At 46.4% G+C, this 144,179-nt stretch overlaps 3 protein-coding genes, 2 long non-coding RNA genes and 1 pseudogene across 10 annotated transcripts in view; 1 reads left to right on the top strand and 5 right to left on the bottom strand.

Annotated features, from left to right (window-relative positions):
* Window positions 1-2,100: 2,100 nt before the first annotated feature.
* On the bottom strand, window positions 2,101-7,414 carry LOC146186452 (uncharacterized). The gene is made up of 4 exons (XR_014707854.1): window positions 6,982-7,414; window positions 6,238-6,322; window positions 5,003-5,111; window positions 2,101-2,194 (listed from the first exon to the last, which is right to left on the bottom strand). It is a non-coding gene; the product is annotated as an uncharacterized LOC146186452 (long non-coding RNA).
* Window positions 7,415-46,255: 38,841 nt separating this feature from the next.
* LOC146186451 (transmembrane protein 169) lies at window positions 46,256-48,818 on the top strand. The gene has a single exon (XM_084607205.1). The coding sequence runs from the start codon at window positions 46,502-46,504 to the stop codon at window positions 47,426-47,428; it is 927 nt and encodes a 308-aa protein (XP_084463331.1). The 5' UTR covers window positions 46,256-46,501; the 3' UTR covers window positions 47,429-48,818.
* Window positions 48,250-84,817, bottom strand: ALiX (programmed cell death 6-interacting protein-like protein AliX). 5 transcript variants are annotated; one of them, XM_084607200.1, is made up of 17 exons: window positions 84,393-84,817; window positions 84,007-84,061; window positions 83,659-83,722; window positions 82,044-82,177; window positions 81,344-81,494; window positions 79,265-79,374; window positions 78,356-78,695; window positions 76,531-76,654; window positions 75,854-76,031; window positions 70,920-71,141; window positions 61,524-61,677; window positions 60,209-60,357; window positions 57,623-57,754; window positions 56,973-57,129; window positions 53,372-53,476; window positions 51,372-51,632; window positions 48,250-49,445 (listed from the first exon to the last, which is right to left on the bottom strand). In XM_084607200.1, the coding sequence occupies exons 1-17, from the start codon at window positions 84,596-84,598 to the stop codon at window positions 49,357-49,359; spliced, it is 2,631 nt and encodes an 876-aa protein (XP_084463326.1). In that variant the 5' UTR covers window positions 84,599-84,817; the 3' UTR covers window positions 48,250-49,356. The 5 variants fall into 5 exon arrangements, with proteins under 5 accessions (XP_084463326.1, XP_084463327.1, XP_084463328.1 ...); XM_084607201.1 differs by having other exon boundaries at window positions 53,375-53,476; window positions 84,393-84,815; XM_084607202.1 differs by having other exon boundaries at window positions 53,372-53,473; window positions 84,393-84,815.
* A 4,724-nt stretch (window positions 84,818-89,541) lies between these two features.
* Window positions 89,542-115,719, bottom strand: LOC146186448 (uncharacterized). Its single transcript, XR_014708109.1, has 3 exons — window positions 115,262-115,719; window positions 95,034-95,269; window positions 89,542-91,177 (listed from the first exon to the last, which is right to left on the bottom strand). It is a non-coding gene; the product is annotated as an uncharacterized LOC146186448 (long non-coding RNA).
* On the bottom strand, window positions 113,474-113,646 carry LOC146186449 (U2 spliceosomal RNA; annotated as a pseudogene).
* Window positions 115,720-138,927: 23,208 nt separating the features above from the next.
* Window positions 138,928-144,179, bottom strand: part of Vps13 (vacuolar protein sorting 13C) — a 120,436-nt gene continuing 115,184 nt past the window's right edge. For both annotated transcript variants that reach the window (XM_084607199.1, XM_084607198.1), the window contains 4 exons: window positions 142,607-142,776; window positions 141,687-141,801; window positions 140,386-140,480; window positions 138,928-140,115 (listed from right to left, as the gene is read on the bottom strand). In XM_084607199.1, the coding sequence (XP_084463325.1) occupies window positions 139,869-140,115; window positions 140,386-140,480; window positions 141,687-141,801; window positions 142,607-142,776 (627 nt within the window). In that variant the 3' untranslated portion in view covers window positions 138,928-139,868. The remainder of the gene's footprint in view (window positions 140,116-140,385; window positions 140,481-141,686; window positions 141,802-142,606; window positions 142,777-144,179) is intronic.

The following is a 144,179-nucleotide window of genomic DNA, read 5'->3' as shown; positions in this document are numbered from 1 at the left end:
CGGTAATAGTGCGTAGTGTTTCGCGATGAAGGCGTTCGACCTTAGCAAGGTCAATCTTCGACAGTTGGAGGACGGGTGGGCCATAGAGGATTTTTCCGAGCGCCGCTGCTCGGGCCATCCCACGGCAGGCATGTTGCCGGGCACCGCCGTGCCGATTGGACAGGCGACGAATAGTGTGTAGCAGTGCTGGCCAAAGGCGTTGTAGCCGATGAACCCATTTCTGGGGACTGTTGCAGCTTGAGATGGGCAGGCCAAGAATGCGGATTTGCCCATTTGAGGAGGTGATGGTGTTGCCTCCGATGTGAAGATGGATCTGCATATTTTATTTTTTCCGTCGATACTAATGAATTCTGTTTTATGTGGTAAGAGTTCGAGGCCAATTTTGGTTAGTGTATCTTCAAGACAAAGAAGGGCCACCTGAAGTTCAGTCTGCATAGAATATTTGTCTACGTAATCCGCAGCCTCAGTCCAGACGGTAATATTATCGGCATATATAGCGAATCTTGCGCTTGTGCCGATTTCCAGATTCTCGGCGACGCGCGTCATGGCCAAGCTGAACAATATGGGTCCGAGAATGGAGCCCTGAGGTACATCCCTATCGAAGTAATAGGTTTCGAGCACCCATCCCGGAGCTTTGTCATGTAGCTCAATGGGTCTAGATGTCAAAAAATTGCGGATCCAGATTTGGGCACGAGTACTAAAAAAGCATTTGGCGAGTTCCTCCAGAATAACCTCATGGCGAACATTGTCAAAAGCTTTGTGTATATCGACAGCCAGGAGATAGGTAGCGCTTTACGATGAGCTCTATTCAGAACTCTTCGCAAAAGCCAAAGGCAGTCATGCGTTCCGAGGTTAGGGCGGAAGCCGGCTTGAACTGGATGAAATCCAGGACTGGCGTATTCAATGTAGTGACTAATTCGGGTATGCAGCAGGTGCTCGATGAGTTTACAGAGATGTGAAGTTAGGGCGATTGGACGCAAATTACTAGGAAATTGAGGGTTTTTGCCAGGTTTAAGGATAGGAAGAATAAGAGAAAGCTTGAAATTATTTGGTACCGTTCCGGTCTCCCAGTAAGAATTAATGATGTCGAGAAGGGCATCTGCCGAGTCGAGATTGCGAAGCTCCTGCCAACTGACTCGGTCATGCCCGGGTGTGCCGCGAGCTCGGCCTCTTCCGAGGGCTGCTTGCAGTTCTCCCTTTGAGAATGGGCGATCCAGGTCTGGATCAGGGTTTCTGACTGGAAATATGACGCCCTTGATCAAACTCTTCTTACCCTGTGCAACGAACCTAACGCGCCGACCCGTATCGGTCTCCATCCCTCTCAAGCGGACAGTATACACTGGACCTTACACTCTAAAAAAAAAAGGTGTGATCTTAGTCTTTTTGGGGGGTAAACTGCTTGTCGCTGAGCTAACACCTTTTTGGGGTATAGGTTACGCTGTGTCTTGGAAGACTAAGTATTTATACCATTGCATGTAGTGTAACATTACGCTTCTGGTAGCATAAATTTGCACCTTCACAAGCAGTGTAACTGTATTCTACCTAGGCATAACGTTGCACCTTTCATAAAGGCCTATGTTTTAGTCTGTCGATGGCATAAGCATAGCCTTGCATCAAAGGTGCAAGTTTGCACCTGGACAACATAAACTTATCCTGTATGTACAGGTGCAAAGTTACCATTTTAGAGTATAAATTTATATTACGACAAAGAGCGCAAAGTTTTGCGCCTTTATGGTGCAAGCTTATACCACCAGGAGAAGGACGTTGCCCTCCAAGCAGTTTAAAGTAATGCCATATTACATAGGGTATCTAAGCATCATCTTGTGGTATATACATGCTACCCACACAAGAGTACTATTACCAATCTGCATCGTAAACTTGGTCACTGGAAGCAGGAATAAAGCTAACCAATACATTTCAAGATTTTCTGGAAGGAAAGATTATGTTGAAACATTGCAATATCTTTGTGTCGTCTGGAGTGTGACAGTGAGCAATGTTTCAGGTGAGGTAGGCTGTATCATGTTGTGTTCAAGCCGTAAATTATGTTGCAGAGTGAACAAAAAGAATTTACAGAACAATCGGTTAAGATAACATACCATCGTGTTTATTTCACCTCATTATACACCGAAGTTGCAGCAAGGGACTGGATAATCTTCTCCGCACAGTCAGGGCAGGGATGTACCACGTATTTGACCTGCATAGAAAAGAGAACTTGTAATCGGTTACTCACGAAGAAAGTCTCACAAAACATGCTTATGGAGTAATTAATTCACATATAAAAATAACACTGCACAAAGGGCAAGTAAAAAGGAAGACAGATGGAAATAGTGCACCAGTACAGGCTTCCAAGTGTTTATATAATGAGAATTGTGAACTCACACAATATATAGATCAATGAAAATTCTCCAAATCTGAGCATTACCTGTGCCACTAACACATAGACAACTAGCACATTGCAATCTCAGAAAAAATTGACAATATGCTCAATAAGACACAATATACAATGAGACATATTCTTGTTAGGAGCAGGGTCAAGCCATAGGCATCACTGATGTTGGACTACCCAGAGGGTCATTTAAAGAAATATGAATGAAAACATATTGATAAAATAGAAGCTAGCCTAATAAAGGCAAAAGATGTGATTTAAAAAACCCCTCCCTCTACTCGTTCATATGTGCAGTTCTCCTTTTTTTTATCATTAGCTTTTTATGTTAAACTTTGTTTTATCACCTTCACTTTCACCTTTGTTGTTTGCTGGTTTCCACTCCAACACCCAAACATTATAGTTTGCTTTCACACCTGACCATACCAGTGGTCTTGTTTCTAGTCACTATGGTCTCACCCTCCTAGAAAACACTGTCTCTGGTCCTCCATGACATTATCTTATGTTGCCTATAGTGTTAATGATTTCCTGAGACTACACTGTCTTTAGTCATCTGATCATCCATCACAAGTGACAACTGCAAATCTCTTCTTCTTCTTTTTTTTTTTTTTTGGGGGGGGGGGGGATGGGGGGAGGTTCTTTTGTTCTTGCATTCGTTGTCATTTCTCACGAATATAACGAATGAAGCTTGTTCCTGCAGAGCTTGCTCCTGCAGGGGTATGTCTAAGGCCATTCTATTGTTTCTGCCTTTAGTGCAGTTTACATTCCTGGAAAAAGGCATGAATATACCACAGAGGCTATGCCTTATAAAATGCGGGATACCACTTCTGAAAGATGGGACATTTCATGCTAAAAGAGCAATGATAGCAAGGCACATCCAAAGCACCTTCTGCACATGTGCATTACTGCAGTGATGTCACAGATGCACAATTATGTAAAGCATGGCAATAAAATGCAACTTTTACATAAGTTCATTGCTAGTTTCACACCACACATCAGCTTATGCCGATGCCAAAAACTTCTCGAGACTGCCGTTTCACTTCAAAACTACATTATCTTGCTCAGGAGGCAAAAAACAATACACTTCAATACCCCTATAATTCCTTGAACAAACCACAAAGCTTGAGATTCTATGTATTGCTGCTTCATGTAATGCTCGCAGCACATGCAGCAGGAATAAAACTTCTCATAAACTGCAATTTGCCAGAACTGTCAACTGCTTATCTCTTTAGATGCCTAACTAATGAAATTGTAAATGCTGACCAATATTATACAAGAATGATTATTAAAAAGTGTTTACAACAAATTTCTCAAAGATTATGTTATTTACCTTTACAGATTGCAAATCATAAACTATGAAGAGACACCCGTGCAGTCTCTGCCGGTGGGTTGTGCAGCAATGTGGACTTTGGGTACCTGGTACAGCTTCAGGATTAGACTTAATTATCTTTCTTTTTGTTTATAAGAGGCAATATGAAAACTGCAAAATTGAAGGCTATTAATGAGTGAGCCTAGGCCTAAAACCCTCCTAATCATCTATGTGGTCTAACATAATGAGCATCAAAAATATTCCTTTAAAAACTTTGTAAGTTGGTTTTTCCACATTACATAACTAAAAAAGGGTGTTGCTGACATTTCTTATGCAGATAATATAGACATTTTGTGTTTTTGATGATGTAGAAGAAGCTAACATGATTCTGGCAACAATACCAAGTGCAGCAACATTTTTTACATGCAATGTGGGAAAGCAAGACAATAGTTTTCAAATATGCCTTTCCTTGTTCAATATTCTGAACTACATTGCCCTTTCAGAAAATTTAAGAACTGGGCTCACCTATAATATTGGGGACCCTCATTTCTGGTATATAATACTGTCCCCTAAAATTAAAATGCAAAAGTTAAGTCAATTTTGGTTGATTAGCCATTCAACCATTATCCTCTACCACAGACATGTCCACTGTGCTGCACAATCCAGTTCTAATTGTACTGCAAATTTCATTTCATTCATTCTCCCTTTATAGGCCCATAGACATGACATAAGGGGTGGGGGCATATATATATATATATATATATATATATATATATATATATATATATATATATATATATTTGTTAAATGGTGGTGGTGGAACACAAGGAAAATACGCTGAGTACAAATGGCACAAAACAATATAAAGAACACAAAAGAAACAATAAAGCTGAAAGTGCTAAAATACCGTCCATTACATATCACCTGCAGTACTTCATTTTTAGTTTCATTCTATTGTGGACATACCTAGCAACATAAGAGCATGTGAGTTGTTGAAAATTACACCCATCAGAGAACATAACCTTACTGCTGAGAACCAAGTGCAAACAATTTAAATATTAGGTTTTGAAGAAAAAAAGAAAAGAGGCATACATTAACAGCTCACTCAATAAAATGAAGTCAACATGTTCAGATCGATTACATACTGAAAAAATTCCTCCCTTGCTAACTTGCTCAATAGCACTGAATGGTTCCAAAATCAATGTAATGCCAGGGCTATTGCTCCTCAGCATAGAAAAATATGCTCTTTGATAGACATAAAGCAACAATGAACAGACCACAATGCCACAGCTATGTCGAAAAATACATACCACACAAATCTTGCCGTAAGTAGTCGTCCAGCGCTGAAGAAAGCAGGTTGATCTTTAGAAGCAGGAGTAACAGCACTTCTACACCGTATTCCTCCTACTGGCAGGTACGCTGCAGCAAAGGTATCATTCATAACATTAGCATGATACTCGTAACTAGTACATACATAACTATAGTACAAAAAATAATGGCACCACACATGCCAAAACAATGACTCAAATATTTTGACAATGAGCTTAAAAGCTACAACTGCTGTTCCTATATATATCAGTAACAATATCTGTCACCTCTTTACAGTCGAAATAACTGCTTAAATAAACTAGAACAGCAGATTTATGACAAACTGCTAGCACAATGACAATACACATTAACTTCAATGAGGGAATGTCTCAGTACCAGTGAATTGTAGTAATGAGTATAACACAATGTCTGACAACAGAAACTACAGAAGGAAAAGAATGTGTTGTTATTGGTCAGGCATAGCCTCCTTTCTATGGGTCAGGAGGCTGAAAAGTTCAGAATGGAAATAGCTGAGTAGAAACTATAGCAAATCCCCAAATGAAAAATATTAGTGATATAAAAATTTTCCTTAGCTCGCTAACTAAAATTACCACATTTAATGAAAATAGCTGTTTGGGCCAGTTGGTTCATACTTACACCCTAAAAGACCAGCGAAAAAAAAAAGAAAAAAAAAAGAAAACAGGTACAAAGGAACACAAAACGTATTTCAGTGCCCGTCCTGTCATTTTTTTGTTCCTTTGTCCCCGTAATTATTTTTTTTTGCGCTGGTCTTTTTATGCACCGATTACAAAAAGAAAGTCAGTCTTAAAGCAGAGAAGGGGTGACACATGGTTTGCTTCAATGCTGAAGACATCTGATCACCAGCTAACCCAGATTTTTCACTTGTTAAGTGATTTGATCGAGTCCAATATTTATTATCAGTTCTTAACATAAGTGATCTGCAAGTTAAATAACACCATTTACTCGCACACGCCCTCAAACATAATGAAACTCAATTGATAAGTCACTGTCTGGGCGTGCACCATATTGCACGGCATGAGCGAAAATGGCAACACGCAAGGAGACACACACATGGCACGCGACATAAATATTCTCCGACGAGAATCCCAAGCAGTATACATTGAGGCAGATGTCAGTGATCAGCAATATGTGCCACAAAAGTGCGCGTGTCAATTTAAACGCCCCTTTCTGGATGGAAACAATGCTTTGGACTTACCAGCACGGATAGCAGAGACCAGTTTCAAATTCTTTGAAGAAACGACAGTCTACGTTCTTGCGCAGACGAGACGAAGGACTTGAGCCTGCAGCGAAAAAAAAAAAGCGTGAGAAATGTCTTTCCTGCACATTGCGTCACTGCGACAGTATACATGTACACGAATCGGCTCGGTCCCACCTCTGGTCTCGACGCCATCAGCTCAAAACTGCGGGGTTAAATCGGCGTTCTGAAAGCGTGACTTTAGGATATCAAGCGCGCTGCCTTCGAACGTACAGGTTGCTGGCAAAAGAACCGTAAACTTAACCCATCACCCTGCATGCTCTCCCGCATTTATGGCAACGTTCCCGTAAAGCAGCAACAACAGACGATCAAAATCGATTGTAGGCAGCGAGCAAAAATAATGCGGCATGCAAACACGTCAATGCGTATCACCGGGACTGCATTAGCGCTCGTCGACGCATACTTTCGACCGCGGGATATGCTTGTGAGCGTCGTAGACGACTAAAAATGCACCATTAACATCCCGCAAAAAGGTCGTGACCATCTGAAAATTTTGGGATGCGCCGCTCATCCAGTCTGAACTGAGGGAGTGGTATGCTCAGGTTGGGATCCAAGACGTCGTGCTCAGAGGCCGTTTCACAAACAAACAAGCAGCGTCGCGGACGTAAGCAATAACAAAACATGTTCAGGCCAAGTTAAATAGCAGAGAAAAACACGTAAAACGAAATGTAAAACGTCACTTGCATGCGCGGCTGAAATTTGGCGCCAAGGATCCGTTGGAACACCACCACCGCAGACGACCTGCCATCCGCCGTTTCATTCCGAAGTTCACACTTTCACGAAGTCGTTTCATAGTGAGGCATCGATGAGCGCACTCGATGAAATAATCGCTGAGAGCAACCGAACTTTTCTAAAAACACAGATGAGTACCAACGACAAAGAGCACGAACGCTGACTCGTGCGGCAATCGCCGTCGTCGTCTTCTCGGACTCGCAGAGTCGCAGGGAACGCAGGCAGGCTCAAGCACGTGACGCTGCGTTGAGAATAAAAGCAACAAAACTAAAAAGCAACTGCTTCGCTTCTCGCCTCACCACCACTCCCCCCTCACCTCCCCTTTCTCCCTGTTTTGCAGCGTACACACTTGTCTGTCCGCCCTTGTTCTGAGTTCGGCCTTGCTCCCTCCACGGTCAAGCTCGCGTAGGAGTCAAAAGACGGGACGACCAAGGGTTGTCGGGGGGGGGGGGGAGGTGAAGGGGGGAAGCACCGCTTTTTGTAAGAAGATAAGATGCTCCCAACTTTCGACGATTCCCCACCTCCTCCGGGGAAAAACGGGGGGTCCTTTTGTGGTAGCTCTTGAAAGGACATCGGACGGGAAGTAGAAACACAGCCGCACCCAGCTTGAAACCGGTTACCATCATAAAAAAAAAGAAGAAGAAACAAGCGGCAAACTTTTTTTTGCTTGAGCTGCAGGGACGAAATGGTGTAAAGTCATGCGAGAGAGACTAACGTCTTCCGTGCGGGTGATTGCGCAGGGTATATTTAAGCCATGCGGTTTCAGATAGCATAAATCCCGAAGTTACCCTCCTTTTACACTCTTTTTTTTTTTAGAGTGTACATTCTCATCACCGCGTCTTCTTCGGCACTGGGAAGTCCTTTCTAACTCTTGGGGTAGTGATCACTTGCCCATCTTGCTCACTCTCAATCGTATATGTCTTCGCGTAAGGTGGGAGTGAAAATAGAGATAAAGAGGTGCCGTAGTGGAGAGCTTCAGACCACCTCGCAGCAGATGCTGCGTGGTGGTCTGCAGCATGAGCGCAGACCTGTCACCGCCACTCATCCAGTGCTTATCTCCAAAGAAAAATCAGCAAAACTTTTGCGACACACGTTGTACAAAGAATCTCGCACTGCAGTTGGAGCATGAACAACATCACCTAAACTAACCATGCACTCGCACACCTCGCACCTGCCTCCCGGATATGCGCCGAGACGGGAAACGACGAAAGAGCTCCGTCGTAGTGTGATGACGTAGGCGCGAGGAGGAGGAGGATATGAAGAGGCCTTAGTCTAGGTGGTGTTGACCCACCTCCTTCTTCTTACGGTTCGGTTAAGGTGTCCGCAGATAATTGTGACAGATACTGCGCCTTTTCTTTTCTGTAAACCAATCTGATAAGCCTGCTGTACTGCGACTGCTTCTGTACGATGTGCGATGTTCGAGGAAACGCCTAATGAAAGGCGCCGCACGGACGCCTTGATCGGACATGGCGGCAGGGTCAGCTTCATGACCACTGGTGACGTGGTGGAATGTGACGTCATCATGACGGCACATCCGGTCATGACGTCTTAGTCAGTCGTCTCTGGTATTATCATCATTCACTATCACTATCATTATCGATCGCTATGTAGTACCATTAACTAGCGGTGGCAGTCTCCATGGCAACCGCGCTGGCATAATGCTAGAGAAGAACTAAGACAATGACAGCTATAGTGAGACAGTACGCCGGATACCGCATAAAGCATTAAAGGCTTTCGCCTTAAAAGCGCCACTAATCGCCTTGGATGTCATATATAGAAAAAGCCGTCTATATACAGTCGGTGATGTATAAATAGTTCGACCGAGAGCTGTAGTAAGACAAGCTCCAAAAATATTGCTGTATTATTATTTCTGCCGATTATTTCTCGAAAGCCTTTATGTGATGGAAAACGGGATTATGTGCGTAAAGTCAATGTGGATCATTGCACAAAAGACACTATTATCTATTTCTGGATATTGACAGCCGTCCTTTTTCTTTTAATTGCATTTCATACATTTCCCGTTGCTTATATCTTGAAAAAGCCTGATGACCTAGCTTGTTAAATTATGAACATAAAATCATGTTAAAAGACTACAGAGATTCAACGCTGCTGGGCCGAATGTCGAGCGACAGCAGGCTAATTTCAATGTTTATTTCATTTATTGCACGCTGTAACGATTACGAACAAAGCCTTGATCACTGTAGTAAACTGTCGCTGTTTCTATATTTATTAGTAAAATTATGAAGAAAGGAAATTTGTAAAAATAAATAATAGTCGCTTAGCTCAGTTATGCCAGGATAGCGAGAGGTACGTTTCCCTGGCTCAGCTTGTTGTGGTCATGTATGTTTAGCAATGAGAAACATAGTGTATTACACATCTTTTACTCATTTTGCTTCACAGAGACGAAGGCTGCCTGATAATCTGTGAAGTAGCATGCAGCGGTCTCAATTTTGTCTACACAGTATTTCGATTTGGCAGCATCCAAACGCAAAGTCGCATACATTGGATTACTCAATTAACGGTGTCAAGTCCATTTGGTGCCCCATGCAGTCTCTCTCTCTCTCTCTCTCACACACACACACACACACACACACACACACACACACACACACACACACACACACACACACACACACACACACACACACACACACACACACACACACACACACACACACACACACACACACACACACACACACACACACACACACACACACACACACATGTGTCCAAATGGATTGTTGCCAAAGTCTGCTTCAAATGTGCGGGTTGCAGATGCACTTTCTAAAACTGGGAGTGATCAGTCACACGATGTGCCTTTAGATCATTTTCTGTTGGTGCCCATTGACTCAACTCTTTCATAGGCCCCATCTCAGTGGTTATGCTCCATCTACGTTCGGCAGTCGGTGGCATCAACGTTTGGCGAGCCGTTCCTCTCTGTTCGGGCGTCTCCGCTGCTCTCTTCGCCTTCTTACGCTCATGCTCCCTTTGCTGCTGCTATGCGCCGTTTTTTACGCTCTGTCGGCGGCTGCGTTTCAATGGAGGCGAAACGAAGAGACGTCCGTGTGCTGTGCGATGTCAGTGCTGTTGTTGTTGTGGCTGTAAGAAAAAAGAAAAGAAAATGCACGGGGCTGTTACTGGCTCTGTGCTGAGCCACCTCCGCTGCGATGGATTGATTTATAGGAAGGGAAAGGCGCAGTAACTGTCTCCCTTGTTCTCTGCGGACACCTCAACCGCACCGTAAGGGAAGGGAGGAAGGTGGGAGTTAAAGTGGAAAGAGAGAAAGAGGAGCCGGCAGTGGAGGGCTGCGGTGTAATTTCGACCACCTGGGGATCTTTAACGTGTGCTGACATCGCACAGCACACGGACGCCTCTTCATTTCGCCTCCATCGAAGCGCAGCCGCCGAGGTCGGGTTCGAACCCGGGAACTCCGGCACAGTAGTCAGGCGTCTGCGCCACCCCGGCGGGGCACCTCCGCTGCCTCGTGCGGACAGGAGAGAAAATAGAGAAGAAAGGAAAAAGAAGAGGGAGAGAAAGACGCGCGCCACAACAATAGCCGTCGTCCACCACCGAAGCAGTGGCGGGTGCAATGACGGCCTACAACAGATAAAATTCGGTGGCTGACTAGCCTCCGCCGCAAGCGGCGTTGACCTATACCGCCTCAGCCCCGTATAGAACTGCCACCCTTCACCATGTCAGTGCACGATAAAGATCCCCAGGTGGTCGAAATTACTCCGCAGTCCTCCACTACGGCTCCTCTTTCTCCCTTTCCACTTTCTCTCTCACCTTCCTTCCTTCCATTACAGCGGGTGTCATGAGTCCACAGAGCAAGTGTGACAGATACTGCGCGGGAAACAGCCTTCAAACGACCCCACTATGACACGCTCCAAATGCGTGACGTCGCGGCAAGCAAGAAGAAAAAAAAACACTAAAAAAAACATGTTCTTTCGCGTTCACGGTCTTGCGGACTTTTACCAAAATGGCCGCCTCCGGTTGTCGCATCCGTCCGTCGGTGTTGCTAAATTAAACTAGATGCTCACATAGTCCAACGTTAGCGCTGTGTACATTATATCCCTATAGGTGAGATTCGGTGAAAAGCGTTATTTGTGGGTTGTGTAGAGATATTTGTATGCGGGGTGACAACGATCGCTCTAGCATTTCGTTACCATTCGACGTGCCATCGGGAGACCGCCGCTGTTTACTGTGATATTTGAGTCTTTCATCGCTCATTACAAACGTTGTGTGCCATATACAGTGGTGGTAATCGCCATCCGAGGATGTTCTTTTCTTGTGCGTGAACTGCTAAGCGCGAGCGTCTGTGTCGATCGCCCTCCCGTTTTGTCCCTCCGATGTCAGCGAAAATATTTGCTACCCATGCTCTTATCGCACCAGCGAGCGCGACAGCTGATGGCAACTACTGGTTCTTATTATCGATGAATGCGCCCATAAGTGTTGGATATTCGGTGACGTGAGTAGCGCACGACGGTAAAGCCAAAAAGAGTTATGAAATGAACGCAGAGAAATGTAAATGAAGCGTCAAGCACTGCATGCCCTTTTGGAGCTGTGCCGGGCGCATTGTGATCCAGTTTTGCCAATTTTTATTTGCTTTGTTTCTTTAATCTGTGTGTATATCAAGAAGCACCAATAATACGAAACAAAATCTTTGCACTTTTTGATCGTGAATGTATACACAGGCTGCCCAGTTATAGTTTCGAGACGGTTTTTCACTCTTGTGCAACTCGGTTATGTACTAAAATGGTATGCACTGCGCCCACATGGCGCCCGACTATACGCCGCCTGCCGCCATTTGTGTGGTGCACTTAGCAGACGAGCCCTTGCCATTCACGCCCCGGAAGCGTGCGTTCGTTGTGTTGGGTAGCTCGCATGCCACATTAATATTGTTTCTTAGAATCGGCATGCATCGGAAATCGGGCCTGTAATTTTCACACTCGATAGCAGCATAAAAATGCGTCGTAAACGAGCATCACTTAGGCAGGGCACATGTGCTGGTTAGCGCTGTTCTAGCCGAGGTACGCGAAAAGGACGCAGCGACGAACGTTGTTCGTGATTAGTTTTCCCTAGCTATTCCGAAATGAGAGCTTGGACAACGGTGACAACAGCCCTTCCGCGTATCCGGAAAGCCGCATGTGGTTCAGCGGCGGGTCATAGGCGGTGCTCCTTCATTACTCTAGACGTATCTGCGCAGAACCTTTGATTTCCATCTTGTATTCACGCGTATGACTTAGACATAGCGCTTCAGAGTTTATAACCTCGGAGTTACCTGCAGCGTTTTAGACAAGGTGCATCCAGAATAAGCTCAGGATAGGCCTCAATTAAACTTTCCCGAGAGCGTTATGTATGAAATGTGACCTCGGTAAGTTTTGTACCTTTAATGAGTCCCGGGGCATACGCTTTGTTTACTTGCGGTGTCGTTATCGTGGCTACTCTGGCGATTACTTTTCTTTTCTAGTAAACATGCTGGCAAACAATATATGCTTGCGCCAAGGCGATAATGCAAGCTCGCCGCCTATAGCTCGGAAACCTGTCAGTTCAATTCGGACACTGCACAGTACTTGCACCGTATTTACAGATGCCAACACGAAAGACAGACGCGAATGGGATGAAACGCGAACTGCCGTGTATCGGCTACACAAGAGTGTCGACTTTGGTCAACACGCACGGTGTGCAGTGCAAAATTGAGCCATCATATTGCTCTTAGCCCGGTTTGGTGACTTGATGAGCTACCATTAATCGCGACTGTGGACAGCGATCTTTGTGCACAAAAAAAAAAAAAAAAAAAAAAAAAAAAAACATTTCTCTAGTGTGGTATCGATAATGCTTCCAAATTCCGACTCTCAGGTTTCACGGAAGCGCTGCTGCCACCGACCATCATCCGCACTTCGAGTCATATGCCAAAATATACGAGTTACACTATTGGAAATGAATTTTGAGCATGTCGAGAATTATTTTCCTTGCCTCCTCCTTTCTAATTACTCTTGCTTTGTTAGTGTTGCACAAATGAAATAAGTGTTAAACCTAGCTTGCCATTATTTTGCAGTTATCTCATGGGCGCATCTTCCATATATTGTTATAAACTGGGTCAAATTCCCATAATCTTTTTTCACCTTTCCCACGTCTTTTTGGTAACTTGTATATATGACGTAATCAAACTTTAAACACCATGCTGCTGCTCAACAAAAATATTTTGATTTATTTATACCATGCATTATTTTTTATCAGCCTGTTACCTTAAACATCTCCATCACTGGCCTTGACATTTTTAGACAAATTATTGAGTATATGCTGTAACTACTCATGCATATATCTTTACTTTCTTGCTTCCCCCACCCCCCTACTTCTCATGCACCATTGTTAGCAGCGTCGCTCATCAAAACAATCAAATTTATTTTACTATTCATATAGGTACTTTGGACAAATAAATGCTTTCAAGGGCCGAGGAAAAGGACCAGCCAGCGGCATTTCATCGAGGTTGTTGAGCCTGCCTCGGGTGTTTTTACACTGGTGAGTTGACCTTTGAATTAATCACAATCACTGTTATGTGCTACTATAATAGCTTATAGCAGTGGCTCGAGTTATGTACATCTGCACAATGCATTAGGATTTCCTTTATTCCTCTTGAATTCAAGGAATCTCATTGATACATGAAAGGCTGTTCAAATAAAGTGTTGTTCAGTGTGCCTTGATTGATGCATCATTAGACATGAAAGGCTAAGTTGCAAATTGTGTAGTGTATTAAGAAATTTCATTTGTATTATAAATTCGCCTGAGAATAAGGCAAGGAAATATTTGGCGGCAGCTGGCAGTTGCTGTGGTAGTTACAGTACATTGCAAGAACCCTTTACTATGATTATTCCTTGTAGCTCCAATAATTTCAATATCTGTAGTTGCTGAGACTTGAAGCATGCAGGCAATGTGCAAAACGACCAATTATATAGTATTCAGAGGCGAAAATTTTGACCTGTGATTTTTCCGACTCTCGATTATTTCGACACTTTCATGGAACCTTAGCAGTATTCATAGAACTAACGTTCTCAGTTTTTCAAACCTTTCATAATCGCCGCAGTGCTGCTGCAAATAGCCAAACCACTATATAATATGCGCAATGGAAGGTCATTCATTTAGAATTCAAGGGAGCCGAGAACGTGATCAGCCAGAAAATTTAATCCATAAGGAGCCTGATAAAAGCAAGTCTAATATCATCAGTGAGTTCAATCAGTGCATGCGAATGGCTGCGAGCTCTTACTGTTCTGAGATATCGTGCACTGCCAAGCTTCACTGCTCAAAGTTCGCATAGCTCACATGTGCTTGCTTTCTTCGCGAATACAACAATCCTGATTAATTCATCATTAAGAGACGAGGTAAATGTTTAGAATTTTTGAATGACCCTAAGAAACTGCCAAGAACATACAGCATCAAAGTACTTTTGTCTAATGAACGCTCGGAATATTATTCAAAATCATGCGCCAAGGGCCATTTTTTATCCGTTTCATCTAGTGTTCTGCTTTTGCACACGTTCTTGGAAATGTTCAAGAAATGGTGCAGAATTGTGAGTGCCTCCGCACACCTTTCTTCTGTACAACGCAGTAGCGGTAGTGCCTTTTCACAGCTATAACTGCCGCATTTTGAAAGTGGTTCGCCACATGGACTACAAGACTATGCAGGGAAGTGTCCCACAAAATGTGGCCGTTCAGTGAGCTCGAAGGAAAAATATGTAGCGCAAAAAGACATGGACACAGGGAGGAGAGACACACAATGCAACAAATGTTTATTTTAATAAAGAAAAGTTTTTGTATCTTCATATCACAGTGGACCATCAGGCATGCACCAGCAAAGCGTATCTGACAGATACACAAGTTCCCTTGACAACAGTGCGACCGAAGGGCTGATTGCATAACTTTCTTTCAAAAGGGACAATCCATTGGGCTTCAATTATTTCACGTGTTAACCCGTTTTTATGCACATTTAAAACCACACGCTTTCTGAGATGGGGAATGCATTCACACACATGGAAGTGAGTCGACAAACTTTTCCCACACATACTCTTACCGCCCAGCCTACGGTCCCAAACCTTATCACTCAAGCATCTGCCCACTTGTTCTACGTATTGTTTGCCACAGGAGAGAGAAATGTGGTAGGCAACATTTTCAGTGCAATAAACGAAATTTCCTCCAAGCTTTTTTGTGCAGCTGTCTTTTGAGTTTTGAAAAAGTTTTCGTGCACAGATGAGTCAACTTATTAGGAGCCGAAAAAACACTCTGGCACTGGGTTGCTGGGCTCAAAAGAAAATAGCGGAGTGATCTAGCAGCAGAGCGGGTTTTTCGCCTCCTAATAAATTGAGTCGTCTGTGCCCAAAAACTTTTTAAGAACTCGATAAGGCGTTTGGCTGCACAAGGAAGCTCGGGCAAAAAATTGTTAATTGCACTGAAAATGTTCCCTATCAAACTCCTCTCCCCTGTGGCAAACAATATGTAGGACAAAGGGGCAGATGCCTGAATTATAAATATTCGGGACCATGGGCTGGATGTTAAGAGCATGTGTGAGAAAAATTTGTCCACCCACTGGCATGTGTGTGAATGCACTCCCAATCTCAGAAAGCGTGTGGTTTTAAATGCATACAAACAGGTTAACACATAAAATAATTGAAGCATAGTGGATTGTCCCTTTTCAAAGAAAATTATGCAAACAGTCCTTCGGTCGCACTTTTGTCAAGGGAACTTGTGTATCTGTCAGATACGCTTTTCTAGTGCATGCCTGATGGTCCACTGTGATATGAAAGTATAAAAACCTTTCTTTACTAAAATAAACATTTGTTGGATGTTGGCACTGTGTGTCTCGACCGTGTGTCCATGTCTTTATGTGCCATGCTTCTTTCCTTTTATACTATGAACCAACAAGCCCTATACCTTTCAGTGAACTCACAGTGGCAGGTTCATTTTGAGTCTAAACTTCGCCTAAGCCCATGTTTGCCTTAGGCATGCAGCACCACTGAGCCATTGCCATCGATTACAACTTGTCGTCTATGTAGACAATGTGCTGAGAGAGTCAAGCATCAGAATGGAAACAAAACTGCAAATCTCTTCCTCCACCATGTAAGTTTATTTGGAAGTTTATTTAAAGCGGCGTTTTTCTATAAAATTTGATTTTTCTAACCTTCTTGCAGCCCTAGTGAATCTGAAAAGTTAGTTGTCGGTCTTTGTGGCGGTTGCAAATGTTGGGAGAAACAATTTATTTCTCAGAGCTGGCCAGTTGAGTGAGCTGGTTCTGATGCGTTCAACGAAGGCTGCCTAAATTACATCATACGGAGTGCCCCAAAAGTGAAAGTTTGACCTTGAGGAATTATTAGGATATGAAGATCACTTCAAGCATTTGTGTTCTTTAACTAGAAGAATCAGGGAAAATAAGAAAACTGACCAATATAATTGTCTTCACATGGAAAACATAAAGGTAACAGCATGAATATAATTTATTTATTTATTTTAAAAGCACTGCCAGCCTTAATTGTAGGCCTTAGGCAGGAGTGGGCGATACAATGATATGAACAGAACACAGAACAGATGCAAAATAAAGACATTCTCAACAAAGGTTGCACATGAAAAAATGGAAAGAAATCAGTGGTATACTTACACACCATGGTTGTAAAATAAAACAATGCAACATGGTAACGCCAGAAGCAGAACGAAAAAAGTAAACAATAAGAAAATCAATAAGTGGACAGGGTATTGTTTTATCACCGCGTAGAGAAATTTCACATACCTGCGTTTTGCTTAAGTGCGTCGCAAAATGACTCAAAATGACTCATCATAATCTGAATGGTTTACAAATGAAATGGTAATGAAGTGAGGAAATGATGTCATTCCTTCCGACAGTGTAAAGTTTTCACCTGAACTACGGTACTATAAAGAATTTGACAGTCATCTCAACTTTAGTGATTCATCCCTGTTCAATTGTTTATTTTCTAAGTCTTTGGGAGATAACAGCTGGAAAAAGTGGACTTGGAAACTAAGTTCAGGCTAGCTTGACAAAATCCCTATCTCTCGCAGAGCCAGAGAAGGCTGGACAGAATGACTCAAAGTTCATAATATGAGTTAGAGAGATTTCTGTTGTCACATTTTATAGAAATTAATGGTATGCAATGATGGTAACAGAATCAGCCCATGTTTTGAATGTTGTATTTTTTACATCTGAAGATATAGTTTCAGCCTATGTCGGACGCTTTTCTTACGGTCCCATATTGTTCTCTGTTTAAATATCCTTAATATGATCTTGTATCTAATATGTGTATACGTCATATTCTGTTTCCCTGGTACACCCTGCATGATTTTGGGAAGAATCTGCAAGCAGCAAGCGGCAAGTTCAAAGTGTTTTTTTTTTTTCATTATATTTTAGAGCAGTTATAACAATAAAGGCCTTTTTAAAAGTGCTAATTTTTGTGACTTCTTTAAAGATATTCTGCAAGTCAGACTGCAGCTTGACAACAACAACAGTGGAAGTCCTTGATTAAAAATAAAAAGAACAGATCCAAATGACAGAGAAGCAGTGGAACTTTGCTCTTGAGGCTCGATTTCAAAACAGCACAAAGTTTAACTTAAATTTAGCTTTTCTCAGAATCTTACAACCGAGCCTGTAGGAAATCCTAAATAAATGTATTTCGGATTCACATAGCTTAAATGATATTGATGGATTCATATAGCATCATATTGATGGCCTAATATGCTTTATGTTGAATGATAAAAAATGTTTAACTAATGTTATAATGTACAAAAGAAGTGCTTAATGCCACTGGACCGTAAAGTGAAAACACGTCAAGTTGTCATATTGACGCTTTAAATGTATTTCAAACTGACACAACAACCGTCAATATGACAGCCCATTGTACAATGACACATTGATGACTCCGTTGTATTCCTGGTTCACAAACAGTACGTCAAAATGATTAAAACCATCATGTGAAAATGAAATCCAGACATCATAGTGACGGCCTAAGTGTATTATACCAAATAATGAAATGAACCTTCATTTGAGAATGACAATCAACTGTCATATTTACAACTTAAGTACATTATATCAAAATGATGAAATGCCCCGTCATTTGGAAATGATTGTTAACTGTCATACTGACGGCTTAAATGTATACCAGGTTGACAAGTAAACATCAAAATGACTAAGAGCACCATCAATTGAAATGACGGATAATGCTTGGAAATAGAACTGCCAAGAAGTTTCCGTCATTTTGTCCAATTTTTTTTTAAGTGCAGCCTATGGCCTGTTTCTCGACCTCGGCTCGAGCAGCGCGAAGCAGTGCAGCTGCCCATGCAAAATGGCGGTTATTTGCGACAGATTCTTACTGCTATCGCGCTCGGCGACGGCCGGCCGAATCTCCGCTTCTTGCGAATTTCAAACGGCATGCAGGTCTGATTGCGCCGCGCGAGGAAAGCATGCTGGCGGAGTCATTCATTTGCTACGTGCACCACAAGTATGGCGGCCGACGGTGTAGTTGGGCGCCATGGATGTGAGCGCCAGTGCATACCAACATATAACGTGTTAATTGGTAGGTTTTTTTTCCTCACTTCTGTTTCACTTTGTGATAGGCAGCTGTTTATTTGTTACTTCTGAGAAGGAGTACTATTGTTGAAATAAGAACAGTATAATGCACTTTGGATTTGTTTAAATCTATAGTTGTATTCAAATAAAAGATTTTCAGGCGATTTTCAAATGCTGTAAATACACTTCCATCATTTCAGTTGTGCATCACAAGTGTGCTTCAGTGACGCTATGCGATAGCATTTCACCAATTACATTTAATTGGTACAGAGAGCTGCAAAAATGCATGTCAAGTAATAAAATCATTGAAAGTCTACATGTACGTGATCATGCACATTATGCGCCACGCCAAATGTTCTAGCAGTGGAATATTTTTTAGCAGTGCCTTTATAGGCGCTACCTGCCTTGTGTTTCTGTCGTCTGAGTAGCTCTCGAAATTTGTAAATATGAAGCTTTGCTGGCATGGCCGTCTTGAACACAAGCTATGAAACTTATGATAGCATTAGACAAAGAAGTGCACCCTTCAGCATTTCTCCCATACTCACTGCTGTATAAGAATATAGTGTTGGTACGGCCATCTCCACAAATGCATCCTAAGAAGGCAGATTACAGCATTAAGCGTCATGAGCAGCACATGAGCACCACGACTATCACTAATGCTGTATAGAACGGAAAGGCCCATGTATCTGTCACTCGGGAAATCCCGCTGACGTATACCTCGCGGACAGCATATAGCAACGCTTAGGCTTACGCATTTCTCCACTCCAGATTCTGCAGTGATCTCGGACAATTTATATTATTAAAGGCCCCCAGGTGGCCGAAATTACAGTAACTTATTTTGTCACTTGCACATCTTTCCTTGATGTCCTATCCGATAGTACCATTATTTCTCGATATACCAATTAGTTCCTCTTCCACCAGTGACAGTTACCAGGTCATTCCTTTCCTGTAAATCATTTAACTGCTCTAAGTTTCGATGGAGGCGAAACGAAGAGGCGTCCGTTGAGTGCACGTTAAAGATACCCAGGTGGTCGAAATTACTACGGAGCCTTTCAATACGGCACCCCTTTCACTCTTTCCGCTTTCACTCCCATCTTCCTCCCTTCCTTTACTGCGCAATTAAGGTGAACACAGGACAAGTATGACAGGCATTGCGTCTTCTCTTTTCTGTGAACCAATTATTGTTATTGGCTCTAATTAATTATCTAATTAAACGACATCAACCATTTTGTCGCACACATAATTCCTTGACGCTCTATCATGGCACCATTCTTTTTTCCGTGTGCCAACCAGTTCCTCTTTTACAACGCCGACAAAGTCATGCCCGCGCGAAACCCGCCTATGTAGCCATGCATTGCTTACGCATTAATAATTGGTTCAAGGAAAGGAAAGACAATAGTAGTAGTAGTAGTACAAGACTTTATTGAGGCGCAACACTTAGGCGCCTAATACATCGATGGCCTGCTGGACGAGCAGGCGCTGTTCTTCACCCTCAGCATCAAGCAGTCCACCTATAGGTCCAGATAGTATGGGAGGAGGTGGGAAAGAATCCCGATTGCAATGCAACCGGACATGAAAATAGGCAGTGTGAAAGGTTGGCATAAGGGGAAGGGCAGTTGGGGCATGATGGATCGCGACGGAATTTGTAGAGATATAGCCGGGCAGGGGTTATGAGTGTGTTCAACTTGCCGAAGGATATGAGCCTCCCGAACGGAAAGATTAGGATGGGGGTCGGGGTAGAGCTTGCGGTCTAAGCGAGCAGTATTGTAGTATTCGCTGATGGTGGCGCGAAGAGACACTCTCGACCCGCCCTCCAAGGATCTTGGCCAGGGGATAAACGGTGCCCGGTTACGAGTTACACGGGCGAGCTGGTTCGCCAGCTCATTGCCGTCAATCCCCGAGTGTCCAGGGATCCATCGGAGGAAGACGGAGCAGGGCTGCAGCGCAACGAGTGCAACCTCGAGCTCCGTGGACAGATGACGTGTTAGACTTTTAGATTGAATGGCACGGATAGCAGCCTGGGAGTCAGTGTATATAATATACTGAGGCACAGGTGGGACAGAATGGAAACTTTGAATTGCATAAATGATGGAGAGGACCTCAAGCGAGATAATATCCGGAGGGTGGAGAAAGGGGCCGCTAGTGTGTGTGACAGGGGTAGATAGACGAGGATTAAAGAGGACCTGGCTTCCGGACCCGCGAGGAGCCACATAAGAGGCATCCGTGTAAGCGACTCCATGGGTATTGAAGGGCGGACTATGATGAGAGGCAGCAGCATGTCGGCGGCCAGCATGCAGGACCGGCGACATATTGGCTGGAACAGAAAGTATACGGAGGTTTGTGGCCTCTGGAGGGGAAGGAGTTGGCAGAGGGACTGACTGGATGGGAGAAATGTTAGCCTGGTTTAGAAGCCAGCGTCCATGAACTGTGCCGGAGAGGCCAGCTATCTGTCGGTCACGGTGAAGGGAAAGGAGACTGCGAAGAGGATGAAAAAGCCCGGTGGCATAAAGCTTATCGGTGGAAGTTGTTATGGGAAGACAAAGAGCAGCTTTATAAAGGCCGTGAAGAGCTGTTGCAAGTGTGTCTAGCTGGCCCTGGGTGAATGAAAGATATGGTATAAAGTAAAGGAATTTGTTAAGAGCCAGCGTCTGAGCCAGTCGACAGGCGTGAGCTTCCCTCAGGCCAGAGGACCGTCTCACAACTCGGCGAAGTAAATGGGTGACGGACTGACAGGTAGCAACAACCCCATGGAGAGCCCGGACATTTTTGGCGGCATGCAGAGGCATGTCAAGAACGCGGCAGTGAGAAACTTTGGGGATTGGGGAGCCGCCCAAGGTAAGGGATATCAGTGAGTTGTGAGCTCGTTGATAAACAGAGTGAGTCAGAAGTAGGAGTTCTGACTTGGGCGCGGGAGATAAGCCTGCATGGTCAAGAAAGCAAGAAATGATATCTAATCCCTGCTGAATGGTGTCTTGAACGTGACCAGGAGATCCTCGCGAGCACCACAGAGTGATGTCGTCGGCGTAAAAGAAATGCTGAAGATCGGGAATAGACGATAACTGAACCGCGAGAGGAGCCATGACGATATTAAAAAGGGTGGGTGAAAGAACGGCACCCTGCGGGGTATCGCGGGTGAGACGGTGGGGTGAGAAGTGAAGTTCAATGCTCGGAAACGGGCCTCGCGGTTAGAAAGAAAAGCTCTAATGTAGTTATACATTCGGGAGCCGCAGCCGGTGCTGGAAAGGCAGGTAAGAATATGGTCATGGGAGACGCAATCGAATGCCTTGCGGACATCGACTGTGACCAGGGCGTGAAGCTGAGAGCTACCACAGGTTTAAGAAAGTATGCTGGAGTATAAGGAAAAGGTCCTGTGCAGATACGCGGGAACGAAAACCAATGAGGGTATGAGGGAGCGAGTTTGAAACCTCCAAATGCCTATTAAGCCTAGTGAGCGCCATTCTTTCCATCGTCTTGCCGACCCAGGAGGTCAGAGAAATGGGCCGGAGATTTGAGAGGGCTGGAGGCTTACCAGGTTTAGGAATGAGAGAAATAAGTGAGGAAGTCCAGGACGATGGCAGAGAGCCTTCTTCCCAGGCGGTGTTATAAAGGTTGAGAAGGTGCTCTTTTGCGTTATCGGGAAGATTGCGAAGAGCGGAGTAAGTGATTCCATCTTCACCGGGAGCCGACCGAGTGGCGTTAGCAAGAAGTGCAGCTTCAAGCTCGCGCAATGTAAAAGGGGCGTCGAGGTCATTGCTTGCACAGCCTGTGTATTCAGGGTAACAGGGGGACAAAGGGAGTGGGAGATAAAGATCTGCAAGGGTTTCGAAAACCTCATCGGGAGACTTTGTGGCTAGGGCTTTGGCAAGAGTCGGGGCCGGGGCAGGATTGGCACCAAGGAGGGTTCGAAAAAGAGTCCAGGTTGATTTTTTATGGAGCGCCGTGTCAAGATTGTTGCATAGGGTATTCCAACGAGAATCCTCAAGCGTAGCACAATATGTCACGATATCGTCTCGCAACTTTGAAAGCGTGGTCTGCAGCATACATGGCAGTAATGAAATTACTGTAATTTAATGCAACTAATTTGTGATGTAATGAATTACTTTTCCAGTTTGGTAATTTAATAATGTAGTGAACTACTTTTTGGTAGTAATTTCGCAGCAAGTAATTAATTCCTCTCGAAATTACTTTTACTAAAGTGCGCCATTACTCCTTCAATAGACAACGAAGTAGAGTGCACGAAAGCAGGAACGACGTACTGCAATCCGAAGCCAGCGTAACGAATTGGCAAAAGGAGACAGATTGAGCAGAACTATAGTCAACTAGAATACTCTGGATAACTAGTTGTTGTTTTGTTTACTAGCTTTACTTAGTTTTTGCATTTATGGAAACTTGAAAGTAATTTCAAACTAATTGAATTCCTCAATAGAAGTAATTGTAATGTAATTTCATTACTTTTGGGCAGCAGTAATGAGTAATGTAATGTAATTACTTTTCTGCGATTTTTAGCAAAGTAATTAGTAATGTCATTTAATTCCTTTTCAAAAGTAATTTTGTCATGTATGGTCTGCAGTTGGATGTTGCGGGGTTGCATGTCTGGCGGTTCGGAGAAGCTTTTTGCGACGCTTCCATAGCCTGATGAGATGGAGATCGGGGTCAGAAGTGGGATATGCAGCGGTCTCCGTGCGAGTAGAGGAGGAAGCCGCTTGGAGAAGGGTATTAGTCCACTCCTCATAGGACGTGAATGAGGTAGAGGAGAAAGGCCTGCCAGTCAGTATGTCGAATGCGCTGCTTGCGGGTGGGTATTCGAAGAGGGACGGAGATGAAAATAATATAGTGAGCACTGAGCAGCCCTTGAAATTCCTTCATCGCTCCAATCCTACCTAGTGGGCACCCTCTACTATCTTCCTCAGGCTCACCTCAGCCTGCTGGCACTGTTGTCCTTCTACTCACGCCACACATTTCACGGCCCTAGGTAAATTTCTTAACACATTGCCCTCTCATACGGCTATACTTCTCTGCGGCGATTTGAATGCCCTGCACACATATATGTCACATTTGTTTCTGTGGACACCTGAACCACGCCGTAAAGGAAGGAAGCAAGGTGGGAGTGAAAGTGGAAAGAGAGAAAGAGGAGCCATGGGTGGAGGGCTACGATGTAATTTCGACCACCTGGGGACCTTTAACAGCGCCATTCAGATGGCGCTGCCTTTAACGTGCACTGAAATCGCACAGCACTCTGACACCCCTCGGCTTCGCCTCCATCGAAACACAGCCGCCGGCGATCGGTTTAGAACCCGAAAATACTCCGGAACAGTAGTAGGGCATGCATCTAAACCAGAAAGTGAAAGTGCGCTGGCGAATCGGTATGGCGTGTGCGGTTTTGCCGCGCTCGACTGTGTATTCGCAACTTTCACGAACAGTGTCGCCGCCACGCGGCCGCTTCCGGTACCGCCCTTGGGGGGATACTCGGAGAACGGCTCGTGCTTCTCCAGCTTGGTGCTGCGTTTCCCGCGGAACTTCTTGCGTGGAGCTCGGTCGAGCAGCGTTTGTAGTGTGTAACTGCTTTTTGAGTTGGCTTTGGCCCGCAGCCATGATAACAGATTAATAATATAGCTTCTATTTTGGTCTGTGGGGCACGCAGTACGATGGGAAAACATAAAAGCAGTCGACTCTTCTATACATCGGTGGGTTCTGACTGTGGGGTCAAAGGCGGGATAAGATTGCACATGTTACCTCCAGATTAAATGCCCAGGAAGGAGAGGATAATTAAGTTAATTAATATCTCCGTAAGATCAAGACAGTTACTTTACCGTGAAAAGCATCGTGCTAATCCTGCTCGACGAAGAAACACCCGCTTAGTGAGAGTACGAGGGGCGTAACTGTCTTATTTGTGATGTTATGCATGGGTCTCGTTTTTCTTTGCCGCTCTAAACTGAGCAGAACCAAATTTCGCAAAAAAAAAAAAAAATCCGCGACTAAAGCTGTGACGGTTTTCAGTGCGCATTTCTGATTGGAGATGTCATACGTGATAGTACCATTTTTTATTGCCGACCAATTCATGGCCCGCACATCTTTGAGAAATTAAGAACGTTTGTTTCCTATCCGGTTGAATGAATGCAGTGTTTTCAATCAGCAGCTGTCAGATGGACGTTAAATTAGGAGCTTGTATTTAACGTTACGGACGGAGCATATACTCGCAGTCCATATGCAGATTGTTCTCGAAGCCGGAATTCTAGCTGTCTTGCTTGCAAGTAACTATTCTCGAAAAAACGTTTGTGTCAGCACTGGGTCATCACTTGCGAAAGTCAATCCCTATCAGATGTACTGCAAAAAAAAGTAAATAAATAAAAAAAAACAGGTTGGTTAAAGTGATCACAGTAGACCATCATTATTACTTTGTTGTGATGTTTTCTTGTGCCCAAACTAGGTATAGTAGGTACTTCTATGCATATTTCGAAGTGAAGGGAAAAATTAGGCCACGTAGAATGCGGGGTTGGCCACTCGGCATGCCTGTGCTATGCGCGTGAATGCACAGCGCGACATCTTGAAATGCTGCAGTTTGCGAGTGCCAGTGATCCATGAAAAAAGTTGAAACTTTTATCTATATTCATGCTTATTCTGTCTGCGTTGAACGTTTCTCCGTAGCATTAGAGTCTCCTGGGAACCTGTCGTGCTTACCGCACAACACAGTCAGCAGGATGTTTCACATCACATACCTGACTAGCCATGCTCGAGGGATCTTTTGTATCGCACCCCTGCTACGCATGCTCACAAAGGGCTTGTACGCTGACTGACAATACCGTGCATATCTTCGCACAACAGAAAACTCGCGCGAGTATTTTAATGGAGCTTCAGAAAGCGTAGCCCAGCACAACGCACTTGAAGCGTGACAGCCGGATCCCCTCAAGGGCAGCCATATTGGATTTCCAGTGGCGCCGCCTATAGCCCGTGAAAGTTGCGAATAGCGTTCAGTTCTATTGTGTCTTAAATCAAACAGATACAGTGAAATATGACGCCATGTTCATGCAAAGCTTTGGTTTGCTCATGAAATCAAACTCGCACTCTATTTAGTTGTAGACATATTTTATTAATGCTCTAAACGGTACTCCCGCAAGTTGTAGATGTATAGACCTGATAACTATAAAATAACGTATAAATAGATGATAGAAGGATAGAAAGTCTTTGTGCGTGCTTATTTTACAAACTAGCAAAATGGGTTTATTAAGTGGTTATTTAATTACCAGACAGCATCTCCAAGGCCATGCCGTCACCAAAGGCTCTGATATAGTATAAAACTTTTCGCTTGTCCGAGTAGCTGTATACCATAGATGGGTTGCATACTGCATAAGTAAATACCAGGAAATGACGGAAAAATTGAGTTTCGATCAAACTGTGATGTCGTTTCACACCACTTCGTGAGACGACGGACATTGTCAAAAAAATTTTATCGTGCACACTGATTGGCTGTCCCGCCGCTGTGGTGCAGTGATTAGGGCATTAGACTGCTGTGCCCAAGAGTGTGAGATCGAACCCTGGCCGCAGCGGCCGCTTTTCAATGGATCGAGGCGAAAGAAAAAGGCGCCCGTGTGCTGTGCGATGTCAGTGCATGCACGTTAATGATCCCCAGGTGATAGAAACTACTCCAAAGCCCTTCACTACGTCGTCTCCCCCTATAGCCTCTGTAGCTTTGGGACGTTAAACCCCATAAATCAAACCAAACCAAATGTTGATTGCCTAAAGTAGCCACAGTAAGCGATAACCCGTAACAAGCTGAAATTTTGTCCTCGAATAATGCGGAACAAATATTAGCGATCATGCAAACTGTGATGTGATGCAGAAAAGGTCTCCGGTGGAAATCGACTACAACCGCGAAACGGGAAATAATAAAGTTAATTTGCACAGCAATGAAATTTCACCTACGGCGAATTCGGCACAATAGACCGGAAAACTGCGGAGAACGAGTTGAAGATGTTTCAGCAAAAGCCGAATTATCATTCAGAAGTATCATGGTCCAAATTTCCGGAATCCTCCACTACGGCGTCTCTCATAGCCTGAGTCGCTTTGGGACGTTAAACCCCACAAACCAACCAACCGTTATGACGCTCACCAAACAAGTCTGCAGGCATGGCCTACACGTGATTTTGTAAAAGATGCTAGGCAAGAGCTCTATACTGCCACTGCTACATGACGAAGTCCATTTAAATATTTATTTATTTATTTATTTATTTATTTATTTATTTATTTATTTATTTATTTATTTATTTATTTATTTATTTATTTATTTATTTATTTATTTATTTATTTATTTATTTATTTATTTATTTATTGGTCGCTGGAATAATCTATCTTCAGAGCAGCCGCATCTTCGTCAGTATCACAAGAAGAAGAAGAACCTCCAAGGACCGTGCACCTGCATTCTGTCTCGGCCTGCACAAAAACCCGGCCAGCGGCGACGCCACACGGACCGTCGATGGGCGAAGCGGCGACGCCCAGCGCCATTCTGCAGTTCCTCACCGGTCCCCGGGGCGCCTTCAACCTGGTGCCCACGGCCAAGGTGTGGCTCCTGAAGGATGTCAGCCTGATGTTCGTATCTGGCTCGGTGCTCCTGCTGGACCAGGACCTCACGCTGGACCTGAGCGACCTGGCCTTCCGCAGCCTGGCCTGCTTCATCTCCGCCACGCTGCTCGCCAGCCTGCTGGAGCGCAAGCAAGTGTATAATCATGCACCTTCCGAGCAGTTCTCATTGATAGGTGGCTCTCGATGGACAGAGAACAGCCCGGGCTTTGGTTTCATGACTGAGGTGCATGATAATATGAGCTCCGCGCATACCAATGCAAAGGACTGGAACGAAGGCAGATATTGCAATCTATCTAGCTGCGATTGCGATTTGTATAGATGTACCTTCGGGTATATGGAAGAAAGTCCAGCATGGGCAGTATATATATATATATATATATGTGTGTGTGTGGGGGGGGGGGGGGGGGAAGAAACCATGCTCCCAAGTGAGTTCCTCTCTCAACGATCGATGCCTGTATGGCTAGTAATTTTCTAGGCAGTTCCGGTGGTTCCTTTTTCATCTGGATTATCCTGTAAGATTTATATTGAAGCCACCCCCTCTCTGCTGAACTTTTACACTATATCTTTGTCGAACAAGAAATTATAAACGAACGAAACCATAAATCAAGAAACAGGCGCCGCGAGCCGGGAACTCTTATACATTGATAATTTCATCGTTAGGAAGGACATATATATGACCTGTATAATAACCCGCGGGGCATGGTAGAATTTGGACAAACCTTTTACATCCCTTCGTGGGATCCGTGACACTCACCGTCTCAATTAAGGTATGTACTAAATGCTAATTCATACGATGCGCCTGTACTGACGTCCACTCACTGTTGTTCAACCGTATTCATTCCACGCTGTTCCGCAGGCCTCGCGTGTTTGAGTGCTGCTACTGGGCGCACATGGGCTGCGTGCCACTGGACATGGTGTTGGCGCTGGCCTTCGTACTCTTCAAAGATGACCTATACGTATTCGCTCCTCCCCACCGGCATCCGAACATGCGCGCCCAAGGACTTGCTGGGCTCAATGCAACCACTCTCGACAATTCCACCGACGACGACCCTGTCAGTACCGACGGTCGCGCGGTGGCAATCATACAGCCCAGCGCCACTGACACGACGCCGAGTCCGCTACTTGTCGGCGCGCTGCAGTCGGTACGCTTGCAGAAGGACGGCGTCGGATTGCAAGTGCTACAGCAGCAGGCAAGCAGCGGTGGGCTACAGAGCCCGCTGAACGTGTTCCTGCTGGCGGACCACGTCGCGTGTGTGGTCGCCCGCAGTTACCTTGTGTGGCGCATGTTCTCCTGCCTGCGAGCTCTGGTGCGCCATCAGACGCTCCTAAACGCAGTCGATACTGCCGGATCGGCAGAAGCCATTACAGCACTGGCCAGCGTTGATGGACTCGTGGCTGAGACCACCAACGTGTCACCGGGATCAGGAACCCTTTCTGCTCCTTCACCGGCCCCGGGCGACGGGCCTGTCGAGGAAGGTGCAGGATCGAGCGGTGAGAAGAAGCGGCGAAGCGGGAGCGGCCGGTACGCGGGTCGCAGAGCTATCGACCTGCAGCAGGACGACCTGTTGTTCGTACTCCACACCTCGTCCAGCAGTTCCATCCTGATCGATCCTCCACGCAAAAGCTGAGGGAGCTATAGATGGGCCGCGGTTGGAAGGCGGGGGCGCCTGATGTGTGACACTGTTGAGGGTATTATACATCCAGCGGCTTAGGGAAAAAAAAAAACGAAAAAAAACGCGCATTTTCTTTGCCGCTGCATAGTTAGCACCCGCAGAAGAAGTGGAAGATATAGGCGACCGAACATGTGTGTGTGGACTTTCGATGCGCTCGGTAGTGTTACTGAGTACAGTTTCTACAGAAGGCACAGATGACCTTCTGTGGTCAACTGGATCTGCTGACCAGGTCGCAGAATATAAGTTTCCGCCAGGAAAGGAAATGCAATGATTAAATATATAAACGATGGAATATTTTGTGTGTCCCATTCTCGGCAATCTCATGGGTGGTCGCGAAGCCGCGACAAATGCAACGCCGAAGTTGTCATTAGAACTTGCATTCACTGCAGGCGGCAAAAGCTTGTTTCGGTCTGCTGACGTGAACGTCGACGTATACGAGAAGCTAACTCTTTCGAAGGCGGACGCCACAGATAGTTCCGCCATTGACCCAAGCATGCATACCATCTGGTATATACATAATTTATAATGTTTCTGATAATTCTGCTATACTGACTTAGAACGTATAGATGCACAGCGTTTTTGCTACATGTGTCACTCGATATAGAACATGGGCGCGTGCTCGTAAAAGGCCGCCGTGCATGATTGCGTGAAAGCATGTGATATCGATGATAGCACTGTTATCAAGCGTCAGTATCAATGGTGATCATGATGGTTATCCCGAATAATAACAGGTTAGGATGCTAGACTATACTGAGCCGAAGTACTCTTATTCGAACATCACCACAGCGGCCGCGTTGATGGAAGCGAACCGCAGTGCACCTGCGTAATGTGCGATCTCAATGAACGTCGTTAAAAAACTCCAGTTGGTTGAAGGCACCTGAAGCCCTCTATTACAGCGTCCCTCATAGCCTTGTATACATACATGCAGTCCGATGAGGCACAAGTGGCTATGGATTCTATATATTCGGTCGCCTTCGACAAATCACCGGGAATTCCACACTACAAACCACAATTCGAAGCACACCACCAAGTGAATGTGCCACCGGCGCTGTGAACATCGGACAGCCATCTTTGTTCATAATATGCTTTATTGTTGCAGACATGCAAATAAGGTATATAGGCGAAGGCAGGCGACTCGCGCACATGGCTCAGGAGAGTCTGAATTCGTTTGCGCTTGCTTGTGAAACGTGTTATTTGCTTTGATGAGAGGACGCGATCCGGCAACGATGGTGAACGCCGGCCTCTGTTGGTCAGCAGCCTCAGTCCGGGCCGCCGCAAGTGCCAGCCGCCTCGCGAGCACGGCGAGCCTGGGCCCCGACCGAAGAGCACCTGAGGAGGAAGGCCTCCCAAGCCTCTTCAGTGGGGGTAAAAGCGCTATGCACGAAAAATAAAACATATATAAACAAACACCGTGTTTACAAGGTTCGCGTACACCAAAGACGGCCGGGGGTAAATGCTTTTAGGGTTGACTTTTATAAGTAAACGTTGCGAAGTAGATTTCTCGTGTGACGATGCACCTACGAGCGTATATGATTTCATCCGTTCGTAAAGAAAAGCGGACTACATTTAGTGAAAGAAGAAAAGGTCATTTCAAACGTGATGCATGTTTAAAACGTCGCGTGCGCGCCCCACTCCATAGCATGCACGACCCGCAGAAACACATGCATGCAAAACTTCCCGAAATATATATATATATATATATTCTCATTTCCCAGAGTATATATGCCGGCGGCTGTTCATTGACAGTTGGACAGCTTTTATTTCCTTTTTTTATTTTTACGAAGAGTATATGCCAAAGTATACCACTACTCCATTTCGAAGCAATCTTTTTTTTAAAATGCCGCAAACATTGTTTCTTGTGAAGTTGCGGAAACACCCAAAAGGCGCTCTTATCTGAGCTGTATGTTTCTCGGAATCGCGCAGACTTTCTCGTGGAGTTCAACACGCCGCTTCACACGGTATACTTTCTCACTAATACAGTCGTTCAAATGACACAGCTATAGAGAGCTCTGATTGAAAAAGCAGTGCTCAAATGACACGATAATCGATAGAAAGCGCCCAATTTAGCAGACGACGGCGCTAACGATATACGGATATATACCCCCAACCTGGTGAATCGCACAAGCCCGTATTATGGGGTTTTAAACTTTGCATTGGTTTTGGAATGACGTTTCACACTTTCACGTTCAGATATATATTGGCTTTGTTCGAAATTTTACTCGGGAAATTGATTTCTGTTTTAGTCGTTTTGTTGCCGTTATTTTATCGCTATAAGGGCTTACTATATAATAAGAGTGAGGAAAGAGTTGCCTGGGATGGAATTTGGCTGTAATACGAAAAAAAAAAAAAAAACTGTGCGCGTCGCGTAATTTTTGCTGAATGAAAACCACAATAAAAGTAATTTCGTTGACCTACAGATGTAATTGTAATGTCATTACTTTCTTGGGGAGTAATTAGTCATTGTACTTTATTTACATTGTCGCCATTTCCAGGAAATTAAGAATTTGATTTCTTGCTATAGGCATAAACATAAACATCGCATCGATGATCGAATATTTAGGGGAATCCCCCAAGGTGGAGTAAATTTGTAATAAAGGAGTAATTACTCGTTGGCATCCACCCAAGCACAGCCATACGGCTACAAAGGAAAGCTGTACAGCTTCCTCAGAAACTTCGTAGTTAAGAAAAATTCGTCCTGATCCTTTATTACAAACATCGCATCAGAAGACATCGGTTAGATGTACCCACCCTCCAATATATACCGAAATATTCGGTTAGTATTCACTTTGGTTTTTAACTCTATGCACTATTCATATTCGTATGGGTTTCGAAAATTTTGCCGAGACATTTAGTTCCACATCTTGAATAGTCCGTTCGGCCTACTCTTTTTCTGGAACTGTTTTCGTAACGCTGAGCCTATTCAGCGGCCGATACTCCACCTTCAGGGACATATTTCTGTGTTCAGTCTCTCTGACTGCGGGGATTTTCATACGGTATGCACAAGCAACGCTGATCCATGGCTCAGTTAGCCTGATGTGCAAAGCTGTCAGACACGTCTGCACGCGACCAACATAACTGGTACCGTGGGGTAGTATAAACTTGCGCCGAGCACGACCGCGTTCGATCATCTCACATGACCAGCGCACAGCTGCCAACCCAACCGTATCACGTGGCTTATTACGTCACATGCTTCATCGACCATTCAGCGAATTGTATGGCATACGACGCCTGGTGCCGCCGGTTTTCCCCCCTCTGATGAGTCTTGTGAATTAAAACTGTGACAGACACTGCCTACTCTCCAAAAGCGACGTCATGGTGTTTCGCTCTCACTTATCCCTTTTCCGCGGTGATTGCGCAGTGTACTGTGCGTGCAGCTACGGGCCAACAAGGTGAAGAGATAATTGGTCACGCAAACAAGGTTATCAGCACGTATAAAGTAAAAGAAACGAGTACCTTTTTCTTATCGTCTACGAAGCACGTACCGCTTTCAGTCACGTGTCACTCCGAACTGCGCATTCACCATGTCATATGGCTTCACCCACCGATCACCGCACGCTCTTCCGCAACCTGACGGTTCGCAGCGGTTCCTTCGACCTGCGGCCGACGGCAACTGCCTGGTGGCTCAAGGACGTGGCCCTTCTCGCCCTGGCCGGCTGGGCTCTCAGCCGTGCGAGGAACGACGAGAATCACCGACACACCGAGTCCCTGCTGCTACTGCCTGTGAGCGCCGCCGACGTGGCGTTCCGCGCAGCGGCGACCTTCGTATCCGGCCTACTGCTCGCCAGCCTCGTCTGTCCCCGACCCGCTCTCTTCAGGCGCTGCTTCTGGGCGCATGCCGCTTGCGTGCCAACCGACCTCGCGTTGTCCGTGGCATTCATCTTGCTTAAGACAGAGGTGGAGCCCTCTTGGAAATACGCTTCGCCGTGGATTCAATCGCCAAGAATGAGCAACTCTGAAAACCGCGGCGACGTCGTCCTGGCTCCAATCGAAGGACACGTCGGTACCGGAACAGAGGACTTCAGACGACGACGCGGTGCCACCACTCATCTTGCCGCCGCTGCGACCAGTAACGCTTGGCCCCGTAACTCGTCCCGTGACAGGAGTGGCCCCGATCGTGTTGTGTTTTCGTATGACTCCGCATTGTCAGGACTCTCGGTAAAAAGTAGCAGTAGTGGCTTCACCGCCATTACGATGAAAAGAGAGCTACGTGGTACAGTGGAAGCAATGGCATCTTACCACATGGATCCTGGTGATAATACGAGCAGTGCGACTAGTGGCGAGGCACTACGCGACTTGCGGGTGGACTACGCGGAGCCCTCCGCCGAGGAAGACGGCACGGGGAGGGTGGACATTGTGAGGGGTCAACTCGGGGCCTTTCTGCTAGCCGACCACATCATCTGCCTCTTCGCCAGGTGCTATCTGCTGATGCGCATGCGTGCCTGTTTAACCGCGCTCGCCTTCGACGAAGTCGGATGCTAATGCGATATAGGCAAATGTCGCGCCTCTCCAAAGATTGGAGCGCCATGAGCGCGGCCGTCAAGATAAAAAAAAAGGATACACGAAGAAGATATATAGAAGCAGCGCGGTACCGCCCAATGTTTTGCCTTTTTTGCAGCGAATGTTGCGTTCTTTAACCGTTTCCACTATGTATGGTGTACTCGCAATTAAAAACTATTTATGATTTGTTCACTGCATATTCCGTTCGCTTTCCTGATAACTGGTCTAATTAACCTATGAGCCCCGCCGCGATGGCCCAGTGGTTACGGCGCTCCACTGCTGAACCCAACGACGCGGGATCGAATCCCGCGGCCAGCGCTCTTTGATGGAGACGAAAATCGGGGCATCCGTGTGCTGCGCGATGTCAATGCACGTTAACGAACTCCAAGTGGTCGAAATTCCCGGAGCCTTCCACTATACGCCGTCGCTTTTGAACGTTTATACACCCTAAATGTCAAACTAAATTAGCATATATGATATCGCAATGTATTTCGTCTTGCACGTAATGATGAGAACGACGACGTCCCTAATGCGGGATCTCAACTTGCGAACTGAAATTCCCGAACTCAGATGCGTACTGCGGCGGGGAACGAAAGAGTGAACACCACAACTGACTGCTCAACAAAACATTTATTCGTGCGCTGTGGCTGTTTGAAGTCCGGATGGTCTGCTCACCATCTTGGCGGGTAATAGTTATCCCGTGGCTGCGAGAAGTCACTCAGGTACACAACGCTGCGAAATTCGCAGGCCGGATAAGCGGCGTTGTCTTCATCATGGATCGCCATGCAGGAACCACTCGACAAGCATGCAGGGTTCGGGATAATGCCCTAGACCTGAAGTCTCTTCACCAGCGGGCCGGGATATCTGCATGTCGGATCTCGCGAGCCATTCCGCTGTCCGCAGGCTGTTCTTGTCTCCCACAATTGCTTCTCCACTGCTTGCATGCCTCTTTCTGCTCTTCCTCTTCCTTCCTCAGACCATCCATGCATTGCCCTTTAGACATTATGGGCACAAACAAGACGGAACTGCGACCATCGCCATGCCGTAAGGCTCCTCTTCAGGTCACAACATTGGTCTAGGCCCGGGGCTCCTTTAGAAATCCCGTGCTGATGTCGCTGAAATCTTTGTGCAGCAAACCGCCTTTCCCAACATCGCTGTTGGCCCGTCCTCGATTAAGCCTTCTGGCACCTGCACCTCATCAACCATCTACAGGTTAAGATGGAATGTTTACTCCCTGAACCGATCGTCGTCACCTGCGGCGTAATCTCCGGAACACCAGCCATGCACTGGCGAGGCGTCCATCTACGCAGGTCACTGACAAGGGGTCCTTTCACGCGTGCGGACATTAATTTCAGCGGTGCTGGAGACTTCCGGCCTGTCAAAGTTGAGTTTATACTTGCGCGCGTCCTCTCGCCTCATTGGTGAGGCTGGCTGCTTTCAGTAGTAGCAGTAGTAGTAGTGGTAAGTGGCGAAAGCTTTTCTTGGCTCATAGTTCAAACCTCGCGTGCGCAAGATCTGTTCGCGAGATTCCACGAGATGTGTTCTCCTTGGATAGCGTTGCTGCCATCTGCAATCCCACACTTGAGAGCCAAGGAACATCATGCGACAGGAGCGATGGTATACCGTCCAAACTCACATTTGCCGAAAGTGTGACATATACTGCGCCTATCCTTCCCTGTATAGCACTGCAACGAACGCGCTACAAGGAAAGGAAATTTCCTCTGTGCAGCACGAGCGCGGCCTTTCTAGCAAAAGCTCTACAAGGGGCTCGCAATATATACCGTGTGCAGCAGCTATACGCTCAGGCTTTCGCATTTCTTCAGTGCAGATTTTGCAGGGCTCTGAACTTTTTTCTTGTCAAAATAATCAATTAAAAAGGAAGTGAAAATATTGCGAAGTGAAATATTGCTACGAAATATTGTTACAGACGAAGAAGAAGCGGGCAGTGGCGTGGGATGGAACCCGCTGAGATTTATTTAACGTCATCTCACGGTCATCGATCATCTCTCAGTTCTCTTTCTCCTGTGTTCACCGGCTTGCGCCCCGTAACATTTTGGTTGGAGACGCTGGGTTCGTCATCGTCCCTCATCATCCTGGCCCGGAGCTTAGCTGCGCCCTGTGTCTGCTTGCGCCGTCTGCGGCGCTTCCATCAGGCGCATCGCCTGGCTGTTTCCCAGCCTGTCAAAACCGACGCGACCACAAGACACGACGAAGGAGACTGACCTGAGACGCCACCCACACAGCGAGAGAGCCGATGACCATGTGACCCTGCTGACCCCATCTGCCGACCTCAGACTCCAACTGCCCAAGAAGCCGCCACCCATGAACACATGACCCCTGCCCATGCCATGCGGTGCGTGCCTGGGCCTCGGCTATCGGATCTTGGAGACCAGTGGTCCGAAAGCATCTTGGGCCAGGCTCCATCCCAGAATCATCGTGGCGGCAAGCCGTTGTCTTCTTCCTTCAACCTCCTCTTCTCCAGCCATCTAATCACGCCCATCGCCATGCCACGGACTCGTTAACATGGATAAATTTCCTCGTACACGATCGGGGCGATCTCTCGATGGCCCCGGGTAATGTTACGGACGAGGAAGAAGCGGGCAGTGGAGCCCTCGCGCTAGGCCCGCTGAGATTCATTAAACGTCATCTCATGGTCATCAAACATCATCTCTTAGTTCTCTTTCTCCCATGTTGACCGACTTGCGCCCCGTAACATTTGTTTGCCAGCCCCTGTATCTGCTATCAAATCACCAGAAGCACCTGAACTGGGGGCGGCGGAAAGAAAGGGATAGTGAGGAACAGAAAATAGAGCAAAGGAAGAGAAAATAGAGAAGAAAGAAAAGGAAAAGGGATAGAAAGACGCGCGCCGCAACAACAGCCGTCGTCCACCACCGAAACAGTGGCGGGTGCAATGACGGCCTACAACAGATAAAAATTATGTGGCAGGCTAGCCCCCGCCGAGGAACCGGAAGGCTGGGCCAGAGAACCGACCGCGGGCGAAGTTCCGTACGGCGGATTTAGAGTCGCTAAAGATGGTGGTGGCTCGGGTAGTAGCTATGTCGAGGGTAACCGCCGCCTCCTCCGCCTCCAGGGAAGTGGAGGCAAAAGTATACTGGCCACGACCAGTTGTAGAGTTGGAGACAGCGCTGGCGTTCCTTCTATTTGCAATCCCATACTTGAATGCGCACCAAATGTTGTTGTTGTTGCGACTGTAGGAAGAAGGAAAAGAAACGCACGAGCCTGCTACTGGCTCCGTAACTGAGCCACCTCCGCTGCCTCATGCGGACAGAAGAGAAAAAGAGAAGATAAAGAGGGAGAGAAAGAGGCGCGTCACAACAGCCGTCGTCCACCGCCGAAGCGATGGCGGATGCAATGACGGCCTACAAACGATAAAAATTCGGTGGTAGGCTAGCCCCAGCAGCAAGCAGCGTTGACCTACCAGTACCACCCCCGCAGGGCCAGGAGCAGCCACCACAACAACAACAACAACATAAAAGTTTCAGCGTATTCGTAAATGTTGAAGAATTTTGTATGTGGGAAATATATTCAATCCCTGCAACAATGAAGATTTCGAGATAATACGCCTGATAGTTTTTAACTGTGGAATGCAATAATTCGCATAGCCCTCACGATGTCACCAAGCAACTGACTGATAACGCACCCCCTCCCCTACACGACGCATACCCTATACATACCCTGGAATTTCCAACTCCGAAATAGGCGCCCTTTTCACCCTTATAGAACTTGACGCCGCTTCCAGAGCGCATAACAAACACATCCCGGGATGGACACAATAACATAGACTTCTCAGAAACCTTCATGATTCTGCTGAACAATTCTAGCTCGGTACCATCAACAAACATTTGAACAAAGGAACCCTTCCTTCGGAGTGGAAATCTTCGATCACTCTCATACCCAAACCAGGCAAACCTCCCCCACTTTGTAACCTAAACGCTATATCGCCCACTTCACGTGTCGGCAAAATTGGCTAATTGGTTTTCGCTCCCGTATCTGCCCAGGACTTCTTCGACATATTGCAACACACCTCTTTATCCATCTCCCTCCCAGATACATGCTCTGGTTAATGCGGACATCCGCAAGGCTTTTGATTCCATCTCCCATGACCATATTCTCGAGGCCGTGGCCCAAACTGGATGCCGCTCCAACCTCTACACGTATCTGCGTATTCCTCCACCAAAGGCTCCTTTCGCCTAGGCTCTATTTCCACCCCTTCCACGCCTTTCAATCTGATCTGGAGCACTCTGCAAGGAGCTGTCCTCTCTCCGACCCTATTCATCCTTGGAATGTGCGCCCTAGCACAGCAACTGGCGAGCATACCCAACCTGCACCATATTTTTTATGCGGCCGACATCAGTCTCTGGTGCTCCTCAGGTTCGCCTGGAGAGATAAAAGATCACACCTCAGCAAGGTCTCGACATTATTTCCGCCTTTCTTTCCAAGGCCGGCCTGATCGAGTCCCGCACCAGAGAAGTCGGAACTCCTCCTCCTCGCCCCCACTCTAAATATTAGCATGCACACAACAACCTCACTCTGAACTCACAACCAATCCCGGGAGTATCAAGTTGTCGCGTTTTAGGCATGCCACTTCATTTGCACAAAAACGTGCAGGCTCTTAGGAAAGCTCTTTTTACCAGTCACACAGTCGCCCATCTTCTCCACCGTGCAGCCAGATGGCATGCACTCCATTAGGTTCTGGTCTGTCGTCTTGTTCAAGTCCTCGCACTCAAAAAAATCCTTTATTATGTTTATATTTTCTTCTTACGCAAACCCAGACAAATTGGGATCTGCTCTACACAGTGCACACCTTCTACAAAGTGGCTCTCCAAATCCCAATACAAACTTCTACACCGTCTCTACGATACCGGCTTATTTCTCCCTATACGCTCCCTCCTTAATATTTAACGTAAACGCCAATTTACTCGCCTATCCTCTACACAGCAAGGCAGATGGATCCTTTCCAAGGCTCAAATGCACATTGCACATCAGGTCCCTGGACAACCATACGTCTCCAATCTTCGTATAGCATCAATTTCTCGCAATATGTCTCCAATCCTTCACTCTGGGCGCAGGCAGGCCCAGGCTGCCCGACACACCACCCCTACACAGTCACACTGTAACGTACACCGACACCTCCATATGCGGATCTCTGGGTGATGCAGCCAAGGCCCTTTTCCCCTGACACTCTCTGTTCTACCAGTGGTTCATACCCAGACCCACCAGACAGTGCTACCTTGGATATTCTCTCGATTGTGCATGCTGTCAAGGAATTCACCCATATTTCCCCGGCACAATAATAATACGTTGTATATATCGACCCCCAATTCACCCTCCGCGCCTTTCAAAAGGAAACCATACCTCCGAATATACACGCTGACCTAGATATGGCGCTTTTTGATATGAAACCTCGTACAGTCACATTAAGATGATTACCTGGCCATTCAAGGGTTGCTGGAAATGACCTGTGTAGTAAGCTCGCACGCAAAACTATTAACCGGGCTCCAGCGATCCTCTGGTAGAGCCCATCATTGTTTGACGAGTGCCTTCTGATCGGGAAAGTCATAGCGCAGTCCTACCTAGAATTCAGGTAGGAGCTCGCCCTTCTCCCTGCCCCACACCCCCTATTAAATCTTTAGAGTCGCTCTTCTTACCGAGCCAGCGAGGGTGAAGAAGATTTAGGGCCAGCCGGAGGAAGAAGAGAAGGAAGCGTGAGCCCGTGAGCGAGGACGTGGTCAGGTCGCCATCTTGAGCTAAAGGACTGCATTAAAGGCATTCTTTCTGAACACTGTCCCAGACCTCAGTATTTGGGTGCGTACTCGTGGCCCATCTTTAAACATTCTGGTGCCGAAATCCGGGAGTCTTGTCTAGACCTTACGAGGAGCTTCGATGTGCTGCTTCCCCATGAATAGGCTGAGATCTAAGCGGACGGCTCGACGGGCTCAGAACACCCGACTTATCAATGAGGCAAATGCTCTTTTGCCATCCGATTTGACGACGATGAGCCAACTGACGTGACTCTAAGGGCGACTCAAGGTTAATAATGACGAGCTGAAGATCAACGACGAGCTCGAAGAGCACATCGACGATGACGCATGCTTCGAAGCAGAATAAGCGACGGTCATCGAGTATAAAGACAGCGCGACGCACAATTGCTGGCAGACCTCAGTCATCGCAGTAGTTTGACGTCTACGAGACTCGCCTTTAGACGCTGCTGCTCGAATCATAGCTCCCTCTTCCGAAAGGCCCGAAGCCAAGCTGCCGAAGCTCACCATAACACCTTCTGGGGCTAGACTCGTTTGGGAGCAGTTCGACCACGTTATTCTACGTAACGGTGGTCTCAATGTGGCGGACAAATTTCACTATTTGCGACGTTTCTTGAGAGGTGACGCGGCTTCAGCCTTCGTGGGCCTTCCGACAACCGAGACGTGCTACTTGGACGCCATTTCTATGCTGAAGAAACGGTTCGGCGATAAAGCACACTTATACTTCTCCAGACTTCGGACATTGCCAACAATACGTCCAACCGACGCCACGGCTCTCCGAAAGCTCTACAAGCAAGTACTGACTAACATCAGAGGGTTGGCGTTCTTGGGCGTGAGCAGGACATCATTTTCTGCGATGCTTTGCGATATCCTCCTAAGAACGCTCACGCGTTCTCTCGTCATCCAATACCACCGTTCACTATCAACTGGTGTGGCAGCCGAAATCTACGATACCGCAGCAACTGGATCAGAGCTAGATCCCTTGCTGGCATTTCTGGCGATTGAAGTCGAGAGCTTGGAGAAGACCGATTACAAAGCCCATGGGGACCCGGCAATACAGTCAGAGACCCGGACACAATATCATGCCAATCATTACAAGGCAGCGCCTGCGCAACGACCGACGTCGTCAGTTCTTGATGGTCAATCCACAAAAATAGCCGAGGCCTCTATTTTTTGCCAATCAAGCGACCACTTGACTTCGTCATGCCTTGCTGACCTGCTGCTTACAGACAAGAAGAAGCTCCTGTCATAGAGCATGCGATGCTTTCGCTGCACGACCAAAGGACACCGTGCGCGAGACTGCCGTCGCAGTATTACATCCTCCAACTGCGGTGGTCGACACGCCACTAGCATGTACAACGCGGACGCGATGCGGGGAACCCGCCAAGGAGAGGATAGAATGGCCACAAACGCAACTGTATGTACGTACCTCCCTTGAATCGTCCTCACGTATTTTGCTGCGACGTTCTGCCTGGACAGTGAGTGCCGCCACCTGCTGCTATGTTCGAGGCATCTTCGATGGAGGCAGTCAGCGCACGTCTACTACAGAACGTCTGCTTCTTGTATTATATCACGAACACCAGGCCACATATCTTGTAGCGATCGCGGAGAACCGCGCATCCCTCCGAAGCACCGCGCGCCGCGGAGGATGAAGGGGACAAAAGTATTCCTTCTCTTCCGAGGTTGGGTAACCCAAACGGGTTTCTCGATAGCGCCGCGTTTCCCTCTTCCCTCGCCGGGCGCAGGAGCGCACCGCTAGGCGTCGCAGACGCGACGCTCATTGGCCGAAAAAGGACAAAGGGCAAGATGCGCCGAGATCGGCGGGAACCGGCTACCGCCGAGGAGAGACGACAGCGAGCCGCGACAACGGAAGGACGCAAGGTAAATACCTCCCCGCTATACTTCTTTGTTGTCGCCATCTTGCCCTTCGAAGTGTCAGGCCCCATCCAAAAGGATAGGGTCTCCAGCAAGACCTTCACCAGCGTTCTTTTTGGGAAGACCCAATAAACATCTGGTTCCGGGCAAAGTCCTGTTCTGTGTTGTGTCGTATTTTGCATTACTACTTTGCGGCCGTGAGAACGGCTGCACGTGGTGTGTGATCGCGGGAGCTCTGTGTTTGCGGCCTAGACCTCAGAAGAGGCTCGACGGCTTAATAAGAACCCCCACAATCTTCAGGCTATCTGTCTTCTAGATCTAATTCTTGAAATCGATTCCTCACTTCCACAGCAAGGCAGCTGCAAGCGAAGTCCGTGGGATCCATAAAGATTGCCCTTAATACCTTTGCAAACGTCTCTGACCAAGCGGCCAAGAAACGACGCATTGTAGAGCTTCACTTTAGGAGCCAGTTTTCGGACGACGAGATCACTTTGCGTTTTATTGTGATTCCTCACATTTTCAAGGACATCGAGGAGATGCCCATGAATTCTTCTTTTGTGGCGTGGCCGACGTATTGCAGACGAATTGTCGTGCCAAAAGCCCATAAAATTCGCAACAGCAGTGGGATCAGCGTGCTAATAGGGTCGGACCAGATGTGGACTATTGATGGGGCAGATCCGTAGATGTGACACGACGGCGTCACTCATCGCTTTGGAGTCCTAGCTGGGATGGATCTTTCAAGGTGTCACAACTTGCTTGAGAACGGTGAAACTGACATCAGGAACGATGGTTTGCGACAACAGAGAGCGACGAATGGCTCCGCTCCTTTTGGGAACTTGAAAATCTGAGCAATGTCCGCAAACAGGCCACTGACCCGCGCCCCAGGGTACCCTATCGACTCAAGCAGATAAGCAGCCAGAGCACATCCGAAGGGCTTCAGGACCCATTTCAACGACATTCTTGAACCACGTTCCGGCAGAGTTAATGAGACGGCCACAGGAGATCCTCTAAGTAGGCACCCGGACTGCCGCCGGCTGGTACTCTACCTAGAAAACCGTTAGCAGAACTCCGTGGACCCCTGTGCCGACTTGTATGACCACGCATGTGGACACAAATGGAGCGGAAGTGAGTATCCTTTCGACACGCTGTCTTACCCCACTTGGTTGTGGTCACCATGGTGGTCAACCTACACCGCCGCAGCTCGACGACAAGACGAAGGAACAATTTCTTCACCAGGTGTCGAACCTGTGCGTCGACTGCAACATTGAGTACAATGGATATAACAAGAGAGAGAACTTCCAGGATGTCATGCGCAGTCTCCGCTTGCTGGCGACCAGCCATGAGGGGAACCTGACTAGACCACTAAACTGTTCCGAGGTGATAAAAGCAGGGGTTATAGAACTCATTCGCTACTACACGCGGATGGCCATGCCACTGGCGAGTCAGTAGCCGTTTCAAGCATTTCTCACGATGCAGCAAACAGCGAGCTGTATTTAATCTCCAGCGAGGGGCAGCCGGATCTGAACACGAGAGTGAGTGTGAGCAGCCTGATGCCTAGATGCATGTACCATGAGTACAACGAAAGCGTATGGATCACTCTTAGTACCAATAAGGGCTACTCAGTGCCATAAACATGGCACCAGTATTCTCGATACCATCCGTGCTTCCTTACGCCATTTTGTGCTTGATGGCACTCATCTAATCGCCTTCGACAACTGGAGGGTACATATGAAGCGCCACGAAACAATTGCAGTTTACCAAAACAAGGCTCGTGTAGTTCGGCGGCATATTTGTGTTGTCTTTGTGTTGTCTTAAGCGCTTGTGTTGTCTCATGTTCCTTTTAGTCCTGTGTTTTCGCGCTGATTTAAGATGAATCCTATCCAACTCGCCCAGTTTTCTATATTTGTCACTACGCGAGCAATACATAACCTTGTACCCTTGGAGATCAACACCGGTTAATTCGCGACCGGTAATGTGTTAAATTTTTAGAGTCGCTCTTCTTACCGAGCTAGAGAGGGGGAAGATACTGATCCAGCGGGAGGAAGAAGAGAAGGAAGCGTGAGCTCATGAGCGATGACGTGGTCAGGTTGCCATCTTGAGCTAAAGCGAATGCATTAAAGGCACTATTTCTGGACATCGTCCCAAACCTCAGTCATTGGGTGCGCACTCGTGGCCCATGTTTAAACACCGCCTTCTCTGTTTCCCAGGCTCATGCTCTTCGCAAATTGCAGTCTTTCAAACACGCGCGCACGCGCACGCACACACACACACACACACGCACGCGCGCACACACACACACGCACGCACACGCACACACACACACACACACACACACACACACACACACACACACGTTACACCAGCAAGACTGTACCTATACCGTTTCCGTTCTGATTCGTCGTGCCCCAACTGCCCTGAGCATTATGCGGATCTTGCACACTGCCTCTTCCACTGCCCTGCCCTGTCGCTGTCCAATCTCCTTTCTATCCCCCTTCCTTATCCCCAGTCCTCTCCTGGCATACCTGTCTGGCTTCTCGAGAAGAGGAGCAGCTCGGCCTGGTGTGGCAAGCGAACCTCATTTTGAGCAGTCGATTTCTACTCTGAAATAAAGTGTTTTCACTGCTATTACTCTCTAAAGGTTTCAACAGTAGTATTTGCATTTCATTGCTTGCAACCAGGCGCGCCAAAAACTGGTGACCTCGTTTTTCAAGATTTCTTATTACAGAAAGCGACCCGCCCTCCTCCTCCGGGCTCTGCTGAAGCATGCGAGCCGTCCATCATGCTGCGGATATAAGGTTGGCACCCTTTCTGTGGTGCCAAATGATCACGTCTTTTTTTCTTTTTTTCAGACATGCAGCAGATACCACATGCGCAAATTTAAGGGTATGGAATCACGTATGTTCATTTTCACTAAACTGAATAGTCTATTTGTCTCATTTGGTGCCTAAAATGTGCTTCTCACCGTCTATTTATGGCGCCGAAAACGTACTCTTTTTATTTCCAAACGGTAACGTACTCATTAACTTGACAGGAGGCATGCTTACTTCTCGCGGGACCACAACCTATAATAATAATAATAATAATAATAATAATAATAATAATAATAATAATAATAATAACTGGTTCACAGGAAAGCAAAGGCGCAGTATCTGTCACACTTGTTCTGTGGGCACCTGACCCGCGCCGCAAGTGAAGGGAGGAAAGTGGAAGTTGATGTGGAAAGAAAGAAAGAAAGAAAGAAAGAAAGAAAGAAAGAAAGAAAGAAAGAAAGAAAGAAAGAAAGAAAGAAAGAAAGAAAGAAAGAAAGAAAGGAAGAAAGGAAGAAAGGAAATTTTCTAATTTCACGGCGCACCTGTGATCTCGTTATTCGGTACAGAGCAACCATGAACATCCTATAGAACAGATCACTAAAGTATGAAATCTCATTAACGAGGCGAAGTATTTTTAAAATACCGCGAAACGTATGCGGGTGCGAGTTGGGATGGCGACCCATAGAAACACATGTAAACATAACTTACCGCAGCATTTTACTCGGTTCAGAAGCGTTGAACCCTTCTCATTTTTCGGCGAGCGTCTTGTATCACGCCCCGACATCATGTTGCATGGCACACTACATTCCCTTGCAAGTACTGTAAGTCTGACGATTTGCGGTACCATTCACAGCACGATAAACTTTCCGCGCACAGTTGCAGACGGCAATGCACCACCGGTGCTGTCGCTAGCAGACGCTCCGGAGCTGGTGGCGGCCGCGGTGGATATCGCCAGCTGCGCTGTAGAATCCCTATGCGCTGTCGTCTGCTGCAATGCACGACTCTCGTCCGGTTCGTATTGTCGTACGGCGTTTGAAAACTGCCTTTTAAATGTAATTTTGTCTAGGATGCATCACTTGAGGGACAGTATTATCAAGCAATTTACTCCATGTGGCAGCATATCAGACTGTAAACAAAACTACGTGATTCGCTACATGAGCATTTTGGAGGTATCTGTATTCACAACATAGATTATTCAGGGAGTTTTAAAAGTAGACCGCCTCCGCATTGACGCAGCATACTTCTTCAAAGCGCTGGCAAATGTTTAACGACTGGCCACCACTTCTGATGCTCTGCTAAACGAGAAAAATATTGCGGTAAGTTGCGTTATACTTGTGTTTTTATGGGTCGCCCTCCCAACTCGCACCCCCATACGTTTCGCGATGTTTTAAAAATATTTCGCCTCGGTCATAAGATTTCATACTTTCACGATCTGTTCTAGGGTGTTCACGGTTACTCTGCACCGAATAAGGACATCATAGGTGTCTCGTGAAACTAAAACACTGCTTAGAAATATTTTGGTTCCATGTATTCCTATGGGCGCTAACCTTAATTTTCACCCCCTGTCGGTTGCAACGCCGCGAGCGCCCCCTTTGTTTGTAAACACGGTGTTGGTCTATACACAGAATCACGCACGCATCAGAGTCACGTACGGCCTTAATCAAAGGTTTAGAGCCCAGGAGGTTATGTGTCTAAGCCGCGCAGATTTAGTAGCATCCACGCAAGTGCTAACCTCTGGAGGGGTGAGGACGAAAGTTTGCCTTCCAGAAATTTGTAACACTTGGGAAGCATAACCGAAGTTGGGAGCGCGAGACATCAGTACATGCGGTCGACGGACCCGGAAGATAGAAGACGTTCGTGCTCCGGGTTTCCAGAGTCATAAACATTTATTTGACGGTGTTGACTGCGGGGGGGTCGGTGCGGTGGCCTAGACTGGCCCAGGGCTCAAAGGGACCAAACTCATCGGCCAATAAAGTTTTTCGTTCCTTTGTTCGTTACCATAGCCATATATGTCATCATGCCAAGCAACTTTAGCAGCGCAGGCCAGTTTCCTTCGTTCTTTGTTTGGACGTGTTCAAATTTTTGTTAGGCCAGTTCGCTTCGTTCTTTGTTTGGATGTCTTGAAATTTTTGTTAGGTGGTGGTGAGGTATTCACAAATATGAGGAAGCTAGAAGAAAAAAAAGTTCAGTCATCAATCCGCCAGATTTCTTTGATCGTGTCATCAGTGTCATCATATCATTACGATTCAGTTTCGCTTTCAGACTACAGCCTTTCTACTTTAGCTTTTCAACGTTCTGCAAAAGCGTTTTCAGCAATCAGTCGCATACTACTTCCTTCACTCCATCTACAATGTGCAACAGTGTAATGAGATGAGCGTCAAAGTGCTCATTATTTACACGAAACCATTACCAGCCTCGCAATGTCTTCGGCAGCGTCATCGCACTCGTCATGAAACATTTTTTATGCATGTTTCGTTTTTACAATTTGGTTGTTGTTGGTTATTTTTTGACGTTATGTGAAGTTGCAATGACAGCTCGGTTCCATGGAGATCTACAATGAAGGCTCCCGTTCGCATTAGTTCCTAATAGTCCAGTCGTCCTTCTTAGAAGTAATACCTACCGACACACTGCGGAACCCGTTTCCAAGACCAAAGAAGCGTTTCGTGTGAACCGGACCGACATCGAAGCGCTCGATATGACCGAGGTGGAGCGCCCCGTATTTGTTCCCCCTCGTAAAAGAAACGGTAGCAAATCGCCGAGATCTGCTGGTGCAAAGCAAAATAACGGAATACATTGCGATCACCGAGTGACGAAGCCATGCAGCGCCGCTACTACGCCGGACAAAACTCCGGAGAGCGACCAGAGCGTCGGCTCGGCACCAGCGAGGCCGCAGCGCAAGCTGTCAGTCGAGTTCCAGCTCGATCCGGACGAGCGCGATCCAGACCAGTGGACTACGGACAGATCGCAAGCAACGGACAACGCGAGCACGGACGGAGAACTCTCCAGCATCAACGAACGGTCTTCTCTGAGAGCGGACGGGAGCCGGTACGTAACGATGACGGGAACCATCAAACGGGGCAAGAAGAAAGGTACGACGATCGACATGAAGGTGAACATCTCGCGCGAGGAACTGGACGAGATCGAGAGCAGCATCAAGGATCAGAACATCAAAGACGACGAGGACGACTGTTTTTTTGGCCTGAACAAAGGCCCGCACATTCTGCTGCTTTCTTTCGTCATCGTCCCCTTCGTGTTCATAATCTCCGCCGGTAACTCCTTTTATCTGGGCACCATGACGTGGTACAACATCCTCGTAGTGCTCAGCGAAAAACGCTCCATATTCCACAAGATATTTTTGAGCCCATTCTGGATTATTTTTTATCCGTTCCTGATTGTGCCCGCAGTATTCGGGCTGGGGCTGTACGCGGCCGCCGTTCAAATCTCTTGGGAATACGCCAAGTGGAAGCGGGAGGTGCCCGACTGGGAAAAAGGTTTCTACGGCTGGCTCTGCTGCTTCCTGCACATGGAAGAGTGCAGTCCTTACGAGGTGGTTGTCCTCTCAGACGTGCAGCGAGCCGACGAGACGCAGCCGCAGAAGTCGACGGCTGATACGCCGGTCTGAAGTTTCCCCTCTCGAGCCCACCTGTCATGCGCGGGCCCGTATGGGGCAGTGTTGTGGACTTGTGCTCCGCACATACGTGGTTTTAGTTTTTACTAGAGTGCAATGGTACGTTGCTGCCAGCGACTTGTGCCACATCCGTGCCTGCGAACTTAAGCGATCCTGTCCCCGTTTCTTTTCCGTGGGTAAGCAGTATAGCGATCCCGTTAGAAATGAAACGAGAAGGTACTTGCGGAATCCGGCAGCAGGTTTTATGCACGGAAGTTAGTTCTTACTTGGCTTTATACTGCCTCACAAGCTCAGTGCGAGCAAACAAAGTATGTTCGTTTCAATTTCAGTATGTGCATGTTCAAAGAGTGCAGAAACTCTGTATGTTCAGTTCATTATATACGACTACGGCTGATCCCTTTGCTATTTGGGAAGTGGCTGCTGCAACTCAATGTGTTGTCTACTGTGTCATACAACTATTGTAGAGTGTGCATAACACTCCATATTATCTTGCAAACGTTGCCATATCATTGTGCAAAGTTCCTTGCGCATTCTAGTCATACGAAGTGCTTATTCCAGGTAGTTTCATTTGCGTGCCCTCGTGTATGTGTGTCCAAGTGTCAATATATCTAGCATACAGCCATTTTTTACCAATCACATACTTAATTTGATAACACAGTGTCAGACTCTTTTGGTGCTGATTCTTATACTTCGCTATACCATTTTGCAAAACTGTGCATACTTGATTACAACTGTGATATATTAGCATATACTTGTAATATATGTTACCGCTCATCTATCAGTGGCAAGCATGTGTGCAAGAAACATTCATCATCATCACATTAATAGTCATGTTTATTAGTTTGTGCCAAATACATGTTTTTATTGTGCATTTTTAAACATGATGCCTCTAGTCATGGAAAGTAGTCTCTTCTGTAGTAATGGTACACCTTACTCTATGCCTATCGGTTATTTGAACCTAGCAAGCAAAATGCTGCAATTTTCATCTATTTACGCCCTGCTCCGTGGAACTAAATTTGCGATGCAATGTAGTGTGTACATTGAAGCCTGATGCAATGACTCTCAATGACTTTATATGGTTCCATGACTGCTTGCCTCGGCAAGCCACTACATGAACGAAGACTGTGGTTGTGAATCCAACATTTCCAGTCTGCTGCAGATTATGATCTCAAGTCATTTGTTCATTCAGCTGCCACTTCGGAACAAAAACTGTGTGCGCGTGCAGAGCATGTACATTAGTAAATGAACAGAATGGTGTGAGCACTGAAAATAAACGCTCGTTCGAGGCTCTGAATGAAAAACTGTGTAAAATCCATAACTGAATATGCACTCGTGTACAAGACAAACAAAACATTTGGCCATCAAACCATTTTTTTTTTTTGGACAATCATATGCATACTTACACACTGGCTCTTGCCGGACAACACGAGCACAACTCCGAACGCAAAAAAGGAAATGCCAATTTTCAATAATACGCCGCTATGAATTTATCTTATATGTGTTTATTGGAGAGACCACATTAAAAACTTTTATCATGCAATACTTGTAAAGAAGTGAAAGTTGTGTATACATAAAGGTCTATGAGGGAAGAAAAGATATAACAATAAAAAGCAACAATGGTATAAGCCTAGTAAGGCAATAACAACAAGCAGCATCACCTCCTAAACAAAACAAATTGGTTGATCACAATTTTAGGACATTCCATGGCATGCTACAGCGGCACTTCAAAATGGTGTTTTTTTGTAAATCGAACTTTGGCCACAATTCATTATAAAGGGAGTTGTACAGTAAGATAAGAGCGATAAGTGTTAGTACAGCAACAGACAACATGCAAAAGCAAAGAAAACAAGCATACGAGGTTAGCCACACTCCTGCGAACTAAATCTATTTTTCTTCCGCTCGCGAAAGGAATGGCTTGGCAATTAGTGCGGCTGCCGCGGATACGGATATGCTGGGTACTGATGTTGGGCAGGTGGGTACTGTGGGTACGGCTGGTACTGTTGAGGTACACCTGCAAAAGTAAGAGAGTAATTTGATTTGTAAATAGATAGCCAACTTTCTTTACTACACTCGAAGTATTACGCAACATCAGTGACACATGGAAACTCATACAGGGTGTTCCAGTCAACAGCTTCAAGAGACTGCATCATAAAAGTCTCATACATTGTTTAAAATTTCATTTAAGCCTGCATAAAAAGCCAAAAAGCAGCAATTAATAACAACCAACAGCTACCAGAAACTCTTATTTGTGAACTTTCCGGAGCCACGAATGGCAACCTGTTCGACTGTCTCGTGTCTCCAGGTGCGATATCTCTGGAAACTAAGCAGCACATGCTTATTAAGCCTACTAGCTGTTGAAATATAAAAGAAATCTGCACCATTTTACACGGTGCAGACAATACGAAACGACGAAAAAACTTCACGCAACATTTGCTACAATGCAAGACGGAGAGCAGCAGCACTGAAAATTGGCGGTGGGGCAAGCGCCCATGTTCTGACGGATGCCGTGCTAGACTGGGAAACCGTAATGGTGAAGAGGTGCTATTGTATTTCAGTTCAGTGGCAAATTTTAAACTGCAAACTGTGATGTTTAAGACACATGTACTATGGAGATACCATAGTGGGGGGAGCCCCAGATTTAGATCACCTGGGACTTCCTACATGTGCACTAAGCACTTTTATATTTTTAAACTCCATTAAAACATGGTTGTGATGGCCACGGTCGAACTGCACCCGTGGGATCGGCGGCAGCCATGGCAGGTTTGGGTCAGTGGAAGCCGCAAACCCAGGACAAGTGGCAGTTGCTTTTCGAATCCGCTCATGCAGACTGGCAACTAACTCTCTCCTTATGCAATACAGTAATTGTCATATTTTAAATATCTTATGTGTTTTAAACCACACTGCAGGGCTGCATTAAATCCACAGCACACACTATTCACCGCAGAGTTCCAAAACGCAGCAGAAATACAACTACAGTTCAATCGTTTTAGTAGTGGGCTATGCATGTACAACAAACTGGAAAATAACAACTGCCGTTGCATTTTATATTTTAAACACGCCTCAATCATTCCTATAATCAAAAGCAGTGTAATGCCACTCTGGTAGAGAATAAAGCACCAGGCCTTTCAGACTGCTGTGCCTACATATTGCTTTACTTTATTTCGTAGATTACATTGCCGTCATGGTCTGTTCCTCACTCAATGCAATAAGGCTGCTTACTGAGCTCAGTTTCAGAAAAGTCTTACAGGCATTAACGTCAAACAATGCAACACACATTTTAGCAGTGTAAAACTATTTTTGTAGCGTTAGCTACACTGGCCGAGGGTGAGCAGTTTCGCGTGGCTCCTAGACAGCCGTGCTGCGCAAGCGTGAGAAGCAGTAACGTCACACGGCACGCAGCTGGCGCGCCTCACCAGTCTGCGCATTCCAGAGGAGTGGCATCTTAGCTGCGGCAGACGCATTGGCTCCGGCGCATGACCAATTGTGCGCCTCTGCTGCGTAGCAGCCAAGTCTGCCACTGCACTGGAGCCGCTTTATAGCGCCGTGCATGCGCAGAGGTATCAGTGGGGGTATATATATATATATATATATATATATATATATATATATATATATATATATATATATATATATATATATAGCGGAGCATTTGTCAGTGTGGTATAGCCATGGAGAAGGAAAGCGAAATCGCTGCTAAGAGGCGCAAAAGAGAGAAGAAGCTTAACTCATCGGATCCCGAGGTAGTTGCCTGGCAATTGGCGGTTGAGTGTACCAAGAACGAACATAACAAGGCTAAACGTGCTGGGAAAGCCAAGAATAACCAGCTGAACCTTAGCTAACGCTACATATATCTTGGCATAGCTGAGCTCAGTCACTGCCTTTTTTTTTTTTTTTCCCCCTTGATTGGAATCCATCACTTTGGGCACAGCTGGCTTACCTCCGCCACCAGGGTACGCCGGCTGTGCGTAAGGATTGTACACGGTGGGCATGGGCACAGCTGGGTACGGCGTGTATCCTGGGTACTGCGGGTACCCGGGGTAGGCCACCTGTGGCTGGGGCATTCCTTGGGGCCCATGCAGCGGGTAGGGCGGTGCCCCGGCCCCCCCTCCACCACCTGTCGCTGCACTGCTGGGAGCCGTCATCGGGGGAGGGGGTCGCGGAGGCGGCGTCTTGCTCACTGCCGATCCACCACTGCCACCTGCCGGGAACACAAGAAGCCAAGGCTACTTGTCCAGCTTGCCACCAAGAAGAGGCACAAGCGCAAAACACTTGACAGCTGGTGGCTTATTGCTATCTTGTGCTATGGAAAGGAGATTCAGCTGAATTATATCTTGATGCAAGGTCGTATTCCCTCAAAGGCATAGCACTTTAGCAAGAAATAAGAAATGTCGTAAAAAATGGCAGTGCCAACTAGCATCGGTTTTGTGGTGCAATGGTGATACTTTTTTTGGGCGTCCACGGGACCAGTTTGAATCCCCTTGCTGAACTTGCTTTTCTTCCCTTTTCCATTTTAGGGCACAGCTCTTAAGTACGTACTCCTATATGGCGAGTCAGTATCACTATGGCATAGTAGTCAGCATAAACAACCACCTTCCACCCAAAGCAAGCAGTAGCAGAAGGAAGTGCTACCTGCCACAGGTGGCAGTGAAGAGACAGAAATCCCCTGCCCGCATTTAGGCAAGAAGGAAGAAGGACAAAGGTTGAAAAGCAACAGATGGCCTCGGGGTGTGCAGCGAAAGTGAAAGCATGAATACCGGAGGATGTCTGCCATAGGAAGAAGCCAAAAGGTGGCTACCGTGGAAAGAGGAGGTGCTACAAAAAGCAGCCGAAGGGTGACTACTGCGAAAGTAGAAGGTTATAACAAGAGCCCAAGAATGTAGCCCCAGAAAGGCGAGAATGAAAGTGGAGGAAAAGGATGCCGCTTGAGTGAGGAAAGCAGCAACAGAAGAGCGACAGTGGAGGGAAAAGTGCAGTTTGTACCGGCTGATGCGCAATATGTAATTAACAAGTTAGCATTTATGTTCTCATTTAGCGGAAAACCAGCATAGGTGCTGTAGTCAGCATTCTGAGCGAAAAAGCACGAGAATGCCTCTGGCATGTGGTATTTGGCTGGTAACATGAATAGCAGGAATGCAGGTAGCGCGGACTGCTGCCTTAGTTGGCAGCTGCCAACTTTGTTAGCTCTTTTGAGACAGGGGACACTTGGACACCGAGACTGACATGCTAGCCGTAGAGTACACACGCACTTTTATACGAATTAATTAAAGTAGGGTTTTATATCGATGCTGGGTCGTCTTTCACATAACATAATAAGTATGTGTCGGACCATAGAGGCACAAATTAAGGAATTAATGGTTAAACGAGTAGCAACATGCATGTACAAGATGATGTATCCAAAAGCGGAAGTGCAGTCTGGAGCAATTAACACAGTCATGTCATACCTCTAAAGGCAGAGCTTAACTGTCCCCCAAATATGTTTTCAGTGAAGAGAACTGCACCCCCCTCACCCAAACACCTCCCGAGATGAAGTCGGCGAGGCAAGGTGGAAGCACCAGCAGGGGTCATTGCTTCAGCATATTGCAAAGTTAAAATACCCGAAGAGCTGCACTCGAAATTTCGTAATTGTCAGTTGGCAAATTTTTCTTTCCTTTTTTTAGCTCAAAATCGACATGCAAATTATTTACGATCTCTCCTAGGTGTGCACTACCATCCAGGTAAAACACTGAGATGCTTCTCAGCCAAAACCGTTAGTTTCAAATTCCATAAGACAAGCTCGGAGGCAAAGCATGAAGTTGTGATTTTTGGAACCTTGAGAGAATAGAACTGCTCTAGATTGACCTCCCAACCAAAGCTCCAGTACAGCTCCAATGACAGCAATGTTACCCCGCTGGTTTTCACAGTAAAGTTTACTCTGCCAAGCAGGTGGTTTGGGGCAACCACCTGAAACCTTCTGTGGCGTGACTTGGGCGTTGCTGGTAGTCGTTGGGGGAGGGGGTCGCGGAGGAGGTGTCTTGCTCACTGCCGATCCGCCAGTGCTGCCTGCTGGGAACGACGGACACGAGAGGAGCAAAAACCACAGATAGTTTTATGCTAAGAGTGGGCACAAGATCCAGGAAATGTTTATGACAGTTTTAACAGCTAATGAGGCACTAATACAGATTAGTGACATCTGGTGACAGGAAAAAAAGAGGAAAAAGTCACATCACATGATTTTGCAAGCAAATCCCCATTAGATCTCCAAGGACAGCCATATTTGTCCTCTGCAGGCTGTACAGTACATTTCACCATGTCTATACTTTGCAAGTAGGTGGCTTGGAGCAATCTATTGAAACCTTCCATGAGATTTTAGTGGTGCTGGAGAGTTTTCAGTTTCACTAGGAAAAAGTATGACTAGGAACCTCACTTGGCTTTTCTTCAATTTGGTTTAGGTCTGGTTTATGGGGTTTGCCATCCTAAAGTGACTCGGGCTATGAGAGACACTGTAGCGAAGGGCTCCGAAAATTTCAACCACCAATTTTTTAAATTTACTTAAAGAACACTACCACCATGCAATTCAAAGTTACATAAATGACTGACTGCTTTAGAGAGCTCAAGGGCTGTTCTATAAAAAAAGTAGTGGCGCAGTGGTTACGACGCTCGACTACTGTTCCCAAGGACGCGGGATCGAATCCCGGCCTCGGCGGCAGCTTTTCGGTGGAGGCGAAAAGCAAGGCGTCCGTGTGCTGTGCGATGTCAGCGCACGTTAAAGAACCCCAGGTGGTCGAAATTTCCGGAGTCCTCCACTACGGCGTCTCTCATAGCCTGAGTTGCTTTGGGACGTTAAACCCCACAAACCAACCAACCAAAAAAGTAATGGTTGCAATGAAAATGTGAAAAATGTGACAAACAGCTCAACTGCTCAGCATCAAGATTTAATAACACTCAACGATTCATACCCCCCAAAAGAGCTCAACTGTAAGCCAAAACGGTTTTGTGCAAACCAAGAAAAATAAGAAAGCAATTGAGAAGCAAAGGAGGAAACTGAAAGGGTGTGGGAAGAACTAGAGGCACAGCTAGGCTAAAAACACTCATATCACCTCACAATGCCTACTCTGCTGGTATCAAGAACACGGTGGGAGAGGATTCTGCAACACGAGCGGCTCAGGTTAAGAAAACATTCATGCATTCACTGCATATATTCACAGCAACTCAAACCTGAACAACCACAAGAGACGATGCACCAGTTGTATGTAACACGACCTTATCTACACATGCAGCAAGCTCAACAGGACAAGTCACACGCATGCGAATAAACGTGCTGACGAATACAAGAAGCAGTTTTAGCATTTACCGCACATTTAGCAGTGTTTTAGTGCATTCGAATTGAGACTTACTGCCTGTCCCTTGCAGTTCAAATAATTGAGCTTTTACTGCATTAGCATCTTGTACCCTGCCGAAAATCTTGCTATAATTGCTTCTGCAGTAATAGTATGACAGGAAACAAAAATAAATTAAACATTTTGCACGGGTGCTGCAAACAAACCACTTCAGTTGCATCACTTTTATTAAAGTGATAGCATTTGAACGGACAGCATGAGCAAACCCTGACGTCCAGTGATGAAAATAGTCTTGCTGAAACTCACATCCTTGGTTTCAGCAGGTCGAGCGCCCTAATGACTAAGACAATGTGGCGGGGTGTATAGAGAATGTGACCGTTCCACATCAGTATAACTGGAACTGGAATTACCATAAAAACTCGTGTAAACACAAGATTTTCTTCCCCTGATTTTATCATGTCAGATTTTTGCCTCATATTACATGAGGATACGAAAAAATTGCAGCCTAAATTCGCAGCGTCGGTCATGCTTTCGAGAAATGCGGGGTACCGAACACGCTTAGAAATACCGGAAAAGATTTTATGCAGAAGGATGTCTCAAGCAACGGACTCTCGACAGACAATGCACATACCGGACGACGACGATCGCGAAAACTCTGAATCTGAGAACACTTCCTCGGCGCACACGCCGCACGCCTGCACGCGGTGCTAGATGCGAAGAGGCGGGAGCACCGCGTATCATAGCCGGCTGCTCGTGCACTGCTGTCCAGTGTCCGAGCTGAAGGCGTCCTACTGGTTTTAAAATAGCCGGAGGACTGATTAGTAGGGCGAACGTGAGGTGCTCTTCTCATTACGGTGCATAAAATTCTCCGATAACGCATGTCAGCATATGAAGGGGAGCGATACAGCAGCGGCACATGAAGGTTCGTGGGACTATTGACGCCTGGTGCAGGATTGCATGGCACATGAAAGTGCGGAGCGCGTACGATTCACGAGGTAACCACGAAATATAGTGCAAATAAATACCTCTGCTGATCCTTCCTCACTCGCATTATACGCGGATGAAAGCTTTTCCTATTTTTATTATTTTGCAATTACACCTCTCATTATATGCGGGTCAGTATTATACGTGGGTTTTTACAGTAAGCTGTACTTACTAGGCCAGAAATATCTGCATGCCATCATCTAACAAGACCAGCCTAAAAAAAAAATATTCACTGTCAATCTCGCCTACTATAATATAACCTTTGCTTTGAACTACCGTATAAACTGTATATAGGTTGAGCGAGAATATAGGTCGACCCTCTTACCGTGAACTAAAAAAAAAAAAGTAGAGTCGCATATATTTACAACATCGACTGTGTCCCTGTATCATCGGAGCTACGATCCCACTCCAAACTCTCAGCAGCGTCATCGGAAGCTGACTCTTAGCTGCTCGTCACCTCCCATATTGTGTCACCTCGCTCCATCAAGCGTGCTGCTTATGCAGTATTTCTTGAAAGGTTGCATGCGAACAGCTTATCTTGTCTACAGCACCAAACGCTCTTTTCTGAAATGCTCAACTGTCGCTGGGAGAGTGGCCATATTGCCGTTCACTCTGGTGAACATCACTTTTTCTGGATAGCCACTGTAAACTGCCTCCACATGCCATTATTCATTGCTAAAGAGGCATTTTATACTCTCATGGGTCGAACGAAAGAGCGCACGCGAAAATACATGCGCTTGGGACGGAACAAAAATGCCGGCAACTACAGGATGTCGACACTATTTTGGCTGTCCTTCACGAGCAGGCACGCCACTTGTCGCCAGAATATGCCTCAAATTCTGCTAAAGACCACTATATAAGACAAAGGACGACTTCACCTTGCTTCTTTTGAGAAAAAATCTCGACCTATATTCCGGTTTATATGACAGTTGTTCTTATAATTGAATAGGCACCATTTCAAAGGAACCTTCAGTTTCATGGCTTTGTATAAGGTTGCACAAACCTAACAATATGTTGGGCTCTATGTCTCGGAATTTGTATACAACCTATGAGCAGGGCATTTAATCTGGTAAATCAAGGTTCTTTATCGTACACAAACAAGCAGAACATGGGTACGCTATCTTCATTTGATCAACATCAAAACGCAGCCAGGAATTGATCCCGTGACCTCGGGCTCAACGACCAGACGCGACAGACACAGAGTTGCCACACATACCAAAGCGCTGATAGATGCCTACCGTAATGCGAAGGTGGAGCTGGTGTTGGAGCTGGCTTGTTGACAATCGACTGCTGTAGGTGCTTCATCAGCTCTTCCTTCTCAGTTTTCCGAGCAAAGCAGAAATCGCTGATCTTGTTTTGGAAGGCCAGCAGAATTTGGGTGAGATCGTTATAGAACTGGAAAATGAGAATTAAAGGGAGGCAAAGGAAATTACCCAACACGAGAACTACCGTACTTGCCGCACCATCCCCGTGCTAAGCATATTCAAATGTTAATGTCACATGTTAGCTATGGTCACTGAAACAGAGCTTGCCTATTTAAATTCCAACTAACTTAACCAGGGTAAATGAACATGTATTTGTTCCAATCTCACTTTGCAAGAAAGGCAATGTCACTTTATTCACACGATAAGTGAAGCTGTTTGTCGTAGCAATGATTCATCCCTAACCGTCACTATTTTGTCGTAAGTAGGGGAAATAAACTACATTCTGGTAGGTTGTCAACTCCTGCAACAACGCAAATTCATGAAAAGCGTTCAGAAACACTCCTTTTTAAATTATTCTCCGTATTCCTCCCTCCTTTTCTCTATCTAACACAAGAAGGTCACCATCCAAAGAAAGGCTGATTGACAACTGCACGCTTCACAAAGAGCAGCATGCATCAACGTACCTTGGTACCCTCTTCCAAGTTTGCCATAAGCTCCATGTACATGTCGTAGGCTGCGGCAAGCTCCATCAAGACAGCCTCGCGATTGTTTCCACCCCTTCCTTGCTTCTCCTGACAGAACTCGGCATTTGCAGCCTGGGATCAAATAAAGCCTGTCGATTAGTATGGTGCGGAAAAATCTTGGCACAGTTAAAAGGTGCCATACTTATGCATTTCAGCCAAAAGCTCCAAGGTGCCAAAAAAAGGGTGCTAAAAATGAGTATGGATTCAGAAGCCCACAAAAAGCATCCCCTGATTCAGCCCAGTTAGGATAAACGAAGTTGTGGCTACTAGTAAGGTGTTCCAGGAAGGCCAGGAGAGAAATGCTGATCTCGATGATATGAATTTGTAGAACTCCCTGGCCAGAATACACAGAGCACTACAGTCGAACCCGGTTATATCGAACCCGGATATATCGAATTTTGGTTATATCGAACTCACGGAATATCCTCTTGAAAATCCCATGTAAAAGTATAGGAAAGCCGCTTCATATATTGAACTTAATTTCACCGGTCGTTCGATATATCGAACTCCGCATCACGCACTGGAAAGTGTGCCTTCCCCAAAGATGATATCGCATCACCCTTGGCCATTTGCCGCATGACAATTCCAAGCCACGCGCGGAAGGAATGAGAGGGGACAGTTCGGCGACGGCTGGTCTGGGCAGCGCCGCGCCCATTCCCCAAAGGCGCGCGCATCTGCAGTTATCCTTTTCCGCGCGCCAACACATGACGTTTGCAAGCCATGTGCGTGGATGTGCCCATCCTTTTGTCGAGCTATCTCTCTCCTTCAGCACGCGCTACGCATGCGCCAAGCCAGCTCAGCCCGTTTGCAGACAGGCGTCGGATGTTTTCTGCAGCGTTTGTTGCGAACCCTCTGCGCGCGGCGGCTGAGCGGCTGACGTGGCTATGGCGCCTGCGGACGTTAAAAAGCGGCAGCTCTCTCTCTCTCTTTTTTTTTTTTTTGAGAGTCATCCTTTCTTATCGTTGTACTGTTCAGACGTTAAAAAGCGGCAGTTTTTATTTTTTTTTTCGGGAGTCGTTTATTCTTGCATGTATGAATCAACGAAAGCAGGCTGTCAGCTGCTGCTATCATGACGCCCGCCCCAAGCGCGGCGTGATAAATCAAACCAGGCTTGTGCAATCAAGCCATCACCGGCACTCTGCCAAGTTCGCTCCTGGCCACCGCAGGAGCTATCAAAAGATAAACGCGCCCCGACGTTATCGCTGCACAGCATCTTGGCACGCTGCCAAGAAATGAGCTGTGGATGAGACGACCGAAACGGAGTGACGCGCGCCATCGACATGCAAGCGAAAACGCTGGAGATTTCTGCCGCGGCGACACAGAAACCTTGTTTTGAGCTGCCGCGGTGGCTCAAGCGGCGAGAGGGACACAGTTTAGCAAGTTTGAAATTTTTCGCTCTGTCGCTGCCGCTCGTCGCTGAGATCGCTCAATCGCTTGCATGTGAGCGAGCTGGCCTTAACGAATTTTTTTTTTCAAATTCTCGGGTGCAAAAGTGGAGGGTGGGTTCATTATGCGAGTGGGTTGGTTACGCGACAAATACGGTATCGTTTTTTCGCATCGTAAGTGCCGTCACAAGCCGATTTCTGTATATCGAATTATCGATATATCGAACTATTTCGCGATCCCCTTCGAGTTCGATATATCCGGGTTCGACTGTAGTATGCCCAGAATTTCAGATGTTTCAAATACACTTCTGTACCATTACAAATGATACAAGCATGTAAGCCATAACCGGAAGCACGACCACTAATCGCTAATGCCACTTCACCAGTCATGTAGTATGCACCGCAAGCAGTGTGCAGCAACGCACGGCTCAAAATAAATACCGTCAGCGAAAAACAGATGTACACGACCAGTGTTCACACAAATGAATTTTGCCGGTCTAGGACGATACGAGTCCCGGCGTGTACAAATACGTTTTGCAACATTGCGAGACTCTTATCATCGGTTATCTTGGCAACCTTGCCCAGCAGTACAGGTGCGCACAGGTATGTCACTCCACAGCTCAACACTACATCAAACAACCTGCACTTCGTACATCTTAGTCATGTGCAAGGGAGTATGACATCGGCTGCTTGACGATGTGAACAGAGACTTTTGATTTCAATGGTCCGGTGTAAGCAGCAGCTATGGTTTCACACTGCTGCAATTAATGAATACACACTATGAAAGAAGTCTATGTGTCTCACAACTTGTGCTAACTTTCAATGAGCTTTTCTACGCTGTGCTTTTGTTTTCGAAGCTGCCTCACTGACCACACATAGTGAACAAAGTGCCACAGTAAATTAACCGTTTCAGCAGTAACCGGATTTACGTCAGTGCATTCTCCATGCTTCTGCGTGCGGACTTTATAAGTTTTGGGTGACACAAAGATTGTTTTATGACCTGGTGAGATTCGTATTTTTTGAGACTCTACTGTACAAGAAACTACACAAAAGTTTTCTACCGTGCAGCCGACTATTGCCACTTTGTGGGAGTTTCAGCGCATGTTGCTTTTGCCGTTGGTTCGTTTCAAGCGTGATTCACCTGGATGCTTTGGACCACTTGCTGCTCCTTGGACAGACTCTCAGCGACTTGTTTCTGGAGGGGTCCCAGCGTTTCCCCCAGCATCTCCACAGAGAGGGCCTGCTCATTGATCGAGCCATCGTCAGTCAGGGCAGCCAGGAACTTGGGCTCTGCCGTGGCAAATGTCAGTTGCAAATTAAAAAAAAAGGGAAGCAAATTATAGAGACTAAAATATAATCGGTGCACATATACAAGCAAGACGACATGCACATTCATTATAAAGAAAAAACTTTACAACTAATATTACCCGATGAAAAAGTATCGAAAAGACATTTCTTAGACAAGAAACGCGCCTGAACAGTAGCACGTTGAGCCCGAAATATTTTTTGGGGGGCCTTTAAAGGTGCCCTGCAACGCATTTTCAAGACCTCTCATTGACTTCTCTTAAAAGAGCAACTACAAACAAAATTTTCTCTTAAAAACGACCAATGCAACGACGCCACCGCCTATCGATACCACTGGCAAACCAATACCAAGCAATGGGACGTAGCAATAGAATGGTGCATTTTCAGAGTTGCTCTGCTGCCATGTTCTTGTTGTTCAGCCCCTTCCCCCTGTCAGCAGGGTGTAATTTTGATGGCATGCCATTTCTAATACTAAGCAGCATGATAAAAGCAGTGATGGAAATTCTGGCAATATGTTTGCATTTCTAACTGAGACACAGCCTAGTGGTGCGGAAATGCATTTTGCAGTTCTGAAAATAAAGCAACGGCTTGTCTCTCTCCACCTTTCCATATAATAATTCACATGACAGCTACAACAGTCTCACTGAACTATTTCAATGCATGGCTCAGATGAAGCAAGCACAGGCAGCTTCTATGCTGAGACCAGTCTTCTGTGACTGATTAGTCTTGTAATAGCCATTCTAAAAAAAGCAAAATTTCACTGCCATTTATCTTGAGCCTTCTGCAGCTTTGGTTATGTAACAATCACCTGCTATACTGCAATGACTACAGCTGCATCACTGAATGCGAAATGCCACTAGTGGGCTGACTTCTCCTAAATGTATATAAGAGTGCAGCTACAAAGAAGTTGATAAACAGGATAAAAATGTGTACATGATGACCTATGGTTAGCCAAGGGTTAGAGGAGCTGCACGATCTGTTCTTAACTGGGCTGGCCATTACGTTCTAGCAATTCTGAGAAAGGGAAAGCCTCAAGCATAAGCAGCTCTTTAGTTAAAGGCGTTTCAAGAACTCTTTTATCGCGGAAGATCAAAAATGGTTTTAGAGTGGCTAACGTGAAGAACATGAATTTGGTGACAGACACCACTCACTCATGTCCACCGTGGAGCTCTTGAGCTCCGATTCGATGGCTTCGCGTTCCGCCTTAATGGTCTCCACTTCCTCCATGAGCTGCCTCAGCCGCTGGACACAGGGCGAGTTGGAAGCAGTGGGGTTGCCCGAGGGGATGCCACTCTCGAGCTCAGCCTGCGTGTGAGAGGATGCCATAACCAGTGTTACGCCTCTGCAACTTGCTGGAAGTTTCCAATCTTTCCTTTAATCGCGGCAGAGTTAATGGTCCCGCTCTCTGGAAGGCTCTGTTCTCTGAAAAATCTAGCATCGACGTTTTCGATGTGACCAAAAGAAAAAACACGAACATTCCTATGGCAGATGGCATGGTTGGGAACTGATGGTTGTTAGGTTGAGTGACATCTCGAGACTACATGACATGTTCCTTTTGAAATAAGGGGCTGAGATGGGAATCCGAAATGGCCGGGACCATTGGATCCTGAATCAACGCACTACTCCTAGGCAATGCGGGCACCCTTGTACGGCTTGGTTGAATGGGGCTTTATATCCCCTTCAGGCACGAAAAAAATCTTTGCAATACAAAAATTATCTGAGGGCCATTTTCGGTTCTCCATGCTTCAAATGACGTGTCCTGAAGAAACCGAAGAAAAATTTTTATTTTTTCATTGCTTTTTGCAATGTCCCCATTCGGGGACATTGGGGACGCCTCAATACAGATAACATAATGCATACTATTAGCTGAAGGTGTGATAGTGTCCTTAGCAAGATATTTATTTTATTTATTAGAAAATACTGCAGCCCAATTCAGGGCTATAGCAGGAGTGGGTATACAAAATTTCATACAATTGAACACATCAAAGACATATAACAGAAACAAAAAATATTATCACAACACATAATACCTTCTAATGCTACGACTCAATTGCCGATGCAAATTCAGAAATTGATGATGAACGGATGTCTCCATGTAAGCAGTTCCAATTCTCCAGTGTGAGGAAAGAAACTGTATTTGAAAGCGTTGGTAAGGGGAAAAAAAGGTTGTTTATTAAGATTATGATAGCTCCCAGTTGCAGACAGTTCTGAAAAGAAGATATGCTCTGAAAGGCAACTGAAAGAATGCATTATAGAACGAAGAAGTTTGAGAAACTCAATTTTACTGCAGGATGAGAACGGACTTAGTTTTAGAGAGGACATTGCAGATAAGGGTGAAAAATGGAAGTCGTAGCAGCGACAAATAAATCTTGCAGCTTTCCGTTGTACACATTCGATTTGATCAATTTCATGGTTGTTATATGGGTTCCAGACACTTGAGCATATTCAAGAATAGGCCGGATTAAAGTTTTGTACATCAGCAGCTAGGCATTTTTAGGAGCTGCTCTTGCTGCGTGCCTAAGGTAACGAGCTTTAGCAGTGATGTAATAGATGTGCTTTGGCCATGACATATTGTGAGTAAAAATGACACCAAGGTATTTGTATTCATGTACTCTATGCAGTGATGAATAATCGTAACACAAAGGTGATAGGCGATTGGTGAAAGCCAAGACAACTGTTTTGCTGAAGTTGATATTCATCTGCCATGTATTGCACCAGTCACAACAGAACATACCAAAAGACTCGTTAATAAGGAGGTGATGACCGGCAGTGTTGATAGTGTGGTACAATACACAATCATCGGCGTATAAATGGATCTTTGAGGCTATATTAGTAGACAAATCATTAATATGCAGTAAAAATAACAAAGGGCCAAGCACAAAGCCTTGGGGAACTTCCGAGGTTACATCAGCTACAGAAGAATCAGCCGAATTGAAGCGAACAGACTGGAAGCGGTGTGAGAGGAAATCGGCAATCGAATTAACCAGTTGAGAATTATTGAGAATGACTTTCAGTTTGCATAACAATTTAGAGTGGAGGACCGTATCAAAGGCTTTTGAGAAGTCGGTGAATATGGCATCGATGTTAAGAAGAATGTCATGTGCAAATTCAGTTAACTGAGTCACTACTAAATCTCCTACGAAACCCGTATTGAGACCTAGACAAAAGAATACTTGTTTCAAGAAATTCCATGATATGTTTCTAAATAATGTGTTCTAAAATCTTACATGAATGTACTGTTAAACAAATGGGTCTATAGTTAAAAAAGAATTTGCTTGTTGACAGATTTATAGAGTGGAAGTACAGTGGCTAGCTTCCGTGAGGAGGGGATGATGCCGAAAGAGGTTTCTGGAAAATTATTGAGAGATATTGAGATGACCAAAGTAACGTACAAAGAAAGTGTTTGGAATACCATCCGGCCCAGTGCATTTTTTTTGTGTCAAGGCATAAGATGAGACTGAAAACGCCCTAAGTGCTAACCTTGATATCAGGTACTGAACTATCATAATTAGAAAGACTGAAAAATGGAATCGTGTCGTTATCACATGCAAAAACAGACTGAAAGCAAGTATTAAATGCATCAGATATTTGAGTGGGGTCAGTGACAATTTCTTCATCAATAACAAATAAGGTGGGTGATGAGTTTGAGGGTAGAATCGAGCTCCAAAATTTACGAGGGTTATTTCTTAGCAGCCCTTTCAGTTGAACGCGGAAGTAGGAGTCTTTAGCAGAGTGCATTTTATTATGAAGCTCATTTTTCGCAGCTTTCGCGTATCCGACACAAAATACGGTCAACGGATTATTGCTTGATATCTTAATTAAATCAATCACCTCGGAGTATACTTATTGTGAAAAAGGGAAAAGCAGTTGCTCTGAGCACGTATACACATACAGATGTGGCACTTTTGGCAGCACATCCGACACTTCACTGTGCATCCTTCACGGCGGTAGCACTCAGAGTTCAGTGTGTTGACATGCTCTGGCTAGTGGCTGTAGCTGTCGTACCTAATGATGGCTGTCAGTAGCAAATGCGGCCTAGCCTTCATCGCAACAGGCTCTGGGTACCTACTACTTGGCAGGCCGTGCTATTTTTGAAGTGTTCTGCTGCACGCGATTAGGCTGTTCGCAACGTCAGTTTGGAAGGCCGTCGTGTCCAAAATACTTTGTGCAAGCTTCTCGGCCCTTGTGTCTCTCCTATCCAACTCTATCCAACTGCTGCACAGCGCAAAAATTACCCTTACCAGCCACTCTCTGGTTCTTAACCTAAGAGGGTACAGTGACATAATGAAATCCGAGTTTGGCGTGTTTTGAAACATCCAAAACGGCGCTTTTATTGCCTTTTTTGCACAGCAGGGCACACAAAGTAAGAAAATGATGCTGAACATTCAGAAAAGAAGTATGCCAGCAGAGGCGGCTTTGAGGCACCCTGTCCCCGAACAGGGGCGCTAAGATTCGGAAGTGCATGCAAGGCTGAATATGCTCGTAATGATAGCCACTATTTCACAGTCACAGGCCCTTCCTCCAATATATAAATGCTAATATTTTGGTCAGCGCAGATTCTTAACAGTCCAATATGACAAAAACAAGAAGCAATTACTGATAGCTCCGTAGAACGTAGTCGTGTTCCATTTTTGCCACACTTTTCAGCCAGGATTTCATTTATTTTGCATAGGATGGTGGCAGTTGTCCAATAAAGTGGCTCAGGGCATGCGTTTTGAAACATTCAAAATGGCGTTTTTCATTGCCGTTTCGCACAGCAGGCAGCACAAAGTTGATGTCTCGATACGAGGACACAGCCCCCAAAGGGGATGTCCATGTTGACTGGTCCTTCACATAATGTGGTAGCTTACGACCGAAAGGTTCTGTGATGAACGCAGACGGGTATCTGTCAGTGGCCGGGGCATTCTTGTGTTGCGCAAGGTTCTGAGTAAGGCGAGGTAGGTGAGACTTCTGTGAGGGATATTGCGAAGCATAAGTACAAATTTATTGCTATATTGCTATCAGTGATTGACTCGAGTTTGTGCTAAATAACTATTGTGGAATGACGCATTGCATGCCAGAGCGTTTCTCCACCGCTCTCTTAACAGTCAGTCAGGTCACCAATATGGTGACCATGTATATTTTAATTGCTAACTGCTCGAAGCACAATCAGGGGTGTCTTCAGCAAGCATTTAGGGCTTTAATTAGGAGATTGACTGTTACAGGAACGCGAACCAGCTCATGTGACTGCTGCCATGGCCCATTTTTTTTTTTTTCCGCTAGTAAATAGATGTACGAGCATTTTGTTTCGCTATACTAGTACGTTGTTTTGGAGGGCCTACTGTTCGATCTTCTACTTTGTTCGAATGCGAGATATGACACCGCAAAAAATGGTTTGGGCCTGGCACATATTGCAAATGCACCACAGTAACAGCAAAGGTTGCATTAAAAATTATTTTTTGCATGCACAGCACCTCATGGAAAATGATAGTGTCACAAGCTGCCTCACCTATAGAGCAGAAGTTACGGGATCTCCAGCAGCATATATAGAGTAGAACTTACGGGATCTCCCCACTCCTCCAAGCATGCTTCGAAATGACATTCGGGGCAGCAACCGCGTGTCCTTGGCGCAGCCACGGCGCAGCCAGCCGAGAGGCATACCGCAGCACGCCCAAGGCAGTGCGCACTGGGAAGATCAGTCTTCCGGGCCTTTTTCGCGGCCGCTCTGGGAAAGCGTCTTGTTTTTCACTGAGCCCGCGATCAACTCATCGTTTCTCCTCTTGTACAGCCGCCGCTATCGATCAACTCTGCGTCTTCGACGCCTTATCTAACAAGAAAGCCGTGAAAATTCTTTTTGCCACAGTTCAGTTCAGTTCAGTCGTTCAGTCGTGTCCGACTCTTCGTGACCCTATAGACCATGTCACGCCACGCTTTCCGGTTTCTCACTATCTTCCTAACATCACATAACTTCATCTGCAGTGCCTCGAGGATGCCATCTAACCATCGCGTTCGCTGCCTACCCCTTCTCCGGCAACCCTCAACCTTTCCCAACATCAAACCTTTCTCCAGCGACTCCTCTTTTCTCATCAAATGACCAAAGTAGCTGAGCTTTAACTTTAGAATTTGACCCTCCAATGAGCAGTCAGGGTTTATGGTCGACAGTATCGACTGATCTGATCTTCTGGCAGTCCAAGAAACTCTCAAGAGTCTTCGCCAGCACCACAATTCAAACGCGTCAATTCTTCGGCAGTCAGCCTTTTTCACAGTCCAACTCTCGCATCCATACATCACAACTGGAAAGACCATAGCACGAGTTATACGGATCTTGGTTGGCAGACTAATGTCTCTGCTCTTTACTAGGCGGTCAAGGCTAACCATTGCTCTCTTTCCCAGAAGCAGGCATCTCCTAATTTCATGGCTGCAGTCTCCTTCCGAGGTAATCTTGGAGCCCAAGAACAGAAAATCTGTCACAGCTCCCACTTCTTGTCCATTGATGCTCCAGGACTTGATAGGGCAAGACGACATGATCTTTGTCTTTTTAATGTTTAGTTTAAGCCCAAACTTCTCACTCTCTTCTTGTATGCGCATCAGAAGCCTCTTGAGTTCCACTTCACTTTCTGCCATTAAAGTGGTATCATCCGCATATCTAAGGTTGTTGATACGTTTTCCAGCAATCTTCACTCCAGCTGAAGACTCGTCCAGACCGGCCTTCCTCATGATGCACTCTGCATATAGGTTAAATAGGCAGGGCGACAGTATGCAACCTTGCCTCACTCCTTTCTCAATCGGAAACCAATCAGTAAGACCATGCCCAGTTCTGACTGTGGCCTCTTGCCCTTCATACAGGTTCCTGAGGAGACAGATGAGGTGAATTGGAACTCCCATCTCTTGGAGAGCTTGCCACAATTTGCTGTGATCTACGCAGTCAAACGCTTTCGCATAATCAATAAAGCAGAAGTAGATGGGTTTCTGGAACTCTCTTGCTTTTTCCATGATCCAGCGAAGGTTGGCAATTTGGTCTCTAGTTCCTCTGCCCTTGCGAAACCCAGCTTGCACGTCCGGAAGCTCCCGATCCACATACTGCTGCAGCCTACCTTGGAGGATTTTCAACATCACCTTGCTAGCATGCGAAATAATTTTTGCCACAGACTGTCAGTTAATTGAATATTGTTTTCACCTCTGTTTATACCTTGATCTGACTTAGTATTTTTACACTGTGTTTTCTGTGTAATTCTTGCCCTTACTTATTATATCTGGAATACTTGCTTTGTTATCTTTACAGTCTTCTTTTACCACAGTGTTGATTCATGTGTTTCCCTCTTGTCATTTACCCAGTAGTCTTTTATCACTATCGTGTTGTGGCATTTTATTTTTTTTATTAAATTTTATTATTATGCAGTGTAACTTGGACTACTATCTATAAATATTCAATTGTTTGTAAAAAAAAAGAAAGTGACTTTCTTGAACTTGTTCCTCAATCACACACCGACACACATACTTCGCGGGTTGACCGCCCTAACTTTCAACTGTGTTCTCAAACCTCATAGAGGAACGACGGGTAACCATAAAGGGGATCCCGCACCTCTGTTGACCATAAAGGCAGGGATTTGTGAAAGATAGGTGTGTATATTTATGACCTGAGCCGCATTGTGCTATTTTAACCACTTGAACTGCACTATATTGATAAAAATAGAAGTTGCCCTTTCATCGTTTTTATGAGTGTTGGCAATAAGATTGCAAATAACTCTCGCTTCAATATATGTTTACCACTTCTTGACTCATAAAACAAAAATAACATGAAATTGCTGTGTATTAGGACAAATAAATAAGGATTGTAATCAGTGACTTCACGCAAAGTTGTTTAAATCCCATTGGCTGTCTAATATTGCATCATTGAAATGAAAACAAAATATTTGCTTTCGCAAGCCGACTTGTAAGCAAAACCAAAGCAGAATGAAATCAGCTGTGCGAGAGGTTCATGGTATGCTGTGGTTGACACGCGACCTCATAATTTCTTGTATCCCATTGATCAGCCTATTCAAAATCACACTCTACCGTGAGAAACATTTTGTGATTCACTGGAAGCAGAGATGCCATAGTGACGACACACTGTCGCTCTAAGCGCAGGGTGGAGCCCAGTTTTTGGTGGCCATTTTGACGTCACTTCCTTGTCAACCATCTCAGAACTGAATGGAATGGCAGAAAGGGTAGTCACGCCATTCACTTGCCATTCACTTTGAAGTGCTTAGGCAGTTTTCCTCGGAAATGCGTTGTAACACAACTGTGGTGATTCATGTTATGCATACGATTGATTTCAACTCTAAAGAGCGCCATGAAAAGCCATCAGCGCCAATCAGAAGCAAGCGATTCTGTTTGCGAGTGGATGCGAGGGTTTGTCGGCTCGACTGCCACCGCGACATGTGTCGTCTGCTCTGCTGTATATCCATGGGAGCGCTTAGTCCATTCACTGAGTCTATAACTGAGTTTGTGGACTTTCCGAGCAAAATGCATCTCGCTGGCAAGCTTGTTTTTAGTAGCATCTGACTATGCAGCCACTTTGCATATCTGCACATCCACGGCAAGACTGCAGTGAGCAAGCGAGCAAGCTCGATCAAACGGGGAGCTGCATCTGCCCAGTATGGAAAGAACGCACACACCCTACTGAAAAGCGCCACTAGAGTTCCAAGAGAAATATACAATTATTACGTCGACACCTGCTGCTTGAGGCAGCATAGCAGAACATTCAAACAGCACACAGGCACCTGCAGTTTTATTCCGCAGCATGCCTTCTTTCTTGAGGCTGCTGTTACCATATGTAGAATGGTGATGAGGTGTTCAAAATATGTTCTTTAAGTTTCATATCAATTTTCCCCTGATAACTAGTCATTGCCAATCGTGTTCCTTGAGAAAATTAACAAGTAAACACTGCGCCAGGGTGCAACAGCTTTCTTTTTTTGCAAGCAGTGTCACGTCATGTATACAGAAAGCGGCAACTCCAACAGTAGGCCCAAGAAAACAAACTATTATAGAAACCGAACATTTGTACACGTAGTCACACGTACGGAGTTCGTGTTGCCATAACAGCCAATCTACATACATCACGCCCTACACCCTCCGATTATGCTCTAAGCAGCCAGCCACAACAATTTGCTCGGTTTAGGAGGGGCCACAGTACTGACCCTATCTCTCAGGAGAGCTCATGGAGCAACACTCCAACATGCAATGCGGTAATTCAGAGCAGTTGTGCACAAAGTCGACTCACTTAATGCAAACATGAGGTAGTATTAAACTTGTCTATTTCTGCTCGCAAACTAGCCCTCACAGAATCCTCACCTATTCATCGTACTGGGAACCTCGCGCGAAAAAAAAAAAAGCCACAACCACTGAGACAGACACCCATCTGCAGTACGGAACCTCATGCGCAGAAAAAAAAAAAAATCCACAATCACTGACAGACTCCCATCTGCATTCATCACAGAATCTTCAGAAAAAACACAGCCGCAATGTTGCATTGTTCTTCTATCCCACAGTGTGTAGCGGCTGCTGCCATCGAAAGCATAAGAATACTCACGAGCGACACGACACAATGCTCGTATGAGTCGAAATCGCACAAAGCGGCCATGGCACGTTAACAAGAGGCTGTCATATTCCCTCCGTGCGTTTGCAGCTTGAATGCAGCTTGCAGCCTCCGTGCAGCCGAAAGTCTGGTCGCCGACTACTTTACATGTAATTCAAGGAATGAGACACCTTGGAAACACTGGCCAGTTGCATCTGCTGTCAATAAGCAGACGTGACTTATCTGCAGCTGAAATTTTGAGGACTCAGCCTTGCGAGAAGAGAGACATCACAGAGGCTGCCTGAGGAAAAGAGAAAATGTTCACTTTCGCGCTGGTATTGCTCCAGCTTTTAGTGAAAACTTAAGGTGGTTGTTTTAAAAAATGTTTAGTTTTAAAGGTCGCTTCTAAGCAAAGATAGTTCATTATACGGCCCCTTTGCCTTGTGACTGCGATGTCACAGAATAGCTGTCACGTCACGACGCCCCCTCTTCCTTTCGGCATAACTCCATCCCGAAAGTGCGTGTCAGCTGATGTTAAAGCATTCACTTTCTGTTATTACTAGCCGAAGCTTAGAGCAGAAATGTGTCGCCACTTTTGTGCCATCTGCTTCCAGGCAATCACAGAGCATTCCGAAATGAAAGCAAACTGGGTGAAGTTCTGTAATACTACCCTAGTGCAGTAACAGAAAAGATGTCGCTTAAAAAATTCTTTCAAGTATTTCCTCCTCGACTATAATTAGAGCTCCCATTTAATAAAGCTGTTCAAGAATCGCAAGCCACTGAAGGCCGTTTATGGGAAGTGCAAGTTTCGGTCTCCAATGCAGCCACATGCGAACCAGTTTTGCAACGGGCACAGGCTTTTTCTTGGCCTGGCACTTTGCTTCTCTGCAGCAAAATAATTGAAAAACTTGCGCCACGAAAATCAAGTCATTATCAAGTCAAGTCAAGCCAGGACTTACAGGTACTCGCAAGAAGTGAACCAGGCCCTGGTTTTCAGTGCTTTCCAACTTACATCTGACGCGCTGAGAAGCTCGATGTTTCGCTGGTGCTTCTGAAATTTCTCCTGGACCGTCTTATCGGCCTCGGTAGCCACGCGCATGATTTCCTTGTACTTGGCTAGACTGTTCCGTAAAGGTTCGTTCAGCTTTTCCGAGGGACTGCGCGTCCACCGCTCCTTGAACTGGGCCCGCAGCTGTCGGTCAGACTCCTCTTCTTCCTGAAGCAGCCGCTCACCCTGCAGAAGGAAAGGGGGGAATTTAAAAAAAAAGAAACTGTAAGGAGACTACACTGCTGGAAGTCCAAAAAATTTGCACTGGCTGGCATGCAGCAATGATTAGGCATAGAAAGATGCAGCCCAAGCAGGTTAGCTGCCCTGTCCCTCCGGTCAGGATAGCCCACGGACAGTAGGTGACTACATACATACTGGCATGCCTTTCCTGGCAATCTTTCCACTGTTTGCTCTGGAAAAGTTACTGCAAGGCACGGGCTATGTTCACAGGATGACCCAATGAGCAAATCACGACTGGGTTGGCACCCCTTGCAGCACGGATATCTTTTGATAATGACAGAAATGAGCACCCTTTGTACCCAAAGAAACTTTGCTTCGTCAGCTGGTGTTGTAAAAGGGAAAGACATGATGGAAGATGCAGAGCAGATGCTTAATGCTTGGTGCCTTACAGCATCAAGGAGTGGTATTTTGATGCAAGCCATTCAATACAAAGAGCTAGGAAGCATGCATAGTGGGTCAAAGAAATAACTCAAGTTAAAGACATTCTAATAGAAATCAAGAAGAAATTGGCATGGGCGGGACATGTAGTGCGAAAAGAGGACAACTGACGATGAAAAGGGTAACAAATTGGATACCAAGGGGAGGAAAGCATAGCAGGAGGAAATAGAAGTTAGGTGGCTGGATGAGATTAAGAAATTCGCAGGGGTCAAGCGGATGCAGCTACAGGGGTGGAAGCAGGCTCGAGCATTTTGGAGCAGCTTTGGAGCAACGAAACAAGCTTTAGAGCATTTGAATAATATTTTGGAGCACGTTTCTAGGTTCAAACGCCTTTGATAATTGCAGTTTTCTCTTTTTGAAATATAAAATGTTCAATCTGATTCTTTTTCATGCAAGTTCAATGACTTTCCAACTTCGCACTGGGCTCTGACTAGACAAATGGCCAAAGCATGTAAATGAAGGAGCACTGAACAAGGGTAGAGGGGAGGAAGCCTCAGTTCGCAGGTTGAGTCAACATTTCAACAAGTGGACTTGTCTTCATCCGGGTCCCCAGATGAAGACACGTCCACTCATCGAAAAGTTGGCTCGACCTGCGACTTCCTCCCCTCTACACTTGTTCAGTGCTTTTCATATACCGTGTAGCCACCTTCTTTCTCTCATTCTATTCCAAAGCATGTAAAGTTATATAACACAGGCTGACCTTAGCAACAACTTAAGACTAGCAGCAAACAGAACACTTGCTAGTGCACTTCATAACTGAACACCTAGTTTGACCTAAAGTGTTTGCCTATTTTGACTTGATAGATTCAGCTGTCAACTTTACCACTTCGATGCGCTCAAGCAGCGCCACTAATTTGAGGTTCAGAGTCCACCGGCGATTCAATAGGCTGGGAGGAGGTGCTATGTCCCATGCACAGTGCATTTTTTTCGCAATTCCTCCAATCACCTGTGACTCATAATTTATGTGCGAACAAATATTTATTATGCTCCATGCTTCCTTTCCTTATAAAAATTTTATTTGCATTAGGCCCAGTACAAGATGCGTTATCTCTTTGCCCCGGTGCTATGACACTGTTCCAGTGTTCCACTAAATTTGATGGCAGAACATCAAGGCAGCCAGTTTGGAGCAGTACTGAAGCAATATTTCATTTTGGAGCAGGATGGAGCAGGGGAAGCAGTTTGGAGCAGAATGAAGCAATTGGAGCAGCACTTCCACCCCTGCAGCTAGCACAGGACAGGGCTAATTGGAAGAATATGCGAGAGGCCTTTGCCCAGTAGTAGGTATAGTCTGGCTGATCATGATGATTCAACACAAATCATCACCTGCCTTTTTCCTCATTAACCCCGCAAGGGTCAAAGTAGTGTTTTGAGCCATGAACAAACAAAAAACAGACATCGCCTGCGCTTGACACAGCTGCTGCCCATCCTTACAAAGCCCCGATTGACAACTACCAGAGTAAATTTGGACACAGCTGCCTCACTGATAGCAGTTAACACAAATTTCAAGCAAAAGTAGTTAAGAAAAAAAAGAATGGACATATACGACGCTTGGTAATGTGAATTTCCAGCACAGCTGGGGCATTTTCATTTTGCAATATACTGAGGTGAAGAATTGAGAAAGACCTGCATATAGAGCGTTTTATCTTGGCCGCTGCCATTTCGTGCATGTGGTGCCACCTAGCGGCTAAGTTGAGAACAACCGCCATGCTGGTATGTGCGGTCGCATCCGTGAAACAGGAGACAAGCAGCGCACATCGGCCTTTTGGAGCTTTTGCATGCAAATATTTGCATGCTGAAAGTATCGGGCTGAAAAAAAAAAGCTTTTGAGCAGTACTCAAGCCATTCGGTCGGACGTGACAGCAGTTTATGCGCCTGATCGGGTCGGCCGAGGACTGCAAACCCGATTACAATTAGTCTTTTATGTGGCACAGAGAGGCGGTGGCACATCACTCGCCACGAGGGCAGCGAAGTAAACAAGGCAGGGCAGTTTTCGATCTATTTTTATCTTTGAATGACATCCAGAGACGGGTTACCGTAACAGTTTGAGCAATGAAAGCAAGCGAATGTAGCCGTTTCATGTTATGATGCTTATCGCGCTACATATGTAGGGTCAACCGATAATCCATACATCATTTACCGCTTGAGCAGCTACTGCGTGGAGTTCGCACACCTCCACTGAGATTCTATTCATAAGGGTCCATCATCCACTTCGGATCCATTTACTCTGCCCTCGGCTATTTTTCTTGGGTGACAAAGCCGCCACAGGTGCGCTCAAGCGTCCACTACCTGGCGGTCGGATTTAGGCACTGTCTGCATGACTCAGCCGCCGGTTTCTTGGCCGGGAGCTGCTACCTTAGAATTTCTGTGACTGGCCTCTAGCTGCGTTTGTCTGATGCTGCCGTCATGCTGAAGTTCGGCCAGATGACACAGTAAATGGACAATTGATACTTATGAAACAGTGATCTTATGGAATAATGTTCCATAATAACCTCAGCGAAAGGTGGTTTTATGAACACTTTTTATACAGCCTTATCTTCTGTTAATCATCTGTTTTCAGTTGTTATTAGCTTGGTAATTCGAACAATGGAGTGAAGAAAAAAAGTCTGCTAGCCGTGGTATTTGCTAGCAGCTAAGCTGCAGCCGGCGGAAATGAAACGTTCAGGGAAGGGAAGGAAAGAAAGGGGCGAAAAGGAGAAAGGACAGGGTAGGATATGTGAAGAAAGCATAGAAAATATAAAGAGACTGTAAAGATAGTGCGTCGCACACATCGCCTGAGCAGCTTAAGACACTTTTCAGCTATTCAAGACGCCTTGCATGCAAAAGACTGCATAGCACGTGCTTTCTCCATAGAATGCCCTGGCGCCCCCACTGCTATCACTGCGACCCCACATACCAGAGAGTAGGAGTGGCGCAGCACACTCCGATTCGAGGCTGTTTTCCTCCTCACTGCGAAAACAGTCAATTTAAACAGTTAAAGGCCATGAGTGTTTGTTATCCCTGCGCACTGGCTTTTAAGACTAGCACTCCCCTCCAATCTGCTGCTCCAAGCACACAACACTGCCACTGCTGAGACCCTCCTTGGATGGCGCATCATACAGCAGCCATTGCTGACTGAGCATCCCGCATTCCTCCACTTTTACCTTGTGTTCCTCCTTCTGTAGTAACCTCCATTAACACCGACCACCTACTACACTGGTGCCCATTTTCTCAGCGTAAAGAAGTGAATGCAACAGACACACTACACGGCCAACACCACCATTTCAATATGATACTGTATTTTCATGATTCTAAGCACACCCCCAACTTCACAAAATAATTTGGCAAAAAAATTTTGCATGCAAATTTAAGCAACCCCCCCCTTTTTTTTTTTGCGAAGAAGAGAGCGCGGAGGGCACGGTGCCTATGACGCGATCTCCACTTCTTATGCTACTGCTTTCAGACATTCCACGATGACTGGTGTCGCAAGACGGCAAAAGCCAGCCGAAAGCAATCCAGATTACTCCATCAGCGGGTTGTCATGTGGATTTGGAATTGGCAGCCATTCGGCGGATCTCGGCCCGTTTCGTGGGCATCGCCGCCCCACGTTGCTTTGTTTGGTATCAACTGTGTAGCACGCGTAACGAAAATTGGAGCAAGTGTGAAGAGGGCTGTCGCAGCTTCAAACGCACTGAAATCGCATTTGTGAAAGATGTTGGCCAAGTTCATTTGCCAAATGAACTGTTATGTCTCGTGCCCGGCTCGTCAAGCTTTGACACGAAAAAGAGGCAAAGGGGGGGTATTTTAGATTTGTTTAGTCTAAGTGGTCCCCTCCACTTTGGGCATTGCGATGGCGAAAAAAAAAAGGGATGCTTAGAATAGAGTAAATACGGTATATCTAAACAGGAAGGTTCCAGCCCATCTTTTTTCTCAAAATAAGCAAACACTTCCGGACTGAAGAAACCCCAAGTTGCTGTTGCAGCTCAAGTCAGGCTGCTGCAATCACTTACACAGCAAAGCATGCAGCAAGCCTGTACAAATAGTCACCACATGATAATTAAAACCCAAAATAGACCAAGAACTACTTCTTATCATGCAGAGTTCGAAGTAACTGGAGCATTTTTTTTTAACAGACTCGCTGCTGGTGGCACAACCGCATCTGTCCAAAATGAATGCGTTGGATTCCAACAAGAATCCCCTGCCCAAGCAAACCTGCAATGGCCATCAGTGGCAGCAGCACTGACCTCGGTGAGAATCTCCCGATTCCTCTCGAGCAGCACAGGGAGGTCACTGATCAGCTTCCGAATAGCCTGGATACCACCCTTGGCTCTGACGGCCTCTGCCTTGTCACGAATGCTAGGAGGAAGGCTGTAGCCGGTCGTGTCCTCCAAAGCAGCAGGCAGGTTCATGGACGCCAGCACCCTGCACAATGCAATGGGGCGAGTCACCCCTTAAATCCCCCTCTGCTTCGTCTATTCTTTTCCATCCATGTATGCTTTTAGCTATGGATGAGATGGGAATAACACTGTCGCCCAGTTCAGCGTTAATGCAGAAGTGTTAATAATGCATTTCTGCATTAGAAAAAGGTCTGTAGTAAAGGAAATGTGAACGGTAGGATTTAACATCCCAGAGCAGCACATCAACCAATAATAAAAGTGACAATGGTGGGCTCTGGAATAATTTAGACCACGTTGCAGCCTCTCAAGATACGCTGACATCAGGTAGCACATAGGCATTTTAATAATTCATTTTGCCTACAGTGAAATACAGCCTTCGTGGCCGCAATCGAACCCACAACCCTAGAATCAGTCGTCTAACACCAAAGCCACCGAGCCGCCATGCACTTGATGCCATTTGATATCCAGCAAGGAAAAAAAAAGAGATGGACTCTGACCAATAAGGGAGAAGCATGTAGACGTACCCATTCAGGTACTGAGTCTGCTGCCTCAGCTTGGCAATCTCCCCGTTAACAATCTCAGTTTTCCGGACCTCGAACTTCTGCAGGGCCTGGCTGACAGACACAGGCAGCAGGGCACTGAAGAGCTCTAGACAAGGAAGGAAACAGCAAACAAAGTAAAACGACCGTGCATCAAGACTGGATGCTGCTGCTTCGAGAAATTCTGATGACAGCAATATGCAGTAAATGCCCACTGCCCTATTATACTTCAGGCAAGTTGACAAGACAACTGTATGAAATCTTGGTGCACACTACGTCCATTCATTACACCAGGTAACGTTTGAGCAGGACAGCTAAGTAGTATAAGAAACAGTACCCTTTGCTATGGCAGACTAAAGAAAAGATATCAAATATCGATTAGAAAGAAAGAAGGTTCACTTTGGTTCATTAGTTCCACCTAAATTTAAAGAACAAACTACGGATAGCTAAGGAGACCAAATCAACTAAAATGAAGGAAGCAAGAAGGCAATGTGTTTGAGCAGGCCACTCGTGGCAGCTGCTGTTGCAATGATTTCCAAAATAAACTGGCCAATACATGCACCAAGCTATCTGCCCTATGAATGCACAAAATGTCAGAGGCGAAACCCTGATCGCCCTCCTGAGTAGTGTACTAGCTTATGACTGTTGACCTCTTTTGCACATTTTCCATTTTTATTTTATTTCTCGTGCACCTGCTCACTGCAGTACTTGCCTAAAGCGTGCCAGGACCGTCCAAAATATGTGCGAATTCGGCTCAGTATAGTAGCGCTCCGCGGAACGTCAGCGCATCCGGCATAGGTGCGCACTGAAGCAAAGTGGTGCAGACACTTAGGGGCCTGTAGGCGGTGCTTTGTGTCGTCTGCTGAAGCGCGGAAGCGCTCTGTGCTTGCAATATTAAAGTGTTTTCATAACTGAGGCAGCATAATTAATACGCAACAAAGAAAAAAGTGCCATCTGTGCTTTTAAAATTGACAGCCTGTCGTTTGTCAGACAACAAACATGATGTGTAATGGATCCAACTTTCACAAGTCATCCAAGAATCACTCATTAGGGCAGACAAGCGGCTTGGTTTGGCACTCAATTGCAGGAGCTTATCAGCCTCGCCAGCAGATAAGAGATTGCCATGCCCAAGCTAGATAGTCCGTCAATGGATAAATTCCCATAGGACTGAGCAACACGCTGCAATGTGTGAAGCGCGATAACACCATTTCAGCGCGTTGGGCCGCTGTCAGCACACAGTTAGGTGAAGTTCTCAGTAAAGAGAGCAAGATGTGCCCCAGTGTTGTAGCAGGTGACACAAAGCACCGCCTCTAGGCCCCTGTGCACCTGTGCCACTTTGCTTTGATGCGCAGCAGCGCCGAATGTGCTGACGTTCCGCGGAGCGTGGCCAAGCTGAGCCGTGTTCGCACATATTTTTGGCAGCCCTGTACACCCTTTGTCAAAAGTTTAGAGCCCAGGAGGTCTACTTCGAAGCCATACTATGTGGCTTGTAATGCATTCCCAGGTTTTCAAACTTGCTGAAGGCAAGAAGATTTTTCATCCTACCCTCTCCAGTGGCTAGGACTTCCACAATTGTTAATGAAGTCATAATATACGGCTTAAAAGCAAACCCTCTGGCCTCTACACTCTCGATAAAGGCTGCACATCCAGTGGCATACAGTAGACAAGTGAAGTCGGAGCACGAAAAAGAAAAAGTAAAATTAAATGAAAAACATTAACATTCTCTCCTGTGTTAACACCTTCACCCTGCCACTCACTCACACATCCTCACTTGCACGTCATGCAAACAATGAAGCTTCCAAAAGTGCACCTGGGCCAGAAGTGCTGAACTTCTCCGGGACTGGCAGAGGCTTGGCCAGCACAGCTTTGCCGATGGGCGCTAGGCTCCTGATCTCAGGAACACGGGCGTGGTAGATGAAGTCATTGTCCTTCTTGACGTCCTCGTACAGTAGAGAAATCTTCTTGACTTCATCGCGAAAGGAAAACGATGGCCCAGCCTGGCTCTCGGCGGTCTTCATCAGATCCATGGCATGCTGCAACCTCGCCAACTCCTCGCCCACGTTCTTGTTGGCGTGGCACAGGAGTGCCTGGTGGTACTGTGCGATGGCGCCAAACGCTGCCTGCTTGCTGACCACTATCGGAAGCCATTCCTTGCGTGACAAGACAAGCAGATGCGGTTAGGCCTCGCTAGCACCACAGACAGCTAACACGTGGAGTAGCTTTACACCTTATTTCTCGTTCATTCACTTCACAACTACAGTTACAAGGAGATCAAGGTGAAGCTACTTCATGATGGCTTAACAAGTTCCTGGCCCAATTAATCTCCAGCCTGTCCCACCCACCCCAGACCTTACGCAATGAAATTTGTCAGAGCAGAGAACGAACATAAAAGAGAGAAACTAGCAAAGATGGAATAAAGTAAAACAATTTCTCATTTCCTAGCCCCGCAGGTAATCGTCACACACTTCCTGTTCGACAGCATTTCGACAATTGGACTCCTAGAACATGCTACAGTAGACTGGCTCACAACATTGGTTGACAATTTTTAAAGCATTTTTTCTACCTAATATATAAAGCAGACGTTGAAAATTGCAGCTCAGTCTCCTGATAAACAGTGCATAGGCGAGATTCAATGCTCTAATGCATGCATGCTCCTCTTTGCACGCCATGGGTCGCCACTGAACTCGGTGACAGCTGCAGTTGAAAGCAAATGGCTCACCCTGTCCCAAATGCTCTTGAGAGAATCTCTCCCCATTTGCTTCGCTGCATCAGCATAGAGTTCTTCACATTGTGATGCTACTTTGGCAATAATCATGTCTTTCATTTTATCTGCAGAAAGCAGAACAGAATACATCAAGGGTACTCACAATCTCCAGGCTATGCTCATCAGAAACAAGCACTCTCTCAACAACAACCAACAACAACAAAAATGCCAGTGTACAAAAATTATGCAATAAAAAGAAGTCATGATACTTTTACAGGAGCATTAAAGTTTGGTTTGGTTTATACTTTATTCCATTTCTCACTACAGAGAAAAATGGAGCAGGAGCTAAAGGCTCGTAGCCTGACAGAGGCTCCTGCCCCAGTTAGCACAATTCAGCATTTTAGTGCACACCTATTACAAAGCACGAATGAAAGGGGAACAACTCTCAATTGCATAAACACATTTAAATTCTCCTGCGAAACACTACATTCAGCATATGTCGCAGCATGACATTACAAAAATTTATACAATGCACAACTATTTGAATGAACAGAATATGTGAATAAACTCGTAAATATAAAATTACACACTTAGTAGTATATTAAAAAGAAAAGAATCCTAAATGCACATCTCAACACTCTACAAAGCTCATGCAGATATACACACATAGATTGATTACAAACAAACTCTTATTAAGGCAAAGAAATAGGTTTCTTTAACAAATATGATGTGACATATTTCTGAAACTTGGATTGCTGCAATTTAATTTCTTCTGTTATGGAATTCAGCACATAAGGCACTTGGAAATTTATGGTCTGCCTGCTACAGTTGGTTCTAGTGAACGTTATTCTTTTTCTGTGCTTACGTAGGGTCTACTTTGATTCTTGGAGGTTTGTTTCAGGGAGGTACAATTTATTGTTCTTTTATGTATATTAATCACTTGAAATAGTATATCTGCGTAGCTGGAAGCATTTCATGTTTGATACACAACTTGTCTGTTGGAAGATCATATGGTCTACCTTGATAATTTTCAAATATTCGGAACACCTTTTTTTTGGAGCACCGTTAGCTTGTTATAGTTATGAGCTGCAGTAGTATCCCAAACTAGTCCACAATATGACAACTTGGAGAAGAAAAGAGCAGAATACAATGTTTGCTTTAACCACAAAGAAATGGGTTTTCTTATCTTTTCTTTATTTTTCTTGAAAATACAAAAAAGATGTGTAACACTGTTTGGACCCGTAGCCATAGGCTAGTTACTAATGCTATACATACAGCCCACTGTTTTTCCTAACTCGTCTAATTTATTTACATGCGTGTTCCAGGACATATCATTTTGAAACCACGCGCCCAAGAATTTTTTAGCTGTAACCTCATGCAGTCGCGTGTTGTGAAACATTATTTCAATATTTGCAATAGATGGGTTATTTATAACATATTTGGTTTCACTGACGTTTAACTGTAACCTATTTGTGTCCAACCAGTAAGAGAGGTTGTCTAGGTAACCATTAACTGTTTTTTCTAAGTGAGGTAGGGACGCATTTTAAAAGAACAGGTTTGTGTCACCTGCATACATGGCTGAGGTGAAGACGGTATTAATTGACGATCACTTATGCACAGATTAAATAGCAAAGGCCACAGTATCAATCCTTAAGGAATACCATTTAAATTACTGATCGTGGTGAGAAAAGTTGAATGAAAGACACATATTGATATCGGATGGTCAAGTAGCACTCTAGAAGTTTGTGCGCATTCCCACGTATTCCATACCTCTGTAGTTTGCATAAAAGAATGTCATGATTAACGAGTCATCCTCAACATCAGCCAACACAAAAGAAAAGGCAAAATGAAGACAAATCCCCTTCGTATTCTTTGCTTATCTTGTGCATTTGTCCCATTTAAACAAAATCCATAAAGAATAAATAGCGTAGACTACATAAGCTGTTTTCTTTTGTTAGAGTGGTTATGAAAATTATGAAGGTATAACAGTTACGCCAGCATTTTGTAGCCAACAAACAAAGCAGTAACATAAAAAGGCTCTGAGGTGCCTATTAAAAACAAAATGCTACAGAAGAAGCAAGACAGTGCACAAACCAGCGGTGGCCTTTCGGAGGAAGCTTTCCTGAGCCTGGGCTAACATCAGTGCTTGCAATGCAGACACGGTGTCAGCTTCGAGGTCAGGCGTGAGGTCATGGTGTACATTGGGCGCACTGTGCTTCATCTGCTGAAATATCCCACTGGCTTGCTGCAAGCACATCAGAAAGAAATACCCCATTATATGATACCACGATGCTTACACTGGTACAAGCCAGCTATGCATCGCACACAACTATGCAGTTTTGCAGAATCACTTATGCCCCTTGACAAAGGCATTGAATGTAATGGGCTTATTCAGAGTCAGCCTGTAGAGCAGTTGGTAGTAAGGTACAACCGTCAAGGTGGACAGTCTACACTTCTTTGGTCACATTTCAGAGAATGGCATGAAAAGGCTGCACATAAAAAAGGATGACACACAAGAGGAAGAGGATGGTAGGAAGCACCCAACCAACCACTCTCTTCTTCTAGTTATCATCATCATCATGTCAAAAATACTAGTTTGAAATATGGGCAATGTTTAACAACTACTACACGTTCCTTTTTCTTTTTTTCCCCCTGTACAGTCTGCAATGTAGGTTATATCAGGACAGTAGTCTTGACAATCCACAAGAAAGAACAGCATACGCTTCTCCACTAAATAAATACTGCTTAAAAAGAATTAACAGCACTATGCAAACAGCAAAAATGAAACATTTACCTGGAAGTACTTTGCACAAGTCTTCAGACCCTCATCATCATTGAGGTCAGCGCCCATACCAGCGGCAATTTGGGATTGCATGGCAGCAATATTGAACAGAATACACAGCTTTTCATAGCTGAGGGATGAGAGAGCTAGTGATTTGGAGGAGGAAGAGAAAAGGATCGCAAGTCGTGAGGCAGAGAAGGCCAAAACGATGTTTGAAAGTAGTGGTAGTTTTTTTGTTATTCTTCCCACTATAAAACAAATTTCTACATACAAATGGAAATAATGGACCAAAAAGAAAAGAAATTATCTGATAAGGGAGCAGTTTTAGAGCACCAGGATACATGAGCAAGGTAGACTAAAGAAGCTGTCTAATGGCGATTTCCTCTCGTCGCTCCGGAGCATGCTTCCTTGCCCCAGGATGACAATTTCGAATTCCACTCGTCGACCGGAATAGATTGAGCATATTCTGCTGGTCATCTGCAGCAACTCTGGGCGCTCTAACTCGATCCGCCAACCAGAATCAGATCTCGCCAGAAGTCACTTCTGGAATGTTTTGGCTGTTTTAGCGGTTTCAGAGATATCGGCAGAGCCTACTGGGCATCACCGTTTTTTTACGCTATGTCGAAGTGAGTCTACTGAAACACGTCTATAGCGTTAAACTTATGTGAAAGCAAGTTGTTGAGGGCTGCACTCCTGCCTATTTATTAACCGCAACAACTGCGTAGTTGTGATGAGATTTCAGCTGGTGGAACTGGCTCAGCATTACTTCCACCACGCGATCTGCACATTCCGCTGGTCGACCAAGCGTGATTCGCTCTGTAGCGGTTTAGGTCACTCTATTCTGGTTCGGGCGCCCAGGTTCAATCGACCAGTAGAAATCGCCATAAGATGAAGCGCAAAAGGAACATGACTACAACAGAGATAACACAGGATTTACCTGTTTTTAACGTTAGAAATTAAAAAAAGAAAGAAAAGCTAAATTAGTGAGCATGGTTGTAACTGCATTTTTCAATAAACAATATTCAAAAAAAAAAAAAAAGAATTAGTGACAGTAAAGAATCTTTGATCAAGGAAGAAATAAATTTTTTATTTGAATGCATTGTCACACCATCAAAGTAGGCAGGTACTAATATACACAAAAAGGTATAAGATATGTAGTAAGCATAAACTCGCAGAGGTATACCAGCTTAGTAATTCAGGCACACTGTGATACAAAAAGAAGATATAAAAATAAGTTATCATATCTATCAAAGAGCAGCAAAATAAAACAAAAAAGTGCTGACTGCCACAACAAGCATATAAATGCAAAATCATAGTACATATATGAATGACACAAAAATAATACTGCCAAGTCAAGCGACAGACACTTCACAAAGCCCGGTGTTTATCTGATGACACATGGCTGTCAGCTGTCAAGCTGATGTAGCTTACCGGCTGTAGCAGTCAGATTTCTCAGAAGCAATTTCTAGTTAAATGAATTTGTTCTGCTTTATCCCAATGCTTTTCTTTTTTTCATAATTAAAATAATTCACCTTGAGATCATCAAAAAAATAAAATGAAAAATCATTTCCCCATATACAGTGTTAGCACATAAAGTCTGAAAAAATGCTTCAAATTGCTTTCATACTTAAGCTGGCTGTTCCACTAAAGAATCCGCCTTTGTCAAAAGCGTCCTTCCACTTGAATGGAATCTGAAATGTCGCAAATCGAAATGGTCAATTTCATCACCCTGGATAAATGAGACGAGACTATTTCTTCTCAGTTCAGATGACAACATATATATTACAAGTACAGAAATTCAACTGCATGTAAGGATACAAATGATAGAAACTATATTACCGAGAATCTCAAGAACGCGTACTGAAGCTCTTTTTGTCAAATTTGTTCGATACCTGTTGGAGCCTAGTCACACAAGGCAACCAAATGCACTTAGCTTTTACTGCATTTAGAAAGCAAAAACAAAGCCCAAACTTACCTGAATATCGTTGGGTGGGACCTTTGATTCGAGCGACGTAAGCTGATCGTAGTACCTGTGCAAACGTCAACATCCACGCGCTGCAACATTACACCACAGTCGTTCAACATATCTCAGCAGTGTGTGATATTCTGTTTACCACCTTCACAGCACGTCCACTACTTAGCACCCGTGCAAAACGCTGATCAAAACTCGCCCAATTCAGGAAGATAGCAGCAGGAAGAACGCAATCGGCCGATTTCGATATCATGATGCAGGACACCGCCTCCCCCAAGGCATCCAAATACTCGAACCTCCACTCAAAAGCCACCACAGAACACACGGTCTCCAAAAGGAATAGCACGCGGACGTTCGCAACAATAACTGTCAAAACAGCAGTGTCATACCTGAACATAATATCCAACGAGCTTTCGTGTTTGTCGAGGGTTCTCCATGTTGCGTTCATGCGAAGCTTGTTCAGTTCCGCTAAAGCTTCATTGTAGTTGGACGGTTCATCGGCTGTTGAATAGTACATAGATATCACATTGGCCAGAGGTTTAATTAAATCGACTTCGGAAGTCTTTTTCAGTGGAACAGCCAAGTAGCTCGTCATCTTGGCCCAGCCCCTCTCACAGATCTCGTACGGCGAAGCTCCAATTCGAACAATCCGCAGGCCTGGCTACATATGACTCATACAGATAACGACTGGTTCTAACTGCCAGTGTAGCGAGTGCAATCGTTGAAGCTTTTACTACCTCCTTTACTCTAGTGACGACGAAAATGCCTGTGCCAATCAGCGCTACATAATTCTACCCTTACAATAAGCCTACTAAAATCCTTTTACAGAAAAATACATATATTGTATCCACGAAATCCGTGATTTTTATGCATCACTTCGCGGCTGCGGTCAACTTCGGTCAAGCTGAGCGAGCTTCGAGCACGTGACGTGACTGAAATGGCAACTTTGGCAGGCTGCTTTTCGCGCGTTGTTTTTGCCGCGTTTGGTTCGCTGCGTTTGTTCAAGCAGCCTTGTCGACCGTGTTGTTCGATTATTTTATGCACCATGGGGAAATCGGATGCAAAGAAGACACCAAAGAGGAAGCGTGGGGATGAAGGAGAAGCACCTGACTCTGGGCAAGACAGTGCCGCAACCAAAAACACGCAAGAAACTGAACCAAAGAAATCGAAGTCTGAAAGCGGCGAGCCGTGCGACGGCGGAGAGGGCGACAAAAAGCCGTGGAACCTAAAGCTGTGTTCCTGGAATGTCAATGGTGTGCGTGCTTGGCTAGGAAAGGAAGGATTGGAGTATTTGAAGAAAGAGCAGCCGGACATTTTCGCCATTCAGGAAACCAAATGTTCGGATTCAAAGTTGCCTCCAGAAATGAAAAGCGTTAAGGGTTACCACTCGTACTTTCTAGCTGGCGACCAAGAGGGTTATTCCGGAGTCGCACTCCTAGCGAAAATTAAGCCGCTCGACGTCAAGTACGGGATCGGCATGGAGAAACACGACAAGGAAGGAAGAGTGATAACAGCCGAATTCGACAAATTCTATCTCGTTGCAGTCTACGTGCCCAACGCTGGAAAGAAGCTGGTGCGGTTAGATTACCGCATGGAATGGGACAAGGACTTCCGTGCCTACTTGAAAGAACTGGAAGCCAAAAAACCTGTCGTTCTTTGCGGCGATATGAACGTAGCGCATCAAGAGATCGATCTTGCGAACCCGAAAACGAACAAAAAGAATGCAGGCTTCACGCAAGAAGAGCGTGACGGCTTCACCGCTTTGCTGGAGAGTGGCTTTGTGGACTCGTTCAGGCATCTCTACCCGGACAAGAAAGGGGCGTACACTTTTTGGACGTACATGATGAATGCCAGAGCTAAGAATGTTGGCTGGAGGTTAGACTATTTCATTCTTTCCAAAGCCTTGGCGAGCAACATAAGTGACAGCCTGATTCACAGCCAGGTAATGGGGAGTGACCACTGCCCTGTTATACTGCTGCTGAACATTTGAGACCAGCATTTCTCTCGACCATTTCCTCCAAGCATCTGATATGTGTTCAATCATAACTGTGTAGCCTAGAATAAAATGTGTTCAATATCTGAAGGCTTCTGGCGCTGCACTGCCAATCACACACTCACGCAAGAGATAAGACGTTCACACCGATGATGCGCAAACTACTAACCTACTAACTGGCTATTATTTGTGGTATGAAGAAGAAGAAAACATGACAAAAGAGATACAATAAAAATAAGAAAACAAAAAATTCAGTAAAAATGTGTAGAAAAATTCTGAAGGAAAAATAATAGAAAATAATGGCAAATTGCAACAATCTTCTTGTCCTATTGTCCAAATGAAGCAGTAGCAACAGTAGCAATTTCTTCCTGCTGAGCGCCACAGACGATACACTCGCGCATTCCCCTTCTTGACCCGAAATAATTTTAAATGCTTCAATAATCTCTCTTCAAAGAGTATTTTGCCAGATCCAGCACCTTGGTTTCCGTGAACCTGGCTGCACAATATTTACCCCTTGGGTCCTGTTGAGCGCCATCCTTTCCACACCGAGAACAATGGGTTGCCAGGTTTCCTGGAGCCGACGATGCTGCACACGCATTTCTGTGCTCCCTTAACCTCTTGGTGTACGTGGAGCACACAGGCCGATGCCTTAATGAGAGGTTAAGGGAGCACAGAAATGCGTGTGCAGCATCGTTGGCTCTAGGAAACCTGGAAACCCATTGCTCTCGTGGAAAGGATGGCACTACCGGTGCTAGAATCACTCAACAGGAACATAGCAGAAGCAAAGACGAGGACTCTTGTTTTAACGTATAGGCTGAACAGAAGACTTGACATTTCCGATCCTTACTTTGGTATTTGGACGCCTGGCTCCAACATAAGGTTCGTCGAGGAGGGTTTGCAAGATTCTACGCTCAGAGACATGGCGCCAGGTGTGGATGTATAAGCTCGTCATTGAGAATGCATGTAGCACCTACCTTGGTCCTAATTAAGCAATCAAAGGTGATGAAGTTCTTTCTTAGAGTAGCAAACCAAATTGCGGATAGGTGATGGATTTTTACTTCGAATAAGCTGCCAAGGAAAGAAAGTGATTCCGCTGGGAGAAATAGCGGGCGGATCAGGCTATTCCCAAGCATGTTCTTGATGTCATAAAGAAGGGACCTAAGTATGCGGTGCAGCCAAAAGCTGACGCTGCTGATATATTGAGCATGGTTCACAAGGTAGCCTCCAAAGTCTACGAAGAGGATAGGGCAGCTTGCTTGTACCAAGGTGTAGAGGCTGCTTCTGCATTCTTAAAAGGTCACCGTTCTATTATCGGAGCACCCAGTCCACAAAGAGCCATGGATTGGTTGAAGAGTCAATCTGCAGCTGATTCTTACTGATAAGACCGAGAAGTGTGCAGTCATGCACAAAGATGATTACCAGGCCAAGGCGAAGGAAGGGAGCTTGAAAAACTGAGTCGAAAAGAAAGACCTCCAAGAGACACCTTTGCTATGCCCGTAAGCAAGCTGATATGTTCCAAGAGGGGGGTAAGGAAGCATTAACCAAGGAGATTATGGGATGCAAGAAGTTGACGCTGACAGCATTCTTTGCTGTTAAGACCCACAAGGAAGGAAACCCGTTACGGGTCATCGTTGAGGGCCATTCCACATGGCAGCACTGCGCAGCTTCACATCTTCAGAAATACATGAATTGTCTCCCAGTCGAAGACCCACTGTTGGATAGGAATTCAGATGAGCTGATTGAATTCCATCAATGGGCTGCGTCTATTAGGTGTTTCTCTGTTGAAGTGAAAGATCTATTTTACAACATCCCACAGTGGATGGCCATCCTCGCTGTTGAAGAAGCAATTGATGCTTACGGTGCAGTGCAGTTTCAAAATGAAAGTGGAATGAGCATCGACCGTTTTTTAGGCCTGCCGATGCTATACCTCCGATTTTTTATGTTGGATTTGAAGGAAGTGTTCTGGAACAAAAAGATGGACTTTGCATAGGATCTTCAATTGCTCCTATATTGAGTGATCTCTTTCTTGCAAAGGATGATAGGACACTTTTTAATCATAAGAAAGCTGGAGTTGCCAAGGCATTCCGATATGTAGATGATTTTTTTCATTTGCCTGCCATATGGAGAGTACACAGAGAGCAATGTTGAGAGCATTGTGGCACTATTTCCTAATGTACATCCAAACCTTGAGTTCACGCTTTAGCTACCAGAGAATGCACAGATCCAGTACTTGGATATAAGGCTGGTGCTTAATGAAGATCATACGTGTTGGTTTTACAGGACACGAGGGGCAAAAGGCCTTCCTTACAACTCGGGTCATACAAAGTTGATCAAGAGGGGGCTGGCGTGGTTACGGCAGGCATTGGTCAAGTCCTGTCTGCACTTGATGGGCGAGAGTGTCAACCCACAGATTGAGAGGTTGGATAGAAGTGGATATCCAAGGGCCTTTTTGGTATCTGCAGCTGAAAGCTGTTTATAGATCATGCGACCCCGAGCAAAAAAGAGTAAAGAGAGTGAGCAGAGAAGACAGGTTGTAATCCTGCGCTACGTACACAGCATCAAAGATCGCTAGCCGATTAGATATTATGGTCGTGCTGTCTATGCAGGAAGGTTAACGGAGCGAGTGATCCCAAGGAAGGATGCGGCGTGCTGCATAAGGAGCACTTCGTCAACTACCATGAAGGTGTTGTGTACAAGATTCTGCTGACATGTGGGAAGGCGTGTGTGGGGCAGACGGGTCAATGCCTCAATGAGAGGTTAAGGAAGCACAGAAATGCATCTGCAGCATTGTCAGCTCCAAGAAACCTGGCGACCCATTTCTCATTGTGAAAAGGATGGCACTCAACAGGCCCCAGGGGATAAACATTGTGTAGCCAGGCTCACAGAAACCAAGGGGCTGACTCGGGCAAAAGACGCTTTGAAACGGGAAATTATTGAAACATTTAAAATTATTTCGGGTCAAGGGGAATGCGTCAGTGTACCATCTGTGGCGCTCAGCAGGAAGGAATTGCTACTGCTTCATTTGGACAATAGGACAAAAAAATAGGCACAATTTACCTGAGTAAAATTTGTCGGTCTAGTTGGTTCATAGTTCAATGCAATAAAAAGCTGCATACCTTTCCTTCGTCCGTGTCTTATTAGCGCAGCTTTTTATTGCATTGAACAATTTACCATTAATCCTATTTTTCCTTCAGAATTTTTCTCCACATTTTTCCTGGATGTTCTGTTTTCTTCTTAATGCACCCTTACCTCTTTTTTTGTCATGTTTTCGTCATCTTCATACCACAAATAATAGCCAGTGGGTAGTGTGCGCATCATTGGTGTGAGCGTCTTGCTATAATCTCGCCACACGCGCGTGCATGTGTGTGCAAGTGCGAGTGAGTGAGTGACTATGCAGCGCCAGAAGTCTTCAGATTCATCTAACCAACTAGCCCGCATGCAAGTTCTACTGAGCGAGTTGCATAATATCTCCTGTAAAGCTGCTGTGCAATCAATTATTGTTCAGTGAAAATAAACACTGCACACAACTTGAAAACCAAGTTTTATTCAACACGAAAATCAACAACTTGGAACTTTCCAGTGAAAAATTATGTATGACTGGCGCCAGCTAGGAACTCATGTTCACGTAAGCATCAAGGCATCATTACATATACAATTCAAATGGTTTGTCTTTGACCAGCAACCTTAAATTGTTGTTTTACAAACAGCTCCAATCTTTTTTTTTCGTGTTATCAAAGGAGTAACAAGTGAAGCTAACAGCTGTCTTGTAGCAAAGGTATGAAAACTCTCTGCAGAAAACCCCGATTCATGGGCCGCTTTGGTTGGTGCTGTTAAACAGGCAAGGCAGGGAATAGTTGTGCCCAAATGTGAGCCAATTGCTACAATTTCGCCATTCGACAAGCAGTAACTGCCGTCGAGCTTCGCATAGTTTGAAATTGATTTAAGGTTTCCACATACACTCATTATATATTAAGTATAATTGTATGTACATAGAAAATAATAGCAATTAAGAATCATAAGCAATTCAGATAAGGCTGATTACACAATTATGCTGCAAAAGCTACAGTGCATAACATGGAGTTAGAAAAATTGGTTCTTTGCAGCGCAAGAAGTATGCATGGGCAGTACTGTCGTATAGCGTCTCGTGCACGTCAGTTGCTGAAAATGTCGATGAGACCACTTCGTGTGGGAACTATATTAGGTTGATATAAACTGTTCAAATGCAGTCGGCCCTGTTAGATATTGTTGCAAACGATTGAAATCTTTATATGTTCTTTTTTTAGACCGCCGCTGCTGGTGGTGGAGGTGGTAGTGGTTTATTAATAATGAAAAAGAAGGAAGAAAAGAGTGTTGCCGGCCGCGGCAACTGCTATCTAAAATCTGAAGCACCGAAGCTGCATCCGGCAGGACAGCCGCTAGTATGCGGCCTTATCGCTCTGATTCTGGCAAATGTATTAGTTCTGTTTATGCTCGTCACGAGACATATTTTTATCAGTTTCTTTGTCGCGAAAGATGCGCCGAGATGTGTCTCGAAGATTCCGGCCATTCGCATATGTTTCTACATTGTTCTAGATTGCGCTAGTCATTGTTTGCAGCCTTATCTAGATTTTTCTGTGCCGCCTTTAAACTGAGCACTGACGGATGCGACTGTTATTCGTAATTCGGCGACAAGCGAGCATGTTTGTTGCTATCGCCGCTGTCGAGTTGTTCAGCTATTTTGAGGGCGCAAGTCAGCCCAGTAAAGAGTTAATTTCAGTACTTCTAAGCCTGTGTTTCTTTTGTAGTCACGGCATTGTCACAGCCACATGACAATATGCATAAACGTTCTTTCCGTAAACACTAGGTCATGTCTGGTGCCTTCGGGAGAGCCAAATCAGCGTCCACCTATCACCACAAGACGGGTCCACTATACCTTTCAAGACAGGAATATGGCATGATGGTAATAGGCCGTGCTATTAGAGGGGCTTCTTCATAGCATCCTCGATAATCTGCGCAATGAATTTTGCCTCTTAAGTTCCCGATGAAGATGAAGATCTCGCCCGCTTCTTTGGAGCCGAAAAGGGCCTTCTTCTTGGGCTTCTTGAAGAGGATTGGTCTCGATGCCCCGGCTTGATACAGTCGGTGGCTCCTTTACTTCATCCCAGGAGTAGGTCCACTTTCCACTCGCCAAACACGTTCCACCTGCAAATAACAGATTGCAGCACAATTCGTGATTATAAATACCTTTGACAGGAAAGCCCCCAGGATTTCAGTTTATTTTAGAAAACATTTATAGCTTCATATTAAAGGTAGTCTAAAGATTAACTGCGACTGAAAATTTTTGATCGGACCTATCTTCTAATTTCTTTGGTAGGGAGACTGGCATTTAAAAAAATTATGCTCATGGATGCTTGTTAACGTCTCCACAATTCGCTCTGTTAATGCTCTTCTGGCATAGGCGGGCACTTGCTACAATACGTTCGGAGCTTTTTGCAAGCGCACTCCATGCGCGTTCGCGTGGGAGGTGCTCTCTCGGTGCCCCGACCGGTGGAGCTAGGCATGCCATAGGGTTCTGTTCCTAGTTTTTTTCTTGTCGCCTTTTCTGTTCAATGTGGCGATGTCGATGGTGCTGGGCTGCCCGCCCGCAGGCAGCCAGCATCATGTGTTACATCTCCATGTATGCAGATGACATTGCTCTGTGGTGCCTGGAACCACCGGGCGAGACCGCGCGCGTGCCTGCAGGGAGCTCTGATGGCAGTGAGCGACTGTTTGCGCGGCCTAGGTCTCTCGCTCAGCGTGGACAAGCCCGTCGCAATGGCCTGGCGGTGTTCCGAGCTCGCGCAAGCGACCACTGCTCACAATGGTCGGGACCCTCCTGCCGTGGCGACTTTCGGTGCGGTACCAGGGGGTGGACATAAACCATGTGCCTTTCCTTCGGACCCACGGCGACCAAGATCTGCCTGTAGATGGAGCGAACCACCACCGCCGTACACAGGCTCACTGCTCGAAGCCAGGGGGCCAGGTATCTCCCATCAAGCTGCGCTGCGGCTGTACAACTCCGTGGCTCTGGGGGCAATTCTCTACACGCTACCGCTCGTCACGCTGCGCTAACCATGCTGGAGGAAGCTGGAGGTAGCTGTCACCTATCTAGTACCAGTTCACAAGTCCTACATTTCTCCACATTAAGTAGATGGAGCTAAGGAGCTTTCAATATTTCTGTGCCAAATTTCCCTCTGCGCTCTTCCAGAATATACAGTAAGCATATAAAAGATAACCTGACAGATGGAGCAACTAGCAATTGCTTTGCAGCTACAGTATGTACACTGCTCAAACAAGTCTGTGCATATACCATAGGTGGCAAGCCAATTGTAAGTTTCAAAGTGCATCTTGATGTACTACAAACTTCATGGAGGAAGTTCTGTGCTCAAAATTGGTTATGGGAAGCATAAACCAAGCTACAAGTGTAGGAAAAGGAGCAAGCATTTATTTTAACCAAAACGTATTGTCCCGAGAAAATAACCCGTTAGTCTATTTCCAGACTACTTCCTCCCAAGAAAGAAAGCTGAGTAGAAGTAGTAAGTGGTTCTTTATTATAATAGAATAAAATAAAAATAATAAAGGAAGGAAAAGATTTTTTGCCTGCTCTGGTATCTGCTATCGAATTGAGCTGAAGCACCTGAACTGGGGCGGCGGAAATAAAGGCGTAGTAAGGAGACAGGTAGGAGAAATCAAAGAGGTGAGCAACAGGGAGAAAGGACAGTTTAGGTTAAAAGGTAAAGGAGTATAATACAATATTGTACATTCCACACAGTACGAGTTTGTTTGAGACCCGTCCGCGATTGACTTAGCACGCTGGAGCACTCGGCACTGCGTGCGAGCCTCCACAATGTGCATTACGTAGAAAGCTGAGTGAAGAAAAACAATATGGGGGCTTGTTTGAAGACATACATATATATCAAACCACTAGCTAAAGGACACCAATGATTTGGAGGTGAAAGAACTGAATGTGCAGGACTCAGCATTGACAGCCATAAAAAAACCTTACAGTGCCAATGCATTCATCTCAAAAGATAAGGATACGGAAATGGCACCATGATACATCAATGGATACAGTGAAAGGAGAAAATAAAAGAGTAACGGGGACCACAGTAAAAAAAAAAAACAAGCGGGATTTCAAGCTGGACATTGCTGGTGAGGGTGAACACAACAATAAATAAGTAAAAGCGTACATAAATCTTTTTTTTTTTTTTTTTTTTTTCACAAATGCTTTTGGCTGGAAACAATTGCACTTTTGCAATTGCAATTTTGGCAGGTGCCAAAGTTTCCTGCCAAGGTGCTTTCCCATCAAGGTCTAATTTCCAGGTGATGCAATGTCCACCCTGATGATTTGGGTAGTTATTTAAGCAGGAGCCCACAGTAACACAAGCTACGTACCACTGTAAGTGCACCTGAGTCAGACGAGGAAATAAGAGCTTACGCAGCAGAAAATTTTTAGCCACAAACTAAATGCTGCTTCCACAATGAATTGGTGACAGACTCTGCCTTGCCCTGCCAACAGCCAGCTGCCCTGGTTAGCTTAGCTGATAGCACAACTGCATCCAGAAATAACAGCGACCCCCGGTTCCAGCCGTGGACCAGGATGAATTCCTCTTCAATAACTAAGTTTCTGAGAAAGCTGCACAAAGTCTCCTCTACAACTGTACAACTGCTCTTAGGTGGTTGCCAATCTGCAGCTTTAACTGAAAAAATGACCCCACCTTCGACAGTTTCTTTAAATGCATTGCACTTCAGCCCCAACGGCGCACCTTTTAATAATTTCTTTCAACAATGCCCTGATACGAAAGAAAAGGGAAGTGCATTTCCAAGAAAACTGACAAGGAGCGACATTTCATTTCTACTAGCACGAAAAGGTACTTTGGGGCAATAAGACAATAGGCAAAAGGTCAAGCAGGCACACTCGTATGCCTTGGTTAGACACCAAGACTATAGACACCAGATTTTGGTGGCATTCTTCTCGTTAATGATTCATAAGTCATTACTGCATATCGATCCGCACGCAGTTTTTTTTGAAGACCGCTAAATAATTTATAAATTAATGTTCTTTTCTCACCAGTTTCGATTTCGTTATCCGAGAGATGGCTGTGACGTCACGATCATGTCTTGAGGCACGGCATGAAAAAACAGCTATATAATCACTCATTCTTCATAATTATAATGATTCCTGTTCTTGAGGCAGGCTGGCTTTATCATTGTAGTGAATTCAAAAGACACAGCAATAATTATATCTCTGTATTTTCATCTCTCATGTGACCTAGACTTGACTGTGACTTCACAGCCATCGCTCGGTTATTGAAACCGAAACAAGTGACAAACAAAATTCGATTATAAATTATTCAGCAGTCATAGGCGAATGTGATGTGGTGATCCGTGTACAGTAATGCCCTAGGTATCATTACAAACGATAAAACATGAACCCAAAAATTAGGTGTCTATAAGTCCTTTAAGCAAGCCTTGGTATCGATGTAGAGTTGCCTTTCATAAAGTGGTAGCTTACGACCGCATGCTAATGAGGATGTGAGAGATAATAGAAGTACAGATCAAAAGATCAGTGCATGTACATGAATAAGGATCCACAAGAGGAGCTGCAGAAGGAAGTCATTAACAATGAGACATCATGCCTTTAAAGGCAGAATTTAAGGGTCCCCTAAATTTTGCCTCCGTTTCAGCAGCTTCCATGCAAATGTTCTTATGGGTGAGAAACCATAGCACCCATAGCTTTGCAGTGGATGTGACAACACTGACAGAACAGGGCACTGAGTACCACTTTGTCCAGATTCTGTTGCCAGTAATATCAATTCTACGGCTTTCTGTGGCTATATTTGTTCCTTTGGCAGCAAAAGGAACATTTTATTGGTGTGAAAATCTTGCCACTGGGTTCAAACTCGATGTCAAAAATGAAAGGACTGCACGTGATCACAACTTGGAAGTAAAATGTGAAGTGGCCTCAGTACTCACGAGAAGTGAACCAGGCCCTGCTTTTCAGTGCTTTCCAACTTACATCTGATGCGCTGAGAAGCTCGATGTTTTGCTGGTGCTTCTGGAACTTCTCCTGGACCGTCTTGCTGGCCTCGGTAGCCACACGCATGATCTCCTTGTACTTGGGTAGGCTGTTCTGTAAAGGCTCATTCAGTTTCTCCGAGGGACTGCGCGTCCACCGCTCACCATGCACCGCTCTTTGAACTGGGCCCGAAACTCTCGGTCAGACCCCTCTTCTTCCAGAAGCAGCCGTTCACTCTGCAGAAGGAAAGGGGGAATGGGAAAAAAAAGCTGTAGGGAGACTACACTCCTGAAATATTGCACTGGCTGGCATGCAGCAGTGATTAGGCACAGAGAGATGCAGCCCAAGCAGATTAACTGCCCTGTCCCTCCAGTCACGATAGCCCTCAGACAGCGGGTGACCACATATATACTGATAGACCGAATAAATGTTTTCGATGAATGTGTGACTGCCTTTTTTCAGCGAATGACTGTGGCAGTGACCATCTGCGATTCAAACGTTACCACGCCGCTTTTTAACGCGAGCTGTTCATATTCTAGTAACTATGAGGTGCACGATAGATCTTGAAGCTGTGATTGTAGAAGAAAATTCTGCCGTCATTAAAATGGGTTGTATTGGTTTCCAGGCTGTATTGAGCCAGTGGGTAGGCATAGCGTGATCTGCTTTTTTATGGCAGCTATGGAACTCCTCAACCATCACGATACTTAGGACATGTTTTCTGCAAAACCATCAATTTCATGTCTGTAACCTAAATGGAACTGATAAACTTACTTCACCAGTTGACAGCTCTGACTTTCTTTGTTAATTGTCAACTTTCACTGAGTGTTAACTTGCACTAAACAGTCTGGGTTAAACCGAATATGAAAACAAAAATCAGCTTAATATGTTATTGTCTCTATATATAGTTTCAACCGAAACATATCCAGCCCTTATAGCTATAAAGCGTATGATATCGAAGGAAGCTAATAGTTGTTGGTCATGATGAACGTTGATTTCGCCAGGTTTCACAGTCAACAGTCGCAATTGTAACAATTTTCAGCGTTTGTTTTCTTAAAGGGACACTAAAGACACCTAAAGATGCTATGAAAATCTAATAAACTACATTTGGTGACACTGTCGCCGCATATCCGGCAGCAAAAAATCGAATAATTGCTGAGATATTGCAATATGAAGTTAAGGTTTTTTCTTGTTCCTGCCGGTCGAATTCAAACTGTTTCCTCTGACTACGTAGTCAGAGTAGAGTAGAGTGACGCACACTATAACATAAGCAGAGACTCCGTGATTGCTAGCGAGCCGGCGCGGCTCGCGACGTCGCATACCTCAGGGGCCAACATGGCAACAGCGTACTCGCAATCGACTATCGGCTCACAATAAGTGACGGCCACAGCCGAAATAAATAAAACGATGAAGAGAGTAATTTACAGAGCGATGAGTACATAAAGGAAGAAAAAAAAAAAAACAGAGCGCTTGTAATGCACAATACTATACATGTTTCTCAAGCCTTTGCGCTCCTTCTTGCACTGCATATAAACAAACCGAGCCCTCGGTCATTGCAACGCTTCCCGAAATGCTTACGTACAAATAAGATTTAGTTACCAGCAAAATAGTGTCCTCGATGCTGCGCTTGCCAGTTTTGAAGCTTCGTCGCACTTTTTTCCTTCAAGGTTCGTGCTACAGCTCAATGCTCAGCGAAAATTATGTCCACGGTAGCAGAGCATGACCGAAGCGCCGGCGCCACTAAATTTGCCAGCGCTGTGAAATTCCACATGTTAAAATGGTTCCAGTGCAGAATATAGTGCGCATAGGCATACAGAACATTAGTTGCAAGTCGTGAGAGCGGGCAGCATGCTCCGATGGTCAAGAAGTTGTATTTTTTAGACCAGCAGCAATAGCCTGTACACCTCGGAACATGTTCCATTAAAAATGTGGCCATGACATAATATGCAGAAATATTTGCAAACTCTCCGAGGCTGTTGTTGTTGTTGTTGTTCAACACATTTATTTATTCAAAAGAGGGAGTAGATATGACGGCAGTCCTGGGTGGCGCCCTCAGTCCAGGGCACCAGTTGAGCGTGCAGCCAGCCATGCCCGCACTATGAGCCTCTGCTGGGTGGACAGGCTGGAGTTGCAGAGCTGCTCTTCCCAGGTTCCGCTGATGTCGGGAGGAAGAGGAGGGAGGTTGGGGTTCGAGGTGCAGGCCCATGTGACATGGGCGAGGGTGGCGGGACTGGTGTAAAAAGGGCAGGTGCAGGTGTAGCGAGTGGGGTAAAAAAGGTGAAGACGCGCAAGGTATGGGAATGTATTTGCCTGGAGGTTGCACCAGTCAGTAGAATCTTGGCGCATGAGGCGAGAATGCGGAGGGGGATACAGAAGCCGAGAGGCTCGGAAGTAAGCGAGTGTGTCGGAGTAAGTAAGTGGGACCGGGATTGGGGTGGAATCCGGTTCAGAGGAGGAGGAGGTCGGCATTGCCCGGTAAGTATGCTCGCGGGCTAGAGCGTGAGCTCTGTTGTTGCCGGCCACCAACTCGTGACCCGGGGTCCACACGAGGTCGACCATGTGGTCAGGAGGGATAGTGGTCAGGATACGGAGTGAAGGTGGGGAGATTCGGCCATCACGGAAGCGACGAAGGGCAACCTGCGAGTCCTAGAGAATGACGGAGTGCTCCGAGGCAGAAGTGGCTATGGCGAGGGCAATGGCAACCTCCTCAGCAGTTGCAGTGTCTGATGTGCGCACACTGGCGAGGACCTGCGGCTGTAGGGAGGCATTTACCACGGCAACGGTGTAAGCATGGTGGTCGGGGTGTGGGATGGCATCAGTATAGCGGACTTCATCATTACGAGAGTAGTGGCGTTGAATGTATCTAGCGCGAGCTTGGTGGCGGCACTTGTTGAGCGTAGGGTTCATGGCGCGGGGGATGGAGCAACCACGATGCGTTGCCGTAGCTCAGGGTGGAGCGGGACAGTTAAGTATGATTTGGGCAGAGGGTACCAGAGTGCTTGGAATAGGTGGCGGCCCTGCGAGGTCTGTCCAAGTCGTTCACGTTGCGAGAGCAGGTGTGCCTCAATGTGCTCTTGGATTGTATTGTGAACGCCCATGGCGAGCAAACGCAAGGTAGCCGCGTACAATGGAATGCCCAGGGCTTGCTTGTAGGCCTTGCGGAGGATGACATTTAGGCGGTCAAGTTGCTGAAGAGTGAGAAGATGGTAGGGAAGAGCATAGAGAATTCGAGAGATGATGAGGGATTGGACAAGGACGATAGCGTCGGATTCTTTGAGGCCATGACGACGATTTGTGATACGGCTTATCATGCGAAGAACTTGGTGTGCGGATTTAGTCAGTGGCTGCATTTGCGTGGCGGCCGAGCTGCGGTGGTGGAGGTAGAAGCCGAGGATATGCATCTCTGTGACTTGGGGCAGCAACTGAGAGTCGATGAAAAGTGACACCGGTGGAGGAGGGCGAACGTGTCCGTGTTTTCGGATGATGGTCATCACGGCGGATTTGGACGGGGAACAGATTAGGTCACCGGCTTTGAGGTATTGGGCGGTAATATCTAAGGCAGTTTGAAGGGAGTCTTGCTGTGCACCCAATGAGCCTGAAACAGTCCATAGAGTTAGGTCGTCGGTGTAAAATGCATGGTGAAGATGAGGGATGGTTGAAAGCTGGGAGGGGAGTTGGTTGAGAGCGATGTTAAACAGTATGGGAGACAGGACTGAACCCTGAGGGGTGCCTCGATCTGGGACAGGAACTTCGGTAGAGTGGAGGGAATCGAATCCAATGGTTGCTGTACGGGCAGAGAGGAAACTTTGGACGTAGGAGTAAAGGCGGGAGCCGCAGTTGGTAAGAGCAAGGTTGGAGAGGATCAAGTTGTGACTGACATTGTCAAATGCACCCTTGATGTCCAAACTGGCCACGAGGCGGGGGGTCTGAGTAGACAGGTTATCGAGGATTTCCTCTTTGAGCTGGAGGAGGACGTCTTGGGCGGAGAGCTTGGGGCAGAATCCAAAAAGAGTGTGAGGGAAATGTCCATGGATTCAAGATAGGGGCTGAGGCGGTGGAGTAGGAAAGGTTCGCCGACGCAGGATGTGAGAGAAATAGGTCGAAGATTGTCAATTGCCGTTGGTTGCTTCGGTTTAGGGATGAGGATGATAGTGACGTGCTTCCAGTCAGGCGGGAGCTGTCCCGTAGCCCACACCTGGTTGATGAGGTCGGTGATCGAGTCGTAGGAGGAGTCATCGAGGTTTCGGAGGATGCGATTGGTTATGTCGTCGCGACCTGGTGCGGTGTTTTTGCTAAGAGCCAGAGCAGCGGCGCATATCTCTGTGTCGGTGCAATCTGTCTAACTCCGGGTTGGTTCCCCTGTGTATGGGGGCTGTGGGGCAGCCGTAAAGGGGGGAAGGAAACGCTGGATGAGTTGGTCTTTCAGGGCAGCGGGGTCGTCAGAATGGTCATGAAGCAGAAGCCGGAGGACTTGATTGGAATGGGTCCGAGTACAAGTGGGGTCAATTAAGTGGTGAAGCAAGGTCCAAGTAGCCGCGGTGCCGAGTGTGCCTTGGAGCCTAGAACATGTGCGATGCCAATTTATGTGGGCAAGCTGCGTAGCATATTCAGCAGCTTGGGCGGTGAGATGCGCGATGCGAAGGCGCAACTTGCAGTTATGCCGCTGTTTTTGCCAGCGACGGACAAGGCTGCAGCGGGCTTCCCAGAGGGAGAAGGTGGGTATCTACGTCCGGTTGTGCAAGGGTGACGGATAGTTCTTTGGTAAAGGTGTGGACGTCGGCTTTTAATGAATTCGTCCACTCATGATATGTATCTAAAATAAGGGGGGGGGATTGGACGGACGAGCTTTGCAAAAAGCGGACGAGTCCGTTAAGGGCTGCGTACGGACGTGATGGTGGGGGAGACGGGCGAACACGTCAATTTGAAGTATGAAGTGGTCGCTTCCCAGGTTTTCCTTTAGGTTGACCCAAGATATGTGGGGGAGAAAATGGCCGTAGGTCAAATCTAGGGTTGTGTCCCAACTGACACTATTACCTACACGGGTAAATGATTGAGGTTCATTGTAGAGGGTGAGGCGGTGATTACAGACAGCCTCATATAGTAGGCGGCCTTTCCTGTTACGAAGGCGGTAGCCCCAAGCAGGGTGTTGGGCGTTAAAGTCTCCAGCAGTAAGTAGATTACGGTCAGAGCGGTGTAGTGCCAGCTGGAAAAGGAGGTTAAAATCGGCATGGTTGTCACGCGGTGGGAAGTAGACGTTTAGAATGAAAAGGCTGGGCTGTCCCTGTTGGGCCGGGAGGAGTAGTAGGTGAGGGACGCTGACACCCGCAAATGTGTAGACTTGAGCAACTTGGTGGCAGGCAACGAGAAATGCAAATTGTGGGAAACGTTGGTTGGTGAAAGTTTGATAGCTAGGGAGAGAGACACGGGGGCCTGGTTCTTGGAGTGCAATGACCGGGGGGGGGGGGGACATGTATTAATGAACAGAGAAAGTTGGTGGCGGCGGCGGTTGAGGCTGTTACAGTTCCACTGCCAGACGCACAAGTATTCACGAGCTGTTGGCGGGCGCGGCATCTTCAGTGTGATTGACAGGACGCGGTACTGGTGTGATTTGGGCAGTGTGTAACGGAGGCTTGGGTGGATGACGAGAGGCCCAAGTCGCGTGGAATAGAGCGAGGTGCGGGACGCAAACGTTTGGTTACCTTGGGCAGGAGTTTGGGGCGTTTGGGTTCCCGGGCGATGCTAGGGCCGGCTTGGACCTTGGCAGTGAGTCTGTTGAGCCAGATGTCGAAGGTGCGCAGGTGCTCGAACACTTCGCTCATGGCCGTCGCAACTGCCTCGGTGATTGTGTCACTTGGTGATGGAGAGGTAGGTTGGGGAGTGGTGACTAGAGTTTCAAGTGTAGTTATCGGATTGTGGAGGCCTGCAAGGCGATCGGCAATCTGGAGAAGGAGCTGCTCGGTTGGAGTGGGGGGGGTAGGAGGGTCGATGATGGGAGGGTGACCTGGGTAGTGGCCACTTTCGGCAGGCTTACTGGGGGCACTGGAGTGAGCGTAGGCGGGGTGGATGATTGGGAGGAGGTGGTGGTGCTGGGTGGGGATGAAGTGTCCATGGACACCACGTGAGCAGGTTGGGAGGAGGGGGGTGGGGGTGGCGCATTCGGGGCTGCTGGTAAAGGTTTCCAGACTGGGATGGGAGGGGAATTCGCGGGGATCGACACTGGGGGCCAGGGTTGGGAGTAGTCAGGATAGGGGGGGTTACCTTGAAAAGGGCGGTTGAAGGTGGGAGGAGGGAGCGCCCGGGCAAACCGTAGGGGACAGTTGTGGTCCGCCGTGGGATGGGCTCCATGGCACTGGGTGCAACGTGGGATACACAGGTGATGTTGAGGTGGGTTGTGGGCGGCACACACAGTACACAAGTTCACTTCCGGCGTTGGGCAGACATCTGCACGGTGACCGGCGGTGAGGCAGCGCGAGCAGATCTGGCGGAGGGGGCGGTGGGGTCTGCAGGGCTGCAGGGCTGCATGACGGCCTGATATGTATGTTGGTACAGTGCAGCCCTCGAAAGTGACGAGCTCATTGTCACTTCCGCCAATAAGGCGGGCATGCAGGATGTTGAAACCTGGGGGAACGGTGAGATGCCGCATGAGTCTCAGGGGTGGAGCCTGGCTGAACTTCTCGGACAAAGCCCTTGATTGAATTATAGAGGGAGGCGATGTAGCTGCATGTGGGGTAGGATTTGCCATTGAGAATGATGGTCTTTCCATGGCCTGCGCGTCCAGAGAGGCGGTGCTCGCCACTATGATGTTTCTGTCGTGGACTATACGCAGCGTAACCTGCGACTGGAAGGAGAGGAGTGAAATGCCTGTAGAAGCGCTCAGATGCTGCGAAATCTGGTATGGCTTGTACTTGGTGAGATCAAGGCCCCCGCGCGGGCGCATCACAACCTTTACCTCGCCGCGGGGGGAGATTCAGAGTGCGGCGAAGAGGGGGTGGGAGTGGAGCATGAGCAGCGTCTCTGCCTGCGGGCGCAGGCGGCCGCGGCTGTAATAAGCCGTGACCCAGCCTGGAGATTGTCGACATTCGGGATGATTATGCTGAGCGAGGGCCGCAGTGGTGGTAGAGGTCCGCGGAAGCGGTTGGCCTTCAGGTATGCTCATCATGAGAAACAGGTAGAGGATGGATTTCTTGGCGGTGAAGCGCCGCAGCGGCGGCCGTCGTAGAAAACTGCGCAGCGTGGATGGGGCGGTACTCCAATTTGTTCTTCTGGGGCGCGCTGGCTAGGCCATGGATAGGCCACGATGCACTTCCGGATGCAGTTGCAGACACAGCCGGACGGGGAGAGTGGGGAGGGGCAGTGAGCGAGGAGGCAGAAGAAGCATAGAAGAAGCGGAAGGGGGGGGGGGGGGGGGGGGGGGGCGTCGCTGCTCAGACGGAGCGTCTGGAGCGTCCTGGCGAAGCGTGCCCCGCCCGGAGACGCAAGAAAACGAGTTTCGGGGCGGAAGATCAGAGATAAATAAGACAGCGGTAGAGCACTCACTGGTGGCGTGCGTCCACGAAGATGGTGTCAAAAGATGCTCTGAAGCTAGATGCGTGGAATGGAGCTAAATTCGAGGTCGGCGAAAGGATGAGGATGTCCCATTATTTGAAAACAGTGAACAATTGAATGATAATGCGTTTTTCCTTCGGCACTTAGCATATGTATGATTTTCGTGGCGTACGTAGCTGCAGTCGAGCCATAGAGAAAGAGATCTATTTCTCTATGGTCGAGCGGTCAGGTCAGGGTTGGGAGCTCGCAGTCGAAGCGGCGACGGCGGCAATATGTTGGCTCAGAAGTGTGAACGAAGAAGCGTGTCGGCGGCAGCGGATTTCGCTCGCTCGCGCCTCCGAATGCTCAAATGTGAACGAGCCAGGCGCATCTGCTGCTCCAAGCTCGTAATTCAGGCGCTGCAGGTCTAAACTTGAAACTATCTGAGCACGCACGAAGTGCCTGAGCTGGAACATAACCGAAACTGAAGTGGGCGCCTGTGGCGCCTCCAAGTATATTTTTGTATTTGCCTTGCAACGTTTACGTTGTCTTTTCGCCGTTGTTTACGTATGATAGAAGTGTGTTATATTCGAGAGAAAACCTACGACCGCATTCAAATGGGCAACGTAATTCGCATTTGACAGCCTCCGGGATCCCTAGCGCGTCACGTGATTTGAAGTTGCGAGTTTCGGCTGTGGCGGCGATACCTGTATTTCTGTTCTTCCTCTTTACTACCTTATAACCGCTCTGTTTTCAGTAAGAATGGATTTTTTGTAATCAGGAATTGGCATTCTATCGATGCAAGCCCACTTCAGATTTCTCTTTAGTGTCCCTTTAATTTGTAGTAAAAAGCCTTTGGATAAAATTTCTGTTCGAGTACACGACATTGTAATTACAAAGCAGCAAGATCATATTATATTAACCTACCTCTATAGTAAATTGTATTTACTATTTCTACAGTGCACTGCACAATTACCGGCGCGCTGTATAATGCTTCTCCCAGCTAAACCGGGGAATCCTCGCAGCTCAAATTTCGCACAAAAATGGCATTTTGTCGTTGGTATTTTTTATTACCAAATTTGTTTGGGGTACTTGCCTGATTCGATCAGAAGAAGTCGGATATTCCAATTGTATGCAGCGGCGGCTCGTCTTACATCGCCGCCGCCGCATACAATGGGAGCATCCGACTAGATCCGACTTCTGATCGAATCAGGCAAGTACCCCAAACAAATTTGGTAATAAAAAAATACCAACAACAAAATGCCATTTCTGTGCGAAATTTGAGAAGTGAGGATTCAGTGGTTTAGCTAGGGGTAGCATTCTACAGAGCACCGGTAATTGTGCAACGTGCGCAAGAAAGGAATAAAAAGAAGTTATCGCGAAAAATATTTGCAGAATCTTTCCTGCTATTGATATCACTGCAGAATTCATCTTGCGTGAAATCTACCCTTTCGTAGAACGAGTGTAGCATTACCCTATGAATTTTGGATACCTTTATGCTCTATACATTGGATACCAAGGAAAATAATGTAGCCGTGACCAGTTTCCAATGGCAGCCAGCCTCAGCATATATGATCACAATGTTTTTTTTTTTTTTATTTAATTCCATTCGCATCGACCCCACTGAGCATAAAACTGACCTCGAACCACCAGGTGAAATTACTGCCATGAGATAAACAAAACACGATGTCGCGTTATAGCAGTCACAAGACCACCGCAGAGAACCCATGCCGCAAGATTGCTCGCTGCACGCAACTGTCAAGTGGGACCCAACATCCGCAAAGATATTGTAAAGTAGGTTGTTTGCTCTCGTTCAGGAGCACAAAGTTCTTGCTTGGGCGACTTTGGCTATGCGCTACAGCTGTTTTCGCATGATAACGGTAGCAGCGAAAGGTTGTTGCACGACTTCAAAACATTCGCAAACTGTGTTGTTTGGCCTCCGTCAGTACAGTGTGATACATTATACGTACTGAGAAATCTTTTTCCCCGGCCATTTCTGCTAAATGCAAATTTAAAGAACCACGGCCAGTGCTTACCAATCAGCTGCCGATGGTTGGTCTAGTTGCCTGACTAGGCCCGCGTGTCAACGTTAGCAGTTGTAAGATTTATACATTGTTGTGTAAGCAGTTATTTGCTGACTTAAATCCAAATAACAAAATATGCTTTCACCAGTGGAGCAATCAGCATGAGCCTGCAGAAATTGCGGAGAAATACAAGCAAGATGAATAAAGTTTCCTGCTTGTGGAGACCTAGCTATTACATAGGGTGCAGTGGTGTTAATTTTTGTCCTGTGTAGAGAGACAGTTAAAGACGGTTGCAGAGATAAAAAATAACAGCATTTTTATATACTCTGGATCAGAGTCATAAAAATCTTCACTTTAGGACAGCACTACTCTGGGTCAGAGTCATGAAAATCTTCACTTTAGGACAGCACTACTCTGGGTCAGAGTCATGAAAATCTTCACTTCAGGACAGCACTAAAGTTGTCCAGCTACTTTTCATGTTTCATTGTACGGCACATAGAAAAGCTAGGATACCATGGCCTGGTATAAAACAATACTTTGTCACTTTTAGTTTTGGCTAGTCACATTTAGTCACTTTTACTTTTGGCTATTTTTTTGTGCCTGACTGTTTCTCTTGGTGCCCATAGCAAAGCTGTGCTAAACATTGAGACCTTACTTTCAGTTGATGTTTTCATTAGTAAGAACCACAAGACAAGTTGACTTTATGCCTGGCTTTTCGTACTTTACTCATTTACCTTGAACACATTGCATATAGTGTAGAAGGTATACATTCCTACATTTCAGTCTGTATGCATTAACAGCTCATGTGCCTACTGGAAACATTTGAATGTACACAGTCAAGTTTTTCTGTCCAACCAGACCCCAAGCACAAAGTACATAACAGCAAAATAGTTACAGGCTCTTTCCAGCTTTGAGTGGAAGAAATAATGGTTTCACATTCTGAAGGTTCGGGAGGTTTCAAGAGGTGCCATTAAAACAAAGCTTTTGTTTTAGTGCTTTCCTTTTTTGACTGGCATAATGCAGCAATCAATATTGGGAAATCAGGCATGGGAATTCAAACATGGAGAGCTTCCAGAGTTGTATGTGAATGGCATAAAATGTCCCACACACTATGCTTGGTTAATTTTGTTTATGAGTGGGTTTTTCTTGCATGCACTGCAGCCTTGGCAAGTGGATGTGTCTCTCTGACTGCTGGAATAGCTATGTCACTAGCCGATCCATTGTCTTCAACATGCATTAGTAGAGGTTTTTGGCTCTATATTCTTGGCTACATATAGTTTGGGGTATGATGCATGCAAAATAAATACAGCAGTGCTAAAAATGCAACTCATGCATCATACAGTTGTATATTCGTAATACTACTCAAGTAAAACTCAAATACTTGAGAGAAATTTTCTTCTCTCCATTTTAACTGCCGCCGTACTAACCAGCGAAATAGCCGCTCTACGCGCGGGGGCGTCGGGGTCTTTTGTCCGAACGGCGCTCGTTATTTCGCTAAAAGCTCGTTTCCGTGTTCTTTTTTCAACCAAAGTAAACGAGAAGTCTCCCTTGTCAGCTGACGGTCGCGTTTCCGCCCGGTCGCAGATTGCGGGAAGACAACATCCTCCGTGGCCGAGTGCGGATCGCCCACACGTCCAAGGCGAGGAGAAAGGAAAGCGACGTTCGCGCTTGCCGGCTTTCTTCGAGCTTGCAGTTAGCGAAGGCATCCCTTCTTCGACAGGGCCGGTGACAATGCCCGGTGTCGGCGCGTCCATTTGCTAGTCACATCTGGAAACGTGTAGCGGCACCTTGCCTTGCCTGCCTCGAGGGGGTTTCTCGGTCCCTGTTGCGGGTGGGCGTTTGTCTGTGCGTTTACAAACTGTGTAAAAAAAAAAAAAAAAAAAAAAAGAACACATTGATTTACAGGAAGGGAAAGGCATGGTAACTGTCTCACTTGTTTTCTGTGGACACCTCAACCGCACTTAAGGGAAGGGAGGAAGGTGGGAGTGAAAGTGGAAAGAGGAGCCGTAGTGGAGGACTACGGAGCAATTTCGACCACCTGGGGATCTTTAGCGTGCGCTGACATCGCACAGCACACGGACGCCTCTTCGTTTCGCCTCCATCGAAACGCAGCCGCCGAGGTCGGGCGCGAACCCGGGTACGCGTCGCCGAGGCCGGGGCTTTTAGAGAGAGGGTAAAAACATGTTGTGAACCTGCCTGGTTTGACGAGACTTCTGCTCGCGGCTTGAGAGCAATTAAACTTTCGTGTTTTTTTTTCTTTTTTTTTTTTTTGCGTGGTGAGAGCGCGGGACGCGCGATGCTCCGCGCCATTGCAGAGAGAGATTTTGATCTCAACCGGAGCCGGGCACGCGGATCGTGCTCCCGAGTAGCCGTGGGGTGGGTTCACGGGGCGGCCGGTGAGACGTCACGCTGAGTTGTATATAGTCATTGTAAATAGACTTCTGGAATTTTCTCTGCTGTGATACTGATGGTTCCAGCAGTGCTGGTTTATTAGCTACTGGGACCATCAGCCTCTGGGACCAGCAGCCTCTGGGACCAGCAGCTACTGGAACCAGCAGCTACTGGAACCAGTGGCTGCTAGGTTTCAAACGAGTGGCTACATAATGTCAGAATTGGGTGCATTGGTTCTCTGGGGGCTTGTCGGCCTACAAAGTATTTGGTGCAGCGGCTGCCTTGGACTGCGCAAAGAAAATGAAGACGATACAGGTTTCAGTCATGACTCAGTTTAATTTTATTTTCCATGCCCATATAAATTCTGCAATCTTCATGGACATATTTTCCCTTCGAGACTGAGGTACGGCAGCAGGTGTGCTCCAGCTCCAAATAGATAGTGCCGTGAAGGTACCTGCATGGAAAAAAAGACCAGAAAAAAATGCTACCAACACCATGCTACTGCACTTAAAAGATGAATAATGGCAATTGAAAGCATCTACCCCAGAATCACATATTTGGTGCAAATCCGCATAAGAACAGGTGAAGTGTGATACAAACCACGTTTAGAGAAAATTTTCAATGAACAGCGCTTCTACTAACGTGTGGGTGGCTCCCTTTTGCATGTGCTTGTGCAGACTGCACCAATGCCCACATGCACCCATGATGTTTCATTCATTCAACCATGAGAATTCCAATCCTAGGAAAGTGTCAGTTCATTGCTTAGGCAGACGCCACATATCAACTGGTGTGGCGTTACCAGAGAGGTTAGAGGCATACACACTGCTAGCCAGACATACTGTTTAGCGGCACATTCTTTTAACCTTGTTTGGTATGCCACTCAAGTCATACGCCCATACCCTGCAAATGGATTGGCATGGAAAGACGGTCTAGTTAGGCATGGGTTCGCAATACTAAAGGCAATGCAGTCAGTTTAAGATAGTGACACAATGAAAAAAAAACAGCGCCTTCATCATCACAAGCTGGCTCGACACTGCACAGCACAACTGTAATGTACTGACAAAAAAATTGAGCAAGGATTTCTGGGTTTTTCTGAAATTTGCTCGCTGGCATGTTTACAGACATGTATTTACAAAATTGCATTTGCCATTCAGCATCCGACTCATCCAAGTAATAAAAATACAGTAGACTTGCATTATTCGTCAGATATCAGTACTGCGCAAAAGCCTTCCACGAAACTAACGGTGAAATAACATTCTTCTCAGTGCACTGAGCTCGTACGAACATCGCGCTCCACTTCAGAGAAAAGGTGTAGCTCAAGTCGTGAAATAAGCGAGACTGACATCGAATAGCACACGGGCATCATGCTTTTCACCTCGACCGAAATGCGGCCGATATTCAATTCCGCATCCTTGGGCACAACAGTCGAGCGCCCTAACAACTGAAAACACACTACCACGGCGGGTGTTTACACATTTTCGGTCTAGCTTTCTAGTTTGAAGCTTAACTTCTAGCGCTTGACAGGATCGCGGTTAGCATTAGCGTTCACCGGCATACGGCGACAATTACGAGGCACCAACAATCGGGCGACAAAGATTATTTTACTTGCCGAAAATAACGGCAATGATACTTCGGCAAAATGCTATGACCTATACTAGGACGACAAAGTTATCATCTCACTTTAATAGTTCACTCTACTGGTAAAGCGGCTCTCGTCACTGCCGAACTGCGCCGGCATTCGTGCCCACTTGAGTCACTGTTCCCACTTGCTTCACTGTTCGTTTCAGGGCCTAGACGTAAGCCCATCTTACAAGACGTTACATAACACGAGGACTACATAAAAAAAATTGAGATGCACTTTTGTTACTTACCAAACACACGCAGGCCCTAGGCCTTGCAGATGTCGCATCACATTTCTCAGTCTTGACAAAGTTGTCACACCACCTTGACCGGTTCAAATTTACGTAGACGTTCGGATAAAATGCCTTAAAGGGCAACTCCGGGGGTTTTTTGACATTCGAATATTGTAGTGAAACTTTTACCACAGGTTCTTCTCTCCGTCCTGATGCATACTACAAAATTTGGGTGCCGTACGATAATCCGTTCACGCGCAATACGGCTCTAAAATATGCCGTTTTCATAGCTTAAGTTGAGATTATTTCTGCGGGCAACACTGAGTTTCGGACGTCACAAACAGTATACAGACGTTAATGTCTACTTCCCGCGTGATTATGAAATTGTGAGGTTTATATTGAACTACCTCAGACATTTTATGCAGTGCGTCATGATTTCCATACTTTATTTTCACCATCCAACGCACGTACGAGTGTTTTTCTAATACTGAGTGTGACGTCACCATTTCGTCAAATGTGACGTCGTTTCTGGCCGGGAAATCAGTTTCGGTTTCGATTTGCTGTTTTTCTTTTTTAAAAATACTTCTAATTGGAATTTTGGAAAACGGTTTTTTGTGTTGGAGTCAGGACGTGCCGAGGAATGTAATTTAATTAAAAACACAAAATTATGAAAAAACCACCGGAGTTGCCCCGACGTTTGAATATTGTAAAGAGCACAAAATACATCTTCTGGCTTGTTGAGCATCAACCCGAGAATGGTAACAATTGTGCCCTAAGCGCTGAAAATGTGCGTTTGTTCGCGTCTGTTAGATGTTACGGCAAAATACACATGAAATAATTCAAATTGTGCTAATATTACTATTTGTAACCTTCGTACACGTAATTATATTCGCTCTGCTCTGATCGTTGCACCGGATCGTCCGCAGGCGCGTCGTCTGCTACGCTAGCAGATAGATGAAGGTAACAGCAGTAACAGCCTCGTGCATCACGCCGTGATAAACAAGATCGTAAAGATAAGATAAAATTTGTTGCATCTTTGATGTTTGCAATCCCTCATAGCGGCAGAACACTGCGGCTACCGGTCGAAAAAAAAAAAACTTAGCATGTTTAAAAAGTTGTCTTTCGCAGCTACGGTGAAATTTTTATCACGGAGCAGAAACATGATGTAAAAACGGGTATGTGCTTTCCGTGCTACGTTTTTGTAGAATGAATGAGCTCATGGTAAGGGAATGCAGTTCATACGTTCGTAAATGAACTCCAGTGCATGAGTTTGTAAGCGTGGACAAGTAGACTTGCTGGTTCCAGTAGCATTCCTGGAGGAAACCAGCAAAATTCTAGAGCCAGCAAAGAAAACCATCAGACACCCTGCTGGAACCAGTGCAACCAGCAGGTCGCCTGCTGGGACCAGCAGACGCACACTGTTGGAACCAGCACAGCCAGCAGGTGGCCTGCTGGGACCAGTAGAAAACCAGCAAGCACCCTAGCAGGCTGGAACCAGTACAACCAGCAGAAATCCAGCAGGCTACCTGCTGGTTCCCGCACAAACCAGCAGCTTCCAGCAAGGAACCATCAAGAAATTTTCAACTCACAACCTATTTACCAGTGCTCGACAAGAGTTCCCTGTCTTCGCTACAAGTCTCTTCCTACTGGCTCAATACTATGTTGAAAAAAAGAAGAACGAAGCAACAACCACTCCGTACAGAGAAATAGAAAAAGAACCACACCTTACTGGTGTCGTATGCGGAGGCCTGCGCAATACTTTAACGTGCACCGACATCGCACTGTACACGGACCCTCTGTTTCGCCCCCATTGAAACGCAGCCGCCGGCGCTCGGGTTCGAGCCATCACCACAACTGCGCATCGCCGTATATTCTAGACACTAGTTTGTTTTTTGTTTGTTTTTACTTGACGACTACCTACGTTCTGTCATCGAGGCCGTGCATTGAGGTAAGCGACGGAGCAACACATAAACGAAATCAAGCAAAAGACGGAACAAATGTCAAAGACGTGTCAAAATTTTTGGAAGGGCTCAAAACGAGCTACCAGGGCAAAAAGCATTCCGCGAAAGAGAGTATCGTCATAGTTGATGCGAGACAAAGGTCACATCATTACGCAAGGTTTGTGCGTAACTTTACCGCAAACAATTAAGTCTGCAGTTTGCGGTGGGAGAATTTTCCGAGTGAGTGAGTGAGTGAAAACTTTATTGGATATTTCAAGGGTTTCGCGGTTGTGAAGTCTCCGTCGTCTTCTCTGGCTCTGGCGACTTGAGGCTTCTCGTCAGCAAGGGTGGGCCCCTATTCCAAGGCTCCACTGAGTCGTGCTGCATCAGTCGCGTGCTGCACTAAGGCCCTTTGGGTCGCGAGCTCGCCGCTGGTGAGCCGACTCTCCCATTGCTCCGCACTCGGGTCTTCGTGTTGGTGGAATGCTTTGTTGCGTTCGCATTCCCACGTGATATGATAAAGTGTAGGTGTGGCATCGCACCAAGGGCAGGTGGCTCTGTATTGTGTCGGGAACATTTTATTAAGTATGTGTAGGTTAGGAAAGGAGTTGGTCTGTAATCTGCGCCAGCCGGTCGCTTCCTCCTTTGTTAGGGCTTTGTGTGGTAGTGGATATCTAATTCTAGCTCCCCTATGCAAGTGCAAGATCTCTGCGTATCCCCCATCGCAAGCCTGTAGGTGGAGCTCCGAAACTACCGCGTTGAAGTTGCAGTACACTGCTTGACCCACTAGCAAAGCGCCTGGCTCGTGTTTTCAGCAGCGGACTAGCTGTTTGAAAATAACTATCAACCAGACAATTAGAAAATAATTGATTCCACCAGACATAAAATCGCAGCTGTTTCTTTACGGTGCATAATCAGTCATAAAAAGAATCCGCCAGCAATTTAAAAGAGTACTGTGACGGTGCCAAATACCTGTTGATATATCCTGTTCAGCTGCGCTCATCGAGCAGTTTGCATTCCTCAGGAACTAATAGTGAAGAATACCATGATCGCACTCTTCCCAACGCAGCGGTCGCGTAGTAGGATGTAGCTTAAACTGAATCTTTTTCAGTAACTAGTTTAGGTTTTCACTGCGCCCAGACTGGTCAAGCCGTGCGCGATGTTTCGTTGAACCGCGATGTACTTCGTTTCATGCACTAGGTGCAACACTGTTTGTTTATTTATTTATTTATTGTACATACTTTCAAGGCCCGTAGGCACAACAGAAAAGAGCGGTAGAGTTACATGATTTGCAGAACGAGAAAAAAAAATAATGAAGGAACTATAAGGCACTTTGAACAGCGAGCTTGAAATTGGTGCTGTCACAAATGGTGACTGAGGAGGCGGGAAGGCGGTTCCATTCAGTGGCGGTACTTGGTAAAAAGAAAGAATGGTATAGGTGAGTGCGGCAAGATGGTACTTACCCTTTGTGTTGATGATCGATGCGAGATGAGATGTAACTGGGTCTGGTAAAAAGATTTTATTTCAGGAAAGGATTGAGGTAGCATATTCTATGAAAAGACAAAGGCGAGAGTGCTTGCGACGTATTAAAAGGTCAAGCAGACCTAATGTTTTCTTCATGGATGTTACGCTAGAATGACGTGATTAATTAGAGAGGATAAAACGCGCTGCGCGGTTTCGACTACTTTCAAGGGAAATAATTGGAATGAGCAGGGTTCCATATGGCACACGCATATTCTAATTTTGGAGGTACGAGCGTTTTGAACACGGTAAGCTTTAGTGAGGTGGGTGTGGATGCAAAGTTATGTCTTAGATAACCTAATGTTCGTTAGCATTGCTAGCAATATATTCAACATGCATGTCCCATGAAAGACTGCTAGTAATATGCAGACAAGGAGTCAACAACCGACAGGAGGGGGCGTATAAACAGGGCTAGAGCAGCAGGAGACACGCATACATTTTCATTTATTTGTGTTAAGCTGCATTTGCCATTTGTTACACCAATTTGATACACTACCCAGATCATCTTGAAGTTTACTCGAATCATTAAGGTTAGCTATTTTGTGGTAGATGACACAGTCGTCCGCGAACAGCCTAATGATTAAGTTAGAGATACAGTCAGGAAGGTCATTAATGTAGATGTGAAAAAGCAGGGGCCCCAGTACCGATCCCTGCGGTACACCGGAGGTTACTGAACAAGGTCTAGAGGTATCATCATTAGCGGTTACAAGAAAATCCTTAATCCATGCAAAGACGTTCGGGTCAATATTAAGAAGGGAAAGTTTGAAAATGATCGAGTAAAGCATGAGAAACAGAATCAAAACGACGTTAGAGTGCCACTTTATCCGCTAGCATGGTACGCCTCCGACCGCGATACGTGTCTACTCCGTTTCATACACTACGTGCAACACTGTTCGACATTAGAGCATATGGCACGCCTCTGAGTTTCGGTTTGAAGTGAGCTCACGCTGGCGAACCGGTGCCCCTGCGAGATTCATCGCTTCAGGGCATTTCCTTCGCTTCGCCTCGTTTCTGCTATTTGAAATGAGCTTTCTCTTCTCGCTGTCATATGGCATCGGAAAAATGGCGCCCACTTGACGAGGGACGATAAACGCCCCGGAGCTTATAGGTGTGCGATCTGCTATCAGATCTGCCTCGCAGGTCCTGTTTAAGTCTGATTTTTGAATTAGAAGGGTCTCACCCCGTGGTGGGGTGAGTGGGCCGATCCCGGAGGCAGTGCAATACCGGGCCAACCCGTGGCGGAGGTGAAGCAAGCTTCAAGCACTCCGCCGCATTCCAAAAATAAGTTTAATATCTTGGGTCCAAATAGGACCCGTATCAGATATTAAGCTGATAAGAACAGAGTGTTTTTCAGAAATGTTTTGTACATTTCCTAGCAGTTTTATTGCAGACACCTACTGTTGTTGTTCATTCCTTTTTAGGGGAAATCTCATCTGTAAAGTTTTATTCCTGCTGTGGGGTGAGTGAATACTACACTTTGATCTTAGCCAAAAGGCCGAGAAGCGATACCTGAGCTTGAACCGCGGTCCGGGGTCTTTGCAATCAACTACCAAAAAGACCCCCATGGCACAGTGAGCACCCGCCGGCGAGCGCAGCGAATTCCGGCGCTCCTCCGAGATGATCGCTCCGGCGGATTTTCGTGGCTGGTGCACAGCGTTCCTGCTATTTGAAAGCATTGAATTAATGCCTAATATATTCAAAATTCGATTAAAACACCTCAGAACCTGACCAAAGAACGGCTTTTAGAGGTCGCCCTGGCGGTGTTGAGAAGTCGTCTTGAAGCACTGCACAAGCGACATATTGATGCAAGAATATTTCCTCTCTCTAAATAACTAAGTCTTTGATAATTGTATACACCTAAAACAATCAACCCTAATAAAGCATATGGAAATAAAAATAACAATAAGCGAAACCGTGCCAGATATGGCGGCGCCCGTAGGTAGGCGCCCGTACGCATACCAATGTTCGACTGCACCAGGCTTGCAAAAGTCAGGTTTCTCGCACTCCCAGACATGTATCCGTGGTTTACTGGACCAATTTAGTTCACTAATACGGAAGCGGTATTCGCTCACGGCGACGATCAAGAGGACGAGTGAGGAGAGAGCACCACGGTGAGCACGAAGCCATGCCATCAGCATGGGCGGAGTTTATCGCTTTGGATTCATGCCTCATCCTGCTAAATGCAAGATAGCGAAAGCCTAGCAAGAACCTGGTAGTAGCTAGTGCGAATGCCTGTTTATTCGATTAATGATGAGCTACGCATATTTGCACTAGCTTTGTACAGCTGATCCGTAGCTTCCCCGTCGTCCGACTGCCCTGATTCACCGACCGTGCACGTCCTGCACTGTTATATAGTGTTGCATTACCAAACGTATAAGCTCTGCTAAATTCAGGAAATTAAATACAAACAAGGATAGGCGACGAAGCGATTTCAAAACGCCAGGTTGTCAAGCAAGCGAAGACATCGGAGTTGCCTCGGCAACGGGCATGAACAAGTCAGTGGCCGCCCGGTTCACAGCATGTTCGGCAGATGGCGCCACGATACCAAGCATGAAATCCGCCAGGAGAAAAATAAAATATGTCGAAAAGTAAACGGAGCGAAACGTGAAACGGGAAACCGCAACCATCAACTCCGTGCTCAATGAAAAAAAAAAAAAGACGTCTTTCAAAATACGTTCTTTGAAAGGCAGCATGAGTTCGTGGACGTGTGCGACATAAAATCTAGAAAAGCAGGGACACGGCAAGGAGCTGTCATGTCAGAATAGTGGCTCCGTGCATGGCACCGCGGCAATCTTCCCCGAAAGCAGGCTTTCAATTAAAAGGCGCAAATAACGTGTGTTGTAGGCCGTGACATTTTTCTGAACTGCAGCAGAAGTGATGCTTATGTGCCTTTGATGCACGGGCAACAACGGCCAGTCTGTTCCTTCGCTGCGAAATCTGCACTGGCAGTCGAATAAAACACTTAAAACCACGCTTACCTGACAGTCGGTATAGCTCTGGCAGCTCCACAAATTACGACACTAGATACAATGAAGCTCTGGCGTGCCGAAGATTCTTCAATAAGCTACTGCGATAGCGAAGCTGCTACGTCAACATGTCGCACTCTGCCGACGTCGCACAATGAGCACCAATTCGACTTCTGCACCGACGTCTGCAGCAAGCGGCACGTTTACCCGGACAGTTGCCACGGCTCTGACAGCTCCAGAAATACGACGCTAGACGCCTTGCCGAAGGGTCTTCACTGAGCTTCAGAGAAGTCGTACACAGGGGATGTCACACAGTGAGCACGTGAGCACCAATTCCACAGTGCACTGACGTTGGCGGCCAGCAGCACGACGTACTACAGCTCAAACGTCTACTAGCGCGTCGTGAAATCGCCACAAGCACGGCGCGACAGCTTTCGCGACATCACCACATCACCATCACCTTGCCAAAGCGGCAAGGCGATGGTGATGTCAAGCATTGAGCGACGACTGCCACGGTCAGCTAAACCGCCCCATCTTGTAAAAGTAGAGGAGGCGCTGCATGTACTAATGGCCGAAGTAGCGGCCACCGCAGCGCTGCGAGCGCGCACTGAAATTCAGCATGGAGGAACATGAAATTCACTATTCACCTTTGCCGATAAATGATGATGATAATTCGTATGAAGCGGGAGATCGAGGGGGTTTCTCGGACCCTTGGATCCGGATAGTCGGCGCTGTTGCACAAACCATGCAGTCACATTTCGCCGCGCGGATGAAAGAAAACGTTCAGCCCCCTGCCCACGAATGCAAGCGCTCCGTGGCTTGGCCTTTTAACTCGCTTGTACCACCTGACAGCAATATGGGTGTTCTCTCTTTCTTTCTTTCTTTTTTCTATGCCTTGCCCTTGCCCCCCAGTCGTAGACGCCGAGAAAGACGACCACGCTCATCCGCTGCTGTGTTTTGGAGAGAGGAAAGCGCGTTAACTGCAACCCCACTTTTGTGCAGCCCTCATCCTCATTCCTCGTCTCCTGACAAACGAAGGTCTAAGACATACACAAAGAAAGGAGCAAGGAAAGGGAAGTGCAGGAAGGAGGCGCGGGAGAAAGGAGGAGACTCTGAAGGGAAAATGGGCCGCGAATGCGATGCCTTCGCCTTCGCTTTGAGTCTTTCTGCCCGTAGGACAGGATTAGCGGGGTTGGGCTCCAAAAGACAGAAGCGCGAGGCTCTGACCGAAAGCCAGCGAAAGGGAGGGGATTTTTCTTTTCTTCAAGAAATTCGCTCTCTCGCTTTCCCTGAGAGGGAGGGGGGGAGGGGGGGGGGGGTCAGGACTTTACCTCAACTTTCTTCGATAGAGCCCTCTCGACAGCTAGCCGCAGTAGCTCAGATTACATGGCTCAATCTAACCGTTACCTCACGGCGATAATGTGGGCATAAATCTCTGTGAACCAATAAAATTTACCACTACTACTATTGGCTGGGCCTTGTTTTTCATTTGTTTTGAAATATGGCATACAGTTTTCGGTTTTTATTTGAAACTTCGTTTTCTTCAGCGAATTCCCTGGAATTTAATTTTTTTTTTCTCGTTGAAATATATGATGTTCCGGTGCTGTCAAACATGGCATGGAATATATCTTGGTCAGTTTATTAGAACGAGCAGACATTGAATGTAGCAGTAATTAACTCCTAAATAGCCGTATTATTTCAAGAGCTATGCTTGCGGAATTCTAAGAAAGCTGTAACAAAAAAAAAAAAAAAGGCGTCGAAATTAAAGGGTCGGGCCATCATATGCTCTGGCTGCACTGGGCTTCATATCGTCCGCGCGTGCTGACGGCAGCGATACGGAATTGCCGAATAACCGCTACGGTAGCGAGAATATGAATTCCATGAGTTTTACCAATGGTTTTTATTTGATGGTTGCTTGTTATGCGTCCTCTGGATGTCCATACATATAACACATGCTTTAGGAGGGGGTACAGCGCGCGATATGCTAGCCGACAACGCATGGCTAATTAAGGTATTTAACTAGGTACTTATTGGTGTCTAGCCTCCCAGTCTGCAACGACATGTCCTAGTTAATGGATCACTGCCTCAGAACTCACAAAACGCTACCAAATGCAAACGACTAGTATTGATGCCTGGCCGTGATCTACTGATAGTCATCTAGTTGTGGCATGGATATATGCTAGAAATGCTAACCTTTGTCGTTTAAACCCGACTCTAAAAAGAAAGTGTTTGAGAGAGAAAAAAAAGAAGGTCTGCAGGCTGGCGCTGCGCAGACGGCATCGGAAGGATAACGATGTCGGTCGCAGAAAAGCGTCGCTCCCGAAAGTACATCCGATACTCCCGCAACCATCCCCAGCGAGGCCAGCGAGTCGGTTTCTGAGAATTTAACGAGCGCTGGCGGTTAAGGGCGGTAAAAGACGCCTGCAGCGGCCACAAACAGCTCGGAGAAACTACGGAGCGTGGCCTCCGAGATCACCCTCGGCCATGGACAGAGGATGGAGGATCGATCGCGAGGAGGACTTCGAGGAAGAGAGCGACTTTCTGAAGTGAGCCGACTGACGCAAGAGAAATGGCCAGACTGGGGTACCGAGAAGAATAAATTCTGTGTTCTGTAATTAGAGGGGTCCAGGTCAATCGGGACAGAAGTGAAATTTGAAGATAGAAAACAACCTCGGGCATATTAACCTGCACCTTACGATATGTAACTACTGAATGCCTTCTCGCTTTGAGCAGCTAGTATTTGCCTAGGCATAAAACCACTGGTATGCAGAAAGGCTAATTGACCGTTGTAACTTGTGGATATATCGTCGTAACTATGTTTATGTACATATATATGGTATCAGTATTACGGGTGCTGCACCGAGAACAGTCGCTCGAGTAGGCAGCACTTCAAGGTCTATCATTAATCATAGCCAAGTGTATGCCCCCCCCCCCCCCCCCCCTTTTCCACTCGTACATACATAATCCGAAGTCAAGCTCACGTCCCGCTGCACTGGCAGCGTTTCAGTGGCGATGGATCAAAAGGCTCCCATGAAACGTAAACTATCGCGCGGAAATCACACACAGAATTTATTTACAAAATCAGAAAAAGATTTTGAATGTAATTTTTCACATACTGTATTACTGCACCATAGCAGTCATTGCCTCTGCAGACCCCCTTCAAGAATTTGGCTATTTGTTGTTATTTTTTAAACGCAGCCCGTTTGTTCCGCATCGAAATAATAAGGGCGCAAATGTGGTCACCCCACCAACTTTGCCGATCTTTCTTGCTTTTTTGTTTAGGATATGTGTGTTTGTAAGGGGTGGGAGGGAGAAGGTGATTTAGTTTCTCCTTAGGCCCCTGAAATATACCGCCGTTTTCTGTGGATGCAGTGCAATCCTGCTAAATCCGGCAAACATATCCTGAATGAATAAGCGCTCGACCGTTGTCGCCTTTTCTTTACAGCTGAATCTGCAGGGTCGTCACGCACATTTGAAAAAAAAAAAAAAAAGAATGCGGTTGATCGGAGGTGCACGACATATTTTCCCGCCATTGCTCCTCGAAGTATTTGTTCTAATTCCGCCTAATTAGATCGTGATTACCTAATGTGGTTGGTGATTTCTCTTTTTTCTTTTTGTTTTCACTTCGGTGTCAAGCACGTGTTTCGTTAAATGGTACAGGGACTTAAGAAGCAGCCAAATCGTTTTTTTTTTTTGTTTTTTGTTTTTTTTTTTTTTTTTTTTTTTTTTCCCAGCATATCAGTTCGCTGCACGTGCTTTTCCACGAAACGACGTTTCTCGCTTCTACGACGCGGCAGACTGCTGCACAATAATTGCGTGCAGTGCTAGCATCTCCTAGGCCTTCGAAAGACAAGCATTGTGTTCTTCCGTCTCTCCTAGCTTGCCTCAAGCGAGAAGACTGGGCCAGGTTCGTCAGCGTCCTGTTGTCACGGGTTCACAAAGGGGGAGGAGGCGAAGTGTATCACCGTGTGTCCGCAGATGACTCACGTGTCTCTGCTGTGCCCAGGCTGGGCGTGTACAGCCCTACACTCAACTACTGCTCGGAAAATAAGCGCAGCCAACTATTGTGAACGAATTTCTGTGCAATTTCGCAGTAACCCATCCGGTCAAAGATATTTCGCTTGGCGCCCCCAAGAAGGGTGCGCTACTGGGAAAAGTTTCATTCCGGACAGTTGGCGGCAGATAAGAATGAATTTAATCGATAAAATGAGCTGAGAGTTGAGTTTCTGAATGCGGCGGGGTAAAGGGTGAAAATGGAGAGGCGGTGCAGGGTCTTTAGTGCTGAGGTAAGCGACCCTCTCGAAACGGGGACAAAGACGCGTGTCCGGTATCCCCCCCCCCCCCCCAACCCCCCCTTCCGAGAATATCCCAAAGACCCAACAACCTACAACAAAGACCCTCCCTTCTCATCCCTCTCCTGCGTGGCACCTTGGCTACACAGCCACAGAATGTTTTCCCTCTCTCCTCCCTCACAGAGGCATGCACGCAGCCTTCGAGGAGCGTCGGCGCGGGCTCTGCACACAAACAAGCCCACACAAAACACAAACGATGTTGTTTCATTGTAGTGGCTTCGAGCATTCCCGCGAAAAATGTTCCTCGGAAACCTGCAATGTAGCGACCTTCACTGGGAAGTCGGAAAAACCACGCGAATGAAAGGGTAAGTATGCGCCACTTTCTATTGCAGATTGGGCGTGCGGGACTCGAAAGCCAAGGAAGCGCGACAGAGCACCTTTTCATTCATGAATGGCATGTAGATCACAATAAGAAATAATAAGATAGAAGGGAGCAGTGGCGTAGCCAGAAATGTTTTTCGAGGGGGGCTGACGTTGCTGCTCAGCCTCCTCAGTATCGAGATACCTGTCGCCAACCTGTCACCTCTCAACTGCGCCATAAATTCTGCATGCCGGGATGCAAAGATTGCACGGAAGAATAGTACCATCCGGGACTTTCGTGATCCATCGAGTATCCTGCACATGAATTGTTTCAGACGAAAATCATTCGTTTAATTTAACAATTGCAGAACTGAAAATTCTTCACAGGCAGTTTTTGAGCCATATACAATTAACATTAGCTCGAATACGTAGTGTTCTTGACGGACCCGCGGATGAAATTATTCTCTGCACTCTCTCCAGTGTGCTTATAATTTTGATTATAATGCAGCAGCTACACTCTAACAAACTAAAATGTTACGAACAGACGAGGACTATCAGCAGACCACTTCAACATAAAAACACCGAGATTCAGTGCGAACAAGAGGCTCGAGAGGGAGAAGACAGCGCGGCGTCAGAAGATCGAGTTTGGCCTGTGGAGGCTGCGCACGTGGCGTCACGCTCTCTCCTAGTTTTTTTTTTTTTTTTTTTTTTATTATTATTATTATTATTTCCCCATGCATTCCATCCCTGCGTGCTTTATCAGCTTATCTAGTAGTATGGCTTGCCTCCTTTGTATGGTCCAATGGATGATTTCAGAAAACTAAATGCACCTTTCGCTTTTTTTATTCCCGCAGAAATCTCTTTTTGAGCGTGAAAAAGACATACTGGAGACAAAGTCCAGATTGATTTCTGGCTCTGGTAGCTGTTTTGGTCTGCGGTGTATGACAGTACAAAAATCTTTCGTGGGGGGCTAGAGCCCCATAAGCCCTCCCCCTGGCTACGCGCCTGGAAGGGAGGGTTCCTACTGAAGCAACAACTTCCTCGGTAAGGGTACAGTGCACATAATGGGCCCATCGGGCGTCTCTCGAGGCCTTATCTCCTTCGGAGTTCTAAACGAGGGGGGGGGGGGGGGGGGGGGGGATCAAATCGGTTCTTCGAAACACGACGGCGCAAACATGACCATAGCATTCCTAGCTCGGAATGGCGGTAGGCGCGTTTTCTGAGACATGCCTGCGCCTCTCGGGACCACATGCAAACGAACACATCCATTCCCTCTGCCAACGCCTCTGTCCGTTTGAAGAGCTAGTCCAGCGAAGGCGCACGGCAGAGAGATTTGGCGGACGCATGCTTGTATTTAGGGGGCACATCTAAGGTCTGCACGCCCTCCTACAGAAACACTAGAGCCGATGCGAACTGACCCCATGATCGACCGCTGGAACGCTTAACCTTGAGTAGACAGCTTCATTACACGATCCCACTGCACTGAAATGTGAATGTTTCTAAGGTTCATAACCGCACTTCCTGCAGAAAACCTAAAGTACGTATTCCTACCTGTAAATTACTACTTTATGCAAAAAAAAAAAAAAAAAAAGAAAGCTGAGCGAGAAATAAGTGTCATTTCCCGCGATGAGCAAACGCAGTTTTACCATGCATGCTCCGCCGAGCGCGTGCAGTTCATACAACGAAGCAAGTGCATGATGGAAGGGGCTTTATTTGTGTTGCATGTGGTTTAAAGTTTCGAAGCTCCGCATGAGCTGTAGGAGGCGACCGCGTGTGGTCATTCGACATGCACTGATATCGTTCAGCAGACGCTCGTGTTTAGACTTCTCCTTTGCAAAAATAGGCAGCACGCCAGGAGGGCATAGGAAGTGGCACGTCAGGGAAAGAGGAAGACACGGGTGGCCGCTTCTCGTGCAGACGCACAAGACTAATGTAGCCACCCTACACCGGCTTCTCGGGGAAGAACAAAACCAAAGCAGAATATTCTGAGACACACCACGGCCTCGCAATAAGGCTGGGTACAATAAAATAAATATATTAGGCAATCACTTCTAGTCATTCATTCGCCTCTTTCCCAGTCATCGCCGACCTTGTCTGTCCGGAAAAAAAAAAGAAAAAACGCTATCGAAATGTTTGGTCGCGTGTTCGCGATTTTTTTTTCTCCGACCGTACGGAACCGCTGCTGCCCCGGCAGATGTGGCATCCACGAGGAGGGCCTTTCTTTTCACCTTTGAAGTTTTTTTGTTTTTTTTTTTTTCGTCCCCTCAGCGGCGAACCCCGCTGCTACCGCTGCTTTGTTTGGAACGGCGGTACCCTCTACCACGGCCGGTATCGAGGGAGAGCGCGTTTCTCAGAGCGCGCGCTCTCTCCCTCGAGACCGGCCGTGCCTCTACAATGCCTCCCCACTGCATTTCTCTCTCTGCCGGAGCCGGTCTAACTACAGGGACCCGCCCGCCACGCGTGACTACTGCAGACAAGCTGGAGCCTGCAGGTCATTGCCTCACAGTCGAATGACTGGGAGCTTCTGATGGCTGCGCGAATCTTGAAAAAGTGTCTTTGGGGAAGGCTAATCCATTTTGGGAGATGGCCGACAGGTTCTGAAGAGATCCGGAGAGCAGCGTCCAGCATGTATCCAGCTCAGGAGGTGTTCGGAGCATTGCCACAGCATTGACATCATAGAAAGATAGCATTCTCCGGAAGCAAACAACCTCGAACTTCAAGCAACATTTCATTATATTTCTAAATCCTGAACTAAGGATCCGTCCAACTTTCCCGTATATCCCCCCCCCCCCTTTTTTTTTCCTTTCTTGAAGATAAAACGTTTTCATCATCATCACGAGGTCATTTCACGGCTATTATTTCCAAAAGTTACATATACGAAAGAAAAACAGCTACTTGGGGAATGCAAAGAGCACATTTATTTATTGATTTGATAAATACTGCCGAAGGCCCTTTGGCGGTCAAGGCAGGAGTTCACGAAGTTAAAAAATATACAAAGCAGTAACATTAAAATAACAGCAACAAAGGGCGATTACAGTTTCGGAGGACATAAATTGAACAAGACCAACGGGAAGCAGAGAAAATACAGGCAAATCATCCGACGTCAACCACTCAGTCAACAGAATAAAAACAGATAAACCGAAATACACTGTGCACTAGACGCGCTACTGCGATACATGAGACGAAACAGCGGACAGAAAGATTCTGAAGATGCCAGGTTGGTAATAGATCGCTTGGCAGTCTGTTCTATTCGGAAATGATGCGTGGGAAGAAGGAACAAGAATATGCTTTTGTTCGGCATCGTGGCATCAAGATAGTCCTTTCGTGCTTATTACGGGTGGCGCGTGTTGTGTTGTATTGCATGTAACTCTAAAAATTCAGTTTTGTTTTATTTTGTACGATGTTGAACAGCATTTTTAGTCGGTGCTGCTTGCGACGGGATTCAAGCGTGGGAAACCCAGATCTTTTACCAAGGCCTGCCGACCATAAGCGTGATAAATAAACCGGAGTGCTCTCCTCTGGACGCCTTCAAGAATTTTTATATCCGTTTTTGTGCACGGGTCCCATACAGCGTCGGCGTATTCGAGCACTGGACGCACAAGTGATGTGTATGCTGTCAGTATAGTTTTGCTCGTGCAATGCTTTAGGCGGTTTTTTAATAACCGAAGGTTTTTTTTTTTTTTTTTTTTTTTTTTTTTTTTTTTTTTTTTACGCTGCTGAGACAACGGACTGGATGTTGTTGTGCCTGGCCAAAGCCGCCCAGAAATTCAGCCGGACGCCAAACTTCTTCGGCGAACGCCTCCTTCACAAACTCTGGATACTTCTCTGCAAAGCACCAGTGCACTGGAGGCGAGCCGTACCAAAGGGAGAGAAGCGACGTGTTTCAACATGAGCTGAACGTCCAGACAGCACGGCGCGCCGTGGCCCTGACGGTGAACCCCTTCTCGCCCCGCGGCATATTTGAAGCGAGAGCGCAGCGAGCTCTCCCATTGGCCCTGCGAAAGTGCTGCCGTCAGATTGGACCATTTTGAGCGTCAACGGTTCTCGGCGACGGAGTCTCAAGTGCTTCCGTTCGAGACTCCGAGTGCGAGTTCGTCACTAGCGTCCATCAGGAGCAGTTCGCCCCCTGACAGTGCGGACGCGGCGGAATCTCCCCGGCCGTCGCTGCGCGAGAACAGTCGCGTACGGCTATGGTAGCTTTCGGCCCCAGAGCCGAACTCCTTGTTTAAGTACCTGTAAATAGTGTATAAAGCCTTTTCTTCATCTCACCAACGCCGACTCGGATTCATCGCTACCGCCCCGGGAGCTGACAGCCCTCGTTCACGAAACGGGTGACGAGCGCTGCGTTACCAACTCCTTGGCACAACCCTGTTGACGGTGGGCTACTGTGTGATAACCCCACCGGCACAACAATGTGTATGCTCCAGTTCAGGTTGGACGTCATGGTTACCCCAAGCTATTTCACCTGAGTCACTGAGTTGATCGGAAGGCCATTTATTTTGTATGTGCATTGGAGCGGTTGTTTCTTTCATGTTACTGTCATTTTTGCGCATTTGAAACTGTTTATACCCATCTGCCAAGTACAACACCAGCTAGAAACCACTGTTAAGTAGTCGCTTAGGAGTGTCTGATCTTCGACGGATATGATACTATGGTATATAACACAGTCTTCGGCGAAGAAGAACCGACAGCGTATGCTCGAGTTGAAGGACTCGTTCAAATAAATAAGGGAGAGAAGCGGCCCAAGGACTGAGCCCTGGGGGACTCCTGAAAGTACCGGCGCTTTTGTGGAATGAAATTCAGATATCTGAACAAACTGATGCCGCTGTGTAAGGTAGGAATCTAACCATTGTCCTACTTGCGGGTTATTCAACAACCACCTTATTTTTAACAAAAGATTGCCATGCGATACCCGGTCAAATGCTTTTTCGAAGTCAATTAAAATTAAATCTACCTGTCCATTATTGTCTAGTGACATCATAATTTCATTTGCGATATGAATATGCTGCGTCACTATCGACAAGCCTTGCCGAAACCTGTGCTGGCTTTCAATTAAAAAAAAAAAAAACTGCTTTCCTCTAGGAATGAACTTATGTGCTTGTAAATAAAATGTTCGAATACCTTACCGGACGTACATAACAACGAAATTGGCCTGTAATTCTTCACGCAAAGCTTGTCTCCTGATTTGTGAATGGGTATCACCTTTGCTGAACGTGTACAGAGAGGCCGGTAAAAGCGTGAGAAAGAAATGACAGGAAGAAAGACAAGTGCCTACAGTGGCGGTGGGAACTGAAGTTTTCTTTCCCAAAGCACAATGTGTGCTCCATGAAGCCGTTAGGGCTTTTCGGTGAGAGTTAAGACACTCACAAAGTAGAGCGACAAAAGAGAGGCGACGTGCGAACACGCAACCAGGACCGGGCGTCCCGTGCTGGACGCGCTTCCCTCTCATGCTCCTGGTTTTTCGTCCCTGTTGCGCTGCCGAACTGCCACAGTTTGCACAACAGGCGGTCCGCATGTCGGCTTCGCTTTGAGTCAACGATGCGGCATTGACAAGGTTTGAGCTCTTCGTAGTCGGCTAGCCGTCGTTCTAAACTGTACTTCAGCTTGCAGTGTTTGTTTCATTGGAACACATAGAAACGGCGCCAAGAAGATGAGATGTTCGATAGCCCTCTGCATAGCAGCATGCCAACTTGACTCCCTTGTTTCCTTACGGAAACTTTACAAGGCAAAAAAAGAAAAAAGAATCAGAAGAACGGAAAGGCAGAAAGGTTAACTAGGCAATAAAGTGCAAAGCATCAGGAGCCTGTAACTTTCAACTTGAGTCTGGCTTTTGGCATGGCGGGAGTTAAACGCAAAAGAACAGAGCTTAACGTAGGCACGAAGAAATCTGTGAATACAAGCGGCAAATGCCATCTCAGTCAATCCAAGCCGTGAGGGACTAGTATCGACAGCTCAGCTGTTTCCTCGCCTCAGGAGAATCTCAAGCAGCTACTTAGCGGCTACTTTGCTCAGTGACGAGACAATTTTGGAAGTGGCGGTGAGTAGAGAATCGGACGCTGATTCATCGGCTAGTGAGGAGTTCGTGCTCGAAAGTTCGACGAACACAAAACCCACCATCACGCGTGTCATGGTAAGCGAGTCGCTTCAGACTGCACTGCAATTTTTCGAAGACAACGATGACAAGGATAATGCACTCAAAATTGCTTTTGTTCTGTGAAATCTTGAATCCAGTGAACACCGTTATGTACAAAAGCAGTCAATAATTTCAATTCTTTTTTCTCAATAAAATCCTTTTTGTTTTTATTCATGACTCGTTATTATGGATGACTCGCTTTATGGACAGTTTTGGTTGGAAACCAAAGTGTCCATGTTAGCGAGGCACGACTTTATATAATGAAGCAGGCAAAAGAAGCTTCCACCGTTGGTATCGCAATTCAACTAGGGTTAACCAGAGTTAAAGGCCCACATGTCCACCCTTCGGTCGAAAATATTTTCTTCCCCGGTGACTGTGAGACTTCACCCCTAGAACGCAAGGCCGCAAAAATGTTTTTGAAAAGAGTAAATAATAACGCAGTTACAGCCACCGCAATCACCCGATTCTGTCATGCTTCTCTCCTTCCATTCCCTCGCAAAGGCTTTTCACTCTCCTGCACGAGGTCGTCTAGCCTCTGCAAGACAAATTCCCCTTCCTCCTCCGCGTTTGGCGGGAGGTGGGGCGTGGCACTCTGGGAGGGCGAAAAAAAAAAAAAAAAAAAAAAAAACGGCCGAGGGAGCGCGCGCCGCTGGATTCAGCCTGGCCGTGGCGAGGGAAAAGCGCAGCGAGCGGTAGACACCCATCTTTCTCCCGTCAGTCAGCGAGACGGACCAATGGACGTCGTTCGCGGTACGTACGTCATTACTGTGGCCCGTCGGGCCAGCGCAGGAAACGGAGAAGCTGGCTTCCCAAAGGAGAGCATGAGAGAGCTTTGAATTGTATTTTCGATGCTTTGCGGCGCGCGTGTCACTGTAGCATTTTGCACAGACTATCTCCGGTACCTGATCGAAACACTGGACTCCTTTGCTTAAAAGAAACAGTGGCCCTTTAAACAACAACTAATTTTTTTTACTATTATAAATTGTACTTGGGGCATTCAGGCAATGGCACGGATGAGAGAAGACCAAGGTGCGGTAGCATTGTGTCGATTATGATGAACAACTTTTATTGATGCAAACGTTAGTGGGCAGTGGGCAGGGCCCCGCTGATCTAGGTGACATCGACCCCACGGCCCGACTGCTCAGCTGCGAAGACGGTTCAATTAAGGGGGGTGGTAGAGGGGAATCCCCTGGTTTAAAGGTCGGCGGTTCCGACCGCGCCCCGAACTGCAGTATGCGATGTCTTGCGCCCCGGGTGACCGGGCGGTGGAACTGCGTGTACTCTTTTGATGCCTCTGTGGTAGATGCAGATGGGCCTCTTTGCTTCTGACGCGGAGCCCCTGCGCTGGTTTGGCTGCTTCGGCAGAGAGGGAAGAGAGGCAAGCTTTCGCAGTTTTCAAAACTTGCCGACGCATTCCGCTGAGCGGGTAAGATGCAAGTCAATTTCAAGAGTTGTGGTGGCGACCCGAGTTGATGGTGGCGCACACAAGGTTTTTTTTTTTTTTTTTTTTTTTTTTCATGCACCAGAGATGCGCCGTCAAGGACGGCCTTATGACAACTTCAACGATGACAGCCAGCAGAGATCACACTTGAATTTTTATAAGTACCGTCTCTGCCAAAAGTAACCAGGCTGCGTGTTCTGCTTCTCAGTCGGATAGTAGAGAATTCGTACCACTTCTGAAGTTGTAAATCTGTCCAAAGTAAAGGCTAGCTCCTGCCCTCACTTCTTAATAAATTGTGATGCCCAAAGAATCCATGGTGGCTTTAGAATACAAGCGAGAAGCAAAACATGCAGCCATGGTTACTTTTGGCAAAGACGGTACATACTCTACATAATTACAAGTAAGGCACTTTCAGATATATTTACAGCAAAGAGTTAAACAAAATTTTGGAACTGGCTAGTAACCCCTTCCTACAAATGCAATACATGTGACCCGAGTTGCCATAATTGGCCCCTCAAACTATATACGTGCCCTGTCGCACCACTTCACCCTGTACCCGGAATGAAGACAAACGTTAAAGTAACCCTTCGTTTCTCCCCTTGTCGCCTACATGTTCTATTAGCGTTGGCCTACATATCCGGTACTTGGTCATTTCCACGCCATGGTTATATCGATGGCAATTGAACGTCGTTTAGATGCATTCTTCTCGTACTGACTTCGCGCCATGCACCGCGATAAGTGGACGTCGTCCCGGCTCCCCGGGTTATTGTTGTCAAACGACAAGCCACGGACCACGCAAGCAGGTACATCTCTCTTGATAATGCCAGAGCTTCAAACCTCGACGCACCATCCACGTTATGCGCGCGCCTACACCGAACGGGGTTCCATGATCCGCCCCCCGGCCTGCGTGCCAGGGGCGGGAGATGAAGGGCTCTTTTTCGGTGGAAATAAAGTTTTTATTCATTCATTTATTCACACTGGCGACTTGCGGAGGTCGCGCGGCTCGATTCGTCACGGAGGGGGAGACCCGCGACAAGCGCCGATCAGCACCAAGTATTCACAGCGGCGTGCGACTCTCTTCATGACAAACCCTTCTCTGAAAGAGATTTGAACGAAGAGCTGACTTACGCGGTCTCTGCTGCCGCGCTTGAGGTAGATCGATTCGGACTCATTTCGGGTATGAATATGTGCAATTATCAGCGAGAAAGGTCTTATAGTTATGCCCATGTTTAGGGCTGTTTCGACAGCCAAAAGCGCTCTAGTTCGACGAAGGCAGAAGCGGCGGTGGTATGCGCTGCAGGTCTCGCGAAATAGCAAATCACGAAATCTCCTCATGCTAGAGTGTCCAGTATATGAACAAGAGTACGAGTACAAACGCGAATTAGTACGCTTCACTCTCGCGGTGATCCTTGACATGTGTGCCCAATAACTGCAGGCGCAGTAATTCGTGCACACGCGCGCATGCACTATTGAATTTTCCCGCCAAGGAAGAAGGCAGAAGCATCGCGGGTTGGCTGAGCAGTTCTTCAAGTCTCGTCGCAAAAAATCGTCCAGCAAGCGACACCCTCAAACGGTGAGCTGGCAACTCGTTCGGGACTCTCCCTCCGCGACTAATCGCCCCCTCCGTGACGAATTGTGTCGCGCGACCTCCACGAGTCGCCAGTGTGAACGGAGGTCCCACACCAGCGGTGAAGTCAACTTCGGCGCAGGGGATGGTCTGACTCGGCTCGACCCCGCTGTAGAAAGCATGTAAACACGGTCGAGTTGAGTCGGGGCATAGTGGGACGTCGCGCAACGGATTTGTCACGGAGGGCCCGGAGGGGACATCCGAACAATTTGAAAGGGGAATGCGAAGGCCGCTACTGCGGGCCTCGCCCCTGAGGAAGGGACCAGTTTTTTTTTTATTTTTGTTGAGCGCGAGAGCTGGCAGTTTAATTCCACTCCTGGAGTGTTCCGGTCAATATCTATATGGCATCAACAATAGAAAGCTTTAGAATAGGGGGCCCCTACCGCTTAGGGGAATAGGGTAATAGCGCGGTAACAATGCGCACGCGCGGAGTGTTGTGATGAACAGGCGAGGGGCGGTAATCATGCACACTTGTGCCCCGCTGTTACGCTATCCCCCTAACCAACAGGGTCACCCTATTCTAAAGTTGGCTAATGATCACGTGATTGCACAGCGCTATAGACGAGGATCAAAAGAACACTAGCGCCGACTACAAATATAAGGTTCATTGACGAAGTATGCATGATATCGCCATTTTTCCCCTTTTGGCATCCATTTTTCCTTAGCTGCATGGCACTAAATTTGCACTGTGCAATCATATTTTGACACTCTGTTTTATTTATGTTTAGGCAATCTGGCGTACTGCAGTCCAGTGCAATCCCCTCATGCAGGACGGGGAGGAGCAATCGGGTTCGTGGCTCGAAAACTATGCAGGAGACGGAATTGGGTCACATTGCCGGGGCGTGTATTGTTCGAAGTGGCGGTGCGGTGGGGTGAAGAGGGGAGCTGAATGAGGCAGCCCATGATGCCCAGGGTGTGGGGATTCACAGTGTGTTTGCAAATAAGATCGAACAAAGGTTGGTCGGTCGACCTCTTATATATATTTCTTTCAAAATTTCATATAATGCCTGACGACTGGAAAGAAGAGATCTACAATTGGTTCTGCTGTCAAAAATGTTTTCGCGGCACCCTCTTTTGTAAATTAGAAATATATTTACAAAAGAGGGTTGAAGATATATACATTGAGAGACAACCAAGCAGCCAGCTGAGGGCCCAGCTAGCGTTCGATGCACTTTTCACCGTCCACAAACGAGCGCGCCACTTCGTCCTAATCGTTCTCCACCCGTAACAATATTGCATCTAGTCATTATGATTAATTGATCGCCGCGAACGTCGTTTTCAAAGAGCGCTCGTTGGCAGGCTCAGACAAAAAAAAAAAATTACATGAACGCGGATTCGCTACTCGAAGGCGAGGAGGCAAGCGACAGCTCTAGAGGGTGTTGGCTCGAGGCGGCACCTCTTTTGTTGTTAAAGTGTGGGAGAGTAAAGTATAATGCGGAAGCCCCGATGTCTCTGTCCGTGCTGTTCAAAGAATGAAGGGTCCAGCCTTCTCGTGGAGGATCATTGATACGTGTGTACACAGCGACGAGTGCTCCGGGCACTGCTGGGGAGCTTCCTTTCACTTTGTGGCTGATCACTTGAAAGGAGCCCATGCATTCAACTCTTTGGGGACGGACGTTTTCGGCAACCACATAAGGTCAACGCGTTGCCACCCATAATCCATTCGTTTCAGCAGGGTGAGGACTACGCGAGGCTACCAGCGCCGTGGTGCCCGTTTCCACGCGTTTTGGACGTTTTCCTTACAAAGGCACAAACCATGCCGCCTTACCCTTTGGATCATGCCGACAGCGACCAGGGGAAGTTCGCTGCTGCGGCGCTGTCATCTGAAATCAATGACCTATCTACCTTTGACGACGAGGGGTTTGTAACGACCTGGGTTACCGAAAAGCCGAGGCATATATATGCCATTTCTGCGGCTGCAGTTTCCTAGCTCTCTTCATGATAGAACACCGAGGAAATGTGTGACGACTTCAGTGCAAGGAGGACAAGTCTCCAGCGAGACCTGTCTTCGTAGTTCTACAACCACTCTCTGAAATCCAGTTCAGTCATCTGCTCGAGCGAGTGCGCTGTGTTTGAGCTCTGGAAGCAGGATCGCATATGAGAATACAACGATTGACCTTAAACAAAGGGGTGCCGACAACCACCCCGTTACGTTTAGCACACAAGTTTTGCGAAAAAGCGAGCCGTCATTTCTTCATTCACCTTCAGGAGAGACTACGTGCGCACGCGTAAACAACGTTGCGCGTAAACACGCGCAGGAATGCAGAGCGCCGGAGCGGACGACAACGTGCGTTTCAACGCAGCAGAGAGCAGACGACGCGACCGCGCTGCGCGGAGGCTTTTCCGAGGTCTCCATGCAGGGCGCTGATGCACAGTAGGGTGCCTTAGATGCCTTTCGCTTTCGCTTTCAGTGTGAGGACACCCTTTGTACCACCCCACGCCGCCGTTTTCCCCTCCCGGTGGCATGCTGGATCCCACTCGGCATTTGCGTGCAGCGAGCAATACTTGCGGCGTGGGCTTGCCGCAGTTGTGCGGCGACTAAAATAGCTAGTGCGAATGAACTGTAGAAAGACAGCATTTATTTACTTGCTCATGACAGTAATGTTCTAACAGTTTTAAGAGTGATATTTACATGATGCAGCGGTTCTGGTTTGGTAAATTGTCGTACAAACATGCTGCATAAATCAGTTGCTCGAGCGGAAGGGCTTTTCACAACGCCGCGATCGCGTTTCTCCAATTGTGCCAACAGCGCGGAGGGTGATCTAGCCTACAAGTGGAACAATATATCTTTGTGCACTTTAAACCCACGCGTTTCCAGCGTTCATTCAGATTCCTTCCTCGCATCATGATATCTGAGGTATATCCCACGCAGCAAATGCAATTTTGTCTTCCAAGCAGTCCTTCTTCGGGACGGACAGCACAAATACTTCATATTTTCTCAAGTTCTTCTAGTTGCCTGTTCGAAACAATATCTTGCGGACTATTGGGTTTCCTCGGTACGGGGTGTTACATTTGGGGTGTGCACCCCTCGGTGGCGTTGGGTCGCGAGCGCCTGGGGTAGCGTACCGCTGCCAGCAGTTATTACGTGCGGCGCGCGGCCCCTCGGTAGCGTTGGCCTGGCGGCTCCGCGGACGGCGGACGGCATCAAAGGTGCCAGCAAAGACGAGGCGTCTTTTAACGAAACAACCTTTACTGTAACATCAGGAAGAAACGGGCAGTGAAGCTGACCCGGAGAGATTACAGACACTCTCACACAGCTGGTGTCTAGCGCCGTGCCAACGGCGCGTCAAAGTAGTCTCTATCTCAGCGGAGTCGGCCGCTGCTTTTTATAGTTTTTCCAGTTCACAGGGAAAGGGTAAACCCTCACAGGAAAGGGAGAGCCAAACATGTTGGTTCACGGCGAATGACTCAATCGCAGGTGTTCCGACCTCATCTCCTCCACCTCCTGCAGACAGGAGAGGGCGACGCACTTTCCCTCGAGCTCCAGGCTTGGCCAGCTTTTGCACACACACGCACGCACACACATTTGGCGCGTGGCAGGAACACGCTGAGACTTGTCGGCGGGAGGAAGCGTTGCGCGGCCGATGAACGGCGTCGAAATGGCCGATCCGCTCGCGGTTCTGCCTGTTGCTATGCGGTGGTCGCGTCAGCTGTCCCACTTCTCGGGGGAGAAACGTAACAGACTGCCCCGCCGGGGGAGGGAGATCCCGAAGGGCAGGGGACTGCATCCGCTGTCCGGAGGGATCGGGATGTTGCTGCTAGCCGGGGTCGTCCGACTCAGCTTCTCTTGAGCTCAAACAGCCTGAAGAAGTCCTTGGCAAGTTCGGTTTCCAAGGCACTCTGCAACTTGTCTTCAGGAGAGTTTGCTGACAACCCACAACGTCACAACCACGCTAGACTCAACCGTTCAGCCAGCAAGCACGGCACAAACTTCACTAAGTTCTGCCAGACTATTTCCCTCTTATGCCCCCATCTACATTAAAGGGCAGCTCAGCAGCACTTGGAACGCGTCCACAAATTTGAAAATTGCATTTTCAAAAACAGCTCTTTAAACAAAGATAATGCAATACAAATGTTCAAAATCCTATGCCAGGAAGAAAAACACAAACAAGTGAATACAGGCTTCTTCTCACGTTATGGGCTCCGACTTAAGCCATCGGCGTTACCATTGAGATCACCCTTTTCACTAAAACTTCGGTTGTCCGTTTCACGGAGCAACCTTACCTTCCTGTTTCTGTGCGAAGAAACGCATGAGCATGAGTCGCTCATTTTTCTAAACAATCTATCCCTCTCCTTACGTGTGTCGCACCAATCACGCATTTTCTTTGCACGGGCGCATTTGTGCCTTTGGGATAGTCGCTTTCTCTTTCGCGATAGCTTCAACTTTCTCGCTTCTTTCTCGCGCCTGCCTTTCCGTTTTTTTCTACGGCAGCACTGAAACACATGCTTTGTGCTTTCTTTTCGCAATCGTTTGAGTTTGCTCTCCTTACGATGTCAGCATTCTTTCTCGCGCCTGCCCTTTCGCGTTTTTCGTCGGCAGCGCTGGAATACTAGCCTTCTGCTATCTTTTCGCAACCGTATGAGTTTGCTCTCCCTCCTTACGATGGCAGCATTCTTCCTCGTGCCTGCCCTTCCGCGTTTTTCGGTGGCAGCACCTGAATACTCTAGTCCTACTTTCTTTCGGCGCGAGCTCTGGCAAGCTAGCGGTAACCGGAGCTAGTAGGACATGGTTGTCGTCGAAGTGGTCAAAGTGCGGCGCCGCGTCTGCATCGCGGCCAGCAGCGCAGGACTCACTTTCAGTCAAGTCCGAATTAAAACAACGGCTGACGTCAGTCGCGTCAGTCCACCTTCTAGGCATTTGCTCTGGCGGCTCGCCACTCAAGTGCGTCGCCTCGCTCAGAGCTAACCGGAGCACGATCAAGCTCTTTCGACAGCTGGGGCGCTTCGGATTGCGTGAGGGCCATATGTGCCACGTCCGCGTTCGCACCGGGGTTGCTTTCGCGAATACAACCTAGCGTGGTATTGGGGCACGAACGATTCTGACTTTGCTCTGGTCGTTCACTGTCGCCTTCGCAAGTCTCGCTCTCTACAGCGGACACGCACTCCTCGTCGGTCTGCCCTGGCTGATCACAACTCGCGGGCTGCGCTGTTTCCCTGATCGGCACTTCGTTTTTCTGCGTACCCTGCTCTACGACACAGCTGATTTCGGAAACTGAAAGTTTCTCCTTTTCTAGCTCATTTCCATCTCCGTCGCGCTCTACACAAGCTTCTGCTTTCGACTCGAGAGACGGTTCAGTTACTACCAGTTCCCCACACTCATTTGATGGAACTGTATCTCCTACAGCTACTGGGGTCGGCATGCAGTTCGCCTCGCTGGACAGCGTCCCTGTGGATTTCTCGCCGTTGGAGCCGGCGCTAACCTTCTCAGCTAGTGGCTCGACCACGGTAACACGATGCTCTTCTGTTCGAGAATCGGTCGGCTCACTACTGCGGTCACATTGCTCGGCCGCTTCCCCAAGCTGTGTCTCACACTCCGGTGCAAGTTTGATTTGCTCCGAAACTTCCACACTGTCTAGCCATTCGCTTACAGCGGCTTCAACTGATACGCCAAATCAAAGTACGACTTGTCACAATGTTTTTCGCTCCCATACCTCTTCCGAAGATCATGAGGCGTTATCTGATACTGTATCAGCAATGACTCTTTTAGTGCATCATAATTTTTCAAGCGGTCACCAGCCATTCGCTTGATTTCTTCCGACGCTTCAGTGGAGAGAAGAGCTACCAACTTCAGCGCCCAACTATCTCGCTCGAAGCGTTTACTTCTACAGACACTCTCGAAGTCTGCCAAATAACCTGCCATATCCTCGGCGATGAGGAACGGTGGCGTACCGTCTCGCGGTATCGAACCGTTACGCTGAATGGCACTAAAAGCGTCAAGCTTTTCCATGCTCATTCGATGTGCTGAAATCTCCAGCTGCATCAGTTTCCTTACGCGGGCGTCCTCTTTCTCGAAACGTTCCCTACGTTCACGCATCTCTTTCTCGTGACGTTCTCCACGTTCACGTTCCTCTTGACGTTCGTCAATGATCTCAAGGCATTCCAAAAGCTCGTCATCTTCAGCTTCCAACGCAAGAATAGCCTTTAACACTTCTGGTTTTCTGAGTTTGTCTGACAAATCCAGACCCAACTCCTCCGCAAGCTCCAGCAATTTCGGTTTGCGCAACGACTTCAAATCCAAACTCATGGCTGTTCCGAGTGCTGCCTCCTCTACTGCCCACTATTGCCTTGCTGCACTTAACCCAGCAACAACGACAACACAATTACCAGCTCTGTTCTCTACTTAACAAAAGCCTGGCAAAACTCAGTAGAAGAAAGTCCCGCACTCACCAAACCTCGCAGCCAAGAATCCAACGGAGTCGTTCCGCTGCAGGCAACCAGTCATCACACAGGGCTCGTTGCACTGCTCCCGAATTTCCGCTGAGCTGCTTTGATTCACGGGTCACGCCTGGGACATCTCCGCTCTTCCCACCAGATGTTGCACCTCGGTCAGGCCTGGCTCGTTTCACCGACCACGGTCACTGCTTGGTCGTCCTCGTCTCTCCGCTGTTCACCAGTGGTTGGACGACGGTATCGCCTGGCTCGTCCCTCCAACCACGGTTACGGCTTGGTCGTCCCACCGATGCCTACCAGTTGTTACGATTTGTGAAGTCGCGACTGCCTGGGGTAGCGTACCGCTGCCAGCGGTTATTACGTGTGGCGGGCGGCCCCTCGGTAGCGTTTGCCTTGCGGCTCCGTGGACGGCGGACGGCATCAAAGGTGCCAGCAAAGACGAGGCGTCTTTTAACGAAACAACCTTTACTGTAACATCAGGAAGAAACGGGCAGTGAAGCTGACCCGGAGAGATTACAGACACTCTCACACAGCTGGTGTCTAGCGTCGTGCCAACGCGCGTCAAAGTAGTCTCTATCTCGGCGGAGTCGGCCGCTGCTTTTTATAGTTTTTCCAGTTCACAGGGAAAGGGTAAACCCTCACAGGAAAGGGAGAGCCAAACATGTTGGTTCACGGCGAATGACTCAATCGCAGGTGTTCCGACCTCATCTCCTCCACCTCCTGCAGACAGGAGAGGGCGACGCACTTTCCCTCGAGCTCCAGGCTTGGCCAGCTTTTGCACACACACGCACGCACACACATTTGGCGCGTGGCAGGAACACGCTGAGACTTGGCGGGAGGAAGCGTTGCGCGGCCGATGAACGGCGTCGAAATGGCCGATCCGCTCGCGGTTCTGCCTGTTGCTATGCGGTGGTCGCGTCAGCTGTCCCACTTCTCGGGGGAGAAACGTAACAGGGGACGCTTGATTTGGCGGTACGATGGCTTTTTCCTTTTCTAGGATAAATTTAAATAGTGTTATTTTTCGCCTGGTGTACATGAACCCGACAGAATGCAGGCAGAATTGATTATTCGAGATTAAAGAAAAAAAAAAATCGTTTTTTGAAGGAAATACGCGACTTTTATCCTCTATTCATCTGCGTTTTTGCACTTTCCCTAGGGGACCAGACTTGAATTTTGTCGAGTCCATGTAAACGTATCAAATGATGAAGAAAACCATAGAAGGCGACCGGGTTATCAAGAAACCTGATAAAATAAGCCTCTGATTGCTACACTTTCTGAATACTGTTGCCCCGGCCGTGCTTAATTACTGCAACTATCAGAAGGAAGCAGAACTTGTCGCCTATGTAGCTTGTGTGGGATGGATGAAAAACCAAGTTATAATAATAAAGCGCACAGAAAGTAAGTATCTAGGAAGATGACAGACAAGGCTTTCATCGCCACCGAAGACATCTAGATGAGCAAGAAAAATGGAGAAATCCCAACATTTCAGCATCAGACACATATGCGTGACGAATTTTGTTCATTCCAATGGCCTGCGACGCTAACCAAAAGGAAGCCCCTTTTCTTACCTTCCGCCACCTCTTTTATAATGAAATGGGTAAGATGATTATACTTACCATGCAACTGGCATCATTAGAGTAAACTTGGTGAGGTAGGCTCAAAAAATCGAAGGGAGCAGGTGGGAGGGGGTAGTCCGAGTGCCCTTGTGAACTACACACAAAATGCAGTGACGAGAGCTTCAGACACACACTTCAGCCCCTATTTAATGCGACCATTTTACCGGGAAACACCTTCTTCGTCAGGTAAGAGAAGACAACATTCGTAAATTTAGATGTTGCTGAGCAAGTTAGATCCGCACCTCCCCTTGGAGCCATCATTTCAGCTAAAAGCGCAAGTTCGCAGAGCACCGGTTAAAACGACGAAAATACGAATAACAGAGATGAAAAACGGCAAATTCGTGGGGAACTTCTTTACTCACAATTTCCCACCTCGCAATGTGGCATACCTTAATTGACAGCTGCGAGTGCATGCACGTTTTCGAGCCTACTCGTCAGGACATGTGACTCAGGTCTTGTGAACAAAACTGGACACTTCCGATAGCATTGTGCAGAAAGCGTAGCTCGGAATGAAGAGTTTTGTTTGTGTAGGCATGCTGGAGGGTAGAAAAAAACGAAACATCAGCTAAAATTACATTGTGCCTAGCCACAGATGACCATCGCACACATTTCATAAATAAGAGACTTATAAAACATATTACTACCATACAGGATCTCCAGAGCGTTCCTGTCGCTATTTCAAACTAGTCTGAAACCTTCTAGAAAGTTCCTGTCGCTATCTCAAAATGTGCTCAAAACGCCTTTCTTACGTACAGACTACTTTTATTACGCTACAAAAAGACATTCACGCTAAGTCCCAAGCCTTTCCAAAGCCTTGATGAGCAGCATAAGTGACAGCCCGATTCAAACCCAGGTAATAGGGAGTGACCATTGCCCTGCTGTACTACTGCTGAAAATTTGAGGCCAGCCTTTCTCTAAGCATCTTATGCTCTTTCTTTCTGGGTTCAGGTCCAATTGCTGAAGTTAACGAATACAAATATCTGTGTGACATTAACAAGCAACTTAAGCTGGAACACGTACATCTCTAACACTTGCTCGTTTAGCTCTTCGAAAACTTTGCTTGTTGCGCCATTAACTAAAGGATGCACCCCTCATAGTTAAAAGGTTAGCATACGAAACCTTTATAAGGACTAAATTAGAATATGGGTCCCAGAGTTTTTTATGGGACCCATATACTATCACCAACATAAACGCAATAGAGCGAATCCAAAGAAAAGCTGTCAGATTCATGTTCACACAGTACAGTTGAACTGTCACTAATGCAATTGAATTCAATACCTACCCTTCAGTCCCGGCAAAACTTCGATGAAAATTTAAATTTTTATTATGTAATCATAAACTTGGAATAAATCCTTCACTGTACCTAATACTATCGAACACCAGACATACCAGACACTCCCACCCTTTTTCTCTGACCCCGTACTTTGTCAAGTCTAGCTTATTTGAACTCTCTCTTTCCCCAAACCATTAATGATTGGAACAGCTTGCCAGCCTCCTGCCTAAGTCTCTTGACCTGATAAACGACCATGTTTAGCATAATTTCATGCTCCGCTATTATCATTTTTCATTTCCTGCTGTTTGTGCTCTGTTTTGTTTGCATTTTGATATTACTGATCACTGTAATAATTTGTTTTTAATCCACTCCTGCTTGGGTCTCATGGCCTGCAGTATGTAATAATTAAATAATTAAGTTATATGTGTTCAATCATAACTGTGTTGCCTAGAATAAAATTTGTTTAAGATAATTGCATAATATCTGCTGTAAAACTGTAGTGCAATCAATTATTGCTCAGTGAAAATAAACACTGCTACACACAACTTGAAAACAAAGTTTTATTCAACACGAAAATCAACAACTTGGAACTTTCCAACGAAAGATGCTGTATGACTGGTGCAAGCTAGGAACTCAGGTTCAAGTAAGCATCAAGGCATCATAAGATACACAATTCACATGGTTTGTCTTGGATCAACAATCTTAAATTGTTGTTTTACAAATAGCTCCAAATATATATATATAATTTTTTTTTTTTCGCGTTATCAAAGGAGTTACGAGTAAAGCTAGCAGCTGTCTTGTAGCAAAGGTACGAAAACTCTCCACAGTGTACCCTGATTCACGGGCCGCTTTGGTTCGTGCTGTTAAACAGGCAAGGCAGGAAACAGTTGTGCTCAAATGCGAGCCAAGCTACAATTGCGCCATCCGACGAAGCAAGATCAAAAAGCAGTAACTGGAATTGAGCTAAGTCGCATACTTTGAACAATGATTTATTTACACAGATTAAGAAATTTATTAAGGTTTGCATATAAACGCGTTACATATTAAGTATAATTGTATGTACATTGAAGATAATAACAAACAAATAATTAGTGATTCGGATAAGGCTGATTAAGCAATTATGCTGCAAAAGCTACAGTGCATAGCATGGAGTTAGGAAAATTGGTTCTTTGCAGCGCAAAAAGAAGTATGCGTGGGCAGTACTATCGCATAGCATCTCGTGCACGTCAGTTACTGAAAATGTCGAAGAGATCACTTCGCCTCGGAATTACACTAAGTTAGTATAAACTGCTCAAATGCAGTGAGTCCAGCTTAAATATATATGTATAACCGTTCCCTCCAATAAACAGCTAATGCACGCACAGCACTCTAGGCGATGTGCGGTGCCTTCAGGAGAGTCAAATCAGCGTCCATCTATCACCACAATACGGGTCCACTAGACCTTGCAGCACGGGAAGAATAAAGCATGGTGGTAATAGGCCGGAGCGTTAGAGGGGCTTCTTCATGGCATCCTCAATCTTCTGCGCAATGAATTTGGCTACTTCCATGTCCTTGATGTGGATGATCTTGCCCGTCTCTTTGGAGCCGAAAAGGGCCTTCTTCTTGGGCTCCTTGAGCAGGATCTTGATGCCCTGGCTTGTCAAAGTGGGTGGCTCTTTTACTTCTTCCCAGGAGTAGGTCCACTCGGCATTCCATTGGCCGAACACGTCCCCTTTCAACACAAACATTAGCCGCCTGCAAAGAACAGATTGCAGCACAACGCGCGATTATAAATACTTGTGACAGGAAAGTGTTCGTGTGTGAGCATAATGCAATTTGTGTATGAACAGTCTCCTTTTATAATATGGAGTACCTTGTTGTGAGAAGGGAAGTGGAACTAGAATGTGCTAGCTTATGTAGGAACTGCCAACAACACTTAAAACAGTGCTAATAAAATGCTAAGTACCCTCACCGGCATTCCCAAAGTGTTTGCAACACAGTGAAATGCCTTGAGATCCTACGCACCTGTTTGTAACAAGCAAGATATTCCTTCCTTCTTCGCAAATGTTAATGTGGGCAGCATAGACATCTGTCTCTGCATACTTGCCCTTGTCAACGTCCTGAAACAAAAAGAAAATTAGACGGTTCAACTCCATTTTAATCATGAAATATTGTGCAGCAGCACGGCATTTTGACAGGACTGTGTTTGCTGTGTCTCAATTATTAAACATCATTCTGCTGCATTAATCAGGCGGCCATGTTTCCACAGAGACTGTCTTCTTAAAGTAATGGTTTTATTAGTGATGGTGTTGCATACAACAGAGCTTTTGCACCATACCAGTTGGGAAACGCCGCTTCAAAAAGTGATTGGTTTTAGTAAACACTTTTCAGATGCCTATGAATTGCCACGTCATCTAGAGGCATTCAATAGAAGCTTTCTGCTATTGCTGTCATTGCCTTCTGGAAATCACTATTTTTCTTTCTTTTTCATCTTAATTACCTCTATGGCTGTTATGCCTTGGACCTTTTGCTATTGCAACTCTTGAATAAACCTTATTTTCCCAGTGACTGTGCACTTATCAACAATTTGAAACTTCGAAATTTAGACAGTTTCCTTTAATGGCCGCGGGCGCCGCCACTATTCATAGACATTCAGATTTTGACCAATCAAAACCGCCATTTTTTTTTATACATGGGCCCTATAGGAAGTTTCGCAACTGGTAATATTAAAGAGCTCTGGGATACGAATCACTCTTTGTACGAAAGCCGGAGTGTTGCTGCTGCTGCACATGTACATCACGCGCCCCTTGTCGAACACAACCAGCGTTCCGTTGAACGCATCAAAGCTCATTGGTGTTCTACAATTGTCCCTCGAAAAGGTCAAAGGTCAAATCGGCTTTAAGCATCAGGCTTTTGCGAGAATTCGTGTAGCAGAAAGCTTTCAGCATCAGCACCAAGACAAAATTTGTGGCAACTACAAGTGTAAGCATATTTAAGAGTTCATTAAATAAAATGTGTAGACTATTTCACAGTATATTTTGGAATATTTTTATAGCTTTATGTTACAGGCATATTAAAAGATTAAAAGGTGTAGACTGCTTTCAGCCACTGCAAATTTTTTTTTGGCCTATCCTGTCATTTGTTTAGTAGCGTGATTAGCACTTAAAATTTATGCTAATGAATGCTTGTTAAAGTCTTCACAGTTTCATTGTTAATGCTCTACCACAGAGCCAATCAAGTGAGACAGAGGACATTTTATGCAACGAAAACTTGTTGCATAAACTTGTTGCCTACGCAAGACTGTTGGCGAAAAATGATATCATTACCTGTAGGAGCCTGTTGCCCTGTGCTTCCATTAGGCTGTATGGCCTGATGATTCCATCAGGCCTAATGAAGCGTGCTGGACGAACAGGCCGGACTTCATCGACAACATCCGTAGCCCTACGCAGAAATGTGTACACAATTACATTTGCCACAGTTCACAAACTGTCAAACTTATTTTTCTGCTAGTTCACAGCTCCTTTTTGTACATAATGGCGGCATTCATGGTCGCAGACCACAGATTCATTCAAATTACATCTTCAAGAATAAAATCACTCGTCTGTAAGCATATGTAAGCTTGGATCACATCAAGAGAACATGGCCTTCTGGATTTATTGAATGGTTTCAGATTCTCGTGATACATGGTATGTAGACACCATAACGATTACAGTCACCTTTACTTGCTTCAACATATTTACAGAAGGAAAGAATTTAGCAAGACATCATGTAACTATTTGCAGTGACGTGGCCTTTGCAACCTACATTTTGAAGTTTATTTAAAATAACCAAGTTTCAAATCTGGTTAATTGGTTTTGGTCTGGGTATTTCATTTAAACCACGGAATATTATTTTCAGCTATGAAAGCCATGAGCCACTCCTAATGCTTTGCTAAATTCTATAACTATCAGCAAAGCAATTGAAATTCGAGAATGCACGCAAACTTGAATGGAAACTGTGTTTGCTGATGTCTGTTCTAGTGTGTCAACCAGCACTGCTTTGCCGTGCAGAAAACTAAACTGCTTGCTTGGCCACAACAAACAGATTTTCAGAGGTGCAAAATGTTTGCTGAAACTTTTCAAGCATGTATATTGCACTGTGCTACCCAAAAGCTTTCACTGGTACAAGCTCGTTGCCTTCTGAAAGCCCCATTCCAGAGTCGCTGCAGTGTTACCTGCAGAGTTCACTTAGGCCTAAACACACCTACCTTTTGACAGCATCGAAGGAACCGCTCGCAAAGTCCACCACTCCAGCGGTGGGTCTCGCCACTGCACCAATGAGGCCCTTGCCAACGCCCTTGAAAAAGCCGCTGATACCTTCCTCCTTAGCGCCAGCCACAGGCTTGGTGACTATGCCAGTCACCCCTTCATAGACGCCCTGCAGAGCAATGACTTCATTGTGCACGTGGCAAAAACATTCAGTCATAGATCAATCAATCATGGATATTTTGTTCACCACAAAGAAGTGGAAGGAGACCGAGGGAGAAGCCGTGTCTGCGGCTCGAAAAGTCCTTAGCGCTGTTGAGGCGTGTACAGCAGCAGGGTGAAACGAAAATGAGCACAAAACAGTTACAGGCGCTAAAAAAAACCAAAAAGACAATCAACATGCATCTGACAATAATTAACGTTAATAAAGTACTGCTTTGAAACCTCATAGGTTATTATGATGTGAAATATATCTTCATTGATCTAGAATGATGTCAGGAAAAGTGAGAGAAAGGAAGAATCAATAAAGCTTTTCACTTCTTCAGACTAGAATATGGTACTATGGAGATGAATGAAGGACGCAAGTCGTTGCCGAGTCTCCGCAAATATATTTGGCAGGACCCGCTCAGCCGGGTGGGAACGAGACAGCGTGCCGTGTAGTTGAGCAGCCACGAAATCCAACCTGCGCATGCTTGGCAGGTGTGCTAGGAACTGTCCTAGTCTTCTGCGGCCAGACCACGATGTCATGCTATAGGATCCCTTCTCTAGCGATGAAGCTATGAGCGAAGGGTGAATGGTAAAAAGTGAATACTGTTGGCGCAAGTTGTACGCGGTGAGGATTGGCATGGCCAGGAGGGGATTCAGCTGCACAGCTGGCAATGACGTCAGAGTCAAAGTGGGCAGGTTTAAGATGGTCAACGAAGGTTGTGTCCTCCGAGCCATTCATGAGCAGAAGAAAGTGCATAGGAGCACACCGGAGCACCTGGAACGGACCATCGTATGGTGGCCGTAAAGCAGGGCATACGGCATCGTGGCGAACAAAGATACGAGTGCACCGCTGAAGGTCAGGGAGGCTGTGGACACAACGAGAATACTGGCGCTGACGTGGTGGAACGACAGGCGTAATCTGAAATGTCAGCAGGCGTGGGTGGCGAGGGCTTGAAGAATTCGCCAGGGACACGGAGAGTAGTGCCAAACATTAGCTCTGCTAAACCGGTCCAAGCAGGACGAAAGGTAGGCGCTCCATCCACGGTGAAGGGATAGCAGATGCCATAAGTGAAGCTTTCAACTGTCAGTGAAAACGCTCAATGACGCCATTGGAAATTGGGTGATAAGAGGTCGTTTTGATGTGATTGACACTGAGGAGCCGAGACAGGTTGGCAAAATGTGGAGTTAAATTGAGAACCACGATCAGTCGCAATGGTAGAAGGGACAGTATAGCAGCTTATCCAGAGTTCCAGAGTCTGATGAGTGCTCTTGCAATTGACTCCGCCATTATGTCCAGAAGAGGTGCCACTTCAAGCCATTTCGTGAACCTGTCAATGCAGGTTGACAGGTAGTGGTGGTTCCCACAGG

Source organism: Amblyomma maculatum, chromosome 6 (assembly GCF_055883805.1).
Source record: "Amblyomma maculatum isolate TAMU_Amacu chromosome 6, ASM5588380v1, whole genome shotgun sequence".
Taxonomy (NCBI): Eukaryota; Metazoa; Arthropoda; class Arachnida; order Ixodida; family Ixodidae; genus Amblyomma; species Amblyomma maculatum.
Note: the sequence above shows the minus strand (reverse complement) of the source record. Positions and strands in the feature narration are given on the sequence as shown.

What these genes read in the sequence shown, in the direction of transcription:
- ALiX (XM_084607200.1), bottom strand. Translation starts at nt 84,598, where the DNA reads ATGACGAGCTACTTGGCTGTTCCACTGAAAAAGACTTCCGAAGTCGAT. An exon ending in GAGCTCCACGGTGGACATGA is followed by an intron (nt 60,358 to 61,523) that starts GTGAGTGGTGTC and finishes TTGCCACGGCAG; the next exon opens with AGCCCAAGTTCCTGGCTGCC. An exon ending in GGCGTACCCTGGTGGCGGAG is followed by an intron (nt 49,446 to 51,371) that starts GTAAGCCAGCTG and finishes TTACTTTTGCAG; the next exon opens with GTGTACCTCAACAGTACCAG.
- LOC146186451 (XM_084607205.1), top strand. Translation starts at nt 46,502, where the DNA reads ATGACCGAGGTGGAGCGCCCCGTATTTGTTCCCCCTCGTAAAAGAAAC.